Below are 143521 nucleotides of genomic sequence, written 5' to 3'. Positions count from 1 at the left end.
CCAGGCTCCGCTCCGCGCGGAATCTGAGCACAGCAGCAGCAAACCCATCCTGGGTCTGGGCCTTTCTTCTCTCTCTTTTTCCATTTAGTCAAACAACACCTCCCCAAGCCCTGAAAAAATGCCTGCCTGTGAAGCGAGGAGAGGGCGCCGGGTCTATAAATAAGAAGTGAGTACTGGCACAATGGCATGTGTTTCTAGATCGCAGTCTGTCCGAACCCCTCCTGGCCTGACCCCCTTCCCTGAAACCCCTGCCGCACCCTGCAACCCCTGCCGCACCCTCCTGCATCCCGACCCCTGCTGCACTCCACACCCTCCCTGCACCCCAACCCCTGCCCTGACCCCTGCTGCACCCCGACCTCCTGCCACACCCCGCACCCTCCTGGCCCGATCCCCTGCCCCCAAACCCCTGCTGCACCCCGACCCCCTGCCCTGAGACCGGTGCCGCACCCTGCATCCTCTGTCCTGACCCCTTCCCTGAGCCCCTGCTTCACCCTGCACCCCGCATCCTCCTTCACCCCACACCCTGCCCTCAGCCCCTGTCACCCCTCACCCCTCCTGCACCCCCTGGGGACAGGGAGGGGGCAGAGTTGGGGGGGATTTTGGGGAAGGGGTTGGAATGGGGGTGGGGCCGAAGGAGGCATGGGGGGGGTGTGTCAGTAAATGCAGTCCTCAGGACAATGTACTAGTCCTCATGGTCATTTGAGTTTGAGACCCCTGATGCAGAACCGTTACTAGGTATTTTTGAGCCCCAGGCAAGAATATAAAATTGCGCCCTCCCCAGGGCTGGCTCTTCTGCAGCACCGCGGCAGGTCCTCAGTCCTCTCGGAGGGAAGGGCCTGCCGCCGAAGAATGAATGAAGTGGCGGCAGTAAAACCTGTGATTTTGGGGGGGTCAACTCATGATTTTTGACTGCTTGGGCTGGTAATGTTGCTTCCAAGATGGTCTTTGGTTCCAGTCTAGTTCCAATGCAGAGAGGGACTCACAGGTTAAGAGAGGAGGGAGGTGCTGGATATCAGCAGTGGCCACTAGGGATCAGCATGTGTCCTGAGAATGCTGGGAGTTCAGGTTTGCAGCCAGGATCAAGGGTGGCAGGTTTGTAGAAATTTTGGTGGTGCCCAGAACCCGCTCTGCCCAAACTCTGCCCACGGCTCTGGGAGGGAGTTTGGGTGAGGGAGGCGGTCTGGGGTGCAGGCCCTAGGCTGGGGCAGGGGAATGGGGTGCAGGCTCTGGAAGAGAGTTTGGGGGTGGGAGGGGGTACGGAGGGAGGGGGTGCAGGTTCTGGGAGGGAGTTTGGGGATGGAAGGGGTGCAGAGGGACGGGGTGCAGGGGTGAGGACTGTGGCTGAAGGTGAGAGGTTTGGAGTGTGGGAGGGGCTCAGGGTGAGGGCTCCGTCTGGGGCTGGAAATGGGAGGGGCTCAGGGCTGGGGGAGAGGGGCAGCATGCAGGGGGATGAGGGCTCTGGTTGGGACTGGAGATGAAGGGTTTGTGGTGGGGGCAGAGGGTGCAGTGGAGGGTGAAAGCTCTGACGGGGGGTGGGGGCTCGGGGGTGGGGCAGGGCTGGGGCTGAGTTTGGGGTGCAGGCAGGCTGCTCCGGGACAGGGGCCAGAGAGGAGGACTTCCCCCAGCCCTTTCCCTGCTGGCAGCAGCAAGCTCTGGGGGAGGAGCCCCCCTTTCCTGCCCCCCCAGCAGCACATTCACCTCCACCACTGTCACTGCATTGGCTCCTAGGGACCCTCTCAGGTCCAGGAATCTTCCTCACTTCCCTGTGGTGGGTGCCAGGAGGTGCTGCATGCGGCTCTGCCCCTGCTGTTGCCCCTGACTGTAACCTCACTGAGGGCGAGGGATGGGGCTACCTTCTTGCCCAGCATGGGGCAGGAGCAGTGACTGCGGGCGGAGGGAGAGGGGCTCTGTGCTGCTGGAGGGTCTCGTTGGAAAATGAAAAAGTCTGAGGTGGAAGGGCAGGCTCAGGGTCAGGAAATGGGGGGCGCTAGGACCCTGCGGCAGCAATTGCTGCAGGGAGGCAGCATGGAGCTGCTCTGTCCAGAAGGAGGGGGTGGAGGAAGTTGGGGCCGGGGGCACTCATGGGAGGCGTGGGGGGGGCAGCAGGTGGGGCCAGGGAGGGGGATCACCTGGGTTATAAATATCTCCGGGCCAGCGGCTTTTTTTTTCTTTCTCCGCCAGTTTCTGCACCTGAGGCAAGTGCCTCACTCCCCTCGCCCGGGCACTGCCCTGAGGTGAAGTAGGGTGAAGAGCTGGCAGAGCTTTCTGAGCAACTTGTATTGTGGGGATGTTCCCCCCCCCCCCTTGAACTAGGCATTAGAGGAAGGAAAGAAAGGCGTAAGGAAAGGAACAGGCGCAGCTTCTCGCCTGTCTAGCCAAGACCAGCGGGCTTTGTAGGCACCATGCCAGGCAGCTGATCTCTAGGCAAGAGTCCCACTGAGGTAAGTAGGAGCCCAGCTGCAGGGTCAGCCCTGGTGGGGGTGGGGGGGGCAGATGTGCACAGTTAGAACAGACGCACCGCTCACTATCCGGCACCAGAACATTTCCACGCTGCCTTTCCCCCGCCCCACAGAACGCAGCCCTGGCTCGCTGAGCGATCTACCTTCCCATTGGCCACACTGGGTGACGTGTTGCTGCCGAACCTCCCTAATAAACAGCCCATTGGTCCATGGTGGCAGCAGGTTCGTGAGTGGCTGCGCTAATGGCCAATCAGCGCTATCCTGGGGGGGGGGTGTAAAAAACTGACCGTGCGGCGCCGGTTGGTGGAACCTGGGCGCTGGGGAAGGGAGCGGGGACCCGGCAGCCCCGGGCGCTCCGGTGAGTGTGGGGCGGGGCGAGGAGCCGGGCACCGCCTCCTGTCGGGGCGGGGGAGGGGTGAAGGAGCGGGCGCTGGTCCCCGCGCAGGCAGCGGGGCTGGGGGGCGCCTCGGCCCGGCCCTTCTCCTCCTGCCTGGGTCACGCAGTGTGGCTGCGGCCGCTCCCCGTGGGCACCGCCGGGTCTTTGGCCCGCTCGCCCCAGGCGCTCGGAGGTCACTGCCCCCCCCCGGTCTCTGGGCTACGGTTTAGGCTTCGTCCCTGGAAAGGTTTGTGTAAAACCAGCTCCTGCCCGGGGACAAGGGGCGGGGCGGGGCGGTGTTTGCCCAGCACCAGCTGTGTATAAATCAGCCTCCCTGAGCCCCCCCGCTGCAGCCCTGGCTTCAGCTGCGTGTGTGAGCCTGGCCTATAACGGGCCGCCCGTGCTCCCGGGCAGTGGGCGGCGCTGGCCAGTAGGAGCCGATTTGCGGCAGACACTCCACGGCAAGTGCCAGCAGGTCCCTCTTTCTCAGGCCCCCTCGTGTACACCCCTGCTTGAAAAGCTGTTTGTTTGTGTGCAGGTCGCTTTGTTTAGCATCTTCTGACTCCTGTTGCACTGTTTTTCTTGTGACTGCTGCCAACTGTTGTAAGAAAACTTCTTCTTTCTTTGCAGCAAGTGGTGAGCAATTTGGCCTGCTGATAGGATGTTACCTCTTTTTTCCTGCTGCCACCTTGGATGACTTGTCCAGAGTCTTTACAAGTTTGTATGATTAGGGTCAAGGTGCTGTTTATTAAATTGTTGAGGATTTCACTTCAGATCTTCATGGAAAGCCTTCCAGAATGTCTGGATGTTCTGGGATAAGACTCACTGGTAGAGCTGAGGACACAGCTAATCTAGGGCATGTCTTCGCTAGGGTTTTATAACACATGTAACCCCAGCCCTGATGCGTGGCCTAAGACTTCTCCCCTGTTGCTTGCTTCTTGGAGTGGCTTCTCACCTCAAGGGTATGGGGCCTGTGAGCTCATCTGCCAGCCCCATAGGCAGCTTGGCTGTGGCTCCACCCCCAGCCTCTCTCCCCAGACCCTGGACCTGCTTCTGGCGCTAGACCCTGCCCTCCAGCAGCAGCCCTGGCCTTGGCCCCTTACCCTGTATGCGTCACCTCTCCCTGCCACCCCTCCTCAACCAACAGAAAGGGCTACCTTTATATGGTTGTGCAAGCATTGGTGGGTCATCAAAAATGCTTCACCAATGTCAGTGTTGGCTGGTTAGGGAAGATACGTGATGCTTGCATTGTTAAGAACACAAGACTGTTGAAAGTTACAATCAGAGACTTTCTTGACTGGCAGATTACTATTGGCAATGTTGAAATGTGAGTAGCGATACTGGGAGGACCCAACCTACCCCTTGCGCCATTGGCTCATGAAGGCATCCACCTCAACAGCACCCAGGAAAGATTCAGCTACCAGCTCAGCATGTGCAGAATGACAGTTGGGTGCATAGGCGGCAGGTTTGTATAATTTTTGGTGGGGCCCAAAATGGTGGTGCCCCCCCGCTCCCGCCCTGTGTCGATATAAAATGAAGCTACAACGCGTCAGCGCCACAAGATTACAAGGGTCAATTAAAAGTGGAAAGTCAGAAGCAGCACTTGCCTACTTCAATATACAGTATTATATTTTGTTGCACCTGTTGTGATGAAGTGGGAATGTTCTTAATATTTTCTCTGAATACTGTGTGGGTGTCTCAGTTTAAACTGCAAGATGCCAACTGAAGGTGTTGGGGACAAAGAGATCAGGTGGCCTCCTTGTCCGGAAGAGACACAGAGGCCAGAGGAGGGAGTGTCAGTTTGGAGCTGGCTGGGGAAATGGGGAGAGACTCAGAACTTGGTTCTGGGCTCCCCACCCCGCAAGATGGACCTGACAGAGGGGTTCTGTTTTCTGTACCAACAAGCTCTGTTTAAACTGTGTTCCCGTCATCTAATAACCTTCTGTTTTACTGTCTGGCTGAGAGTCACATCTGACTGTGGAATTGGGGTGCAGGGACCTCTGGCTGCCCCAGGACCCCGCCTGGGCGGACTCACTGCGGAAAGTGCATGGTGTGGAAGGGCATGCTGAATGCTCTGAGGTCAGACCCAGGAAGGTGTAAGCTTCTTGCCCTGGAGACAGTCTGCTCAGAGAGGAGGCTCCCCCAGAGTCCTGACTGGCTTTGAAGGAGTGGTTCCAGAGCATCCCAGCATCCCCTTCCACCCCATGCACTTCCCAGAAGTCCGCAAAGGCACTAACACTCCCTCCTCTGGCCTTTGTCAAGAAGGCTAACAGCATTTTGGGCTGTATAAGTAGGGGCATTGCCAGCAGATCGAGGGACATGATCATTCTCCTCTATTCAACATTGTTGAGGCCTCATCTAGAGTACTACGTGCAGTTTTGGGCCCCACATTGCAAGAAGGATGTGGAAAAATTGGAAAATCCAGTGGAGGGCAACACAAATGATTAGGGGGCTGGAGCACATGACTTCTGAGGAGAGGCTGAGGGAACTGGGATGGTTTAGTCTGCAGAAGAGAAGCATGAGGGAGGATTTGATAGCTGCTTTCAACTACCTGATAGGGGTTACAAAGAGGATGGATCTAGACTGTTCTCAGTGGTAGCAGAGGACAGAACAAGGAGTAATGGTCTCAAGTTGCAGTGGGGGAGGTTTAGGTTGGATATTAAGAAAAACTTTTTCACTAGGAGGGTGGTGAAACACTGGAATGGGTTACCTAGGGAGGTGGTGGAATCTCCTTCCTTAGAGGTTTTTAAGGCCCGGCTTGACAAAGCCGTGGCTGGGATGATTTAGTTGGGAATTGGTCCTGCTTTGAGCATGAGGTTGGACTAGATGACCTCCTGAGGCCCCTTCCAACCCTGATATTCTATGATACTCTAAACTGACCACCAAATTTAAGTTGCGTGTTTTTCCCGTCAGGTGAGGACTCTGGGGCAGGGCTGGGGATAAGGAACTTGGGGTGCAGACAGGCTGCCCCAGGGCTAGGGCCAAAGAGGACTCCCCTCCACCCTCCCTGGCAGCAGCAAGCTCCAGGGGAGGGACCCCTCCTCTCCCCCGCAGTTCGCTGCACATGCTCCTAGGTCCCTCTCAGGTCCAGAAAGCCCACTCGCCTCCCCTATGGTGGGTACCGAGGGGGGAGGTTGCCATCACGTGTGGCCTCTCCTGCTGCCACTGGGGATGGGGCTGCCCATGCCCAGCATGGTGCAGGAGTGGGGACTGCAGGGTGGTAGCTGGGGAGGGGCACAGTATCACAAAATTCACCTAAGCCCCAGCTGCACAGGTCTAGGAAGCTCCCCTCCCCATTGGTGTAGCCAGGTTCTAACGTCAGGGGGAGCAAACACGTAAAAAAAGATGCCAGCCAACATATCCAATTACTAATCAGGTAGTTCTATAACAGGCTGCCCTGGACCCCATCACCCCCTGAAGCACAAGGTAGGGGTAGGCACCATCATGTTGTGCAACAAACACTTGACAAAATTACTGGACTTAGTGATGGACAATGCGGGCAGGTGGGTATTATGTCATTCAATCATTCAACCCATAAAATTGCACACATTTTGCCTCAGTGAAATTAAATATCCAGAGAATTACTGGGCCTGTGATGATGACCAGGGCTTGCTCACCTGTGGCTCCCGCTCCCTGTGCTGTGGAGGCACAGCCAGGCAGGTCTGCATCTGTAAGCAGGCACCCTGCCTCAGGTGCAGCTCCCGTGGGCCCTCATAGCCAATAGACTGGGAGCCTCCCGGCCAATGGAATGGGCTGGGCTGGGCTGGGGGGCGGAAGGCAAAGGGGGAGATTGTAGGGAGCTTTGGAGGAGGGGAGGCAGTGGGGGAGGGGAGTGGGCTGGCACAAAGGGGAGGGCTCTCTGGAGAGGAGTGACAGGGGTCATTGGGAGTCTCTCGAGGGGGCAGAGGGTTGTGTGGGTCTCTGTGGGGCAGGGGGCTGTGATGGGCAGAGCCAGCTGCAACCTGGGTCTGCTCTGCGGGGGGTGTTGCTATAGTCCCCTCAGGAAGCTCCCCCCCATCCTGTGTATTTTATACCAGCCCCGGGGTGCCCATTGCTGCTCCTTTCCCCGCCCACGGCTCCATCTGTCTGTCCCCACAACCTCCCAGCTGTGTCCGTCTGTCTGTCCTCACTACCCCCCTGGCTGTGTCCTTGTGTCTGTCTGTCCCACAACCCCCTGGCTGTGTCCTTGTGTCTGTCTGTCCCCACCACCCCCCAGCTGTGTCTGTCTGTCCCCACCACCCCCCAGCTGTGTCCTTGTGTCTGTCTGTCCCCACCACCCCCTGGCTGTGTCTGTCTGTCTGTCTTCCCCCCCCCCCCCAGCTGTGTCTGTCTGTCCCCACCACCCCCTGGCTGTGTCCTTGTGTCTGTCTGTCCCACAACCTCCCGGCTGTGTCTGTCTGGCTGCCCCCACCACCCCCGGCTGTGTGTGTCTGTGCCACAACCCCCCTGGCTGTGTCCTTATGTCTGTCTGTCCCACAACCCCTGGCTGTGTCTGTCTGTCCCCCCCTCCCGCTGTGTCTGTCTGTCCCCACAACCCCCCGGCTGTGTTCTTGTGTCTGTCTGTCCCACAACCCCCTGGCTGTGTCCTTGTGTCTGTCTGTCCCCACCACCCCCGGCTGTGTCTGTCTGTCCCCACCACCCCCGGCTGTGTCTGTTTGTCCCCACCAACGCCCCCCCCCCCGGCTGTGTCTTTGTGTCTGTCTGTCCCCACCACCCCCGGCTGTGTGTGTGTCTGTGCCACAACCCCCTGGCTGTGTCCTTGTGTCTGTCTGTCCCACACACCCCCGGCTGTGTCTAGCTGGCTGTCCCCACCACCCCCGACTGTGTCTGTCTGTCCCCACCAACGCCCCCCCCCAGCTATGTCTTTGTGTCTGTCTGTCCCCACCACCCCCGGCTGTGTCTGTCTGTCCCCACCCCTGCTGTGTCTGTCTGTCCCACAACCCCCTGGCTGTGTCCTTGTGTCTGTCTGTCCCCGCCACCCCCGGCTGTGTCTGTCTGTCCCACAACTCCCTGGCTGTGTCTGTTTGTCCCCACCAATCCCCCCTCCCCGGCTGTGTCTCTGTGTCTGGCTGCCCCCACAGCTCACCGGCTGAGTCTGTCTGATAGGGACAGACGCTGCTGCTGCTCGGCTCAGGGCTCAGACGCTGCCGGTGGCTCGCTCCCCCTCCCTGCTGTGGAGGCGTGGCCAGGCAGCTCCGGCACCGCCCCCGGCAGCTCCCATTGGCTGGGGTTCCCGGCCAATGGGCTGTGAGCCCAGTCGCTGCTGGGGCCTCTGCCGGGAGCTGCTGCTGCAGTGAGAGCGCCTGGCATTGCAACGCAGGGACCCCCCCCAAAGCACAGGGCCTGGGGCCCAAACATTGCTGGAGCTGGGCGCACCTTTAGGATTATTGGTGGGGCCTGGGCTCCACGGGCCCATAGAACTCGCCGCCCATGCCCCCAGAGTCCTGACTGGCTTTGTATGGAGTTGTTCCAAAGCATCCCAGCATCCCCTTCCACACCATGCGCTTCCCGGAAGTCTGCACAGGCACTGACACTCCCTCCTCTGGCCTTTGTCTCTTTTCCAGGCATTAGGAGGCCACCTGATCTCTTTGTTCTCCAACACCTTCAGTTGGCACCTTGCAGGAGAGTGGCCCAGGCCATCAGTTGCCTGGAGGCAGGGTTGCAGCCATTCTCTGTGAAGACGGCATCACACTGGCCCTCTAGGGCTTTACAACAATCACACCCCCTTATCCCACCATCTAGAGCCTTAAGAAATGCATTGGGGAAACTGAGGCACACAGACAGTATTCAGAGAAAACACCTGTATATGACCAGTTACATACTTTGAAGGGTGTAAAATAATCAAATATTGTGCTAAATACAATGATACTCCAAACTGACCACCAAATTTAAGTTGCATGTTTTTACCCTCAGGTGAGGGTTCTGGGGTGGGGCTGGGGATGAGGGGTTCACAGTGCAGGAGCGTGCTCGGTGCTGGGGTGCAGGCTTTGGGGTGAGGCAGGGCTGAGGATGAGGAACTTGGGGTGCAGACAGGCTGCCCCAGGGCTAGGGCCAGAGAGGACTTCCCATCACCACCACTGGCAGCAGCAAGCTCCAGGGGAGGGACCCCTCCTGCCCCCCACGGCACACACACTCTGCACATGCTCCTAGGGCCCCTCTCAGGTCCAGAAAGCTCACTCCCCTCCCCTATGATGGGTACTGGGCGGGGGGGGGGCATAGGTGGCCTTCCATGTTGCTGCCCCTCACCATAACTTCACTGGGGATGGGGCTGCCCCTTGCCCAGCATGGGGCAGAAGTGGGGTAGGCAGGGTGGTGGCTGGCTATGGGACGGGGGAGCAGGGTGTCATAAAATTCACCTAAGCCCTAGCTGCTCAGGTCTAGGAAGCCTCCGTCTCCCATCCCTCCTGTGGCGGGTGGGTTGGTGGGTGCTGGGGGAGGGGGCATTGCCTTCACATGTGGCTTCCTGCCTCCCCTGTGCAGCCTGCTGTGCCTCACTGGGGGTAGGAGTAGGGGCTGGGACTGGGGCTGGGGCAGGGGGGGAATCATAGGGTCAAACACTCACGGAAGCCCCAACAGCTGCTAAGGTGAGTGATGTGTGTCTCCTGGCCCGTTTGTGTCTCCTCCAGGTAGGGGCAGGAGAGGAGAGGGGAGGGGAGGGGAGGGGAGGCCCCCTCACCTCCCCTCCCCCTCCTGAGTGCTTCAGCAGCAGTTAGCATTCCTCTTATGCTAATGCTGCAGCCCTTAGGCTACGGCAGCAGCAGCAAAGGAGAGAGAGACGCGCTGTGCGCTCTCTTTACATTCAGGCAGGGAAGCTACGGGGAGGGGGAAAAAATCTAGCTCCAAATATTGGTGGAGCAGAGCCCCTGATTATGAATATTCCTGGGGCTTTAGCTCCAAGAGCCCATATAAGTTGGCGCCCATGAACACACATACATCCTAACTAATTATGTTCTATAACAAAATATTCAGGTACAATTTTCATTCAAAGTAATTGAAATTCAGTTTTGCCGGCTGGTGAATCGGGGGCTTGAGGGATTTAGTAGTAAGTGCTCAGAGTTGGAAATGCTTACCAGTGTTGGGGACTCTGGTACCCCAAACGGCAAAGTTTGTTGTCTGACCACGAGAGACAGGCAACACCAGCAAAGTTCAAATATAATGCTCTTTATTGAAGAGTGCACACGACAATAGAGAGCGAGCTCATCTCCAAAGAGAACCAGCTAACCTCTTTACAAAATAACCTAGGTTTATATAGACAGTTCCGTCGCATCATCATAATTGCAATTACCTAGTTAAGTAGTCACTCCCCTTCTTTTGAAACTAGAAACTGTTACCATACATTCATTTTTATGTTCTACAAGATTAAATGTTTTACATGATTTATGATACTTTAACAATCACTAATCAATCTAAAATGTAATTGTTAGGAATAGACAGAGAACAGAAACAGGGAGTACTGCACAGGGAGTTTGGAAGTTTGGAAACTTGGCTTCTTATGAGTTCTTTAAACGAATTGTTTCTACCTCAGTACGTTTGGTACCATGCTAGGAATACAGTCCCTTTCTTATCTCATAGTTGCTTAACTTTGTGAGAGACAGACCTGTAACTCCCTGGGACTTTCCACTTATGAATTACCCATAAACCTCTGTTAGGGTGTTAGCCTGACTTTGTTCAGGTTGACACAACTGGCTTTGGGTTACATTTTATTTAGGCCTAATACCAGTGACAAGGTACCATCACACAATTTGCTTGAGTTTAGGGTTGTGAAATTCAGACTCTACAATATAAAACAAAAACACTCAGATTTCATGGACACCAAAAGAAGGTACTGCCAAAAACTTGCATTTGGCTACCTAGCTGGAGTTGGAGATCCCCAGTCCTTGTTCTCATTTGAAAGCTGAGATTTCAGATGCTTTTGGAAGAGGCAAGGCACTCTGGCTATGGTGTTCCTTGAGAAAGTGGCTGCTACAGTTATGTAGGAGTTAAAGTGGAGAGAAGCAAGATGTGACTTTAGGCTGAGATTTTCAAATGTGTGGTGAGTCCCATTAGCAAGAAGTTAGGTGTCCAACTCCCACTGATTTTTCTTTTGAAGCTCCTTTGAACCTTAATGCCTGATTTTTAATTCACGCTACAAATGAATGTTAATGCCAGGGGAGCGACGGGAAAAAATTCTTCATTCAGGAGATATTACAATATACATTTGTACCCCTGGTATTGGTCCCTCAGGGCTTGTCTACACTACAGGACTATTTCGAATCTACTTAAGTCGAATTTGTGTATCCATACTAAATACACAAATTTGAACTTCTGAGTCCACATTCACGGGGCCAGCTTCGACTTTGGAAGCGGTGCACTGTGGGAAGCTATCCCACAGTTCCCGCACTCCCCGCTGCCCATTGGAATTGTGGGATTTCACCCCAATGCATGCTGGGGGGAAAAATGTGTCGTCATTGAACCGTCAATCCCGCCCTCCCTCTCTTCCTTGAAAGCGCCGGCGGGAAATCTGTTCGCGCCCTTCTCTGGTCGGTTACAGCGCGGACGCCACAGCACTGCGAGCATGGAGCCCGCTGCGATCATCGCTGCACTTATGGCCGTTGTCAACTCCTCGCACGTTATCGTCCACCTCTTCCACAGTCAGATGCTGAGAAACCGGGCGAGGAGGCTCCGGCAGCACGGTGAGGAGAGTGGCGCAGACCTCTCACAAAGCAGGGTACGCCGGGCAGTGGAGATCATGGTGGCAATGGGTCAAGTTCATGGTGTGGAACGGCGATTCTGGGCCCGGGAAACAAGCACAGACTGGTGGGACCGCATAGTGCTGCAGGTCTGGGATGACACAGAGTGGCTGCGAAACTTCAGGATGCGTAAGGACACTTTCCTTGAACTGTGTGACTTGCTGTCCCCTGCCCTGAAGCGCCAGGACACAAGGATGCGAGCAGCCCTGACTGTGCAGAAGCGAGTGGCCATAGCCCTCTGGAAACTTGCCACGCCAGACAGCTACCGGTCAGTAGCGAACCACTTTGGCGTGGGCAAATCTACCGTGGGGATTGCTGTCATTCAAGTAGCCCACGCAATCGTTGAGCAACTGCTCTCAAAGGTAGTGACTGTCGGAAATGTCCAGGCCATCATAGATGGCTTCGCCGCGATGGGATTCCCAAACTGCGGTGGGGCTATAGATGGGACTCACATCCCTATCCTGGCACCAGCCCACCAGGCCAGCGAGTACATTAACCGAAAGGGCTACTTTTCAATGGTGCTGCAAGCTGTGGTGGACCATAGGGGACGTTTTACCAACATCAACGTCGGGTGGGCGGGCAAGGTTCATGACGCGCGTGTGTTCAGGAACTCTGGTCTGTTTAGACGCCTCCAGGCAGGCACTTTCTTCCCGGACCACAAAATAACGGTTGGGGATGTGCAGATGCCTACAGTGATCCTCGGTTACCCGCTAATGCCCTGGCTCATGAAGCCCTATACAGGCGCCTTGGACACTGAAAAGGAACTCTTCAACTACCGGCTGAGCAAGTGCAGAATGGTGGTGGAGTGTGCTCGGACGTCTCAAGGGGAGATGGCGGACCTTACTGACTCGCCGACATCAGCGAAAAGAATATCCCGTAGTTATTGCTGCTTGCTGTGTGCTCCACAATCTCTGTGAGAGCAAGGGCGAGACCTTTGGCCGCTTGGGAGGTTGAGGCAAATCGCCTGGCTGCTGTTTACGATCAGCCAGACACCCGTGCTGAGAGAATATCCCAGCGGAAGCGATATGCATCAGGGAGGCTTTGAAAGCGAGTTTCCTCGCAGAGCAGGGTAACCTGTGACTGTCCACTTGATTTTAAGAGAGCCTGATCATAAACCAAGTTTTCCCCACTTCCCAAGGACGTTTTAAAACTAAGGACATGTTTTAGTAATTAATAATAAATCTTTCGTTGACTTTTCATTTCTGTTTATTCGTTGAAACATGGAAGCATTCTGTGCTGGTTAAGGTGTGCACTGATGGGTGGGTTTGCAGGAAGGGCGAGGTGCCGTCCTTGGATAGGGGTTACCATGACGGCTGTGGGTTTGGGCGTTGGAAGGGTGAGGGGTGTGGGAAGGGTGAGTATCTGCCCCTGGATGAGGTCTATTTTTGGGGCTCGGGGCACCGGGGAGGATCGTGACTACGGTCCAAATGCATGTGAAGGGAAGCCTGCCTTTACATTCGGGATGTCAGGCACCAGGACCCTGCACAAGCATACACCTCAAGGAAAGACCCGGGCAGCATACACCACACAGACTGTCCCTGGTGCCTAGTGACTGCAGTCTGTGTGTGCCCTGCAGTTGACCCTGCAGCCAAGTCTGTAGCATGGCACTGTGGGCTATGCAGTGACATTACAATTACCCCCCCCCCCCCACAGAACAACAGAAAGTCTTCTGACACCAGAAACGTGACGGAAACAGTCAGTAACACCAAACCGCTTTTAATAATGTAATACACAGTGGGGGGTTTGAACTTGGAGTTGGGACTGGTTGATGCTGTAAAGAAAGAGCTTGTACAAATTTACAGCGCGACAGTTGTCTCTAACATTATCGTTGTGCTGCGGTGCAGGGACAGTTCTCACGGCCCCTACCGCCTCCGTCTTGTCACTTTGGGTGAGGGGGGGACAGGACTTCTTGGCGTTGGAGGGTGGTTGCAGATGCACTGCAGGGGGGCTCTCTCCTCCTGACTGCGGTCTTGCAGAACATCTACAAGGCGCCGGAGCGTGTCCGTTTGCTCCTCATTAGACCAAGCAGCGTTTGAGTCGCCTGCTGGTCTTCCTGCCGCCACCTATCCTCCCGTTCCAGGTGTGTGCGATGCTGCTGACACAGGCTCTCCTCGACTGTCTCTGCTCTGCCGCCTCCGCTCTGGAGCTGGCCATCAGTTCCTGGAACATGTCGTCCCTTGTCTTTTTCTTTCTGCGCCTAATCTGAGCCAGCCTCTGCGAGGGGGATGGCGGGCAGTCCGGGAAGGAGCCAAGCTGTGTGATGTGAAAAAGTAGGTGATTTCCTTGAACACATACATGTTTGCCAACAGTAAACACAGTCTAGTCAGTTTCAGTGAACAAGACCAAAGAGGGAACCAAGTCTCAGGAGATCTCAGAACTAGTCCGAGATTTCGGAATACGCCTCATTGGCGGCGCCATTGCACTGGAGAGCGCATGCGAGGAGAGACAGCTGCATCCTCTTGCACAAAGTCCTGGTAAGCCTTACAGTACAGAGTGCTTATCAGTTAGTGCTTAGCTGTGCTCTCCTGCTGGAGGCAATGTGCAAAGCAGAAAAGATGAGCGTTATGCGGCATCTCCCGCCAGTGAACGGAAAGACCCTATATGCTTTTCCTCTGAGGCCTGCCACAAGTGGCTGTTAAGCGAGGGTCATTCTTATGCAAAGTAAAACTCTGTTAAGCGAGGGTCATTCTTATGCAAAGTAAAACTCTGTTAAGCGAGGGTCATTCTTATGCAAAGTAAAAGTCTACCATGCACAATAGTAACAGTACACTAATTCCACTAATTAGATGCAGCACTTCCACAACGACATCACCCTGAGGCGTGTCAGGCGCACACAGAGAGAGCGGATGTTAATAGAAGCCCTGCACAGACCAGGACCCTACGCTGCCATGCTCGTAGAGGCGATGGTCCCCTCTACCGTAGGACGGCATGGCGCGGAGAGTGTGCTTCAACGGAGCACCCAATAAAGCACCTCTCCCAAGAAACCTCTTGCTGAGGCTTTTCCAGCTGCTCTCTGAGAGCTTTTTTGAAATATCCCCAGAGGACTATTGCTCCATTGCTGTTTGTGTAGACCTGCTGTTTGTTTAGTTTCATATTTAAAAATGTTTATATAGTATTTCTATTTTTTATATAAATCCCTGTTTCTTAAAAAATAAATGTTTCCCTGTTTGTAGCACTTACCGCCTGATCCTTCCCTGATTCCGAGTCCTGGTTAACGGGCGGGACGGTTGGTAGGGGATCTCTGTGAGGGTGATGAAGAGATCCTGGCTGTCAGGGAAAGCGGGAGTGGGTTCGATGTCGCCTGCGCCGTCCTCTAAAGACCCTTCCTCATCTTCCCCATCGGCGAACAGGGAGGGGGAACTGTCCCGTACACTATTCCGCCCTCGGAGTCCACCGTCACTGGTGGGGCACTGGTGGCAGACCCACCTAGAATGGCATGCAGTGCCTCGTAGAAGCGGCATGTCTGGGGCTGGGCTCCGAGCGTCCGCTTGCCGCTCTGACTTTTGATACCCTTGTCTTAGGTCCTTCACTTTCACGCGCACTGCATCGCATCCCGGCTGTATCCTTTGTCTTTCATGGCTTTAGAGACCTTCTCGAAGGTCTTCGCGTTCCGCTTGTTGGAGCGCAGCCCGAGAGCACAGACTCCTCGCCCACACAGCGATCAGATCCTGGACTTCCCGGTCAGTCCATGCTGGGGACCTCTTTCTAGTCTGGGATTGCCCGGACTCCTCTGCTGGAGAGCTCTGCATCGTTGCAGGTGCTGCGGAGCTCGCCCCGATGTGCAACCAGAACGTCAGATTCAAACCGCCCAGACAGGAAAATGAATTCAAATTTTCGCGGGTCATTTCCTGTGTGGCTGGCCAGAGAATCCAAGCTCGGACTGCTGTCCAGAGCGTCAACAGAGTGGTGCACTGTGGGATAGCTCCCGGAGCTGCTAAGTTCGATTAGCATCCACACCAAGCCTAATTCGAGCCAGCAAGTGCGACTTAGCGTTACTCCACCTGCCGGGGTGGAGTACCAAATTCGAACTAAAGAGCCCTCTAGTTCGAATTAAATGGCTTCCTGGTGTGGACGGTTGAGCGGTTAGTTCGAATTAACGCTGATAAATTCGAATTAAAGTCCTAGTGTAGACCAGGCCTCAGTCTAGTGGTTGCAATTTCATTGTGGCACTGAGTTCCAGATCTCAGTTTTCAGTCTCTGAACGGTTCGGTTTTAGAAGAACTCCCGTTGAGTTGTTGTCTTAATATATCACTAGAGATTAATGAGGGCTGTTGCTTTTATCACCCTTGTCTAATATTAGGCATAAGAAATGGAAAGGGAAAGATTATGTATGAAATGAGGCAGATTATTAGCAAATATTCACTGTCAATTTGTAGGTTTTAAGTTTGAAGAACTCCAAGAACAATACAATAAAGAAGTTGAAGAAAGAAAAAAGCTGAGAAATATCCAGATTAAAGTATGGGGCTAGAGTATCTCAGCATTAGAATCTCATTTAATGTGTGACATGGAGAAAGGTGCAGTTCTTCAAAATTAGCCATATGATTTTTCAGGGAAAGTGGTAACATTAAATGTGCTCATTGTTCATACCATTGAGATTAAAGTGTAGATTTAAGAAGAGTAAGCAGGGGGTATGGTTAATTTCCTGACAGCATTTTTGAAAAGTTAGTACTAATTAGAATACACAAAAAGGACTTTTTAAACATATTGTTTTCATGTAAATAATCACACGACTGAGAATTTCTCAATACTTAGTTATCACGAGGGATAGAATTTATATGGAATGTATATGTTTTTGCATTTAAAATCTGAAAATGATCTCTTATGTTTTCTGTTTTAAAAGCAAAACAAACAAAAAACCTAACCTACTCAACTTGGGCACAGTTGTTTTACCACCTTAAGAATATTTATACTACTTCAACATGCTTACATCCTTTTTTTAGGAAACGTGTACTGAAAACCTACAAACAAAATTAATGAAATACGTGTACAATCACTTTCTAGTAAATTTAGAAGTTGATTTACACGATAAACTCAGTGTAAATATCCAGGAATATTCCCATTACTGTTTTTCAGTAGGTGCTTCCTTTGTAGCACTTTTAAAGACAGATAGCACTCTGTAGCGAGGCGAAGACTCACCGCTGTGGCACCTCCTGCTGTTCATCTCTTTCCAGCCTTTGGAGCGCTCTCTGCCGGCGGATGTCTCGCCAGCCTCAGGCCCCATGTCCCTCCCAGACCCCGGTGCCCTTTTCCTCAGGGTTCTGCCCCAGCAATACCCCCACTCTCTGTGGGTCTCCTCCCAGGAGCTCCCAACCTCTAAAACCACCTTGCCTCAGTGGCTACTGCCAGTCATCCTCTTGCCCCCACTCACTGGGGCAGACCGCGGTCTGTAATGGCCACTCATCATTGGCCAGGGGTTAGGACCAGCTGCCTCTGCCTATTCCTGGGCTGCCCTCTGCAGCACCAGTACCTCCATAGACCTCCATCAAGACCCGCAGCCTGGGGAGTTGCAAGGCTAGAGCTCCCCAGCTCCCTTGCCCTTTCCCCAGCTCTGCTCTGCTTCGGGTACCTTGCTTGCAGACAGCTCACCCCTCTCCCTCCAGGGCTGAAGAGAGAGTCCTTCAGGTGCTGGCTCACAGGCCTCTTATCAGGCCAGCTGGGCCCTGATTGCTGGCCACAGCTGTGGCTGCTTCCTCAATCAGCTTCGCTTGGCTGTTTTGAAGCCCTGCTTTACTGGAGGGGGGAAGCTGCTCCACTACTGATGTCAGGGATTACATTCTTGTGAATTTTGGGGAGCAGTATTGGGGCCCTTAGTGCTTTAGTCAAAACCCCATTCAAATGTTAGACATATTGGAAAACCAAGTTCAGTAAGTACCAATAGCAGCTTTTTTGTATTTTTAGAACAGAATGGTCTGATCCAGTAGGGCCAATGGTCCATCTAGCCCATTATCCTGGCTTCTGGATGGTGGCAGATGCTTCAGAGGGAATGAACAGAACAGGGCAATTTATTGAGTGATCCCTCCCTGTCATCCAGTCCCGGCTTCTGGCAGTCAGAGGTTTAGGGAAAGAAAATATCTGATATTAGAGCCAAAGCATGTTTTTTGAGTCCAGGGATTTTGTAAAAGTAAGTGCAAATAAATGAGTGTCTCTCTCTTGTGTGTGGAATGATTTACATGTAGAATTCTTGCTAATGGGATCACCACACATTTGGAGATGACTAGAGCCCACAGTCTAAAATGTAGCTATATTTGTCCACAGAACACAAATGAGGATCCGTTCTAATGCACAGTAAGTCTAGAACGAAATACAAAATGAATATTATGCCTGTCAACAGCTAGCTTGACAAAACCGATCTGATCGTGAGGAATGTGCAGGGAAGGTACCTCAATGTTAACTGATAGGATGCCTCTCTTAAAAACAAAACAAAAACTTGATATACTAAATATAAGGAACCACAGGTCAAACTTCTTGCCATTGAGATGCTGGCCAGCTTAGATATATCTGAACTGCAGATAGTACTCCCCCAACCCTCTTCAGCTGCCTGTGATGTTAATCAGCAAAGTATTCCAGTCAGTTGACTGCTGGGGGTATAAAAGCAGACTGGTGTAAATCATATAGTACTTTGTGCTGATGGACGATCTGTGTCGTGGACTCTGTTATCCAAAATTGCAACTGACAGCTTGACCAATTGCCCTATCTTATTTCCATCATACAGAAGTGAATTAATTCTCTTATGAATTGTCAGCTATGTAAAGGTAGATATGCTTTCCCCCACTCTTTTAAATAGAAAATAAATCATTCTCATCCTCAAAGTACTAAGAGTCACAGAAAGATTGCTCGGCATCAGGCTTCTTCATCAGTGTTCTCGTGGCAACAAGAAAAGACACACAGCTGTCCTTCATCCAGCAGTCAAGAAACCCTTTAAAGAGAGGTTTTTACTTCATCCCATTTTCCATGGGGATAGGAGGCAATTCCTAGTCACAGTGGCTTAAGATCAAAGAAGACAGATTTCAACAACAAGTTCCCTGAAAATGGTGGTAATTCTTCCGTCATCGAGCAGTTAAAAACACAGAACCAAGGTATCTTGCAAGTGTAGTTATGACTTTAAATCTACTTTGTAAATAAGAACATCTTATTTTTTTTAAAGAGAATTAAAACTCTCTGTGTTTAAGGACTTCATTGAAGACTGTTTTATATATAAAAGGGGAGTAAAATACCTACTCAACGTGTAAGACTTTTGGAGATCTCTGGGTAAAAAACCCTATATACATGTTTATTAATTATTTTCTTGGTTTATAAAGTTTTTCCAGTATGAAAAAATTCTTTGGCAGGTTCTGTAGAGTAATCTGTTCTATCAAGAAGTCATTTTTCAGGGAGATCCTTGCCTGCTTAAACTAGAACCATAGTAGAATGAGCATCTGGAGCTTCTTCAACTGAGAAGTCTTCTGAGCTTAAGCTCTCTAGTGTAGCCACTCTAAGCCGATGGGATAGAGGTCTAGAGGTCTCCTGCTGGCTTAATTCATCCGGCTCGCAAGCGGTGGCAGCTATGTCTCCTGTCGACACAGTGCTGTCCACACCGACGCTTAACTCTGTGTAAGTTATGTCGCTCAGGTGGGTGACTAATTTCACACAACTGAGCAACAAACCTTATGTCGACTTAAGCTGTAGTGTAGCCCTAGTGTCAGTGCAGCTGTGCAGGATACCCACTTGGAAGTCTTTGTAAACATTTAATAAACACTATAGGAAGAACCTTATCTTCAGCAGATAAGGTGACAGGTGACTTAAGGCCATTTCATGTCTTCTGCTCTGCCATTCTGTCTTTGGTCTTCAGATTTTCTGTCAGTAAATTTTGTTACCTTGTTGGAAGTGTTTGGGACAGTGTCTGTATCCTCCATTTTTTTTCAGTGAATGGATGGGTCTCCTTTCTTAGATTTCTGCTTTAATCCAATTAAGCCAAAATCATTGGCAAGTGGTCTTTGAAAAAGATCATTTTTTAAATGGTAATGCTGTTCTGCAGGACAGTTATCTCAATTCAAACACTCACCCTTTGCTTACTGTTAGTTTAAAAGGGAAGAGTTTTCATTCAAGGCTTAGTTTATGTGCACGGTCACATTGTAAAGTTAATTGCAAACCTAAGATGAAGTTTCAGCTTTGGAAGCCTGAAGGGTTGGTTGGTTGGTTTGTTTGTTTGTTTGTTAGTTTGTCTGGGGTTTTTTTGGGGGTGTTGGGGGGGGGGAAGAAGGGGATGGGGCAGGGAGAAGGGTCAGTGACCGAAAAAAGGAAAATTCTCAACTGCCATTGGCTGCCATCTGTTTGTTCGCAGATAGAGTACCAGTGGAATAGGTCCTCATAAAAGAATGATCAGATCATTCATTTCACATGCTAATAATCTGAAATTGATGACTACTGTTCTTCATGTGCAAAATTCCATTGAAGTCTGTGGAAAAGAAACTATAGATTCTGAGCCTCCCCAAACACACACACGTGTATCATGAAAAAAACAGTTTTGATTTTTAGATAAGTGGTTTTAGTGATGTGAAAAAAAAGACCCTATATGATATTTACAAAAGGCCCCTTCCAAAAAGGGAGACATGCATTGAATAAGTTAAATGAACACTATTGGGTTAAATTTGGCCCCAAATATAGGTTTCTAATAGCTTTTCTTCAGAAGCAGCTTTTTCAAAACTTAAGACCAAATAGAAATGTTTTAATAATGTTTTAGAAAATTCCAGTGGAGGTAGTTCTTATAAACAAAGAGCAGTGATTCTCAAGCTTTGGTACTGGTGACCCCTTTCACATAGCAAGTCCCCACCCCATATAAATTAAAAACACTTTAAAATATATTTAACACCATTATAAATGCTGGAGGCAAAGCAGGGTTTATGTGAAGGCTGACAGCTTGAGACTCCCCACATCATAGCCTCACGACTTCTAAGGGGTTGCAACCCCAGTTTGAGAACCCTGACAAAGAACCTCTGCAAAATTTGTGGCCTAAACACTGCAGTGTTGTGCCAATGCATAAGAATCAGAAAATGAAGCTAGTAAAAACAAAGTGAAACTGATCTACAGCCACTATCCAAGTTCAAAAATAAATATAAATTGTGCCAACCAGACTTTTAAAGGCCTTTCAATTTTTCCAATTTGATAATAGATTTTTAAAATGTTTTTATATTGCTACATATTTAACCTGATAAGCAGTTTTTAAATAGTTTTTTTCTAATTTGCATCTTATCAAGTGTCTAATTAGAATGTGTAGGCTGCTTTAAAGTACTAATACTGTAAGTACAGTGAAACCCCGTTATAACGCCGATGTTTGGGGTCCAAAAATTCCATGGCGATAAATGCAGGGTCGCGCTTATAGCGGGTTTCAAGCTGGTCAGTTTAAGTCTGTGGTCCCCAATGCGGTTCATTGATGTGCTCTGCCTAGTGCCTAGTGCCTGAGCAGGGGAGAGAAGCCGCGCCCCAGTGCCTACCGGGACAGAGAGCACCGCGCCCACAGCCCTGGAGTTCTCTATCCCCAGCAGGCGCGGGCCACGGCTTCTGTCCAAACGGACCATGAAATCTGGTCTTTTGTGTACTTTTATCCTATTCTATACAGATTTCATGGGGGAGACCAGTGTTTCTCAAACTGAGGGTCCTTACTTCTGTGCTGCCTTCAGAGCTGGGCTTCCAGCCAGCAGCTGCCACTCTCCGGCCTCCCAGCTTAAAGGCGGCGCCACAACACCAGCAGCACAGTGGTAAGGGTAGCAGCACCACAACCCCACCCTCCACAGTAACTTTGTGACACCCCGCCCACACACACAATACCTTTTGGATCAGGACCCTACAATTACAACACTGTGGCATTTCAGATTTAAATAGCTGAAATCATGACATTTATGGTTTTTAAAAGCCTATGACCGTAAAATTGACTAAAATGGACCGTAGGCCCCTACCAATAATATTCCATAGAGGAAGATTGACACCTGGTGGCCAATTGTGACCTTAAAGGGACATTGTCATATAGTTTAATATTTTCAGCCTAAACTGCCATAAATTCAGGGGAAAGTTACTTGATTCTAAACTATCGCAGGCTCAATACTTGGGTAAACTCGAGTCAAGGATGAGAGTGCCTTACAATAAATTTGTAGTAATTAAAAATAACAAGTATTAAAAATACGGAAATTCAAAGTTAAGTTAAACGTAAATTGCAACCCAACATTTATCAATTTGGAAATGTATAATTCAGGCTCTCAAACAACCTCAACTCTGCCTTTTCAGTGACTCTAGCCTCTAATCTTTCTTCCTGGAAAATGTGCCGTTTTCAAGTCCTTCACATAAGAGTTTGTGAGATAAGATCTCCATACTGAACTGGTGTTTTGATCAAGGGCTTTTAGTACTGGCTCCAGGACAATTTGTAAAAGCCAGTGTATTATTGGTTTAATGAACAGACCACTGTTGTCCCTTTGCAACTTTTTTCCCTTCGAGTGGTTATCCATTTCCACAGTTTGCTGACGGTGTGCAATGCACCCCACTCACCCATGTTCAGAGTCTCATGCACCTTGAGCATCCTCATATCCTGCACCGAGGGCATAAAAGGGTGGAGCAGGCCAGCCACCACTCAGTTCCTCTCATGCCTCCTGGCTTTGAGATGAACATGGGCAGTGAGCAGTGCTAACAAAATACCTGGCTCTTTTTAAATCTGTGCAGCGTGTAGATAGAGATAGCTAGTGGTTGCTCATTGGCATTTTGGTTTTTTAACCAGAATAGCTATTTCTTTCTGGTGTCAGGATGGCTTCTTTTAAGTCCCCTGGATTTACATACTGCCCATCAAACACGGGCACTATAGCCTGTAATGTTTGGCATTTTCCAGGAACATTCCCCCAGACAAAATACATATTTGCAAGTCCTTCACTTGCAGGACCTGCAAATCTAGAGAAGCCCTGCTCCAGATGTACTTAATGGGTAAAGCAATGAGAGTAGCTTCAGGGCCTGGGTCAGATAACCATCCTGTAAATGCCTTCTCTGCTCCTTAGAGTGCTAGTACTGGGTCCCTCGCTTCCTGGGCCTCATCAGCAACATCCTCTTTCAAAATCTGGCATGTCGGACAAGAAGCTTTCTGTGAAAAAGGTACAGGGCACGGAAGAGTCCAGAGATGATTCCAGACTAAGATCTCCTCAAAGAGAAGGATGGAGAACTCCAAGCTTTTTTGCAGACCCAGCTTATGCTTATCTTATGTCCGGACAAAGTGTCTTTTGGACACATGCTGTGTTCCTACTGACAGTTGTCACAGACTTGCATCTGAACCAAGGTCGTTTCTAGCATTTTTGCCGCCCCAAGCAGCAAAAATAATAATAAAAGAAGCCGCATTCGCGATTGGTGGCAGCTCTACCGCCGCTTCTTCTATGGCGGCACCGGCAGCAGGTCCTTCGCCCAAGAGGGAGTGACGGCCCCACTGCCGAATTGCCGCCAACTGCTGCACGTGCCACCCCTCTCTTCATTGGCTGCCCAGGCACCTGCTTGCTACACTGGTGCCTGGAGCCGGCCCTGATCTTGCCTACTTTTCAAACGTTAGGCTGTCTTTTATTTTGATCTTAACTCTGAATTACCTTGGTTTCTAATGCTTCATTTTGTTTGTTTTTCATAACTGCAGCATTACGAATTTTAAAAAAAAACAAACTTACATGTACTGTCAACTTTACTCACAGAGTTTAATGATTTGTTTTGTTTGGTTTCTGCCTGGGGATTTTCTTGATAATTTCTTTAAGACATTTTGAAATCTTTCCCATGCAAAGAAAGAAAGCTGGCAGAGAGCTCCCGGTGTTATGCAGAGAACAATGGGGGAGCTAAGAAACGGGGAACATTGTAGTACTTAGAAGTATGATAGGGGTCCCTCAGGTTCTGTGGTTACCAGGAGAACTGGAGGTTCTGGTGGAGCTACTGAACTTTGCAGGCACTCTGAGTTGAGATTAGTGGAGAAACTCTGAGGGGTGCAGGAATGCCTGAGAACATGGGGAAGTTAGTCCAGCTGAATGTTTTGGCCTCTGCCAATTGCTGCAGCTCCACAGTTTCCGTGTGTATTGGGTAGAACATTATAACTCATGCAAGTCATGGATTCCACGATTCTTCATATTTCTCTTTAGCTTAACTCTTTCCCATCCCCTTTCTGCCCTCCATACACACTTAGATTAAAGAAGTTATGTTGCTGTGGGAAAGGCACCACCACATATGTCTTCTGTAAGTGTGATGGTTGTCACCTACTCTTTGCAGTCAGGGATTTATCTATGCATGCAGATTCTGCTGCCTACTTAAGAATATTAGAAAATGCTGCTGCTTGTTAGAAAATTCTGCTGCTTCCTACATCCTATATACAGGATGCTGAAGATTATACCATCATATTGTTGCCGGCTCAAAGAGCCCGAGGCGGAGCAACAGCAGGTTCATGTCTGCGTGTGCGTAGCACTAATTATCACACCAGGGTGGAGAAGCAAAACCAGGTTTATTTGAGCCCAAATAAGGTGCCAGGGAGAAAACCATTCTCAAATCCTGCACACTCATGCGCAGGCGGGATCCCAGCATTTATACCCCTTGTTTGTGTAAGCCTTTGTCTCGGTTTTTCCCTCACCTCTCCCTTCCCAACAGCAGTTACATTAGGCATTACATTTCAGCGTGTTAGAAAAGTTCTCATCCGCATGTTTATCTCTGGCCTTCACAGCACAAACGCATACAGATTTTTCTCCCCCTCCTCCCCTTCAAACTCCTGCATCTGCAAGCTGAAACAGCTGACAGTTACCCATTTTGCTTGCTGTCTGTTAGCATCTTAGGCTGGTTAAAGTTCACAGCATGGAAGACCTCTGGTTCACTCAGGCCTGTAGTCACAACTTTGGTTTACTTAGGCCTAGTGACACCAACAATATGAATGGGGGTTAAGAATTTGCCTCTGCAGAGGTACGGTAATGGCTGTTCTTTGCTGCCTCTGTAAGGACCCCATTGAGAGAAGGTCTTGGCTGGGAGTAGGTTGAGGCCAGGGACAATGAGTCAATCCAGGGTTATTACCATGTTTGTATACAGATGTTCAAGTAAGTTAACAATGAGAACTTTTGACTCAGAATAGGCCCTCTCCACTTCACTGACTGATAGCAAAGTGCAGAGGAAAGATTGATTGGTTGCTACTTCTGATGTCACAATGATGCTACTTATGAATCACCTGAGTTACTGAGCAAATTGCACAGGAAAGTTTGATTGGTTGGTTCTTCTGATGTCACAATGATGCTACTTGTAAATCACCTGAGTTACTGGTATAGCTCTGTCACCATCACCTCTGTTGAGACTGTTGAGAGCTTTTTAGTAACTAGGGAATACATGAAGAGTTTGGGGTCTTCTGTCATTGAAATAATCAAAGCCAAGAATAAGGTGAGAGAACAAGCAGTGAATTTTATTAATATTGTGATTTTTAAAAAAATGTCTCTGGCAAAGTAAGAAACTATTTTATGCAAAAATTAATGTAATCTAAAGTGTAACTCTGCTGAACTTGGAAAGTAGATTCATTTATTATACTGTGAAACCGGGATTTTTAGTTCCACTTTAAATGCAAACGTCAACCTGTTGGGTGAAAACCAAATCCACTTCAATTTAGGCTTAAACAATTTATTTTAGCCTTTATTATATATGTTTTTAGACAATGCTACTATCACGTATGAATTACATAAACATGCAAAAAGATAAGGCAAGACAAGAAAGTGCTCAAGTTATCTTTCTTGGGGACAGGGTGACTCTTCTCAAATCTCTGCTATGCTTGGCTATTTTTCCTCTGTCTCTTCTCCACTATTATGTCAATCATCTATTTTTTAATCCTCTGTTCTGTAATCTTTGCGCAGACTCAGTAGAGGAAGCTACCTCATCTGTGTCTTTATCCATATATATTCTACTCTAACCCCTAATTAAAAGCAGGGGCGGCTCTAGTAATCCGCCGCCTCAAGCAGGGCGGCATGCCGCAGGGGCGCGCTGCCGGACGCTGGTCCCGCTGCCCGGGACGTGCTCGCGAGGGGTGCGCTGGTCCCGCTGCCCAATGGAGCTTCCGCAGGCATGCCTGCGGAAGTCCACCCGAGCCGCTGACCAGGGAACCGCCCGCAGTCATGCCCGCGGAGGTCTACCCGAGCCTTGGGACCAGCAGACCCTCCGCAGTCATGCCTGCGGAGGTCCACCTGAGCCGCGGACGAGCGCCTCCGCAGTCATGCCTGCGGAGGTCTGCTGGTCTGGCGGCCCGTGGACCTCCCGCAGGCATGACTGCGGAAGGTCCGCCGACCCGCCTGCCGCCTCCTGGGAAAATGCCGACGCGCAGGCGTGGCGTGCTGGGTTTTGAGCCGGCCCTGATTAAAAGATTCGCCTGCATAAATCACAATAACTAACCCAGATTAATACATTTTTTGCTTATCCTGCTAAAACTTACTTATATCTGTGTAGTTCCCATCGCAGCTATTCCTTGCTGTCACACTCCCTGGCTGCATGCAGTTGTACTTATATTACAACTGCAATTTTTATTCTTCGTACTCATCTGTTTCTGTGGCCTTGAGTTTTTACTTGTTAGCTGGTTGAATAGGCAGGTGGGGGATGAGGGATTGTACCTGACTTGTACAATTTTGCTGCTTGTTAGAAAATTCTGCTGCTTTCTACATCCTATATACAGGATGCTGAAGGTTATACCATCATGTGAATGGGGGTTAAGAATTTGCCTCTGCAGAGGTACGGTAATGGCGGTTGTTTGCTACCTCTGTGAGGACCCCATTGAGAAAAGGTCTTGGCTGGGAGTAGGTTGAGGCCAGGGACATTGAGTCAATCCAGGGTTATTACCATGTTTGTATACAAATGTTCAAGTAATTTAACAATGAGAACTTTTGACTCAGAATAGGCCCTCTCCACTTCACTGACTGATAGCAAAGTGCAGAGGAAAGATTGATTGGTTGCCACTTCTGATGTCACAATGATGCTACTTATGAATCACCTGAGTTACTGAGCAAATTGCACAGGAAAGATTGATTGGTTGGTACTTCTGATGTCACAATGATGCTATTTGTAAATCACCTGAGTAACTGGCATAGCTCTGTCACCATAACCTCTAGATGTGACTGTTGAGAGCTTTTTAGTAACTATGGAATATATGAAGAGTTTGGGGTCTTCTGTCATTGAAATAATCAAAGCCAAGAATAAGGTGAGAGAACAAGCAGTGAATTTTATTAATATTGTGATTAAAAAAAAAACTTGTTAGCTGATTGGATGGATGGGTGGGGGGATGAGGGATTGTACCTGACTTACTGAAAGCTAACAGCTCTCTTCTCTACCCTGCTATCTGCTTGGTCAAGAACTTTATAGATGAGACACAAAACCAATTTTCTGATTTACAGACTGTTTCAGCAAAATCTGACAATCTCAAGCAGCAGAACTACATACAAAAAGCAAACATTCCTATTTTCTTCCAGAATTGTATATAATAATTTCTCTAACATTACTTAGTACACATTTCACTAACACAATTCATTACACAGTTCTCCAACAAAGCTTAACTATGTATGTGCTTGCTAATGGTGGCTCCATAATTTACAGTTGAGCTTTAGAGTTACAAACACCAGAGATACAAACTGATCAGTCAACCACACAAATCTCGTTTGGAACCGAAGAACATAATTAGGCAGCAGCAGAGACACATCCCTTCTACCCCACCCCACCCCCGGCTAAACAAGGCAAATACCGCACTGTACTGTGTTAAAGTACTAAAAAATGACGGGAAAGCAGCATTTTTCTTCTGCATAGTTAAGTTGGAAAGCTATGTTAAGACAATGTTCAGTTGTAAACTTTTGAAAGAACAACCATCATGTTTTGTTCAGAGTTACGAACAACGTCCATTCCCGAGTTGGTAACTCTGAGGTTCTACTGTATATTTAAGTCCACCATTTCCTATGCCCTTAAAAGATTTAAATAGCTTTATATGAGCTAAAACATCTCGTACTTTTGCTTATGCAGCACCAGCACAGGCAGAAGTTAATAAAGCCTATTAGTAGAACTGTATTGCAGTCTGTGAGGCTGGTACATAAACAAGAAAAGAGAACAGTGCTGTCCACTTAGAGTCACAGACCTGCATGATCCAGGACAGATTTTTTCTATCCTTTGGACCTCTAAATTCTGGTGGTACCTCTGGATCCCTTCCATGACAGGAAAGAATTCACACACCTTACTGAAGAGTTTTAAAGTGCTCAGAATGCAAGATCTTGGGTCCTTCCAAGACCTCTCTGTTTTGCTGCAGAAGAATCAAGGGGGAAAAGGCCCTCTTGTATTCAGTGCAAGGAAGCCAAGAAATTTCTGTGGCTATAGTTCTGATATAATTGAAACGTTGAAATAATTTGCATTAGTGGAGCAAACGTGTGTTAATCATATAAAATGGATTTTTTTTTTGCTAGCTAAAACAGATGCCAAACAGGTGTACACTGATAAGAGTAAAGAAATAAAGCCAGTCAAACCCAGCCTTTCATTAAGAGGCAAATCCTTATTTGGCCCCATCTTTCCATATCCATGAAGAGGCCTACACTTTGCTATATGGGATAGGGTGGGCAAGATTTCAGCAGCCTGCACAGCACTTCCTTTCTCTGCAGGAGCTTCCTTGCCACTGCATGAAGTGGTTGTTTGGTTTAGTGGGTCAGCCACTGCATTGATATACTGGACAACGTAGCAGGAGAACCATGGAAACTAGTGGATCATCTGCTGCTCTATGACTTTTGGGATTAGTGATTGGTTCCTTTTTCCCCTACCTTTTCATTTTTTTAATTTTTTTAATACCAGTTACGTGGGTGTGTGCTGTGGGAAGATCTGCACCTTGAAAAGTTTTCCTTTATGGATAAATTGCTCTGATAGACTGAACAAATAGCTGGCCAGCTCTCTATTGAGGCAGCCAGCAATGCAGTATTGTTATTTTTGTAGAGTGAATAACGATATCATATATCTAATAAACACAGATATTTTCTATATCCTAAAGACATTTGAAAGTGTCATATAAAGACTTTTTAACAGCACCACTGTCTCCTTCTTTGAAAATCATTGGCTTTTCACCCTATTTAACATGGGGAAGTTAGTCCAGCTGAATGTTTTGGCCTCTGCCAATTGTTGCAGCTCCACAATTTCCGTGTGCATTGGGTAGAACATTGTAGCTCATGCAAGTCATGGATTCCACGATTCTTCATATTTCTCTTTAGCTTAACTCTTTTCCCATCCCCTTTCTGCCCTCCATACACACTTAGATTAAAGAAGTTATGTTGCCGTGGGGAAAGGCACCACCACATATGTCTTCTGTAAGTGTGATGGTTGTCACCTACTCTTTGCTGTCAGGATTTTATCTATGCATGCACATTCTGCTGCCTACTTAAGAATGTTAGAAAATGCTGCTGCTTCCTACATCCTATATAATGGATGCTGAAGATTATACCATCATATGAATGGGGTTAAGAATTTGCCTCTGCAGAGGTACGGTAATGGCTGTTCTTTGCTACCTCTGTGAGGACCCCATTGAGAGAAGGTCTTGGCTGCGAGTAGGTTGAGGCCAGGGACAATGAGTCAATCCAGGGTTATTACCATGTTTGTATACAGATGTTCAAGTAAGTTAACGATGAGAACTTTTGACTCAGTGAATAGGCCCTCTCCACTTCACTGACTGATAGCAAAGTGCAGAGGAAAGATTGATTGGTTGCTGCTTCTGATGTCACAGTGATGCTACTTGTAAATTACCTGAGTTACTGGCATAGCTGTCACCATAACCTCTAGCTGTGACTGTTGAGAGCTTTTCTTATTATAGTCTAGCTTCTTTACATGAGTTTGAAATCCGATTGAATTGCAGATTATATTAGTAAATATGTTCAAAATAGTTCAGTAATTTTTTTCTGATCAATCAATGTGCTGATTCTCTGTAAATTTAAAGTTGCATTGAATTTATCTCCTGTGCCTAAACACTTATTAAAACTTTAGCACACACTTGTCTTCTAGCCAAGTGTAATCTGTTCTCAGTTTGGTATGGGATACCTGTGTGAGTGTTCACTAAGTCATGGAACACTGTAAGGAGTTTTGGGGCAGAGACCATGACTTCCTCGTATGTATGTCGTTTTTTGTTGTTGTTTTTTTTTAAACACTGCCTACTAAAGTGGGATTTCAATCCTGATTACGGGGGCGGGATTGCTATTGTAGTACAAATAATAAATATTACCCTTGCATCACTGTGATTTATGATTAAACTTTGTATAGCGTGAAATGTTGGAGCAAAAAATGGACGACCTACTGAGTCATCAGAGACAATTTGTCGAAAATAATCGTCGGTCCTTAGAACAGAAAATAAAAGAAAAGGAAAAGGTAAGACAAGACCCATTTTTTCACAAGTTTAAAGTTGCCTCCAGACTGCTATTACCAGAGCGAACAAGTTGTTCATTGAGTATTTGTCCATGTAGAAGAAAAAACGCTGACGATTCCATATTTGATGTGTGTGCGCCCACATGCACGCTGTCAGAATTTTTTCCCCGTAATGGTACCCCCAGGGCCAGCTTTGGCAACCTCTGGAGCCCTGTGCTTATGCGCCGGTACATGGGGCCCTGCTGGTCCCACGCCCTCTCAGTTCCTTGAATGGATCTGTATTTGTTAGTGAAACAATTTACTGGCCTACCACGAATTAAGTTGACTAAAGCCATGTTCCCTAGCTGGTGATAATAGTAGTCTGGTGGTTATAACTTGGTAAGAGGAAGTGAAACCGTATTTCTTCAAGGTAGGCTGGGCAGGCAGGCTACCAATGTGTTCACCTCTAATTTATAGTTCGATGACAAAAAATAAAATCAGAAAAAAGTTTGAACATTTTGCTAATAATTTGCTCACTTCTTCCTGAGTTTGACCCTCCCCGCCTGCATTCTTCTGCTCCTGGCAGGCCAAGCCAGGGTAGGAGTGGGCCTTTGGAAAGGGTCTGAGGGCAGAGAGGCTGGGTATAATAAGGGGGTGGGGAGACATAAAGATTTGGGGAAATGGATCACTGGGATCCAAGAGGGTGGGGACTTCATAGGATGGGTCTCTGGCTGGCAATGAGAGTGGGAACAGGCTGTGGGGGAGCTTGAGGACATGGGATGGAGCAGGTGTCTTGCTGGAGGATAGGAGGGTGCTTAGGAGAAAGCTGAGGGGAAGCACTAGCACTTCACTACCTTCTCCAGCTGACAAACCTGCTATGATTTGTTAGAGGGGAGTCCTGCAGCTGCTGCCAAGAGAAGTTTGGCAGAGAGGTTTGTTGCCAGGAGACGCCACTAGTGCTTTCCCTCCCTATCTTCCTCTGCTTTCTGCTCCCCCACTCAGCCCTCTCTTTTCCTTACCAACCCCAACACCCCGACTAAAAGTCCCGTGCCCTCATAGCCCTATTCCTCATATAAATCCTCTCAAATTCATGTAGAGCCCCAACCATAAGGACCGTGGGGCCTGGAAGAAGCCTCAAAAACGAATTATACCCAGATGGATATCTACTTTGCATCTCCTAATAGTTGCAGGAGATGGGCTAGATTCCTAAGGATCTTAGGAGGTGTGCATTAGTGAAGTTCTGCTCCCCCAGACCTGAGGCGGAGGAGTCAATGCCCTCTACCAAACTTCTGTTGCTGCCCAGTCATGTGTTAAGTCAAATTGAAAATAACTAAGGCATTTTCCTCATGAAAAACATTTTGACAGCAATAAGCTAAACATGTAATCATAGCAAAGAAGGGAATTCCCCGCACCCCAAAGGATCATGATTATTGGGGATTAGTCTGGTTGCTTAGTTGTAATGCTCAATGTTGTTATGGAGATCTACTTTGAATCGATATATAAGCTTCATTCCATTATTTGCTAGTATTTTTTGATCCACCTGTCTTGGTGTAGCAGATGAAGTAGGCTACTCTGATTGGCTAAAGTGAGTCATGGCCATTAGTGGCCATAACAGAATTTATGCTTTACTTAAAAATGGGTTTTAAACTCTTTTGCTTCTGTCAGAGAGCGCTTTAGTGTAATTAGTAACTTTTTAAAGAGGCAATTTACAGTCCCTCCCCCACGTTTTCCAGTGTTAATAGTTATAGTAACTTGACAAGAAACATGTAACTAGAGTGTGTTTCTCTCTCCTACCCTCCCCAGTCTTCTACATTTCTAAGAAGTGTTTCATCAGCTACATGACTTACTGACAGGGATCTGCCGTATGACCAGATAAACCAGGACTTGCAGCAAGCCAACGATGCTCTACGAGCAGAACTCAACAAAGTAGGATTTTAATATCTGAACTATTCAAATGGAAGTGGTGATGCTGAGTTTTTATTTTATGTAAAATTTAACTGTCCTCTTTATTGTGCTTGAAGATCTATACATGACTAATATTTAAGTGCAACTAAAAATATCACAGGTCAGAGCAAGCTGCAGTATGTTCCTGTCACAGGGTGAGCTGGTCCATTAAAAGACTGGGGCACAGCTGCACCTTTTGTCAGGTTTAGCCCATCTCCCTGTATGATGGGAATAAATACAAGGGTCATGTGACAGAAGCATGCATCTAAACCGGGCCTGCTGGCAGGTAAAAGGGCAGCCTGTGGTCATTCAAGAGAGAGAGACCTCCCCTGCCCCAAAAGTTCAGAGAGAGACTCTCTCTCGTTAGTGCCCAGGCAGAGGGCCTGTGAAGAGGACAGGTGACAATTTTCCAGAACTCCAAGGCAGAAGCCTTTGGGGAAGAGAATTACAAGGAACTGGAAACTGTGAAGTGATAAGCCTCCATTGATGGACTTGCAGGATGCAGAAGTCCCAGCTAGGAGAGGGGTGGGACTACAAGGATGGGCCTGCTCTGATCAAGACCTGAAAACTTGAGGCATTATATGCGGAAAAGAATAATTGAGGCTGGTTAAGGGTATGTTTGAGTCTTGTGTTATGATAATAAACCAACCTGGAAGAGAGCACTACTGTAAAATCACCACATGTGATATCTGGTTTGATGCAAGATTAAAGGTAAACTGAGGTAGCAGATGGGCCCAAAGGCAATCTGGGGGTAATGCCCTACAACCGCTCCCTTTAGCCTTGTTCTGATATGAGCACTGCTTCTTTTCTATCCACACTCTCTAATAGAAAACTGCTTTTTATTTATGATAGACATGGTCTACACTGACTTCATACAGAGGTTCTAAATTTGTCCACGATAGCTGTCCGGCATAGCTATGTGTCATCCTAGCTGTGTGAGCACATTAATCAAACCTTTTCTACAGAGGTGGTTAGTATTTTCTCTACACATACTCTTCTTTCCAGGTTTACTCTTGAAACACTCGATTCATACTCAAACTTGGACATCTATAGGTTTTTATCCAGAAAAGCCTACTCCTTTTTTAGAATGGAACTAGGTTATTTCATTCTCATTTTTACTTCCTTTTAATTTGGAGTACTATGGAGCTATTATGACTGATATAAAACAGGTTAAAAAGGTTGAAAACCAGTTAGAATTTGGTGGTGGTACAGTTATGATCTTGTTAACTTCCTGGTTTAGATAGCGACATAACAGGGTCGGCAACCTTTCAGAAGTGGTGTGCCGAGTCTTCATTTATTCACTCTAATTTAAGGTTTTATGTGCCAGTAATACAATTTAACGTTTTTAGAAGGTCTCTTTCTATAAGTCTATAATATATAACTAAACTATTGGTGTATGTAAAGTAAAAAAGGTTTTTAAAATGTTTAAGAAGCTTCATTTAAAATTAAATTAAAACGCAGAGGCCTCTGGACCAGTGGCCAGGACCCAGGCAGTGTGAGTGCCACTGAAAATCAGCCCGTGTGCCGTCTGTGGCACGCATGCCATAAGTTGCCTATCCTTGCGATATAAAGTCAGGTGATAAATTTAAGATAGAGGATAGCACGACACTAATTTCCCTTGCCCCTGAAGAATGTGGTTATGGAGACAGAGGTGCAAGCTGAATGTCTTTGTTGGTCCATAAATATGGGGAATTAAGATGTACAAATACTGGTTTTTCACAACATGTAACCTATTCCTTGAGTATATAGTAAGTGGAAAAGGTAGAGTAATTTGTCAATCTCTTGGTATTTGGATTGTACCGAATTGAGTCTAGTTTGGTATTGATCCTTTCTGTTTGTTGGCTGTTCAATGGCATATTTGGTGATAGCTGATCATCAGTCCAACACCTAAATGTTACCTCTCAAATGAGCAGCTGAGGACTGAGTGGGAATGGGGAAGCATCTTCTAAGCCCAATAGGTGCTCGCTTTGACAAAATATGTTATGTTAAAAAAAATGGAGAGCAAGTGTTAAATCTGCTGCCCTTATGATTGAGCTTAAAAGAAAGCACTGGTTAGGATTCCCAATGATTACCAGACTGTACTATGACTATGGCTTAAATTATGAATATATTTATACATTACAACTATATACTTGAAAATGTGCCTGAAAATATTGTTCATAACCTTGCCCAGTCTTGAGTTAAAGATTTGTGTTACCTTAACCTGTACTGTTTTTGGTATGATACAGAATCTAGAACCCAGGACTGACAGTGAAAGGAGGATGGATTTTTCAGATATTTGGGCTTTTTTAATTGCACTTTTTAAAGCCATCATGCTGAGTTTCAAGGTTTAGGCCAAATTCTGCTCTTAGTTATACAACACAGAAGTCAACAGTTACTCCAAACTTCTCTTTCTGTAGGAGGAAGCAGAACGTAGCTTATTCTTTTGGCTTTGTTTTCTAAGGTATCTCTGAGCTCATCATTTAAAGGGACATCAGGAATTTTTAATTTTTAATATAGATTCAATATAACTACAAATAAAATGTGATGTGTTTTCCTCATAGGCAATAGCAGTGAAACACTGTTTGGAAAAGGACTCCAGTGAGCTTAACACAGAAGCTGTGCAGAGCAGAACAGGCTTTACTAGCAAACCAGTCAAAGGAACTGGAATAATTAATAATTTAAACTGGAAATCAGTAAGAACTGGTGCCATTTATGCCTTACCGACTCCCAGGGGAACTCTGCAAGCTCTGTGTTGAGAATAGTGTATTTCCACCAGAAGTTGTGTTTCGATACTGTCTTATTCTGGCTGTCCTTTTTTGGAGCATCTTAAAAGACTGTGACAAAGTTCCTCCTCTGCCTTGGTGGGTCCTGCACTTATTGGCGGATTTGCTCACCTCAGATATTCAGGGCAGCCTCAGTTTGGCCAGTTTTATGGCTCAAACCTGCCATTCACTCAGCTAACCACATCACTTGCCAGCATGGGGAAAAGGAAGGAGAACAATCTCCACAGTCTCTGCTGACCCACCTAGTGGGCCAGGGAGACAGGCCAGGGATCTTCGCCTCTGGTGGGACCCACAGTCCAAGTCAACTCCTCTTATATCCATTAGGAGGGAGGGGAATGAGGGGAACCCAGGCCCTCACTCTACTCTGGGTTTCAGCCCAGGGCCCTGTGGATCGCAGCTGTCTACAGTGTTACGTGTAACACCTGTGTGACAGCTACAACTCCCTGGGCTACTTCCCATAGCCTCCTCCCAACATCTTCTTTATCCTCACTACAGGACCTTCCTCGTGATGCCAGATAGCGCTTTGTACTCCTCAGTTCTCCAGCCGCAGGCCCTCTCACTCTCAGCACTTTGCGCACCCTTCACTGACTGAAGTGAGGTCCTTTTTAAACCAGGTGTCCTAATTAGCCTGCCTGCCTTCATTGGTTCCAGCAAATTCCTGATTTTTCTGGAACTGCCCTGTTATCTTACCCAGGAAAAGGGACCTGCTTAATCGGGGCTAATATATTTGCCTTCTCTCATTCTCCTGTAGCGGCCCCTGCCCCATGGACACAACCTGCTACCGTGCCCCTTCAGCATAAGACATCTGCACGACTTAAAGCAGGTTCATTTACACACAACGCCAAGGAAAAATCTATACGCGCCGTGCTCCACACTCTGCACTTCCTCACCTTTGCGTCCCACCCTGACACAAAGTGGAGGGACCTCCTGCCACCTCTAGAGGGTGAGGAGCCCCGGTGGGCCAGCCTATACTCCACCCTGCTCCCAAGGCCCGCCGGGGATGTCAGTTGGTCGCTTCTTCACAGGGGTCTGAGCACGAGCGTGTAATTGGTGCAGTTCACCCCCATCCTGGACACCTGCCCTTTCTGCTGCGTGAGGGAGACTCTGGTGCACCTTTACCTGGAGTACGCCAAGCTGCAGCCTCTATTCTGTCTCCTCACAGATATCCTGTTGCATTTCTGGCTGCACTTTCCCCCTCATTTCCTTATTTATGCACTGCCTATAGGTGGCCTCACAAAGTCACGGGACCTCCTGGTCAACCTCCTCCTGGCCCTGGCTAAAATGGCCATCTATAAAACCAGGGAGAGGAGGTTGGCCGATGGAGTCTCCTGTAACTGTGGGGCCTCTTTCCGGTCCTCCATCCATTCATGCAACCGGGCAGAAATCCTCTGGGAGGCGTCCACTGACTCCCTTCATGCCTTCGAGGAGCAGTGGGCGCTGTCCGGAGTTCTCTGCTCGGTGTCCCCATCTGGTTCCCTTCTGTTTGAGCCTTTGACAGCATGTCTGTCCCTGTTATTTCATTAGTTGTCCCCTGAAACCACTTGGTTTCCAGGTCTTGTTGATCCCCCCCTTAAGGCTGGGGGGATCTTTTAGCAGTGGGCTCCCCACTTCCTGCATCCCAATAGGATCACTCTCCTGTAGCCCTCTGGCCCGACCCTGTCACAAGACCTATAGCTGTGATACAAGATAAGGCCCCGATCTTGCAGTTTTTGCAATTGATTCCATGTGGACTGACCCAAGGCCAAAAATTGGTTGTATGGTCAGAGTTTAAAAAAATGATTTTGCACCAGCATACTACAGATAGGGTTACAGTTCATATGGAATTATTTGTTTAATCTAATTATGTAGTATGGTTCAAGAGACTCTTTGTTTAGTCCTAAAAAATAGAATATATTAAATATCTGAGTTCATTTGGAACTTCTAGAATCAGTAGCTGCTTCCTAAGTATAAGTGTGTTTTGCCTAATTCTAAGATTTCATGGAGGAGTGGGTACATTTTTGGTCACACAATCAATTTAAAGCAAGAGAAAATCCCCCAAATGATTTATACATTTTAACTTTTCAAGGACTATAGACTAGCATTATCAACAAAATTTAACTATGAAGCCAGATCCTGCTCTGGCATATATCAGCATAGCTCCATTGAAATCAGTAAAGTTATTCCAATTTACACAAAAAGCATCTGGCTGTAACTTTTGATTTTTAAAAAACCTTGATTGTAGATTAAAAGATTTTTCCTTTAATTTGGCATTAGAAGGAAAATGAAAGGGAAGAGAACTCAAAATAGTCGAGAAGCAACATCAGCGACTAGGTTTTTTTAAGTTCTTCTATTGTGCCAATTGCTGTTGTATCTGAATGCTTTCCAGAGTTAAGAATAGTTAAGTGACTAGCATCTGTTATTTGAGGTTTCTATTTCTCCCATATCCCCCAGAGCAGTTTTCAACCTGTGGTGCACAGACCTCTGGGAGTTTGCAGACTGTCTAAGGAGTTCTCAAAGGTTGTCGTTACAACGGAACAGTGGTTTTCAAGCCGTGGCCTGTGGGGGTCCACAGACTATATCTAAGATTTCCAAAGAGGTCTGCACCTCCATTTGAAATTTTCTAGGGTCTGCAAGTGGAAAAGAGGTTGAAAATCACTGTCCCAGAGGGCAAAGTGTGGAGGGCGGGAGCGGGCGCGGGGAGTGTAAATACGAAAAATGGTGATGTTAGTTGTCATTCTAAGTTTTTGCAGGAGTGAATTTCATAGTATTGGGCCAGCTCCTGAAAAAGCCCTGTCTGCTGCATCTGCTAGTTTTACTTCTGATGTGTAGACAGTTGTTCCTGAGGAACACAGCTACTGAAGTCTGAGAGAGTAAATGGTATATTGGGCCCATTTCCTTTACAGCTTTGAAAATAAAGACCGAGATTTGATTCAGTGTTCTGTTGGGGAATGAGCGGAGTGAGTGAAACATAGGACTGATGTACTCAAGTGAACCTGTATTACTGAGGAGGTGTGCTGCTGTGTTCTGTAACTCTTGCAGATTTTGCAGGGCAGAAGCATTCAAGTCTAAATACATTGGATTGCGATGATTCAAGCAAGAGTTAATGATGGCCTATGCGATTGAGGCCAAATTGTAAATACAAATGATGGGATGTAGCCTTACCAGATTAAGGTAGGAGAATGCATTTCTTGTAAATAGTTTTGTGAACGTCCTGCATCAGAGCATGGGATTTTTTTGCAGCTATGTTAGGTTGTTGGTTCCAGCTTTTGTTGAATGCTTCTAATCAGAGCCACTTGTACTGAGTCACAGCAAGAGGGCTGGGCGTTTCAGCCATTTAAACCCCTTTGAATTTTGTTGATATTTTGAACACAGGAAGCTGAGAATTCATACAGCTTTGAAACATTTGTCATACATCAGCATTGTCTGAAAATGTTGTCGCTTGACACCTGTGTCTTTTAGAATGATTGATAGAGTGTGTGTGTGTGTGTGTGTGTGTTTGTTACGGTATAGCAGTTGGACAGTTTGGACTAGAAGGTTGTGAGACAAAAGGAAAATAACTAGAAGCATCAACGGTTTTAGTTATGTTCTTTGGGTGACTTGTTTAAATAGCTGAAAATACAGACTTGCTGTGTCGGCAAGGTTTTAATTTGTTTTCCATCCAGACCCTCCCTTTTCTTGAATTTGGCTTCTGCGCACTGGTGCCCATCTGCTCGTAGTAAGTAGATGAAGAAATGATGGCTTGCTTCCAGTAGAGTCCCACCAGTGCCATGCCATCTGTTACCCAGCAATGCAGGAGTTGGGTGGAAGGAGTTAGTTTCTTAGAAATAACTTTTATTTCAGTTCCCAGGTAGGACATAGTTGTATGGGGTATTTTAACTTTTCTTAAAATATTTGGAAAAAAAGATGCTTAGAAAATGTACTATCCCGAGCCACCAGGTATTACTGACTAATAATACTTTACCTCTCATGCTATCTTGCTCCCAAGAGCAACGTCATATATTTGACTCATCCACACTGAGAGATGGGTGGTCTGAGAACAGGAGCCAGAACTGGAAAGTTCTCCTGTGTTCTGATACTGACTCCTCTGTGGCTTTGGGCAAGTCACTTAACTTCACTGACGCTCAGTTTTTGTGGGCTGAATTCTATCCTGTGTCAAGATCTGCTATAGGCAGGCACCAGAGAACTGGTTGCAGCTCCCTGGTTCCATATCCTGAGCCACCTAAGTACGGCTGTGATCTGTGCCAGCTGGGAGACGTCCCAAAAGGATTGTCTGCCCTCTGAGGACTGCCAAGAGTGCCGTTTGTGTTCCTAACTCATGTATATGTTTCCAGAGTCTTCATGGGACTCAGATGGGTAGTATTCCACATCACACTACTCTCAGTTTATTGACTTAATCAACTGTTTTGTAACTAATGTTTTGTTGTAGGAAATGGAGGAAAAACCTTCTTCGCTGCCAGTCTGATCAAAAATCTCAAGAAATCCATCAGCTGCAAGAAGAACTGAAAACAGCTAAACAGTTTCTGAAGGAGACCCAGAATTATGCGGAAGAGATGAAAAGTGAGATACACATTTCTACCTATTTAAATCCTGTTACAAACTATTACTTCAGTGTGCAGGTTCTTTAAACCTCATTATCAATGGTGATTTGAAGAATACCCAAGAAAAAAAAGTTCCCATTGTGTGATATAGTTAAATTAACTTTCAGTTAATACACGCAATTCTCTTTCCAAACTGAGATGGAACTTCTTTATACAAATATATAGTACTAACTCATAAAATTATATGGTTTTAAAGCAATTTAAAATGAGGAATAAATATGTCCCAAAGAGAACTATATGGTCAGCATATTAAATACTACAATGTGCTCCTGTGTTTTAAAATCCCAAACAAACAAATATACCTCAAACTATTATCCTTTAGCTTGTGTATGGACGCCATCAAGCTTAAACGTGGTGAAATGTTACCTGCCGAGCCCTAATTTGACTTTTCCCTACATTTGTCTATTTGGTTGGGAAAATGCAATTTGCAGATTGAGGTTTAAGAGAACAGGTAATTCTGCTAAATAGCCATTGTAAAGAAGGAGACTGCTCCCACTTATCCCTGTAGAAGTCTAACCTTACTTAATGAGATTTCAAAATTAAATGTATGGACCCAGTCCTGCTCCCATTTTAATCAGTATTTTGCACTCTCCAATCCATGAGGCCATCCAAATAAGTGCTTTGTGTTTTGATCTTATTCTGGGCAAGTGGCAGCACTTTCGGCTAGCTAATAAAATGTAACGCCTTCTAAGTCCATTTTCTTGCTTTCGCTATCTTCTAGCTGTGGTTCTTAAGGTGTCAAATGGTAGCATTATCTCCATTTTCTGGAGGGAATAATTATGAACAAAAAATAAGTCAGAAGATGTTTGTGCTGTAGCTGTGCACTGCAACCAACACTACCTTGGCTTAATTGAAACATAACTGAATGTGGGTGCTCAGAGTCCTAGGCTGTCACCCTTAACCCCCGGACAGTTCTTCCTCTCTAACAAGTCTCTGACTATCCTCTCACCCCTGCAGTGCCTCCTTCTGGTCATCCAGGGACTGAGCTCATTTCTAGCTGGAGCATCCTCTGCTGGTCACTATCCCTCTCCTCACTGGCCCCCATGTCCCTCCCAGACCCCGGTGCCCTCCCCGTCAGGCTCCTGCTCCCAGCAGAAATCCACTATCTGAGTCTCCCACCCCAGGGAATCCCCACCCCTATTCTCCACCTTGTCTCAGTGGCTACTGCCAGTACCATCTAGCCCCTTTCACTGAGGCTGACTGCAGTCTGTAATGGCCACTCATCATTGGCTGGGGATTTGGACCTGCTGCCTTCCCTGCAACTCAGTACCTCTGTGGACTTGGACAAGGCCCTGCGGCCTGGGGAGTTGCCAGTCTGGAGCTCTCCAGGCCTTTCCCTAGCCCTGCTTCACTCTAGTACCCCAGCAGCCAGGTCCCTCTCCCTTCAGAGCGAGAGGGAGACTGACTGAGTGCCTGGCTCACAGCCCTTTTATAAGGGCCAGCTGTGGCCTGATTGGGGACTGGCCCAGCTGTAGCTGCCTCCCAATCAGCCCAGGCTTGCTGCTTTCCCAGCCACAGCCCTCTGCAGGGCTGTTCCAACCCCTTCAGGGCTAGAGCGGCAACCGCCCGCCACACCCTCTTTGAATCACCACCCTAAATAATCCTTCTCCACCCTAGGTGTTGATATATTTCAAATAACTGTTGATTGGTATCATTTCCTTCCTCTGTCTGCTCCTCTTCTCACCAAGTTCTGGGTCTTGGAGACATTGAATTTTCCTTGCCCTGTAGGAAGGGAATGCGTAGTCTTGTTTCATATGGTAAGTTGGTGTTATTCAATAGAATTCTCTTTGCAATACAGGAAATCTCTTGTATTGCCCGTGTCTCTTAATTTTACTCCATACATCAGTTCATCAAACACCTTGAACATTTTTATATATGCTGGAGTTTGAAGAGAGGAAAATGGACAAATAGGGCACCAACATTCTTTATCTAGCCATTGGTACTGTTGCCTGTCAACCATGAGTTTCAGAGTACAAGCCATCGGACCTCAGTGAAGATGGGCTGTAGAAACAGTTACAATTGTGAAGCATAGAGCGATTTGACTAGCAGTATGTTCTTTCTGCAAAACTGAATTCTGGCAATGCTAAAATTGTCTCAGCTATCCAATGTCATGGTTTGGGAATAAAGGCAGTTTTAGAACACATAAGTAATTATATTCTGAAATACTAAGAAAATGTATTGCTAGGTGAAAAATTGAAAATTGGCAATATTGCCATTTTATAGTGTTATCCATAAAAGCTAATATTGCATATTTGACATAGTTTGCTTTCACAAATTAAGCACTTATTTTTTTTTATTACTATAGAGAAGAGTTTGTCTCAGGAAATACAATTAGAAAAGAAAGAAGCTGAGATTTGGGATTTAGAGGGGAAAAATCAAGATTTGACTGAGGAACTTGAGAAAGTGCAGTCAGAGTTGCAACTTAAACAAGCTGAGATCGCCATCTCCAAAATCTATCTGCAGCCGAGTTGGCTTGTTTAAAAAAGGAAATAGTAAACATCAAGGCAGAGCAAAAGAAACTTCAAGAGCAACTTAACAACTCGCTTCAAGAAAATGAGCAACTGAGCAAGGTAATAAAAAGAAAGAATGAATCAGTAGCACGTTACTTAGTTCATGACAGGGAAAATGGAAACTATTTAAAATGATTTGTCCTATATCTTGGTTGAAATGGTACAATACGGAAACTCACAAAGCCATGTTATTTTCAGTCTCTGTTATCAATGCCGGATAAGAGCAATATCAATATCCTTTCCTTACTCCATTGTGAGAAGGCTTGATCAGGAGCATGAGGATTCTCAAGGAGATGAGAACCCGACATAGTCTGCTCAGGAATAATACTTGAAACTCCGTATGCGCTGGGTCCCAAAGGCAAAAGGAATTGTCCCTTTGTAAGGAAGTAATACGCATAAATTAATGAGTAGGTTGTATAAACATCAGTCTTTAAATCTTTTCTCTTGCCTTCCCACCCTTAGGGCTGGTCTACACTGTGGGGGAGAGTGTCGATCTAAGATACGCAACTTCAGCTACGTAAATAGCGTAGCTGAAGTCGAAGTATCTTAGATCTATTTACCTTCTGTCCTCACGGCACGGGATCGATGTCCACGGCTCCCGCCGACTCCGCCATCGCCGCCGCCCGTGGAGTTCTGGAATTGATGGGGAGCTGCTCAGGATCGATATATCGTGGTCTAGGTGAACCGCGATATATCAATCCTCGATAAATCGATCGCTACATCGCCGATAGGGCGGGTAGTCTGGACGCACTTTAGGATGTGTTTGCTGTGGTTTTCTCCTATATACGGGTCTCCTGGAGTGCTCTGTATCAGACTCACTGCCTCCCTTCTCTCCCCCCCGAGTATATCTGGGTGTGCAGAGAGATGTGTTACTTCTGTGAAGCCCATTCTCAGGTGGCAGGGTAATGTAGTTTGTTCATCTCTGTTTTCAGCCTGGGACCCTCTTTCAAGCAGGGAAGGGGACCCAAATTTTAGGTCACAATGGAGTGGGAATTGTCCCTGTCTGTTTATCAGGTCAAGGACTCAGGCTTTACCAAGGAAAGGAGTTTGGAGTCTCCTCTCCCTCTCCATAGGCTTGCTCAGCATTGAAGGATTAAAGAGCACTTTAGCCAGTGTGTGCCCAGAAGAGAGGCACATAAGAATTCCATTCATTTCCGGTTAAATCTAGATGTTAAACTAAAATGTTATATAAAAAGATAAGGAAAATGTGTAAGTTTGGGGAACCTAAGTGCAGCAGTAGTCCTACCTGAGAGAGACATGGCCATGCCTCCAGAAGGGGGTTTCTTCCAAAAGATTCCATTGACCAAAAGAGTGAGGACACTACAGCAAATTTCAAAACTCCAACTGTGGCCATTTCTTAGACTTAGTAAGGAAAATCTAGTTGGTGGCAAGCAAGTGGGCCATCGTCTCTAGGGTATGATCCTCAATTTGAGTGTGAGAGTTCTCTGGGTTACATTCTTGTCAAATCCTTGAGGTGTTGTGTAAGATATTCTTTCATGGCAATTTTTTCTCTATCTTGATGTGATTTGTAGCAAAGCATTCTTACTCTCTGGCTACAAGGAAACTGTTTACACTCATGAACGTGAAAAAAATCATCCATACCCCGTGCATCCACTTTCATAAGTGCAAGGCTATTTGGGGAACCAGTGAAATTAGTAGCTGAGACAACAGAAGCCTGAACCTCCTTGTCAAAGCCGGCATAGTAATCCATTGGTCACTGCCAACACCAAAGGTATTCATGAAGAGAGTGGTTTCAGAGTAGCAGCCGTGTTAGTCTGTATCCGCAAATAGAACAGGAGTACTTGTGTCACCTTAAAGACTAACAAATTTATTTTAGCATGCAGAGGGGAGAGTATGAAGCAGAAGCTCACATAGATGACCTAAATCTTTTCTTCCCAAACAATTAAATCTTCAGCATCACAAAGACAAAATGAGCATTTGTGTGTGAAGAGTTTACAATTCCTATACAAGACTCTTCGTTTTGACCTATCCTCTGTGTTGAGAGGTTTAAATGGCTGGTAGTATCACAGCAAGGCTGAGGTCTCAAGTTACACAACCCTGTCCATTTACAGACAACATCACTGTTTGTGCCCTGACCAGCGAAACAGATCCATTCCCAACTTGCCAGCTGCTAGAAAGGATTCAAACGACCATGGAGTTCAAAATCAGAATATTCTGAATCCAGTGCAGGACATTGTTCAACCAGGTTAAAATAGGCATGGCCTGGACTCTAAATTTACCACTATGGTAAAGATTTACAAAGACCCAAAACTTCATCTCATCAATTGTATCCTGGCAGCAGTCACCCCCGAGCTAGTTTTCCCCCGTGACCAGGTTTGCTGTGCCATGCATTGGTAATGTCCTCTGAGTGGGATTTCTCAATGTGTCTCCAGAAATTCCATTTGTGGACACGCCATTCTCAGATCCTGTCCAAATGTCTCTTTGGGGCAGGTAAGTACAAGGAACATACTTTAAGCCAACCCAGTTTTCACTTTGGCCCTTGTATGATTGCTACAGGAACACACCTCACTTGGTGAAGAGCATACCTGGAAGACAAGATGCCCCCAGGGTTATGGTGGGTCACTCAGAAAAAAGAGCGCCCAGCTTTCTGAACCGCACACCTTGTGCTGTACTGCTTTTTCAATATGTCAGGTACACTTCCTTTTAGTTTACTTTTACAGAATTCAGTAGTGTTGGAACAAAAACATAGGAATGGACAGATGGGTTCAAACTAGTGGTCCATTGAGTCTCCTGTATGTCATCTGACGGTGGCCAGTATCAGTTGCTTCAGAGGAAGCTTCAAGAAACCTGTAGAGGGCAGTTATGGAATAACTAACCCACAAGGGAAATTTCTTCCTATCTCCTGTTAGAGGTTGGCTTGTGCTCTGAAGTATGAATGTTTATATCCCTTTCAACATAAGTGAGTAACCAGAGGTCAGAACTTCTCTCAGAGGCCATGGAAATAATGTCAGATGTCGAGAAGAATCCGCTGCTTTACAAGACAATTCGCATAAAGGGAAGAGGAAAGAGCTGAAATCATCCTTCTAGTTCTTCACTAGCCAGAAGTTCTGGGAATTTTTGGACATGATTGATTGATAGCTAAGGAATCTCCACTATACCAGCAGAAAAACAGCTCTCTTGACGCATGGGCCCCTATTTCATCTGTACCTGAGCTGCCTACAGTTTGACAGCCTGGATATCAAAAGGAAAGTGTAGTTCAGCAGAGATTATCCTTTAGCCCAGTGATTTTCAAACTTTTGTCCTGTTGACCCCTTTCACATAGCAAGCCTCTGAGTGCGCCCCACCTCCTTATAAATTAAAAACACTTTTTAGCCTGACTGATACATTTTGGTATCCAGGCAGAATTCAATCAGGAACTTTCATTCATTGTTCTGGTAAAGTTTCACTTATGGTGCAAAGGAAACAATACCTTACTTGCCAGGGTCTCTACTTCAAAATGAGACCGTGTTTAAACATGTCTTTTCACTCTGCCCCTAAGGTTGACCGTAACTGACTGATGTGATATTAAACATAACAGGGCAGTGTCTACACTGCATGTTGTAACATCGTGTTAATGAACACATTAATTAATATCTTATGAAACTTCCCAGGCAGACATGCCCTGTTATCTTTAAACTGCTTTTACTACCTCATTATGTCACACTCGACTTGGGAGAGCACATCAGTTCTGATGTATGCAGAATTTCCATCTAAATTATTAATGAAGTGATTCTTCTTATGACAGCACTATTCTTGCTAATAATTTAGATAGGCATGTGAACAATTCCATGTGCCACTGCAAAGAGAAATTCTGGTAATGACTATATGAAGTTTTATTTGTAACACGATAGGTTGGGTGTTTACTGCCAAGCAGAAGGGGAAAAGTTTTTAAACCTGTCCATCTAGGTGAATTTTTCTTATCAATTCCTCTGCATTTTCTAGTCTGCAATCTGTTTCTACTTCCATTTATGGTGAATGAGGGACTGTAGTTCTATGCTCTCGCTTCAGAAATAAACACATCAAAAGCACTCATGTAGCACAGTGTGGAGCCGGTATTGTGGCAAGCAGGCATTGAGTTACAGTACTCACCCATGCCCAGCTGATGGAGCACTGTGCTTGATATTTACATTATCCTGAAGTGCGTTTTATAAGGCTGCCAGATATCTACCATCCATTTATTTTGGCACCCCAATGCACATAAGGTGGACAAACATGCCTGGACCACATGCTTTTCGGCCGGGTTCTGTCATTTGGTTATTTTGAATATTATATTTAGATTATGATTTTCTATCAAGGAAATCTACACACACGTAGCTTTCCAATAAACATGACTTTAATGTTTCTCTGTTGGAATTAGAAGCTGCTAGAATTCAATTGTATATTACTAAGTGAACTCTACTGTACAAATTCATATTATAACTTTTGTTTGGATTTTTAGTTGCACTGAACTTTTAATGGCAGGTGAGATGCCATTAGTGAGAGTATAATGCTTAGACAGAAGAATGAATTTTCCTATTAGCAACTAATTTTTTATTTTATAGCTAGACAATCTGAAGGCTTTAGTTCAACTGAAGAAGCAAAATGGATTCGCTGACAGTAAACTGAAGACATGGATGCAATCCTGTAAGCAGCTGGGGAAGGAAAAGAAATGTTGCTGAAACAAATTGTTGACCATAATGCTCTCTTAAAGGAGCACAAGCCAAGTATGGGGTAGTTGAAGAAGGAAATGCTATACTAGAATGATTGTAAGGCTGCAAATCATTCCTGGAAGTCACGGTTTCTGTGACCTCTGTGAATTTTGCAGTGCTGGTGCAGCTGATCCCAGGATCTCAGCAGCTGGGTAAGCACAGGAGCCAGCCGCGCTGGCCGTTGCTCAGTCAGCCCCAGGCACGGTCCCTGGAGCAGCAGTCTGGGACTCGTGGTGGTGGGGCCCTGAGCCACCCCTTCCCCAGCACCAGCATTGCCCTGCTCTCTCTCCACTCCCCAGCAGTCTTCAGGAGCATCCTCTCCCAGGCGGTAAGATTTAGTCCCAGGTATTTTTAGTAAAAGTCATGGAGGGGTCACGGGCCCTGACTTTTGTTTATTGCCCGTGACCTGTCCATGACTTTTACTAAAAATACCCACGACTAAAACATAGCCTTAATCATGATCCTGTTTCTAACCTTAATGCATTTATTTAGAACACATGTTTTCAAAACCTCCATTATTACATTTGATTCAGATGAGGGGCCAGATCCTCATAAATCAGTATAGTTTCTGAAGCTCTGCTATAGTTGACTGTGGTTGCACAAGCACACGTCTTAGGTACTTAATTAACAAATGAATGATTGAGATCATTGCATTCTAAACACATCTTTCCAGAGTCTCCTTAAAGTTATTTGTACAGGTAACGACTCTTTCCCTTGGTCAGGTGCTGATGAGGTTGCCATCTACCTACATTCACTGACCCAGGACAACGAGCCAGAGTATGAGCCAGACGGACTCCCAGAGGTGGTCAGAAAAGGTAATTGTTACTTCTTTAGAGGAGAATGGTCCACATTGTGGGGAGTGTGCACGCACGCTATCTAAATAATCGTGTTGTCATAGGTGTGACTTGGAAGCATTGTAAAACGTGGACATCATTGGCCAAATCCAGCCTCATATAGGTTGCAAGAGAGGGATTCTAGGCCCAGCCATTCCCATTATAAAACACCTTTTTCTTCTGGTTGATAGGAAGGGGGGAAATTTTTGCTTAAACATTTTTAACTAAATGTTTTTTCATTGAAATGTGCTGCATTGTCAAAACCGAAATGTATTACGGAGATGTATTGATTCGGACAAAGTTTTTGCTGAGCAGGGAGGGAGACCCCCAAATTGAAAGCCTGATGTTTTTTGATTCAATTTCATTTTATGAAAGCATTTGAAAGGCTTATGTTTTCATTCCAATCTAGAATAAAAACAAATTCTGAAAGCTCGAAAGGGGTCGCAAAACAAAATTGTCTCCCTCTGGCCGGCTCTATGTAGAACAATAGGAGAGACATCGTTTTCAGATGGAAATGATTTTCCAGTTAATGGTGTCCCTTTAAAGGAAAAAGAGAACATTTGCTTGGGGAAAACTCTTTTTGCCATTTTAGTAGAGTTGCTGTTACACAGATCCACACCCTTGCCTGAGTTCACCTATAAAATGCTAGGAACGCAAGATAGTCCTAATAATTCCCCCATTCTGTTATTCAGTGAGTAAATGCCATTTTACTTTCTTAAATTATTACCCGTTGTCATCTCCATCTTGAATTGAGCAAGATCAGATTGATTGGAACAATAAAGTAATTTAATCAACTGTGGTTAATGGCTGTTGTTTATTTTTCAGGCTTTGCTGATATTCCTACTGGGAAAACTAACCCTGTGTTTTATGCAGAACAGCGCTAAACCTAAAGACCAGTGCCCGCCTTGCTGCTCAAAGCCAAAATTTGTCACCATATGGCCAACGTTTACAAAGGCAGGTCAGCTAATTTTGCCAAGATCTCTAAACCGACAGCTGGTGGCAGCAAATCACCAAAGGTAACTGATCGTCAAAATGTATCTGAATGTGCAGGGCCTGGGAAATCCACATAATGTATTTATCTCTCCAAGTGAGTTTGAAGATATGCCGTGTTATTCATGCCTCCTTTATATCTGCCATGAATATAGTGAAGACAAGGTCATCAATGTAAATAAAATGAATAAAGCTTGGCACATAACAAAGATCTGGGCATAATGGTAAACTTAAAATTGTTGGTATGATCAAATCTGTGATCTCATGCCAAGTGCTCATTAACTTGGTAAATGGGAATGAGGTCAATCTTCCCACTTTAATGCTCATCCCAAATATTTGATTATTTCTTGAAAGGCCTGGATGCCTAGAGCAGGGGTGTGCGTGCATATATGGATTACACGCAAAAGCACTCAAAAATTCGTGATATGGTGGAATTAAGGCTTGTTGGCCCAATCTCCTGCTCAGCCAGCCCCAGTTCTCTTAGACTCATAGACTTTAAGGTCAGAAGGGGCCATTCTGATCATCTAGCCTGACCTCCTGCACAACGCAGGCCACAGAATGTCACCCACCCACTCCTGTAACAAACCCCTAACCTGTGTCTGAGTTACTGAAGTCCTCATATCGTGGTTTAAAGACCTCCAGGTGAGAGAATCCTCCAGCAAGTGACCCATGCCCCATGCTGCAGAGGAAGGTGAAAACCTCCAGGGCCTCTGCCAATCTGCCCTGGAGGAAAAATCCTTCCCGACCCCAAATATGGCAATCAGTTAAACCCTGAGCATGTGGGCCAGACTCACCAGCCAGACACCCAGGAAAGAATTCTCTGTAGTAACTCAGATCCCACCCCATCTAACATCACATCACAGACCACTGGGCATATTTACCTGCTAATAATCAAAGATCAATTGCCAAATTAATTGCCAAAATTAGGCTATCCCATCATACCGCTCCTCCATAAACTTATCAAGCTTAGTCTTGAAGCCAGATATGTCTTTTGCCCCCGCTTACTCCCTTGGAAGGCTGTTCCAGAATTTCACTCCTCTAATGGTTAGAAACCTTCGTCTAATTTCAACTCTAAACGTCCTAGTGTCCAGTTTATATCCATTTGTTCTTGTGTCCACATTGGTACGAAGCTTAAATAATTCCTCTCCCTCCCTGATATTTATCCTTCTGATATATTTATAAAGAGCAATCAGATCTCCCCTCAGCCTTCTTTTGATTAGGCTAAACAAGCCAAGCTCTTTGAGTCTCCTTACATAAGACAGGTTTTCCATTTCTTGGATCATCCTAGTAGCCTTTCTCTGTACCTGTTCTAGTTTGAATTCATCCTTCTTAAACATGGGAGACCAGAACTGCACAAAATATTCCAGATGAGGTCTCACCAGTGCCTTGTATAACGGTACTAACCCTCCTTATCTTTACTGGAAATATCTCACCTGATGCATCCTAAAACCGCATTAGCTTTTTTCATGGCCATATCACATTGGCAGCTCATAGTCATCTTGTGATCAACCAATACTTCAAGGTCCTTCTCCTCCTCTGTTACTTCCAAATGATGCCCCCAATTTATAACCAAAATTCTTGTTCTTAATCCCTAAATGCATGACCTTGCACTTTTCACGGTTAAATTTCATCCTATTTCTATTACTCCAGTTTACAGGGTCATCCAGATCTTCCTGTGTGATATCCAGATCTTCCTGTGTGATATCCTGGTCCTTCTCTGTGTTAGCAATACCTCCCAGCTTTATTAGCACATTCCCACTTTTGTTCCAAAGTCAGTAATAAAAAGATTAAATAAGATTGGTCCCAAAACCGATCCCTGAGGAACTCCACTAGTAACCTCCTTCCAGCCTGACAGTTCACCTTTCAGTATGACCTGTTGTAGTCTCCCCTTTAACCAGTTCCTTATCCACCTTTCAATTTTCATCTTGATCCCCATCTTTTCCAATTTAACGAATAACTTCTCGTGGAACCGTATCAAGTGCCTTACTGAAATCGAGGTAAATTAGATCCACTGCGCTTCCTTTGTCTAAAAATCTGTTACCATCTCAAAGAAGGAGATCAGGTTGGTTCCACTCTGTCCCCACCCCTGAAAATTTCAGCCCAAGCAATTAAAGTTTGTAAAGTTAGAAGCAGCAGAAAACAGGGTCTTCTTGTAATGGGAGGAGTCAGGTACCCTTAATAATAAATGGTCCTATTAGCTTTGCCAGTAATATATGTTGGTAACAATTCTGTTTTTGCTGGCACTAGAAGGATAAGCCCTGATGCTCACCTCTCACACAGGACCCACATCAGTGTAAATGGGATGAGAATTGGGGCCAATTACCTAGACTATCAGAAGCTTTGGCATTCAGGATTTCAATTGTCATGAAGCACACATATATAACTACTGAAGTTTTAGCTAACTGATGCTAAAATCATGTCAGAATTTGGTGGGGAGTGCAGGGAGTGCAGAGACAAGGACGATTGTAATAGCAGTGGGGACTGGAATTTGAGAGAACCCCAAAGGTGTACACATTGTGAAATTTTTCAACAGTTTTACAAAGTTAGTGTTGACCATCACAACAAACATATTGTGAAGGTTATGTTAAATATTTAGAATGACATGACATTCTCCTGAATATTTCATAATACGTCTGACAGGATATCCTCTGCAGGCCAATGTAAATGCTTCAGGACTAAACAACTTTTTCAAGTGCTATCATATTTACAGAATAAACTATAGGACATTTACAAATTCATTATGAAATATCAGTAATTAAACTTAAATTACATATCTCAAAATACAGTTCTGCAGATTAGTGATTGAGCAAGAAGAGACTAGACAAGGAACTCCTGTGTACTACTCCTTAGCTTTGCCTATACCTTGTTAAATTATGTGACTTGTGATTTGTAAAGCATGGATGATAATGCCCATTCTATCTTGAACATGGTGAGGAGTAGGTAGTTGCTGTAAAGCATTCTGCATAGCGCTGTTGTATTTTCAGAGTGATAACTATAAACATTGAAGATTCTTGCTTTTAGCGTGTGTCTGCTAATTCATATTATTCAGTCGCTTGGAATGGGTCTTTCACTTCCTGCTGGTAATTAACAAGGTTCTCCAATACCACTAAAGCATGAGAATTTTTTTCTTTGTGTTGCAGGTAGATGATACTCAGCAGTGCCAAGCAGAAACAGCTATTGAACCCATGGAATCTAGTTCAAGATCTCCTCTTTGCATGAAGAAGCAAAACACACAAGCTGTTGCTGAGAACTTGATGGAGAATCTCAACACACACCAAGGCAGATGTTCCTTGAGCACACAAAAACTACCTGATCAAAATGAACAAGACAAAACTGTATGGTACAGTAAACCTGAGTAGTATAAGTAGTATACCATGAAACAAACCCTAACCGCACTCCCTTGACCCCTTAAACTCTGCCCCTTGAACCAGTGATGAGCTGCCAAATTTTTAACAACGGGTTCCTCCTCCTCCAAAATTTTAACAACGGGTTCCTCCTTCCCCTCCGTGGGGGTCGCCCCATCCAACCCCTCATGTTCCTTAACACACACACTCCAAGACCCCTGACCCATCCCCCCCTTCCCTGTCCCCTGACTGCCCCTTGCCGCCCCACCCAACCCCTCCTCTCATTCTCAATGGCCCCCCCGAACCCCTACCCCATACAACTACCCCTTCTCTCTGTCCCTGAGTGCCCCCACCACCTCATCCAACCCTGCTCTTTCCTGACTGCCCTGACCCCTATCCACCCCCACAACCCACCCCTCCCTGCCCCCTTACCACACTGCCTGGGGACCGGGTCCACTCTGCCAGGACCACGACCGACTTCGGCCGGGCCGGCCGGCCCGACCGGGCCGGCCGGGCCCGACCCGGCCGGGCCGGCCCGACTGGGCCCGCCGCTGCCCGACTTCGGCCGGGCCGCACTGGGCCCGCCGCCGGGCGGCAGCTGCGGGCCCGACTCGGCCGGGCGCTGGGCTGGAGGGAGCCGCGGTCTGGGACCGGAGCTGCTGAGCCAGCCGCACCTCCCTCCTCCGCGCCCCAGCTTACCTGCTGGCTGCCTCCATGCTGTTGTTCAGGCTTCCCGCAAACATCTGATTCAAGGGAAGCAGGGGAGGGGAGGAGAAGGGGCGGAGCAGGAGAGGAGTGGGCGGGAACTTTTGTTAAATTTAGCAGCCCCAACAAGCGGTTCTAAAATGGCTGCTAAAATTTAACAACGGGTTCAGGCGAACCCGCGCGAACCCGCTGCAGCTCACCCCTGCCTTGAACCCCACTCACCTGTCACCAGAAGTCCAGCTCCGGGGTATTAATCCCAGGGTCAAGATGCCACATGACCGGAAGCAAGGTGTGTCACGTGACCATCCTCTACCACTCAGGAAGGGTTTCAGCCGCTGGGGACCACCCCGAGAGGAGATTTGACCAATCAAGGCAAGTTCTGGGGTGGAGTGACCCATCTGGATGTGGGTCATGTGACCTCTAAGAACTCCGACCTGGCCGAGCCGCCGCCCGACTTCGGCCGGGCCGCACTGGGCCCGCCGAGCCGCTGCCCGACTTCGGCCGGCCGGCACCGGGCCCGACTCGCCGAGCCGCCGGTCCGACTTCGGCCGGGCCGGCACCGGGCCTGGCCGCCGCCCGACTTCGGCCGGGCCGGCACCGGGCCCGCCGCCGCCCGACTTCTGGGCCGGCACTGGGCCCGCCGCCGGGCGGCAGCTGCGGGCCCGACCGGCCGGGCGCTGGGCTGGAGGGAGCCGCGGTCTGGGACCGGAGCTGCTGAGCCAGCCGCACCTCCCTCCTCCGCGCCCCAGCTTACCTGCTGGCTGCCTCCATGCTGCTTGTTCAGGCTTCCCGCGAACATCTGATTCAAGGGAAGCAGGGGAGGGGAGGAGAAGGGGCGGAGCAGGAGAGGAGTGGCGGAACTTTTGTTAAATTTAGCAGCCCTTAACAAGCGGTTCTAAAATGGCTGCTGTAATTTAACAACGGGTTCGTGCGAACCCGTGCGAACCCGCTGCAGCTCACCCCTGCCTAGAACCCCACTCACCTTTCACCAGAAGTCCCGCCCGGGGGTATTAATCCCAGGGTCAAGATGCCACATGACCGGAAGCAAGGTGTGTCACGTGACCATCCTCTACCACTCAGGAAGGGTTTCAGCCGCTGGGGACCACCCCGAGAGGAGATTTGACCAATCAAGGCAAGTTCTGGGGTGGAGTGACCCATCTGGATGTGGGTCATGTGACCCCTCTAAGAACTCCTCCTACTTCCTCTACCAATCAGGATGGGGTTCACCCTGATAGGACCTCCTCAGAGGAGATTTGACCAATCAGAGTGAGTTCTGGGGTGGGGTGACCTGTTCGAAGTGGGTCGTGACCCTCTAAGAACTCCTCCCAACGCCTCTGCCAATCAGAGAGCAGCACCATTACCCCATAAGTCCCAGCTCCGGGCAGAGGAGGCCATCTCTGACCAAGGACACGTGTGTTAGAAATTGTGGAAAGGCTACTGAGAGGAAACGTGGACTCCTTTACCACCCCCATGAGAACTTCGACTTTGTTTTAACCCCAAGCACCTTTAGACTTGTGTGGAGATAGCGCTACCTCAATGACAGTTCCAAGGAGGACCCTTTGACTCAACCGTTGGGTTCTTACACTGTTTGTTTTCTGAAAATCTCTCAACAGCTTAACGATGCTGTGACAGTACCTCCTATACGGCTTTTGACAGTACCTCCCATAAGGCTTTATGGAAATAATGCTTAGAATGTGTTTTATGGAACTATGCTTAGAATGTGTTTTATGCTACATATGCCATGTAACACATCTCCGTAAAGGTTATGATCTAATGAATGTATTAATCCTATTCGTATGCATGTATCATTTTTGTATTCAAAGTTATGAATGTTGGCTGTGTACCGCTTGATTTCTAAATAACCTTAGTAGAGCATTTGGTCAGTTCCTGGGGAAAGGAATGTTGAAATTAAGTACCTAATCAAGAAACACTGAAAGGACAATGGATCTTGGAATGCTCCAATCCACATAAGAAGTCTACTTGAGGAAGTTCAAGGTAGCATGTAAACAATGGATGCTCCCTGTAAAAACTGTGAGTCATGCATGGATATGTGGCTTGCCCAAGTGACTCCAAAACTCCATCTTGGAGCTGGACTTGGCACAGGAGTGAGGAGGGGGTCTCCACCCCAAGAGAAAGTCTATTTAAACCCCTAGGAGAGCTCCTCCATTTTGGCTTCAGCTGGCTAAAGAGACAGCCCCATCTCCCTCCTGGGATACTTGAAAGAAATTGGAACAAAAGACAGTGACTGCAGGGGTGTGAGTGATTGCTGGACCCAGGCTAAAAGGAGATTAGTCTGTAAAAGGGAGCATTGTGGAACTGGTGAGGATCTTATCTGTATTCAGTTTGATTAGATATAGATTTGCACATTTTCTTTTATTTTGCTTGGTGACTTACTTTGTTCTGTCTTTTACTACATGCATCCACTTAAATCCTACTTTCTGTCTTTAATAAAATCACTATTTACTTATTAATTAACTCAGAGTATGTATTAATACCTGGGGGAGCAAACAACTGTGCCTATGTCTCTATCAGAGTTATAGAGGGCAAACAATTGATGAGTTTATCCTCGGTAAGCTTTATACAGGGTAAAAGGGATTTATTTGGGTTTAGACCCCATTGGGAGTTGGGCATCTGAGTTTAAAGATAGGAACACTTCTGTTAGCTGCTTTCAGGTAAACCTGCAGCTTTGGGGCAAGTAATTCAGACCCTGGGTCTGTGTTGGAGCAGCCGGGAGTGTCTGGCTCAGCAAGACAGGGAGCTGGCAGGGAAAGCAGGGCTTGAAGTAGTTTGGGAACATCAGGTGGCAGCTCCCAGGAGGTTTCTGTGATCCAGCCTGTCACAGTGGCGTAGTCAGCAGAATCTGTGCACATCTGATTGCTTTGAGGTACTGGTAGTGATTTTAAGTGAGTTTTGAGTGTGGTCGGTGGCTGAAGAACAGACCAAGTGGTTACTGGTTTGTTATTTTCTATTTGCTTATTTTGGGTAAGGGAAGTAGGGACAGAAAAGGAAGCAAAATAAGTAAGAGACAAGATCTGAAGATGCTAAAACTGCACAGGGTGCAAATTGCCCAGAAAGGCTGAACACTGGGCACTGTGAAAGTCTCTGTTAACGAAGAATCCCCTGAGCTGAGTGCATCCCACTTTCAGTGAACTGCAGAGGGATGTGGCCCAGAAGAAAAAAGCAGGAAAATGACTAGCAGTGAAGCAGCTAACAAACTAGAGTTGGCTAGACTGGAAGCAAAAGAGAAAGAAAATGAACATAAAAGACTAATGGAGAGGGAGGAGGCTGCCCACGAGAGAGCTATGGAGGCAGAGACAGCAAGGGTGGAGGCAGAAGCAGCTTCCCACAAGAGAGCTATGGAGGCAGAGACAGCAAGGATGGAGGTAGACAAAGCCAGGGAGGAGGCTGCCCACGAGAGAGCTATGCAGACCCAGAGACCGGCCCAAAAGCATGAACAGGCTGAAACCGAGTCAAAGAGACAAAACCTCCACCTGCTGGCTCCACTTCCCAAAAATTCATAAATGGGAGCAACTGTGTCCACAGTATGAGGAATCCAGCGAGATCGCCGAATATTTCATCACCTTCAAGAGACTGGGCACCCTGCATGCCATCCCTGAAGATCAAAAGATGACCACATTGATAGCAAAATGGACTGGTAGAGCTCTGGACATATTCAGTAAGATGCCTATTGATGATGCTTCAAACTACAGTAAATTTAAGGATCTGGTTTTGAAAGAGTTTCAGATTACACCTGAAACCTACAGGGTGAAATTCAGGAGTCTTAAGAGGGGATCTGGATTGAGTAATGTGGTTTATGCCAATGAAATGAGAGATTTGGTAGACAAGTGGGTGTGGGGGAAGGGCATTACAAGCTTCCAAGGGATGTGTGATCTGGTTACTCAGGAACACTTCCTGAATATGGGCAGGGAAGATGTAAAACAGTATTTGTGGGACAAAAAGGTAAATGCAGTGGGTGAATTAGCTGGGTATGCAGACTCTTATGAGCAAGCACAAGCTGCAATCAAACATAAACCACTGGGAGAGGGGTACAGGGTTGGGGGAAAGCAGAATCACCGTTTTACCCCTGGGAAAAAGGAGGCTGGGGAACCTCCCAATTCCCCTGAACTCGTCCCAAATTTCCTGTGCAAGCAGAGGAGCCCAAGAGGTGCTATGATTGTAAGTCAACTGAGCACCTGAGGACTAAGTGTCCCTTTCTGAGTAGAAACAAGCAACAAGTAACACATGAAGCTGTGGCTTCTCAGAGCCAGGCTGTGGCCTCTTTCCACACAGGATTTGTAAAGCTTGCTTCCACACAACCAAGCAATGAGCATATGCATGCTGTTAAAATGAATGGTGCAGTGCTTCTTGGACTGAGGGACACAGGTGCTGAGATTTCTGTGGTCAGGAGGGACCTTATCCAGAAGAAGGATCTGTTGCCAGGTAAAATGGCAGAATTAGAGCTGTTAGCGGGTTACAAAGTCTTTGCACCTTTAGCTAAAGTACACATGCAAACTAAGGATTTGCAGGCTGAACCGACTGTTGCAACGGTGGCACACAATTTTGCACCGTTTCTATTGGGAAACGATTTCTTTAGTGTGGCAGAATCTGTCCCAGGGCTGGTTAGCAGTCGGGGTCCGTGCGGGGTGAAGTCACATGGACTGCTGGGGGAATAGGAGGGTGTCTCATAGATTCCTCTGCAGCAGTAAAGAATGCAGCTTTGGGGGCAGGGATGGTTGTGGCCAGTTTCTGTAGTCCCGGGGCTCAAGGAAAGTTCCAGAGGGAGGGGCTGGATGAAGGCAGCTCCTGTCCTGTAATCATCTCCCCAGGGGAGGGGGAGGAACCACCTTGTAACGGGGGGCCACCACAGCTGCTGACTGCCAGGAAATTGCAGGTCAGCAGAGGGCAGGGCCTGCCCTGGGGTGCATAGAGACGTGTGTCCCAAAGGTGGAAGTTGGGGTCCTGGTGACCACAGTGGTGGAAACAGACCCCAAGATCACTGTAGCTGGAAGCAAACCCAACCTGAGTGAAAAGGGGGGAATTTTGCTGGCCAGTGAAAAGTCTGCCATAGCTGGTAGCTGTGAGCCCACAGTTGGACCAGGGTCACCTTCCCTTTCAGGGGACACAGGAGTGTCTGACCCAGAGGGGAGCCCAGAGAGGGAAGCCCAGATGGAAGGGGGGGCAGAGAGTCCGCCCACCTTTTGTGGGAAGGGACTTTCCCAGGAGGAGGGTGAAAAGTTTGCATTTAAAATGCCAGCCCCTTCTCCTATGGTTCATGTTGTAAGGGAAACCTGAGGGTCAGATCTCCTGAACGGGGGAGTCCATCCAGCTGGCCTGTTGGGAACAGAAAGTGGGGTGCCCAAGGGGTCCAGAGCCCCCCATTGAAAGGTGGTGTTCTTGCTGCACCTGTAAGAGATAAAACTCTCTCTCCAAGATGGGGGTGGCACTGGTGGGGAATCTCTGCATGGGTGGCACTTCACAAGGGAGTGCGGTCCAGCCCAGAGACATTCCAGAGGGAGGGGCCGAGGGCAGGCATGGTGGCAGTGCACCCTCTCCTTGCCAAATGCTCAACCACATGCCTGAATTAAAAGCCTTCTCCAAAGAGGCAGAGTGCCTACCAGAGGCTACAGAGAGCTGGGAAAATGCAATAGACACTAAAGGAGTCAAACTGAGTGAACGAAGCCTGTCCACCGAAGATTTGCTGTTAACCTTGTGTCTTTTGCTAATTCACCTATGGGATAAAACAAAGGAATGTGTACTAGTGTTAAACCCTTTAAAGATGTGGGACATACCTGCTTTGTGGAAGAAACTGTTGTACATGCTAGGGATGGTGACAGGAGAGCCCCACAAGCAAGTTACTTTTCAGCCTACGCCTGTAAACAGTCTGGAAGCTTGGAACAGCAGCAAAAGCATAACAGCCCCATGCTGCTGTGTAGAAGGGGAAACTGAGGCACACTGCCTCATGGCATTGGTGGCTAATTGCCAAAACGCCTCCGCTGTAACAGATATCGCTGTCTGCGTTCTGTTAACAATACTACACCCCAACCTGTTTTCTGGCATCTGAGGACCAGGACCCCCAAAACTGGCTAGGACCCTTAGGAATGACATCATATGGTTTAAAGGTACTTGAAAGGAGTGTAACCAAAAACAAACAGGGATTTTACATGTACTGCCTCCGCCATGGACAGTGTCCAAGTCTCTGGCAGTAAGCTCAGGGGGAGGGTGTGACGGTACCTCCCATAAGGCTCTATGGAAATATGCTTAGAATGTGTTTTCTGCTACATATGCCATGTAACATATCTCCATAAAGGTTATGATCTACTGAATGTATTAATCCTATTCGTATGCATGTATCATTTTTGTATTCAAAGTTATGAATGTTGGCTGTGTACCGGCTTGATTTCTAAATAACCTTAGTAGAGCATTTGGTCAGTTCCTGGGGAAATTAAGTACCTAATCAAGAAACACTGAAAGGACAATGGATCTTGGAATGCTCCAATCCACATAAGAAGTCTACTTGAGGAAGTTCAAGGTAGCATGTAAACAATGGATGCTCCCTGTAAAAACTGTGAGTCATGCATGGACATGTGACTTGCCCAGGTGACTCCAAATCTCCATCTTGGAGCTGGACTCGGCACAGGAGTGAGGAGTGGATCTCCACCCCCAAGAGAAAGTCTATTTAAACCCCTGGGAGAGCCCTCCATTTTGTCTTCAGCTGGCTAAAGAGAGAGCCTCCACCCCCACCCCAGGATACCCGAAAGAAATGGGAACAAAGGACAGTGACTGCAGGAGGTGTGAGTGATTGCTGGACCCAGGCTAAAAGGAGATTAGTCTGTCAAAGGAGCATTGTGGAACTGGTGGGGATCTTATCTGTATTCAGTTTGATTAGATATAGATTTGCGCATTTTAAGCTGTATACAGGGTAAAATGGATTTATTTGGATTTAGACCCCATTGGGAGCTGGGCATCTGAGTGTTAAAGACAGGAACACTTCTGTTAGCTGCTTTCAGGTAAACCTGCAGCTTGGGGCAAGTAATTCAGACCCTGGGTCTGTGTTGGAGCAGACGGGAGTGTCTGGCTCAGCAAGACAGGGTGCTGGGGTCCTGAGCTGGCAGGGAAAGCAGGGGTAGCAGTAGTCTGGGCACATCAGGTGGCAGCTCCCAGGGGGTTTCTGTGATCCCACCTGTCACAGATGCCTTTCTAGAGGCCTTTGAGAACTTACACGTCGGTAGCCCTGTGGGAGTAAGTCTATCATGCATCAGCTGTTTTTGCTCATGTCTGAGACACAGATCTCAAGAGGGAAATCTGGAAAAGGACAAAATGGACTTCCTTATGGTAGGGGTCACCCCACTAAAGCTCCCAACTTCCGGGGGGGTGTAATATAGTTATTTAACAGAGCTGTCTGTGGAGACATAGAATCATAGAACTTAAGATCAGAAGGGACCATTATGATCATCTAGTCTGACCTCCCGCAAAATGCAGGCCACAAAAGCTGACCCACCCACTCTTGAAATAATTCTCTCCCTTGACTCAGCTGTTGCAGTCCCCAAATCCTGGTTTAAAGACTTCAAGTAGCAGGTAATCCTCCAGCAAGCGACCCCTGCCCCATGCTGCGGAGGAAGGTGAAAAACCTCCAGGGCCACTGCCAATCTACCCTGGAGGAAAATTCCTTCCCGACCCCAAATATGGCGATCAGCTGAACCCCGAGCATGCGGGCAAGACTCTCCAGCCAGACACTCGGGAAAAAGACTTTCAATATCCCAACATTGACCCTCGGTACTAATTACCAGTGGCGGCACGTTATTGACCTATTGACTAAATAGTGTTATCCTATCAAACCATTCCCTCCATAAACTTATCAAGCTTAAACTTAAAGCCAGAGAGGTCCTTCGCCCCCACTGTTTCCCTCGGTAGGCTGTTCCAGAATTTCACTCCCCTGATGGTTAGAAACCTTCGTCTAATTTCAAGCCTAAACTTCCCGACTGCCAATTTATATCCATGTCATGTACCATGTTTTACTCACACAAGTATGGAGCGGGGGACACATTCGTATTGACACATTTAAATAAGTTTTATTAATCGCCTGCTTTAACACAACCTTTTGGCGCCGCCTGTAAAAATGGATGCCATGACCCCTACCATAAGGGAGTCTGAGCTGGTTCCTGTTGTCAGTAGCTACTGGTGTGGTGCTCCCTGCAATGGACACAGCTCAGTCAGTGGTGGGGCTTTCCACTGCACCCTAGGCCGGACAAAGATGTGCTCTCCGGTACGTATTCTTATACACAGGTGCAGAACAGATTACTCATCACTCCTGACGCATTGAGGTGCAGCCCCTTTGCGCATTACTGCCTTTCTCCTGGCACAGGTCGTTTCGAACAAATCTGTCCATCATACAGTCTGTCCATCATATTATCCTTTCCTATTGTCTATTCATCATATTGTGCTTTTATACTGTCATTAGGCTGGGTCTGCCTGTTCCTTGTTATCTGTGTGGGATGTGTTCGTACCCAGCTGTTCTGGTGCTGTTTTGGCATACGTTCCTAAGAACATAAGAACGGCCGTACCGGGTCAGACCAAAGGTCCATCTAGCCCAGTATCTGTCTACCAACAGTGGCCAATGCCAGGTGCCCCAGAGGGAGTGAACCTAACAGGCAATGATCAAGTGATCTCTCTCCTGCCATCCATCTCCATCCTCTGATGAACAGAGGCTAGGGACACCATTCCTTACTCCATCCTGGCTAATAGCCATTACTGGACTTAACCTCCATGAATTCATCCAGTTCTCTTTTAAACGCTGTTATAGTCTTAGCCTTCACAACCTCCCCAAGTAAGGAGTTCCACAAGTTGACTGTGCGCTGCGTGAAGAAGAACTTCCTTTTATTTGTTTTAAACCTGCTGCCTATTAATTTCATTTGGTGACCCCCTAGTTCTTGTATTATGGGACTAAGTAAATAACTTTTCCTTTTCCACTTTCTCAACATCACTCATGATTTTATATACCTCTATCATATCCCACCTTAGTCTCCTCTTTTCCAAGCTGAAGAGTCCTAGCCTCTTTAATCTCTCCTCCTATGGGACCCTCTCCAAACCCCTGATCATTTTAGTTGCCCTTTTCTGAACCTTTTCTAGTGCTAGAATATCTTTTTTGAGGTGAGGAGACCACATCTGTACACAGCAGCTGAAACCCTTCCTCTTCTAGCAGCCCTCTTTTTGCCAATTTCTGTGAGCAGGGCCTGCCTCTGGCTCACAGCCTAAATTTGCTTAGCAACATCTTGACCCTTACTTCAGATCAGGCCTCAGGCCTCATCTCACTACAATTCATTCTTCCATTTTGTCCTTTTCCAGATTTTCCTCTTGAGATCTGTGTCTCAGGCATGAGCAAAAACAGCTGAGGCACGATATATTTTTTCCCACAGGGCTACCGATGTGTAAGTTCTCAGAGGCCTCTAGAAAGGCATCGTCAAGCTGTTGAGAGATTTTCAGTAAAGAAACAGTGTAAGCACCCTACTGCTTGTTGTTAATTTATGCAATCCCTGGTTCTTCTTCGAGTGATTGCTCATATCCATTCCATGTAGGTGTGTGCGCGCCGCGTGCACGTTCGTCAGAAGACTTTTACACTAGCAACTCAGTGGGTTGGCTGGGCGCCCCCTGGAGTGGCGCCACCATGGCGCCGGATATATACACCAGCCGACCCACCCACTCCTCAGTTCCTTCTTACCGCCCGTGTCGGTCGTTGGAACAGTGGAGCGCGGCTTAGCTGACCTCCACTTCCCTAGCTACTCATAGTTTCTCTCGTTAATTATAGTTCAGATTTCTATAGTTGTATAGTTAGAGTATTTAATTCAGAGGGGTTCGGGGATTACCCCTTCCCGACACCCGGTGCCGGGTACGATGCCCAGTCCACAGGGTTTTACAATGCTCGGCCGGCCACAAGCCGATGCCGACAAGAGATCCTCTCCTAAGTACCTTGAGGAATCTCACCTAACAGATAAGTGCCGCTTTTGTAAGGCCTTTAATCCGAGAACAAAAGGGGAGCGGGACTTTCGTCTCAAGCAGCTCCTGAGGGAGGCAGCTCTTGCCCCTCCGCTCTCGGCACCGAGCGCTGGTTAGTCTTCAAGGAGCGCTCCCTCGGCACCGGATCGCCGGTACCGCCAAGGCCTCTCGGCACCGGCCGTCGCTGGCTCCGACATCCACTCGGCATGGATCCCTCTCCTGGAGCATGAAGAGGCACAAGATTCTTGCTGCGTCCGAGCCGCCTGCTCCGCAGCCCGAGTGCTATGCTAAGTCGGATCGCCCGGCACCGATGTCTGCCGCGGCACCGACAATATCCACACCGTTAACTCCGGCCATGCAAGAGCAGTCGAGTCCGGTGCTGGAAAGCTCCCCGGTACGAACCGTGGTCGAGCTCGCTATTAAGCTGCGTCAGAGCCGCCTGCTCCGCAGCACGAGCGCTCTCCTAAGTTGCACTGCCCGGCACCTATACCTGCTGCGGCACCGACGGTATCGGCACCGTTCACTCCGGCCATGCAAGAGCTGTCGAGTCTGGTACCGGAAAGCTCCCCGGTACAAGCCGTGGTTGAGCTTACTCTCCAGCTGCGTCAGAGCCGCCTGCTCCGCAGCCTGAATGCTATACCAACTCGGTCTGCCCAGTTCTGATACCTGCACCAACATTATCGGCACTGTCGACTCCGGCCACGCAAGAGCCGTCGAGTCCAGCACCGCCGGTGCGGGTTATATTGTCGATCGGCAAGCCTGCCTTGCTCAGACCACCCTGCGTCGGCACCTCAGAGCAGCAGCGTTCACGATCGCGGTCCCGCAGATGTTCTCGGTCCCGTCGCCAAGCCAGGTGCCGGCACCGCTCACGGTCCTGGCACCGTTCTCCATTTCAGTACTGGTCGTACTCGTGGCACCGATCAGCGTCCCGTTCGCCGACCTGGCACACTCGGTGCCGATCCAGCTCCTGGCACCGCTCCAGGCTCTGGACTCCCGTAGCCACTCCCGGCATCCAGCCTCGAGATTTCGGTCGACCTCCTGGCACCGCTCCGGTCGCAGGTCCCATTTTCGCTCCCGATACCAGTATGCCTCCCGGTACCGATCCCCGGTACCGCGTTGAGACGACATCAGCTAGAGAGGTAGACTATGCCCAGGGCTTTTAGCTCCTCCATGGCCATCCATTCGGGTGTGCACACCAGAGTCTCCCACGTGCCCCAGGGCCAGGACCCTAACCCCCATCAGTGGCTACCCTGTATGTCTCGGGCGTGCCGTCAGGCCAAGGGCCTACCTGTGATCCGATCTCGCTCTGTTCTGTCAGAGCACTGGGTGCCAGAGGCGACGGTTGGCCGTCCCCCTCCGACTGGTATGGAGGAAGCCCAGTTCAGCCACCGGATTCCCACATCCCACCAGATCAGGAGGTCGTCCAGGAGCGTGAGCCCACACAGGACCCACTTGTCCCTGGCCTTTCTTCTTCCTCATCCCCACATGAGGCGCTGGCAGGAGCGTACTCCTTCGGCCTCCCCCTAATCGGCTTGGGGGCCCATCAGGACCTCCCGAGACGAGTGGCGTTCACTATGAATCTCCAAGTGGTCACTATCCCGCCCGTGGGCTCGGGAGTCGAATGCGTGTGCATGGTATCCTCCAGGGGTGACGGGTACCTATAGGTACGTCTTTCCCCTGCTCCCTTGCCACTTAGTCCATCAATAACATGCAACGCCATGGCCGACAGGTACCAGCCCCTAAATTCAAGGAGGCTAGGCAAATGGACTCCCTGGGCCATAAGATGTACTCGGCAGGCGCCCTACAACTTCGCCTTGCAAACCAGCAAGCCCTGCTCAGCCGTTACTATGGGCGGCGCTGGGAGACTTTACAGAGTCGGTTTCTCTGAACTTCTGTCAGGGGTTTGATGCCCTCCTGGAAAAATGGAACGAAAGTGGTGAGAGCTTCCCTCCAGGCCTTGTTGGATGTAGCTGACTCCGCAGCCATGACTCTGGCCTCGGGTGTGGCCACGAGGCACATTTCATGGCTCCAGTTATCGAGCCTCCCCTCGCAGCTGCTGCACACTATACAGGACTTGTCCTTCAATGACAAAGGCCTGTTCTCACAGCTGACCCTAGGCTGCAAGGCCAAAGGACAGCAAGGTCACTATGCACTCCCTCTCGGCATATGCATACCGATGTCTCACCGCCGACCTTTCCGCCCAGCCTCACTGCCCTTACCCTGCGCCTAGACAAAGACAGGGCTTTGCCAGCAGGCGTCGCTGACGCAATCGTAGACGTTGGTCGGGACCCCAAAGGGGCCAAAATCAGGGTCCTCCTAACCACCAATCGGGCAAAAGCCTATCCCTCCTCATCCATCTTAGGCACTCCTCTCACAAGCAATTCCTTTTGCAAGACGTGCGGACGCTCCTCACCATCGGAGCTATAGAGGAGGTCCTAAGGACGAATGGGGCAAAGGGTTCTAGTCCCTCCGATTCCTGATCCCCAAGGCGAAGGGAGGTCTCAGACCTACCCTAGACCTGCGGGAGCTCACCAAGTTCATGATAGATCTGGAGTTCCGCATGGTGTCCATGGGACCGTCATCTCATCCTTGCATCCCGGAGACGGGTATTCCGCCCTCGATATAACGGGTGCATATTTTCACGTCGCCACTTATCCTCCACACAGAAGGTACCTCCGGTTTGTGGCCAACCGTCATTTCCAGTTTACGGTCCTCCCGGCTGGCCTCTATACAGCCCATGTGTATCCACAGTGTCTGGCTGTAGTCGCCACCTCTCCGCCACCGTCGGATACACGTTCTCTATATCTAGACGATTGGCTCATTCCAGGGACCACCGGGGCCCAAGTTACCACTCATGTGGGCGTCGACAAGGTCCTATTCCTGCGTTCAGGCCTGATGATCCATAAAGAGGAATCCACCTGATTCCCACACAGGGAATAGACTTAACTGGGGGCCACCCTGGACTCCAGTATCGCACAGCCTGCTTACCTACGCCTTGGTTTCACGCGATGGTAACCATTGTACAAGGTCTATGGACCTTCCTGACAACTGTGGCTTGAACTTGCCTAGGTTTCCTGGGTCACATGGCTGCCTGCACGTTCGTAACCAAACATGCCAGGCTGCGCCTCCGTACACTTTAATCGTGACTCACCTCAGTGTACCACCCGGCCAAAGGTGACATGGTCATGGTCGCCTCGATCCCCCCGAGCGTCCTAGGCTCCCTCGACTGGGGGTCGACGCCCTCCCTGATGTGTGCAGGGATGCTGTTCCATCCACCTCACCCCTCGGTGTCCCTCATGATGGACGCCCCATCTCTCGGCTGGGGTGCTTACTTGGGTCAGTTTCACACTTAAGGCCTTCGATTGGCTCACCAGCTGGCCTTGCACATCAATGTCCGGGAGTTGAGAGCAGTCTGCCTTGTGTAACAGACGCTTCAGCAGCACCTGCAAGGCTGTTGTGTCTCGGTGTTCACAAACAACACAACGGACACGCGTTGCATAAACAAGCACGGAGGAGCACGGTCCTCCCCTCTTTGCAGGGAGCTATCCAGCTCCGGGACTCCTGCACAGCCCAATTGATGGACCTGGTACCGTCCTTTCTCCCAGTGGTCCGGAGCACTCTGGCTGATCGCCTCAGCAGATCCTTCCTGTCTCTCAAGTGGTTGATTCCTCCGGATCTTATCCATTCCGTTTCCGGAAGTGGGGTTTTCCCCGCATAGTCCTCTTCGCTCTTGCGAGAACGGAACAAGAGGGAAGTTCTGCTCATTCCAAGGCCTCTCCCCGGGCTCGATCTTGGCTGCTTTTCTGATGCCGTGGGCGAGCCCTCTGCTGTACGCTTTCCCACCATGCCCGCTGGTTCACAGGGTCCTGCTAAAACTCTGCAGGGACAGAGCGCACCCTATCGTGATCGCTCCGGCGTGGCCTAGGCAGCACTGGTACACCATGTTACTAGACTTGTCGATAGCCAACCCTATTCCCCTGCCTCTTTGCCCAGACCTCATAACGCAGGATCACGGCAAACTTCACCACCCAGACTAGCAATCCCTGAATATCACAGCATGACTGCTGCAGGTCTAAACCGATCGGAGTCACATTGCTCTGCCTCGGTTCTACAGGATTCTCCTGGGTGGTAGGAAGCCTTCCACTTGGTTAACGTATCTGGCCAACTGGAAGTGTTTCTCTTGCTGCTCTGAAACACAATGTTTCTCCCACCGAGGTTCGATACATTTCATCTTGGATTACCTCTGATCTTTCAAACATCAGCGCCTGGCGCGATTCATCATTAAGGGCCTCAAGGGCTTGGGGCATTTATACCCCAGTTTTGCCGCCCGCCAAACCTGGGTCTTCAACCTGGTTATAAGCAGTCTTATGCCTGCCCCATTCGAGCCACTGACAACATGCTCGCTGAGATACCTGTCCTGACAGAGAGTTTTTTCCTTGTAGCCTTTGCATCGGCCAGACAAGTCTCCAAGCTTCAGGCTCTCACAGTGGACCCACGGTGCACTATGTTTCGCAAGGACAAGGTGCGGTTGTGACCACGTCCGGCCTTCCTCCCTAAGGTGCTGTTGACCTTTCCTATCATCCAGGATATCTTCCTTCCGGTCTTCTTTCGAAGCCACATTCATCGCGAAGGAGCACATTTGCCCTCTCTAGACGCCGTGGGCGCCGCTTTATGTCAAGCGGACAAGCCCTTTTACGCCCCAACTCTTCGTTGTCTTGGCAGACCGGATGAAGGGCCTACCTGTCTCCTCCCAGAGGTTTTCATCTTGGATGACGTCATGCATTTGCACCTCCTGTGACTTGGCCCATGTTCCATCGAGCCACCTTACTGCTCGTTTGGAAAGGGCTCAGGCTTCTTCTGCTGCCTTCCTGACTCACATACCCTTCCAGGGGCTATGTTGTGCTACTACCTGGTCCTCGAACCGGACCTTTGCCTCTTTGGTCTAACTGTCCAGAGATCATGCAGCCTTTGGCTCAGCAGTTTGCATTCTGCAACATCTCACTCCGACCCCACCGCCTACGTAAGGCTTGGGAATCACCTACATGGAATGGATATGAGCAATCACTCAAAGAAGAAAAGACGGTTACTCACCGTTGTAACTGTTGTTCTTCGAGATGTGTTGCTCATATCCATTCCACACCCACCCTCCTTCCCCACTGTTGGAGTGGCGGCAAGAAGGAACTGAGGAGTGGGTGGGTCGGCTGGTGTATATCCGGCGCCATGGTGGCGCCACTCCAGGCGCCCAGCCGACCCACTGAGTTGCTAGGGTAAAAGTCTTCCGACGAACATGCACGCGGCACGCACACACCTACATGGAATGGATATGAGCAACACATCTCGAAGAACAACAGTTACAATGGTGAGTAACCGTCTTTTCCTAGCCCCATTACAGCCCATCCTCGACCGTCGCTTCTTAATCATTCATTTAACGGCGACGTCTTTTCCATTCACCTTGTCTGCGGTGACTCCCAAGCCATGATCGCCTTCCACCTCGAGGGGGGTGGACAATGAGAGGCCTTCACACTAATTGGGATGCCTAACAAAGTTTTCGGGGTCAGATTCCAACGTATCCATCAACGTTGAGTCAAAGGGTCCTCCTTGGAACTGTCACCGAGGTAGCGCTTTCTCCACACAATTCCAAAGGTGCTCGGAGCTAAAACAAAGTCCAAAGTTCTCAAAGGGATGGTAAAGGAGTCCATGTTTCCTCTCAGCAGCCTTTCCACAACTTCTAAAACACGTGTCCTTGGTCAGAGATGGCCTCCTCTGCCCAAAGCTGGGACTTATGGGGCAATGATGCTGCTCTCTGATTGGCAGAGGGCGTTGGGAGGAGTTCTTAGAGGGTCACACAACCCACTTCGAACAGGTCACCCCGCCCCAGCACTCACTCTGATTGGTCAAATCTCCTCTCAGGGTGGTCCTATCGGGGCGAACCCCATCCTGATTGGTAGAGGGAAGTAGGTGGAGTTCTTAGAGGGGTCACACAACCCACTTCCAGATGGCTCACTCCACCCCAGAACTTGCCTTGATTGGTCTAATCTCCTCTTGGGGTGGTCCCCAGCAGCTGAAACCCTTCCTGATTGGTAGAGGATGGTGGGAGAAGTTCTTAAGGGGTCACACGACCCACTTACGGACGGCTCACCCCACCCCACAACTCACCCTGATTGGTCAAATCTCCTCTCAGGGCACTGCTAATGGGACAAAACCCATCTTGATGGGTAGAGGGCAGTGGAAGGAATTCTTAGAGGGGTATGAAAACTATATGCTCACTATTTTTTGTCAAAATAATTTGTATAATACTTTCAACACAAAATCATTTTTACACATCTTGTTGTTAAACATTTACTGATAACTATGTCAGTAAAGCTGTGTTGAATGAATGGACAGATCCATTTTTATTTCTCAACATGTTGTTAATATAGGTGATTGTTGTACAATGTTCTGTAAATAATTGTGTAGAAACTTGTTTGAAATAACTGAATTTCTATTAAATTTTAAGTACCAAACCACACATTACATTAGCAGTATTCCTTCTGTATATCAATGTTTCATTAAATTTCCAAAACACATTTTTGAGACTATTTATTACTAGAAATTCACCTTGATCGATCAGTCCTTCAGCCGTCGTCTCATTTGTGCCGATCACAACACGTCTTCCATTCTTATCGTATCATGGCCTTCCTTCCCCATGTGCGGCCATGTCTTTTCATGATAACATCTTCCCATCTCTTTGGAGTTTGGCCGAGTGCAGCTGCAGTCCATCGATTGTCAGTGAGCCTCACTATATGCCAGGCCTATCGCATTCTACTATGCATGCTCTCAACAACAATGCCCAGCACTCCACTCTGCTGTCTGATCTCTTCATTGGGGACTTTGTTGTGGATTGAAATTCCCAGAATTCTTCTTTCCATCACCCTCTCCAGACAGTTCCTGCTCCTCTGTCAGCACCCATGTTTCGCTACCGTGCAACATTGCAGTACAGTAATTCCTCGCTTAACATTGTAGTTACATTCCTGAAAAATATGACTTGAAGTGAAACGTTGTTAAGCAAATCCAATTTCCCCAGAAGAATTAATATAAATGGGTGGGGTTAGGTTCCAGGGAATTTTTTTTCACCAGACAAGAAACTAGATAGATAGATAGATAGATACACACACACATACACACACCCAAATCCTCATCCCCAGCCAGAGCCCTCAGCCCCCCACTACCTAATTCTCATCCCCAGCCAGAACCCTCATCCCCCCGCACCCTAATCCTCAGCCCCAGCCCTCATCCCCCCGCACCCTAATCCTCAGCCCCAGCCCTGAGCCCCCTCCTGCATCATGAATCCTCATCCTCAGCCCCACAGCCCTCACCCCTGCACTCCCTCCTATCCCCAAACTCCCTCCCAGAGGGTGCACCCCCTCCCCCTTCCCACACACCTCTTCCCACCCCCACACTCCCTCCCAGAGCCTGCATCCCTCACCCCTTCCTACGCCCCCACCCCCAGCCTGCACCCAAACTGCATCCCAAAGCCTGCACCTCTCACCCCCTCCTGCACACCCACTCCCTGCCCCAGCCCAGAGCCTGCACCCAGCACCCAAACTCCATCCCAAAGCCTGCACCCTGCACCCCTTCTGTACCCTAATCCCCAGCCCTGGATCTGCACCCCACACTTCCCCCCAAACCTCCTCCCAAAGCCTTAGGCAGGTGGGAGGCAGAGTTTGGGGGAGCAGAGTTGGGCGGCGGGTTCTGGGCACCACCAAAATTTCTAGAAAATTGCCACCCATGCTCTCAGCTTATGCTGATGGAGGATATGTCTGTTGTCTCAGAAGTTGTTCTGGATTCAGCTGAAACCCAGAAAGATGCTCAGGAAGATGTTTCTCTAGAGCAACCCCTAGCTGAAAAGGGAAAGGACAACATTTCTGGGGGAAATGAATTGTTGCCTAAAATTGCTCCTGAAGGACTAAAACCTCATGTAGCTTTTGCAAGCAGTTTGCTGCAACTGAAGGGTGTGGAAGTGAGTTGACTGAGTTAGCTCAGAATGAATCATTGCCTGTAGCAAGCAAGAGTGTAGGTGCTGAGAAATTTGGTTCAGTTTCTAGCCACGGCCACCCAGAGTGGGGGCAAGTGGGGCAATTTGCCCCAGGCCCCAGGCCCTGCAGGGCCCCGCGATCTGCTCTGGGTTTTTGGCAGTGGGCCCTTTACTCGCTCCGGGTCTTCGGCAGCGGGTCCTTCAGTGACGCGGGAGACTCGGAGCAAGTGAAGAACCTGCTGCTGAAGTGCTGCCAAAGCCTCGGAGCGCCAGCCGGTGAGTACGAGCGCCACAAGCGGCGGGGGCCAAAAAAAAAAAGAAAAAGAAAAAAGCCGCGATCGGCTGTACTTAGGCTGCTCTACTGCCACCACTTCATTCTTCGTCTGCATTTGGCGACAGGTCCTTCCCTCCGAGAGAGACCCGCTGCTGAATTGCCGCCGAAGACCCGGCCCTGCCCCAGGCTCCCTGAATCCTCTGGGCGGCCCTGTTTCTAGCTGTCACAGTTCCTCAACTGTGTATAAATCCACTGACTTTGTTTGAGAAAGATCCAGGGTGGAAGCCATCCCTATTAAAACCCACACCGCCTCTGTCACTGCTAAGCAGTTCTTTACATGCACCTGGGATGGCCGCTGCTCTTTGGTGAATCGGGCCAGCCCCAGTGTGTGTCAGGTAGAAATCCTGAATGAAAAAAATGGGAAACCCTGGCGAAAATGGTTTCATTCTTCACAGCTCAAAGTATGGAAGGATAAACCACCTGACCCTGTCTTCTTCTTCGAGTGATTGCTCCTATCCATTCCATGTAGGTGTGCGCGCCGCGCGTGCACGGCTCTTCAGAACATTTTTAGCCTAGCAACTCCGGCGGGCCGGCTGGCGCCCCCTGGAGTGGCGCCGCCATGGCGGCGTATATATACCCCAGCCGGCCCGTCCGCTCCTCAGTTCCTTCTTTCCGCCCGTGACGGCTAGTAGGAACAGTGGAGTGCTCTCCTGTCCTCCACAGCTTAGCATTCTCCCTTAGTTACTGTATATAGTTATCATAGTTGTTAAAGCTTCTTAATAGTTCTATAGTTAGTGGTATATTTCTTTAGGGAGTTAGAGGGGTTAGCCCTCTTCTTCCGCCCCGGTGCGGGCTTATGCCCGGACCGGCGGGTTTCAAGCCCTGCGCGGCTTGCCAGCGGTCTATGCCGGTCAGTGACCCGCACGACGCCTGCCTCCGCTGTCTCGGAGAGGCTCACCGGTCGGACAAGTGCCCCATTTGCGTCGCTTTTAAGCCTCGCACGAGGAAGGAGCGGGACTCGCGATTGAAGCAACTCCTCATGGAGTCGGCCCTCCAACCTCCGGCACCAGCACCGGCGGCGCCAAAGACTGCCTTGACTAGCGGCGCGCCGACCGCCCCCAGCCGCCCCGGTGCCGAGGAGGCAGCTCGGCACCCGGCACCGAAGACCCGGCACCGCTCCGTCTCCCCGGGAAAGAAGCGCAAAGTGCCGAAGACGGTCTCGGACAAGCAAAAGAGACCGTTAGCCCAGCCGCCTCCGACCGTAACGGTGCAGGCTGAGGCTGTGCACAAAACGTGCACCGTGTCGTCGACTCCGGCGCCGCAAGGCCCGTCGAGTCCGACACCGCCCAGCTCCCCGGTGCCCACCGACGAGGAGCTGAGGCTGCCGTCCACGCCCGAAGCATTCGCGACGGCAAGACATTTAATCGAACTTACCGCTGATGCAAGCGCTCAGCGGCCGGTGCTACCGGTGCGGACTCTCAAGTCCATTGGGAAGCCACTTCCAATGCGACCCCCGTCCCCGGGCGCCCGAGCCGATCGCAGCACCGCCGCCAGGTCGCGGTCCCGTTCTCGCTCACGGCACCGCTCCCCACAGCACCGGGCACGACGATCCACGTCACGACGTTCCCCGTCTCCTCGCCGGTCGCAGTCCCGGTACCGCTCCCAGTCGCGGTACCGGTCGCACTCCCGGCGACGTTCCAAGTCCCGATCGCCGAGTCGTCGGCACCGTAACAGGTCCGGCTCCAGGCACCATGACAGGCGTCGAGACTCGCGTAGTCGCTCCAGGCGCCGCCACACGCGGTCCAGATCTGCATCCCGGCACCGTCGGTCGAGCTCCCGGCACCGTCGTTCACGATCCCGACGCCGCCGGTCGAGCTCCCGGGGCCGCCGGTCGAGCTCCCGGGGCCGCCGGTCGAGCTCCCGGCACCGCGACGACCGGCACCGTCCGCCGGCACCGCGGGGGCCCTTTACTCCGGCACCGGATGCCCGCCCGGCCACCACTTCGGCTCCTCCCTGGCCATCAAGAGAGCCCTCCGTCGCCTCCCCTGGGGGCAGCGCAGTTGACTTCCGGGCGGGGTCCCTCCCGCCAGAACATGGACCACAGCAATGGGGATTCTGGGTCCCTTGGGCCGAACATGAACAGGGGCCCCCCCTCCCGCCGCGTCAACCAGGCTCGGTGCGGTCGGTACCGGTAGCCACTGTAAGCAGGCCACCTCCGTCCCCCACTCCTCAGCCCGCCGATCACGGCACGCACTTGGGGCATGACGCGGTTCCCGCAGACACGGTGCCGGCACCGGAGGAGGTGCTACCGGGTCCGTCCTCATCCTCCTCCCCCGATGAGGCGGTGGCAGGGGCGGCACCGTCGGAGCCCCCGCCGATCGACCTCAAGACTCACCAGGACCTTCTTAGAAGGGTAGCTAAGGCCATCAACTTACCCGTGGAAGAAGTCCAGGAGGTCGAGGACCCCATCACGGACGTGGTGGGGGAGGACGCACCCGTCAGGGTAGCGCTCCCCTTCATCCGAACAATACAGAAAAACAATGCCGCTATCTGGCAGTCCCCCTCCTCCGTCCCGCCTACAGCGCGCGGAGTCGAGAGAAAGTACTCGGTCCCCCCGAGGGGCTACGAATACCTGTATGTTCACCCGGCTCCGGACTCTCTAGTTGTCCAATCTGTCAATGACCGGGAGCGACACGGCCAGCCCGCTGCAGCGCCAAAAGCGAAGGAGTCCAAGCGCATGGACCTGTTAGGCCGCAAAATTTACTCAGCGGGCGGCCTCCAACTTCGTATCGCCAACCAAATGGCTTTGCTCTCCAGATATACATTCAACATCTTGGGCTGCCTAGCCAAATTCGCAGAGCTTACCCCGCAGGATTCCCGCCGGGAGTTCTCGGCACTGCTGGAGGAAGGAAAGCTGGCTTCCCGTACCTTAATTAAGGCAGCGGTAGACGCAGCGGACTCGGGGGCCAGGACCATAGCGTCAGGGGTAACCATGAGACGCATTGCATGGCTCCAGTCCTCTACTCTGCCGCCGGAGGTCCAGTACACGCTCCAGGACCTTCCCTTTGAAACACAGGGTCTATTTTCAGAAAAGACTGATACCCGCATTCAAACCCTGAAAGACGGCAGAGTGGCGATCCGCACATTAGGGATGCATACGCCGGCCACCCAAAGGCGTCCTTTCCGACAGCAACCTTATCGCCCCTTCCAATACAACAGGCCTCGCCCGCCTAACAATCGGCGCTCGGCCCCCTTCCGCCGCAGACCATCGGGCGGACGGCGGAACCAAAGCCAGGGATCGTCCAAGGCCCCTCAGGGCCCAAAGTCGGCCTTTTGACGGGACGCCCGAGGGCCGCTCACCTCTCTCCGATCAGGATCCACCCCTTCTGTTTTCCGATCGCCTTTCCCGCTTCCTTCCGGCGTGGTCATCTGTAACTTCAGACAGCTGGGTCCTCAGCACGGTCCAGTACGGCTACCGCCTACAGTTCATTTCGCCCCCTCCCTCCCACCCACCCTCCCTGTCCCTCCTCAGGGACCCCTCTCACGAGCAAGTCCTCTTGCAGGAGGTCCAGTCTCTGTTGAGCGTGGGTGCCATCGAGGAGGTGCCTCCCAGCAGACGAGGCAGGGATTCTATTCCAGATACTTCCTCATCCCCAAGGCGAAAGGAGGCCTTCGTCCCATCTTAGACCTCCATGAGCTCAACAGATACCTGTGCAAGCTCAAGTTTCGGATGGTGACCTTGGGGTCCATTATCCCTTCCCTGGATCCTGGAGACTGGTTTGCTGCCCTCGACATGAGGGATGCCTACTTTCATGTGGCAATCTACCCCCCCCACAGACGCTTCCTGCGCTTCCTGGTCAACGGAGCTCATTACCAGTTCGCACTGCTCCTTCGGCCTCTCCACCGCGCCGAGGGTATTCACCAAGTGCATGGCGGTCGTCGCGCAGCCCTCCGCCGTCGCCGCATCCACGTCTACCCATATCTCGACGACTGGCTGATTCGGGGCCGCTCCCAAGCACTGGTGGCGAATCAAGTAACCGAGATTCTACATCTGTTCCGGTCTCTCGGCCTCCTTGTCAACACCGAGAAGTCCCTCCTAGTTCCAGCACAAAGAGTGGAGTTCATAGGAGCGGTCCTAGACTCCAATCTGGCCAGAGCGTGCCTACCTCGCACTCGGCACGAGACGTTGGCCTCCCTCATTCGGGCACTGCAGGCTTTTCCGACAACAACGGTGCGATCCTGCCTCCGCCTCCTCGGTCACATGGCAGCGTCCACATTCGTGACTGCGCACGCCAGACTCCGACTTCGCCCGTTCCAAATGTGGCTGGCGTCGGTGTACCGCCCTCATCGCGATCCCCTAGACATGGTAGTGACGGTGGCAGAGCCCGCTCTCCAGAGTCTCACCTGGTGGCTGGACTCAGAAACGGTCTGCGAGGGAGTTCCGTTCCGCCCGCCTCGCCCATCAATCACCCTGACGACGGACGCCTCGGCGCTCGGCTGGGGGGCTCACGTAGGAGACCAACACACCCAGGGTCTCTGGTCACCCCAGGAGCTCTCCCTCCATATCAACGTCCGAGAGCTGAGAGCAATCCGCTTAGCTTGTCTCGCCTTTCGGGCTCACCTGCAGAACCGCTGTGTAGCGGTCTACACGGACAACACCACAGCCATGTTTTATGTCAACAGGCAGGGCGGAGCGCGGTCCTCTCCTCTTTGCAACGAGGCGTTGCTCCTCTGGGATTTCTGTGTAGCCCATTCGATTCGCCTCGAAGCGTTTTTTCTGCCGGGAGCGCAGAACACGTTGGCCGACCGCCTCAGCAGGTCCTTCGCCTCTCACGAGTGGTCCCTTCGCCCAGATGTGGCTTATTCCATCTTCCAGAGGTGGGGCTTTCCCCAGATAGACCTCTTTGCTTCCCGGACCAACCGCAAATGCCACAGGTTCTGCTCCTTCCAAGGCCAAGCTCCAGGATCCCTCTCAGATGCGTTTCTCCGGTCATGGACGGAGCCTCTTCTCTACGCGTTTCCTCCGTTTCCGCTCGTCCACCGAGTGTTGCTCAAGATCCGGAGAGACAGAGCCCGCATCATACTCGTCGCTCCGGCCTGGCCGAGACAGCATTGGTATACCCTGCTGCTCGAGTTGTCGGCTCGGGAACCCATTCCCCTCCCGCTGTGGCCGGACCTCATAACCCAGGACCTCGGCAGGCTTCGTCACCCGAACCTGCAATCGCTGCATCTCACAGCTTGGTTCCTGAGTGGTTGACCGACGCAGAGAGACATTGCTCCGCAGCGGTGCAGCAAGTGCTGCTCGAAAGCAGAAAACCTTCAACGCGAACTACTTACCTCGCCAAGTGGAAGCGCTTTGCTCTCTGGTGCGACCAGAGAGATATCAACCCTTTCTCGGCCCCCATTCAGACTGTCCTCGATTACCTTTGGTACCTCAAAGGTCAAGGTCTTGCCATCTCGTCCCTCAGAGTGCACCTCGCAGCGCTGTCAGCATTTCGACCAGCTATAGGAGGTCGCTCGATCTTCTCCAACCCGATGGTGTCACGATTCCTTAAGGGGTTAGACCGTCTATACCCGCAGGTGCGGCCTCCTGCTCCGACATGGGATCTTAACCTGGTCCTCGCCCAGCTCATGGGCCCACCCTTCGAGCCCCTTGCTACTTGCTCTCTCCTCCATCTTACCTGTAAGACGGCCTTCCTCGTGGCGATCACGTCCGCCAGACGGGTCTCAGAGCTCCGCGCCCTGACGGCGGGCCCCCCATATACCGTTTTTCACAGGGACAAGGTGCAGCTTCGCCCACACCCGGCCTTCCTCCCCAAGGTGGTTTCGCCCTTCCATCTCAACCAGGAGATCTTCCTCCCGGTCTTCTTCCCAAAGCCGCATGCCTCACCTCGGGAACAGCAGCTACATACCCTCGACGTCCGCGGCGCTCGCGTTTACATCGACCGCCGCGAAGCCCTTTCGGCGTTCGTCCCAGCTCTTTGTGGCGATAGCTGACCGCATGAAAGGAGAGCCAGTCTCCTCACAGCGGATTTCCTCCTGGGTGACGTCCTGCATCAGAACGTGTTACGAGCTTGCTCGCGTTCCCCCGTGCCGACTCACTGCCCACTCCACGAGGGCACATGCCTCATCGGCCGCTTTCTGGCTCATGTCCCCATCCAGGACATCTGTAGAGCGGCCACCTGGTCTTCAGTCCATACCTTCGCTTCCCACTACGCGTTGGTGCAGCAGTCTAGAGACGACGCAGCCATCGGCTCTGCGGTATTACACTCCGCCACGTCTCATTCCGACCCCACCGCCTAGGTAAGGCTTGGGAATCACCTACATGGAATGGATAGGAGCAATCACTCGAAGAAGAAAAGAGGGTTACTCACCTGTAGTAACTGGTGTTCTTCGAGATGTGTTGCTCCTATACATTCCAAACCCGCCCTCCATCCCCACTGTCGGAATAGCCGGCAAGAAGGAACTGAGGAGCGGACGGGCCGGCTGGGGTATATATACGCCGCCATGGCGGCGCCACTCCAGGGGGCGCCAGCCGGCCCGCCGGAGTTGCTAGGCTAAAAATGTTCCGAAGAGCCGTGCACGCGCGGCGCGCACACCTACATGGAATGGATAGGAGCAACACATCTCGAAGAACACCAGTTACTACAGGTGAGTAACCGTCTTTTCTCCATCCTGTTGGCCACCCATCTTGGCCAGCAAGAAGGAACGGCTTTGGGCCATTGGAAAATAAGCATCAAGTGGGCTGGTCAGTGCCTACCCTGATGTTAAGACAGGAAAAGGCCAGAAAAATCCTTGACTTATTATGCCCACCCTCACGTAGGTCACCGCTTCATGATCACTCTGTAATATTGATCCCAGATTCTCCCAATATATACGGGGGGAGTGTGGGAAGTTTTTCTCTCTTCTCTGCCCCCTCACAGGGCCCGTCCATGAGCCATGACATCCCACTGGTGTGCCAGCACCCTGCTGTTCATAAGTGTCTGGAGTCTGATGCTGTCCAGGCTCTATGCTGTACCTGTGACCCCTCTGAGCCTCTGGAGGTGCTTGCCAGCTGGAGCCCAGGAAGCTAAATTGCTGTGCCACATGCATGGATTCTGTGGGAATGGGAGCAACCCCCTGGCCCTGCAGCGTCACTATCAGTTCGAAGGAGACAAACACACTCAGTGACAGCCTCCTGGGTGGTGAAAGGTGCAGGGTAGCCCTGGTTTCCTCTGCTGTTTGGGGAACAACCATGCCCCTACGTGTCATCATTGCCATTGGAACTCAGACACCTCCGTTACCTGGAGAGGAACTGCAGCTGTCTCTGATCACACCAGCAGGCAAGAATATCACATGGTTCCTCGTAAACTGCTGAACTGGACTTTAGCTGCACATGACTTGATTCAGCAAGGTCCCCCAGACTGGACAGTTCCATTAAAGGACACACATTGTGACAAGCTCATGCCAGCAATTTGGTGTAAATTCTATAGGCACATTGCCATTTCAGAGAGATTTCATGAGCCCGGTTTGTACAGAGTGGATTTGGGCCAACAACAAAAAACAGCTTTAAATTCCAACCCTCTGATCACAAACTGTGCGTCCTTCTGACATTTAAGAGCCCCAGTTTCAGGACCCCAGGTGTTAAAATTGGATCAACAAGAACATTTGGTTCTTCCACCTCAGACTTCTCTGAAGGAGGGTCAAATCCACTTAAAGGGCATGAATAGCTCTCACATTGCACCTGCATGTGCTCTCCTGATTGAAACTAGCCATAAGGATTGGGATGAATGGGTAACCTGGGAATATTCTCACTCTTCCTTCAATGTTATCCACGCAGAAGGGTCTGTTATTGTCTATGTTGGCAAAGCAGGTATGTGTGTAAGGACATGATGTAATATTGTGTTGATTAATGGGCACTGGGTCCAACCCATGGGGCCTTATGCTAATCGCTGTTTCTATAATATAACCATCATTGTTGGTTGTGATAGTACATTTACTGTGCCTATATGGACTGTACAACAGTTAAATGCCTATCCTGAGATCTACAAGGAGGTTTCTCCCATTTCACTGGGAATGGGTCTCATTGCCATTAAGGTAAAAACACAGGCCATCACTCTTGGTGGGAGACTTTGCTTGGGTGGAGCCCCAGTGCAACAGGTCTTTTAAATCTCATGCTTCACCCCATTTGGTGATCACTGGTTTCCAAATTATACTAGCAATTGGTCTGATTCTGCTGGTTTGTTGGATACAACGACTGATGCAGCGGCTGCAATGGATGGAAGATCAGACCCGGTACCACGGCGTTAAGGATGCGATGGGGATACTCACTCAGTGCAAGTACCCCATCAACGGGGGGACTTGATACCAGCCAGCTCTGTGTTTTGGGGAACCAGGGCACAGTATCTAGCCTGTCTGACTCATGAAAGACACCCCCCTCCAGTCTCTGTTTGAGCCAAAACCAATCAGAGAAAAGGCTTGCAAAGAACAATGAAGGGCATTGGGAGACACACCTAGACCCCTCCTAACAAGGGTGACAAGATTAAGACATCTCTATTCGCATACAGAATGAAGAACAGAGACAACTCCTCTAGCCTCATCTGCATGAAAGATGGGACAGGGATTAGCATAATGAATGAGGAACAGAGAACCTCACTAAACTTTGAGACCAGAAAAACAGGGACACAGTGCATCATGGGAATCCCTGCTCCAGGTGCTAATGAACCTACGCCTGCACACACTCAGCTTAGCAATTATCAGACCAATTCTAGTAATAAATCTTCAATTGATATCCCAAAATACTGAAGGAGCCTAGTTGCATTGTGAGCTCCCTGGAAGAAAACACTACCCATAGCCAAGAGTGATCAGTTCCTATTGTCTAGCTAAAAAAAAACCCCTCGAGTCATCAGTTTACCCACAAAGAAATCTAGTGTTCTCCTTGAACTACTGTATTTTCTCTACAAAAACCCCTACCTGTGCCCAAGTCAGTGTTCTGATGTATAGACTCAAACTCTGCATCAGTTCCACTTGGACACCATCTCCTGACTGATCATGTTGAGGGCTCTGCCAGTCTCCAGCACTCAGGACCCAGAGCTACCACCATCACGTGGGAACCCCGACCAGTTCAAGCCTCATGGAGTGGGTGAGATTTCTCTCTCTCTCTGTTTTCTTTTCTACCACAGGTATTAACCTTTAAAATGTAACTGTTATATTTATTTAGCCCTCCTTGTGCAGTTATCACTATTATTCAATAAATTACTTTTATGGTTCAGCTGGTTGCTTCTCTCTCTCTCTGAATTTTACTCTTTTGTGTTTTCAGCTTCCCCCATTAATTCTGCAGCAACACTTCCTTTACCTAAGCTAAAGATCCCTGTAGCGCCCAAAAATACTGTGGGCTTTGCTCATTAAGTGGGTTACTACCAGTACTATTGTAACGTGAAAGTGGGATAGGGACGTGTTAAACTTGGGGCACATAAGGGGAGGGCAGCTGAAAGTGCTGCTCAACCCAGCCCATTGAGTACAGAGACACATGAGGGGATCAGCTGGAGGTGCTGATTGACCCGGTCCACTCAGACTTAGGGGGTGGGGAGTGTGTGTGTGTGTGTTCATCTAATTCTAGGGCTGGAGGAACCCAGCCCTGGGGAACCTAGGTCCTGCAGGGTAGCTCCATTGGGAGGGGCCTTGCAGAAGGGAAAAGTAGAGCTCCATATGAACACACAAATGACATAAGCAGCATATTAACAGATTTACAGCACCCTCCTTCCCCACCCAGAAGAGTGACCCTAATAAATGGGCATAGCCCAAAGTAACGGGCACATCTGGTAACATGACCATCTTGGATAATAGCCATTGATGGACCCATCCTGCATGACCTTATCTCATTCTTTTTTGAACGCCTTTTATAGTTTTGGACTTCAACACCCCTTGCCAATGAGTTCCATAAAGTGACTGTTCAACACCCCTTGCCAATGAGTTCCATAAAGTGACAGTCCATAAAGTGACTGTGTGAAGAAGCATTTCCTTACATTTGTTTTAAACCAGCTGCCTATTAATTTCATTATGTGACCCTGGTTCTTGTGTTACATGAAGGAAGCAATAACTCTTCCTTATTCACTTTCTCCACTTATCATGATTTCTCAACATTTGCCATGACAACTACAGCCCACCTAGTAACTTAGTTCATTCATGCCCAACAGTACACATATCTAGCTCTCAAATGAATTAAATGCATTTACCAAACCTCATCCTATGCTGCGTTTTGAAGCGCCACTATTCAAAGGGAACACTGGGCTGCCCTGTTGTGTACACCACTGCAGCAGTTAATGCTAACTATACATCGCACTGTTCACAAGAATTTACTAGTCCTGTAAGGATTTTTCTTGAGAAGCGAAGAAATGCTTTAACGCCGTCCATCTTGCTGATTTTTCTGCTTCGCTCTATTGTCTGCTGCTGATATTGATTGCACGCACCTGTGTCACATGTACATTGGAATATAATTCCACATAGTCCTACAATCCTTAGAAGACGATCTGAGAGGAAGTAGAACATGTACTAAACTGGATTTTCTTTGCCTTAGGAATTACAAATGTGCTCATTTTACAAATGAAAACTTGTCAGAACAAGGTAAATGTGCCCTGTCCTGAAGAAAAACTTCTTATTGCCTCTCGGTGTAGATTACAGCCCTTCTTGGCACCAGCTCTATAGATTTGCCTCTGTGACTGGTTTTGCCTGCCTGCTTCGTGTTCCCGTTCATTAGGACTTAGGCCAACTTGACCCTTGTAATGGCTTTAATTCCCTTCACTACTATGAAGGAAAACATGGCCTACCTAGCAACAGCCTTATTAAGCAAGATCTGCTGAGGCTTTCAATCCTCTGTGGAGAGTTCAGTTGTTCAAAACAAGTTTTTAAATTTTCTGGTGATGCTGATGAGTATTTGGTTGTCTTCTATAAAATGTGGATTATATTATAATCTCAACCATGATAGTACTGAAATTGATTTTATAAACCCTAGGTAAATTCCTGGATTTGCAGCATAATGGAACTGGTAAGACTGCGGTTCCAAAGATGGTACAGTTCTATATAAAACTTTTCAATGTATAATGTGCTCAGAAACTGAACAGCATTTTGAAAAGCTAGCGTGGTAACTTTAAAACAATTCAGTGTCCTCAAATGTGTTTGCATTGTTTTGTCTTCTTTGCATGCCTGACAAGCTGTCAGATCTTTATGCGAATGCTTCTGAGATTGATCTGTGCACTGCAAAGCCCACAGCCCTCAGTGTTCTGGGCCCACCCCACTCACTGGATCCTTTGAGTCTGCAGCTTCAGCTCTGAAGGGTTAAAATCCACGTGCTGTTTGCATAACAACTTGGTACACCTCTACCCCGATATAACACGACCCGATATAACACGAATTCGGTTAGAACGTGGTGAAGCAGCGCTCTGGGGGGGGCGGGGCTGCGCGCTCCGGCGGATCAAAGCAAGTTCGATAGAACGCGGTTTCACCTCTAACGCGGTGAGATTTTTTGACTCCCGAGGACAGCATTATATCGGGGTAGAGGTGTATATGGATTGCGTCCGCTTTTAGAGGCCCAAAGTCCAGAGTCTGGTCAAGAGGCCAGAGGCCTAGCAAATAGTGATCAGCTACGAGAAAGCAGAATAAACAAAAGAGAACCTTGGCCCTAGGTCATTAATTTGTTATTAATGCAGATTTCCATGGAAGGATATGACTAATACTTTAATGGCAGAATATGGCCCCAACATTCTCATTAGCCATCCTTAGACCTGACAGGTACGTCTTAATGTCTCCAAAGAAACTTAGAGACAGACTATTTTAAAAAAAGACCTGCTGAATGAATAAAATGAGGTTTAAAATTAACTTTGTAAACCAAATACAGTAGAACTTGCTTATATTGAACTCAGCTGTAATGAAACTTCATGTAAGTTTTGCCATTGACGTCAAAAGGATCTAGGGTCTGACCTTTTTCCAAAGTCTCAAATTGCCTCTATGCATTTCAGTGAATTTGCACTCCTGCTACACAGAAGCTACTCTATGTTTATAGGGCCAGATGGCATACCCCCCAACACACAGCCTGAATCCTATACCATAACGCATTTAAGCATATGTGGAGCTCTAAGTGTGTGAATAGTCCCATCAAAGTCAAGGAATTTGTAAGGAAAAACATGGCACTTCAAGTGCAAATCCTCTTCAAGTTGCAAAAACCCACTTCACAACCACTACTTCAGTACCAGAGCTGCACTCCTGTTCACTGGCAGGAAGATGGTGCATAGATATGACTGCAGGTAGGAAAAGATGCCCAGCTTCTTGTCCTGCCTTGCTCTGCCAAGCATCCCGCCTCTCCTGTGTGGTTAGGTCTGGGATGCTGTGTTTCTGACAGCAAACTGTCTTGCACGGGGAGGGCAGTAGAATTTTCCCCCATAGTGAAATCCCACTGTGGTAATCCTTTGGGAACAGAAATTATCACCAAATGACCAAATAAGTATTAAAACTGCACTGCAAGCCTGTTATCAGGCTGAGCAGAGACAGAAAGGGAGGAGAAGTTGCCACAAGTGAGCCATGAGAGGACTAAGGGGGAGTCACTAACTCCAGACTTCATGCAACTGCTTTTCATTAAGGGTGAAGGACTAGCCTTTCAGACAGGAAGTGCCCCTGCACTTGAAGGGGAATAAAGGAAGTGCCCCCCCAAGAGATGGGGCTATTTTGGCAGTCAGGCCTTTTCCTGTTACACTGAAACAACTCTGTCGATGGTGATGTATTTTTGTGAAACAACCAAATTTCCCCACAGGTATGTTCTTGTCATATCTATATTTAGATTGGCTAAAGCTCTTTGTAGTAGGAATATGTTGTTTGTTTATCATGTAACTTTGACTCCTTCACCTGCACTCTTCCCAACCATCCATCTCTGCTGAACCTACTTTTAGCATATCCCACCTTTTGAGCAGCTTTCAGCAGACACTGTATATGATTGATTTTGCCATTCTGCCAGTAATATGTCCCCTCACTCTCTCTGTAATTAACATGTAATAGACAAGTTTTGACAACACTTTCCTGTACTGTTTTACTTCCCTGTGTTGCACACTTTAGAACTTCTGAGTTTGTGCAGATTCTCCTTTTAGATTCTCCTGTTGTAACCCCTCCTATTATTTAATCCTGTCCATGCTGGGTGGTGGTATGTTTTGTCAGAAGTGAGCTGCATTCGAGTGTGTTTGTTCAGTAAAGTTCAGAACTGCTACAATCCTGACACTTCAAACTGTTCAAATGTCAGCTTCAATTCTGAGGGAAAAATGATCACACACAATATTCAAACAGTGTGCGGTGCAGGTTACAACAAATGCATAGGAGGTCATGACTCTACAGAATAGATGCAGGAGCTCTAGAAGGCCTCAAGAAAAGGAGTTCCTCTACACAACAATTTTTGTTGTACCCCACCAACGGAAACGTTGTTCTTTCTGGATTTTAAATGTAAGCAGAGTCAGGATGAGATCTACCCTGACATCTGGTGGTACATTATGAGGAGTGGGCAAAGGAATTTTAGGAATGTGCATTTGCATTGGTAAACCCACTCCACTTAGCATAACACACAGCAGCATGGGATAGTTATTTTCACACTGTGGAATCCCCAATTTCTTTGTTATTGGGGCAGGAAGGAAAAAAAAGGGCTGTTACCTTAATTATGTGAATGAGGAACTATGAGACTGCTTTATGACAGAAATGACTCAACCTACATTAAATAGTACTTGCTAGACAAGGGACATGGGTTCCAAAACCCAGTGAAGGAAGAGAGGCTGGGGACTGGTGTGTGTACCTGATGGTATGGGCCCCTTTTGAGGGCCTGGAACACCAATTGCACATCCTCCTCTCTCCACTGTTAAAGAGCAGAGCTAATTTTGAATCCTTTAGGAGTCCATCTGGAGGCTGCTGACCTGAATTCATGTTGGCCCAAGGTGGCACTGGGGCTCCTCTACTACAAGCTGAAATCACTAGAAGAGCTAAGCTTACTGAGCTGAGATCACTGAGTGGGGGAGCCTGAAGATTGAGATCGCTAAGCAGCTGGCAGAGCGGAGCAGTCTGCAGCACGTTGGTGCAGCCCATGGAACAGTGAGCAGTGTGGAGCGGTTTGCGTGGATGGCTGATGCGGTTCACGGGTTGGCTGGAGGAGCGGCTGGGAGTGGAGCCAGTCGTGGTGCAGGCTGCAGCAGAACTCCACGGAGAAGTGGGGCAGTCGGCCCTGGCCCATGTAAGGTGTCCCTTAACACCCTGTGTGTGCCCCCCCCATTTCCACCCAGGCTGGGGGGGGGTAAAACTCTGCAGATAAACTTTTGAACTCTGGGGTGGCACTGACCAGAGACAGAGACTCTTGGATTGTTGGACTTTGAGGTGATTGGACTTAAGACCCTAAGGGGGAGAGGACAGTGCCAAATGTACTTGGAGGTGGGGTTTTTTTTGCTTATGGTTTGTGTATAGTCCTGTTTGTGGTGTCTCTCCAACGTGATGCCGCATTGTTTCCCTCCTTTATTAAAAGGATTTTGCTACACTCAGACTCTGTGCTTGCGAGTGGGGAAGTATTGCCTCCTAGAGGCGCCCGGGGGGGTGGTAGGTAATTGTCCCAGGTCACTGGGTGGGGGCTCGAGCCGGTTTTGCATTGTGTTATTGAAACGGAACCCCTGGATACTGAACCCGGCCCTTGTTGCTGCCAACTCAGAGGGGCAGAAGGGTTACATAAAAAGCCTCTCATAAAAATGCCACATCTGGTAGCATTAGCGCTGAGTGCAGAGAAAGTGGGTGCCACGGCACAGCTAGACTCCTTTCTAAGAAAGCAATAGACGTCAATCAAGAATGTTACCAGCGATTGCCTCAGGTGGAAAGTGATAGCTAAAAAGTGTATGCAGTTGACAGATTGATATTAATTTCCTAGAGACTGCTTCTCAGGTATCAGATTTGTGGGTACAATACAGTCATTCCTGGAGTGGAGTTTCTTGGGTAATCAAAATAGGTTCTACCTGTTTCACAAAACGTATTGATTTAGGGCCTGATCCAAACCCACTGAAGTCGTTGGAAGGCTCCCACCGATTTAAAATTATGGGCAGTGGATCTGGCCCCATTTGAGCACTTTGTAAGGACTCAGGAAAAAGAATCCCATTCAAAATAGTTAGATAACTAAAGAAAGGCATGTGGTACTATTTTCCATATTATTCCTTACTGTCTCAGCACTGTGTGGAAGAAAGTGTTCATGCTCTTTATCCCACAGGGATTGGAAGGAATCCTATGAAATGATTATTTGCCACATGAGAAGAACAGAAAGCATTTGTACAGGCTTAGGGGAGTGGGGAAAGATGGTGCTGTTTTATGTATGAAATGTTCCACGCGCTAAAGGAAGAGAGCTGGGTCATGTAAATAAGCAGTGACCCCCCAGGCTCTCTGGATTCTCTACTAAAAGGGGACCTGACCCTGCAAACCCTTGCTTTCCTCAGTAGTATTAGAGCCCAATCCTGCAATTGTTTAAGCTAATGAGTCAGTTTACGCAGGTGACAAGTCTGAGTAAAATACTTGCATGAATGAAGTTACTTCCATGTTTTGTATTGTTTCAGGATTGGGCTCTTAAGGCAAGGAAACGGTACTGTGTGATTTAAGCACAACTTGCAACTGGATTTTTAGGATTTGGCCCAATGTCTCTTATTACTCAACAACTGTTTTGCTAGGCCACAGTGGTGGCCAGTGAGCTGCAAAGCTCAGACTGAAACAGCAGATGAGATTTACAGTTATACACTGAGTCTTGTAGAGACACAAATGCCCTAGAGAAGACTGGCATGATGGATACTGCTGCAATCAGAGTTCTGGGGAACTCAGCAATGTATCCAGTTGTCCAATTGTATGATGTCACTTTAATAGGGAGAGGCTTTAAAATAAGTCAGTTCAGGGACAGTGTTTCTGATTCAAGGAGGATTATGGCCTATGAACTATGGGAGGAATGCCGTACTTCTGCAGTTTTAAGGAGACAGTCTTTGGCTTCAAATGTTTGTGACCCAAACCAATTTATTATTCCTGCTTCTTGAATATTTGTATTTGTTCTTTTTTTTGTTTTTTTTGGCCAGGGGAGGAAGGGTCGCAGATGGATGGTACTGTAGCCAGACATTTTACCCTGCAGGGGCATCCACCAATTAACCACTTGTGAAAGGGACCCAAGGGTAATGTCACAGGTGACAGATAACCAGGAGACCTCAGATCAGTCTGTGACAAACATAACAATAATCTCGTGCGTCTCAAGGGCTAAAAGCTCAGTGGAAGCGGAGTCTCTCCTTTATAGTGCCGATTTAAAGGGGAAGCAAGCTGAAGCTTGTTCATGGTATGGGAGAGGTACCAAGCGGTGACTCTCTGATCCCAGGTGATAAACTCCTCCCAGCAAAGTACCGACTCGGAGACTACAACGCAGAGCTGCGGAGGAGGAAGAAATAGACGGGGTCCCCGGGATGTGGGAGCTCACTACACTCAAACTTTCCCAAGCCTGGCCTGAGGGCTCTCTGCTCGCTACAGTGATATTTCGTCCCCTTCAAAAGTTCCCTTGGGGAAGCTGTGGGAGGAAGATCCCCTAGGGGCCGTGGCGAAGACCAGGAGCAGGTCTTGTGTCTCGGTGGTGGGGGTGGCTGTTGGCTTTTCCTCCACCCCATTGCGCTCCCCCGGGGGCTCCCAAGTCAGCGCCCACCAGTTTGGGATTTATCTTTCCTAGGCGGACCTCTTCCCTTAACCTCCTTCTCCCCGCTTCATCCCTGCAGCATCTGCCTCAGCCTGGTCCTTGCACGGCTGAGCGAAGGGGCCGGGTAGAAATGCCGAGCAGCTCACCGAGATGAGGGTGCAGCTGCCCCTGGCGCTGGAGCAGGATGGAGGGAGGGGGAGACGCGCCCAGCGGCTGGGGTACACCGGGAGAAAGAGAATGAGGAGAGGAGCGGGTGCCCACACACACAGAGAGAGGCGGAGAGCAAGGACACACACACACACAGTTGCACCCAGAGTCAGGCACCCCATGCCCAGTGCCTGAGACAAAGTGACAGAGCAGGGGGCACAGACACCGTGTGAGAAGCAGGCACCGGGGCTGAGATGCACATGAGAGAAAGACAGAGGGGCCGAGAGAAGACCGGCCCCCGCCCACGCTGACCGAGAGCGGGACGCAGATACACACACACACACACACACACACACACACACACACACACACTGATCTCACACAGATAGGGTGATCTTACACACGCAGCCAAGGTCATGATCACACACAAGAGACAGGCTGATCGCACACACGGCAATCACACACACACAGCGATCACACACACACAGAGCGATCTCTCTCTTACAGGGTGATCACACACACACACGATCATACACACCTCTCCAGGGACAGGGAGAACGCCAGGCTCCGCTCCGCGCGGAATCTGAGCACAGCAGCAGCAAACCCATCCTGGGTCTGGGCCTTTCTTCTCTCTCTTTTTCCATTTAGTCAAACAACACCTCCCCAAGCCCTGAAAAAATGCCTGCCTGTGAAGCGAGGAGAGGGCGCCGGGTCTATAAATAAGAAGTGAGTACTGGCACAATGGCATGTGTTTCTAGATCGCAGTCTGTCCGAACCCCTCCTGGCCTGACCCCCTTCCCTGAAACCCCTGCCGCACCCTGCAACCCCCTGCCGCACCCCTCCTGCATCCCGACCCCCTGCCGCACCCCACACCCTTCCTGGCCCGACCCCCTGCTGCACTCCACACCCCTCCTGCACCCCAACCCCCTGCCCTGACCCCCCTGCTGCACCCCGACCTCCTGCCACACCCCGCACCCCTCCTGGCCCGATCCCCTGCCCTGAAACCCCTGCTGCACCCCGACCCCCTGCCCTGAGACCCGTGCCGCACCCTGCATCCTCTGTCCTGACCCCCTTCCCTGAGCCCCCTGCTTCACCCTGCACCCCGCATCCCTCCTTCACCCCACACCCTGCCCTCAGCCCCTGTCACACCCTCACCCTCCTGCACCCCTGGGGACAGGAGGGGCAGAGTTGGGGGATTTTGGGGAAGGGGTTGGAATGGGGTGGGGCCGAAGGAGGCATGGGGTGTGTGTCAGTAAATGCAGTCCTCAGGACAATGTACTAGTCCTCATGGTCATTTGAGTTTGAGACCCTGATTCAGAACCGTTACTAGGTATTTTTGAGCCCCAGGCAAGAATATAAAATTGCGCCATCCCCCAGGGCTGGCTCTTCTGCAGCAATTCGGCGGCAGGTCCCTCAGTCCCTCTCGGAGGGAAGGGCCTGCCGCCGAAGAATGAATGAAGTGGCGGCAGTAAAACCTGTGATTTTGGGGGGGTCAACTCATGATTTTTGACTGCTTGGGCTGGTAATGTTGCTTCCAAGATGGTCTTTGGTTCCAGTCTAGTTCCAATGCAGAGAGGGACTCACAGGTTAAGAGAGGAGGGAGGTGCTGGATATCAGCAGTGGCCACTAGGGATCAGCATGTGTCCTGAGAATGCTGGGAGTTCAGGTTTGCAGCCAGGATCAAGGGTGGCAGGTTTGTAGAAATTTTGGTGGTGCCCAGAACCCGCTCTGCCCAAACTCTGCCCACGGCTCTGGGAGGGAGTTTGGGTGAGGGAGGCGGTCTGGGGTGCAGGCCCTAGGCTGGGGCCGGGAAGGGGGTGGAGGCTCTGGAAGAGAGTTTGGGGGTGGGAGGGGGTACGGAGGGAGGGGGTGCAGGTTCTGGGAGGGAGTTTGGGGATGGAAGGGGTGCAGAGGGACGGGGTGCAGGGGTGAGGACTGTGGCTGAAGGTGAGAGGTTTGGAGTGTGGGAGGGGCTCAGGGTGAGGGCTCTGTCTGGGGCTGGAAATGGGAGGGGCTCAGGGCTGGGGGAGAGGGGCAGCATGCAGGGGGATGAGGGCTCTGGTTGGGACTGGAGATGAAGGGTTTGTGGTGGGGGCAGAGGGTGCAGTGGAGGGTGAAAGCTCTGACTGGGGGTGTGGGCTGGGGGGGGGGGCCGGGCTGGGGCTGAGTTTGGGGTGCAGGCAGGCTGCTCCGGGACAGGGGCCAGAGAGGAGGACTTCCCCCAGCCCTTTCCCTGCTGGCAGCAGCAAGCTCTGGGGGAGGAGCCCCCCTTTCCTGCCCCCCCAGCAGCACATTCACCTCCACCACTGTCACTGCATTGGCTCCTAGGGACCCTCTCAGGTCCAGGAATCTCCCTCACTTCCCTGTGGTGGGTGCCAGGAGGTGCTGCATGCGGCTCTGCCCCTGCTGTTGCCCCTGACTGTAACCTCACTGAGGGCGAGGGATGGGGCTACCTTCTTGCCCAGCATGGGGCAGGAGCAGTGACTGCGGGCGGAGGGAGAGGGGCTCTGTGCTGCTGGAGGGTCTCGTTGGAAAATGAAAAAGTCTGAGGTGGAAGGGCAGGCTCAGGGTCAGGAAATGGGGGGCGCTAGGACCCTGCGGCAGCAATTGCTGCAGGGAGGCAGCATGGAGCTGCTCTGTCCAGAAGGAGGGGGGTGGGAGGAAGTTGGGGCCGGGGGGCACTCATGGGAGGCGTGGGGGGGCAGCAGGTGGGGCCAGGGAGGGGGATCACCTGGGTTATAAATATCTCCGGGCCAGCGGCTTTTTTTTTTCTTTCTCCGCCAGTTTCTGCACCTGAGGCAAGTGCCTCACTCCCCTCGCCCGGGCACTGCCCTGAGGTGAAGTAGGGTGAAGAGCTGGCAGAGCTTTCTGAGCAACTTGTATTGTGGGGATGTTCCCCCCCCCCCTTGAACTAGGCATTAGAGGAAGGAAAGAAAGGCGTAAGGAAAGGAACAGGCGCAGCTTCTCGCCTGTCTAGCCAAGACCAGCGGGCTTTGTAGGCACCATGCCAGGCAGCTGATCTCTAGGCAAGAGTCCCACTGAGGTAAGTAGGAGCCCAGCTGCAGGGTCAGCCCTGGTGGGGGTGGGGGGGGCAGATGTGCACAGTTAGAACAGACGCGCCGCTCACTATCCGGCACCAGAACATTTCCACGCTGCCTTTCCCCCGCCCCACAGAACGCAGCCCTGGCTCGCTGAGCGATCTACCTTCCCATTGGCCACACTGGGTGACGTGTTGCTGCCGAACCTCCCTAATAAACAGCTCATTGGGCCATGGTGGCTGCTGGTTCGTGAGTGGCTGCGCTAATGGCCAATCAGCGCTATCCTGGGGTGGGGGTGTGGGTGTAAAAAACTGACCGTGCGGCGCCGGTTGGTGGAACCTGGGCGCTGGGGAAGGGAGCGGGGACCCGGCAGCCCCGGGCGCTCCGGTGAGTGTGGGGCGGGGCGAGGAGCCGGGCACCGCCTCCTGTCGGGGCGGGGGAGGGGTGAAGGAGCGGGCGCTGGTCCCCGCGCAGGCAGCGGGGCTGGGGGGCGCCTCGGCCCGGCCCTTCTCCTCCTGCCTGGGTCACGCAGTGTGGCTGCGGCCGCTCCCCGTGGGCACCGCCGGGTCTTTGGCCCGCTCTCCCCAGGCGCTCGGAGGTCACTGCCCCCCCCCCCGGTCTCTGGGCTACGGTTTAGGCTTCGTCCCTGGAAAGGTTTGTGTAAAACCAGCTCCTGCCCGGGGACAAGGGGCGGGGCGGTGTTTGCCCAGCACCAGCTGTGTATAAATCAGCCTCCCTGAGCCCCCCCGCTGCAGCCCTGGCTTCAGCTGCGTGTGTGAGCCTGGCCTATAACGGGCCGCCCGTGCTCCCGGGCAGTGGGCGGCGCTGGCCAGTAGGAGCCGATTTGCGGCAGACACTCCACGGCAAGTGCCAGCAGGTCCCTCTTTCTCAGGCCCCCTCGTGTACACCCCTGCTTGAAAAGCTGTTTGTTTGTGTGCAGGTCGCTTTGTTTAGCATCTTCTGACTCCTGTTGCACTGTTTTTCTTGTGACTGCTGCCAACTGTTGTAAGAAAACTTCTTCTTTCTTTGCAGCAAGTGGTGAGCAATTTGGCCTGCTGATAGGATGTTACCTCTTTTTTCCTGCTGCCACCTTGGATGACTTGTCCAGAGTCTTTACAAGTTTGTATGATTAGGGTCAAGGTGCTGTTTATTAAATTGTTGAGGATTTCACTTCAGATCTTCATGGAAAGCCTTCCAGAATGTCTGGATGTTCTGGGATAAGACTCACTGGTAGAGCTGAGGACACAGCTAATCTAGGGCATGTCTTCGCTAGGGTTTTATAACACATGTAACCCCAGCCCTGATGCGTGGCCTAAGACTTCTCCCTGTTGCTTGCTTCTTGGAGTGGCTTCTCACCTCAAGGGTATGGGGCCTGTGAGCTCATCTGCCAGCCCCATAGGCAGCTTGGCTGTGGCTCCACCCCCAGCCTCTCTCCCCAGACCCTGGACCTGCTTCTGGCGCTAGACCCTGCCCTCCAGCAGCAGCCCTGGCCTTGGCCCCCTTACCCTGTATGCGTCACCTCTCCTGCCACCCCTCCTCAACCAACAGAAAGGGCTACCTTTATATGGTTGTGCAAGCATTGGTGGGTCATCAAAAATGCTTCACCAATGTCAGTGTTGGCTGGTTAGGGAAGATACGTGATGCTTGCATTGTTAAGAACACAAGACTGTTGAAAGTTACAATCAGAGACTTTCTTGACTGGCAGATTACTATTGGCAATGTTGAAATGTGAGTAGCGATACTGGGAGGACCCAACCTACCCCTTGCGCCATTGGCTCATGAAGGCATCCACCTCAACAGCACCCAGGAAAGATTCAGCTACCAGCTCAGCATGTGCAGAATGACAGTTGGGTGCATAGGCAGCAGGTTTGTATAATTTTTGGTGGGGCCCAAAATGGTGGTGCCCCCCCGCTCCCGCCCTGTAAGCCGATATAAAATGAAGCTACAACGCGTCAGCGCCACAAGATTACAAGGGTCAATTAAAAGTGGAAAGTCAGAAGCAGCACTTGCCTACTTCAATATACAGTATTATATTTTGTTGCACCTGTTGTGATGAAGTGGGAATGTTCTTAATATTTTCTCTGAATACTGTGTGGGTGTCTCAGTTTCCCTGCAAGATGCCAACTGAAGGTGTTGGGGACAAAGAGATCAGGTGGCCTCCTTGTCCGGAAGAGACACAGAGGCCAGAGGAGGGAGTGTCAGTTTGGAGCTGGCTGGGGAAATGGGGAGAGACTCAGAACTTGGTTCTGGGCTCCCCACCCCGCAAGATGGACCTGACAGAGGGGTTCTGTTTTCTGTACCAACAAGCTCTGTTTAAACTGTGTTCCCGTCATCTAATAACCTTCTGTTTTACTGTCTGGCTGAGAGTCACATCTGACTGTGGAATTGGGGTGCAGGGACCTCTGGCTGCCCCAGGACCCCGCCTGGGCGGACTCACTGCGGAAAGTGCATGGTGTGGAAGGGCATGCTGAATGCTCTGAGGTCAGACCCAGGAAGGTGTAAGCTTCTTGCCCTGGAGACAGTCTGCTCAGAGAGGAGGCTCCCCCAGAGTCCTGACTGGCTTTGAAGGAGTGGTTCCAGAGCATCCCAGCATCCCCTTCCACCCCATGCACTTCCCAGAAGTCCGCAAAGGCACTAACACTCCCTCCTCTGGCCTTTGTCAAGAAGGCTAACAGCATTTTGGGCTGTATAAGTAGGGGCATTGCCAGCAGATCGAGGGACATGATCATTCTCCTCTATTCAACATTGTTGAGGCCTCATCTAGAGTACTACGTGCAGTTTTGGGCCCCACATTGCAAGAAGGATGTGGAAAATTGGAAAATCCAGTGGAGGGCAACAAAAATGATTAGGGGGCTGGAGCACATGACTTCTGAGGAGAGGCTGAGGGAACTGGGATGGTTTAGTCTGCAGAAGAGAAGCATGAGGGAGGATTTGATAGCTGCTTTCAACTACCTGATAGGGGGTTACAAAGAGGATGGATCTAGACTGTTCTCAGTGGTAGCAGAGGACAGAACAAGGAGTAATGGTCTCAAGTTGCAGTGGGGGAGGTTTAGGTTGGATATTAAGAAAAACTTTTTCACTAGGAGGGTGGTGAAACACTGGAATGGGTTACCTAGGGAGGTGGTGGAATCTCCTTCCTTAGAGGTTTTTAAGGCCCGGCTTGACAAAGCCGTGGCTGGGATGATTTAGTTGGGAATTGGTCCTGCTTTGAGCATGAGGTTGGACTAGATGACCTCCTGAGGCCCCTTCCAACCCTGATATTCTATGATACTCTAAACTGACCACCAAATTTAAGTTGCGTGTTTTTCCCGTCAGGTGAGGACTCTGGGGCAGGGCTGGGGATAAGGAACTTGGGGTGCAGACAGGCTGCCCCAGGGCTAGGGCCAAAGAGGACTCCCCTCCACCCTCCCTGGCAGCAGCAAGCTCCAGGGGAGGGACCCCTCCTCTCCCCCGCAGTTCGCTGCACATGCTCCTAGGTCCCTCTCAGGTCCAGAAAGCCCACTCGCCTCCCCTATGGTGGGTACCGAGGGGGGAGGTTGCCATCACGTGTGGCCTCTCCTGCTGCCACTGGGGATGGGGCTGCCCCTTGCCCAGCATGGTGCAGGAGTGGGGACTGCAGGGTGGTAGCTGGGGAGGGGCACAGTATCACAAAATTCACCTAAGCCCCAGCTGCACAGGTCTAGGAAGCTCCCCTCCCCATTGGTGTAGCCAGGTTCTAACGTCAGGGGGAGCAAACACGTAAAAAAAGATGCCAGCCAACATATCCAATTACTAATCAGGTAGTTCTATAACAGGCTGCCCTGGACCCCATCACCCCCTGAAGCACAAGGTAGGGGTAGGCACCATCATGTTGTGCAACAAACACTTGACAAAATTACTGGACTTAGTGATGGACAATGCGGGCAGGTGGGTATTATGTCATTCAATCATTCAACCCATAAAATTGCACACATTTTGCCTCAGTGAAATTAAATATCCAGAGAATTACTGGGCCTGTGATGATGACCAGGGCTTGCTCACCTGTGGCTCCCGCTCCCTGTGCTGTGGAGGCACAGCCAGGCAGGTCTGCATCTGTAAGCAGGCACCCTGCCTCAGGTGCAGCTCCCGTGGGCCCTGATAGCCAATAGACTGGGAGCCTCCCGGCCAATGGAATGGGCTGGGCTGGGCTGGGGGGTGGAAGGCAAAGGGGGAGATTGTAGGGAGCTTTGGAGGAGGGGAGGCAGTGGGGGAGGGGAGTGGGCTGGCACAAAGGGGAGGGCTCTCTGGAGAGGAGTGACAGGGGTCATTGGGAGTCTCTCGAGGGGGCAGAGGGTTGTGTGGGTATCTGTGGGGCAGGGGGCTGTGATGGGCAGAGCCAGCTGCAACCTGGGTCTGCTCTGCGGGGGGTGTTGCTGTCCCAGGAAGCTCCCCATCCTGTGTATGTCTGTACCAGCCCCAGCTGTGTGTGTCTGTCCCACAACCCCCTGGCTGTGTCCTTGTGTCTGTCTGTCCCACCACCCCCCAGCTGTGTCTGGCTGTCTGTCCCCACCACCCCCCGCTGTGTGTGTCTGTCCCCCAACCCACGGCGGTGTCCTTGTGTCTGTGTGTCCCACAACCCCTGGCTGTGTCTCTGTCTGTCCCCACCACCCCGGCTGTGTCTGTCTGTCCCCACAACCCCTGGCTGTGTCTGTGTCTGTCTGTCCCTGTCTGTCCCCACCACCCCGGCTGTGTCTGTCTGTCCCACAACCCCCCAGCTGTGTACGTGTGTCTGGCTGCCCCCACCACCCCCGGCTGTGTCTGTCTGTCCCCCCCTGTGTGTGTCTGTCCCACAACCCCCTGGCTGTGTCCTTGTGTCTGTCTGTCCCACAACCCCCTGGCTGTGTCTGGCTGGCTGTCCCCGCCACCCACGGCTGTGTGTGTCTGTGCCACAACTCCCTGGCTGTGTCTGTTTGTCCCCACCAACCCCCCCTCCCCGGCTGTGTCTCTGTGTCTGGCTGCCCCCACAGCTCACCGGCTGAGTCTGTCTGATAGGGACAGACGCTGCTGCTGCTCGGCTCAGGGCTCAGACGCTGCCGGTGGCTCGCTCCCCCTCCCTGCTGTGGAGGCGTGGCCAGGCAGCTCCGGCACCGCCCCCGGCAGCTCCCATTGGCTGGGGTTCCCGGCCAATGGGCTGTGAGCCCAGTCGCTGCTGGGGCCTCTGCCGGGAGCTGCTGCTGCAGTGAGAGCGCCTGGCATTGCAACGCAGGGACCCCCCCCAAAGCACAGGGCCTGGGGCCCAAACATTGCTGGAGCTGGGCGCACCTTTAGGATTATTGGTGGGGCCTGGGCTCCACGGGCCCATAGAACTCGCCGCCCATGCCCCCAGAGTCCTGACTGGCTTTGTATGGAGTTGTTCCAAAGCATCCCAGCATCCCCTTCCACACCATGCGCTTCCCGGAAGTCTGCACAGGCACTGACACTCCCTCCTCTGGCCTTTGTCTCTTTTCCAGGCATTAGGAGGCCACCTGATCTCTTTGTTCTCCAACACCTTCAGTTGGCACCTTGCAGGAGAGTGGCCCAGGCCATCAGTTGCCTGGAGGCAGGGTTGCAGCCATTCTCTGTGAAGACGGCATCACACTGGCCCTCTAGGGCTTTACAACAATCACACCCCCTTATCCCACCATCTAGAGCCTTAAGAAATGCATTGGGGAAACTGAGGCACACAGACAGTATTCAGAGAAAACACCTGTATATGACCAGTTACATACTTTGAAGGGTGTAAAATAATCAAATATTGTGCTAAATACAATGATACTCCAAACTGACCACCAAATTTAAGTTGCATGTTTTTCCCCTCAGGTGAGGGTTCTGGGGTGGGGCTGGGGATGAGGGGTTCACAGTGCAGGAGCGTGCTCGGTGCTGGGGGTGCAGGCTTTGGGGTGAGGCAGGGCTGAGGATGAGGAACTTGGGGTGCAGACAGGCTGCCCCAGGGCTAGGGCCAGAGAGGACTCCCCATCACCACCACTGGCAGCAGCAAGCTCCAGGGGAGGGACCCTCCTGCCCCCCACGGCACACACACTCTGCACATGCTCCTAGGGCCCCTCTCAGGTCCAGAAAGCTCACTCCTCCCCTATGATGGGTACTGGGCGGGGGGGGCATAGGTGGCCTTCCATGTTGCTGCCCCTCACCATAACTTCACTGTGGATGGGGCTGCCCCTTGCCCAGCATGGGGCAGAAGTGGGGTAGGCAGGGTGGTGGCTGGCTATGGGACGGGGGAGCAAGGTGTCATAAAATTCACCTAAGCCCTAGCTGCTCAGGTCTAGGAAGCCTCCGTCTCCCATCCCTCCTGTGGCGGGTGGGTTGGTGGGTGCTGGGGGAGGGGGCATTGCCTTCACATGTGGCTTCCTGCCTCCCCTGTGCAGCCTGCTGTGCCTCACTGGGGGTAGGAGTAGGGGCTGGGACTGGGGCTGGGGCAGGGGGGGAATCATAGGGTCAAACACTCAAACATAATAAAAAATCATAGGGTCAAACACTCACGGAAGCCCCAACAGCTGCTAAGGTGAGTGATGTGTGTCTCCTGGCCCGTTTGTGTCTCCTCCAGGTAGGGGCAGGAGAGGAGAGGAGAGGGGAGGGGAGGGGAGGCCCCCTCACCTCCCCTCCCCCTCCTGAGTGCTTCAGCAGCAGTTAGCATTCCTCTTATGCTAATGCTGCAGCCCTTAGGCTACGGCAGCAGCAGCAAAGGAGAGAGAGACGCGCTGTGCGCTCTCTTTACATTCAGGCAGGGAAGCTACGGGGAGGGGGGGAAAATCTAGCTCCAAATATTGGTGGAGCAGAGCCCCTGATTATGAATATTCCTGGGGCTTTAGCTCCAAGAGCCCATATAAGTTGGCGCCCATGAACACACATACATCCTAACTAATTATGTTCTATAACAAAATATTCAGGTAAAATTTTCATTCAAAATAATTGAAATTCAGTTTTGCCGGCTGGTGAATCGGGGGCTTGAGGGATTTAGTAGTAAGTGCTCAGAGTTGGAAATGCTTACCAGTGTTGGGGACTCTGGTACCCCAAACGGCAAAGTTCGTTGTCTGACCGCGAGAGACAGGCAACACCAGCAAAGTTCAAATATAATGCTCTTTATTGAAGAGTGCACACGACAATAGAGAGCGAGCTCATCTCCAAAGAGAACCAGCTAACCTCTTTACAAAATAACCTAGGTTTATATAGACAGTTCCGTCGCATCATCATAATTGCAATTACCTAGTTAAGTAGTCACTCCCCTTCTTTTGAAACTAGAAACTGTTACCATACATTCATTTTTATGTTCTACAAGATTAAATGTTTTACATGATTTATGATACTTTAACAATCACTAATCAATCTAAAATGTAATTGTTAGGAATAGACATAGAACAGAAACAGGGAGTACTGCACAGGGAGTTTGGAAGTTTGGAAACTTGGCTTCTTATGAGTTCTTTAAACGAATTGTTTCTACCTCAGTACGTTTGGTACCATGCTAGGAATACAGTCCCTTTCTTATCTCATGGTTGCTTAACTTTGTGAGAGACAGACCTGTAACTCCCTGGGACTTTCCACTTATGAATTACCCATAAACCTCTGTTAGGGTGTTAGCCTGACTTTGTTCAGGTTGACACAACTGGCTTTGGGTTACATTTTATTTAGGCCTAATACCAGTGACAAGGTACCATCACACAATTTGCTTGAGTTTAGGGTTGTGAAATTCAGACTCTACAATATAAAACAAAAACACTCAGATTTCATGGACACCAAAAGAAGGTACTGCCAAAACTTGCATTTGGCTACCTAGCTGGAGTTGGAGATCCCCAGTCCTTGTTCTCATTTGAAAGCTGAGATTTCAGATGCTTTTGGAAGAGGCAAAGCACTCTGGCTATGGTGTTCCTTGAGAAAGTGGCTGCTACAGTTATGTAGGAGTTAAAGTGGAGAGAAGCAAGATGTGACTTTAGGCTGAGATTTTCAAATGTGTGGTGAGTCCCATTAGCAAGAAGTTAGGTGTCCAACTCCCACTGATTTTTCTTTTGAAGCTCCTTTGAACCTTAATGCCTGATTTTTAATTCACGCTACAAATGAATGTTAATGCCAGGGGAGCGACGGGAAAAAATTCTTCATTCAGGAGATATTACAATATACATTTGTACCCCTGGTATTGGTCCCTCAGTCTAGTGGTTGCAATTTCATTGTGGCACTGAGTTCCAGATCTCAGTTTTCAGTCTCTGAACGGTTCGGTTTTAGAAGAACTCCCGTTGAGTTGTTGTCTTAATATATCACTAGAGATTAATGAGGGCTGTTGCTTTTATCACCCTTGTCTAATATTAGGCATAAGAAATGGAAAGGGAAAGATTATGTATGAAATGAGGCAGATTATTAGCAAATATTCACTGTCAATTTGTAGGTTTTAAGTTTGAAGAACTCCAAGAACAATACAATAAAGAAGTTGAAGAAAGAAAAAAGCTGAGAAATATCCAGATTAAAGTATGGGGCTAGAGTATCTCAGCATTAGAATCTCATTTAATGTGTGACATGGAGAAAGGTGCAGTTCTTCAAAATTAGCCATATGATTTTTCAGGGAAAGTGGTAACATTAAATGTGCTCATTGTTCATACCATTGAGATTAAAGTGTAGATTTAAGAAGAGTAAGCAGGGGGTATGGTTAATTTCCTGACAGCATTTTTGAAAAGTTAGTACTAATTAGAATACACAAAAAGGACTTTTAAACATATTGTTTTCATGTAAATAATCACACGACTGAGAATTTCTCAATACTTAGTTATCACGAGGGATAGAATTTATATGGAATGTATATGTTTTTGCATTTAAAATCTGAAAATGATCTCTTATGTTTTCTGTTTTAAAAGCAAAACAAACAAAAAACCTAACCTACTCAACTTGGGCACAGTTGTTTTACCACCTTAAGAATATTTATACTGCTTCAACATGCTTACATCCTTTTGTTAGGAAACGTGTACTGAAAACCTACAAACAAAATTAATGAAATACGTGTACAATCACTTTCTAGTAAATTTAGAAGTTGATTTACACGATAAACTCAGTGTAAATATCCAGGAATATTCCCATTACTGTTTTTCAGTAGGTGCTTCCTTTGTAGCACTTTTAAAGACTGATAGCGCTCTGTAGCGAGGCGAAGACTCACCGCTGTGGCACCTCCTGCTGTTCGTCTCTTTCCAGCCTTTGAGCGCTCTCTGCCGGCGGATGTCTCGCCAGCCTCAGGCCCCATGTCCCTCCCAGACCCCGGTGCCCTTTTCCTCAGGGTTCTGCCCCAGCAATACCCCACTCTCTCTGGGTCTCCCCTCCCAGGGGAGCTCCCAACCCTCTAAAACCACCTTGCCTCAGTGGCTACTGCCAGTCATCCTCTTGCCCCCACTCACTGGGGCAGACCGCGGTCTGTAATGGCCACTCATCATTGGCCAGGGGTTAGGACCAGCTGCCTCTGCCTATTCCTGGGCTGCCCTCTGCAGCACCAGTACCTCCATAGACCTCCATCAAGACCCGCAGCCTGGGAGTTGCAAGGCTAGAGCTCCCCAGCTCCCTTGCCCTTTCCCCAGCTCTGCTCTGCTTCGGGTACCTTGCTTGCAGACAGCTCACCCCTCTCCTCCAGGGCTGAAGAGAGAGTCCTTCAGGTGCTGGCTCACAGGCCTCTTATCAGGCCAGCTGGGCCCTGATTGGGTTGGCCACAGCTGTGGCTGCTTCCTCAATCAGCTTCGCTTGGCTGTTTTGAAGCCCTGCTTTACTGGAGGGGGGAAGCTGCTCCACTACTGATGTCAGGGATTACATTCTTGTGAATTTTGGGGAGCAGTATTGGGGCCCTTAGTGCTTTAGTCAAAAACCCCATTCAAATGTTAGACATATTGGAAAACCAAGTTCAGTAAGTACCAATAGCAGCTTTTTTGTATTTTTAGAACAGAATGGTCTGATCCAGTAGGGCCAATGGTCCATCTAGCCCATTATCCTGGCTTCTGGATGGTGGCAGATGCTTCAGAGGGAATGAACAGAACAGGGCAATTTATTGAGTGATCCCTCCCCTGTCATCCAGTCCCGGCTTCTGGCAGTCAGAGGTTTAGGGAAAGAAAAATATCTGATATTAGAGCCAAAGCATGTTTTTTGAGTCCAGGGATTTTGTAAAAGTAAGTGCAAATAAATGAGTGTCTCTCTCTTGTGTGTGGAATGATTTACATGTAGAATTCTTGCTAATGGGATCACCACACATTTGGAGATGACTAGAGCCCACAGTCTAAAATGTAGCTATATTTGTCCACAGAACACAAATGAGGATCCGTTCTAATGCACAGTAAGTCTAGAACGAAATACAAAAATGAATATTATGCCTGTCAACAGCTAGCTTGACAAAACCGATCTGATCGTGAGGAATGTGCAGGGAAGGTACCTCAATGTTAACTGATAGGATGCCTCTCTTAAAAAACAAAACAAAAAACTTGATATACTAAATATAAGGAACCACAGGTCAAACTTCTTGCCATTGAGATGCTGGCCAGCTTAGATATATCTGAACTGCAGATAGTACTCCCCCAACCCTCTTCAGCTGCCTGTGATGTTAATCAGCAAAGTATTCCAGTCAGTTGACTGCTGGGGGTATAAAAGCAGACTGGTGTAAATCATATAGTACTTTGTGCTGATGGACGATCTGTGTCGTGGACTCTGTTATCCAAAATTGCAACTGACAGCTTGACCAATTGCCCTATCTTATTTCCATCATACAGAAGTGAATTAATTCTCTTATGAATTGTCAGCTATGTAAAGGTAGATATGCTTTCCCCCACTCTTTTTAAATAGAAAATAAATCATTCTCATCCTCAAAGTACTAAGAGTCACAGAAAGATTGCTCGGCATCAGGCTTCTTCATCAGTGTTCTCGTGGCAACAAGAAAAGACACACAGCTGTCCTTCATCCAGCAGTCAAGAAACCCTTTAAAGAGAGGTTTTTACTTCATCCCATTTTCCATGGGGATAGGAGGCAATTCCTAGTCACAGTGGCTTAAGATCAAAGAAGACAGATTTCAACAACAAGTTCCCTGAAAATGGTGGTAATTCTTCCGTCATCGAGCAGTTAAAAACACAGAACCAAGGTATCTTGCAAGTGTAGTTATGACTTTAAATCTACTTTGTAAATAAGAACATCTTATTTTTTTTAAAGAGAATTAAAACCCTCTGTGTTTAAGGACTTCATTGAAGACTGTTTTATATATAAAAGGGGAGTAAAATACCTACTCAACGTGTAAGACTTTTGGAGATCTCTGGGTAAAAAACCCTATATACATGTTTATTAATTATTTTCTTGGTTTATAAAGTTTTTCCAGTATGAAAAAATTCTTTGGCAGGTTCTGTAGAGTAATCTGTTCTATCAAGAAGTCATTTTTCAGGGAGATCCTTGCCTGCTTAAACTAGAACCATAGTAGAATGAGCATCTGGAGCTTCTTCAACTGAGAAGTCTTCTGAGCTTAAGCTCTCTAGTGTAGCCACTCTAAGCCGATGGGATAGAGGTCTAGAGGTCTCCCGTTGGCTTAATTCATCCGGGCCCCGCAAGCGGTGGCAGCTATGTCTCCTGTCGACACAGTGCTGTCCACACCGACGCTTAACTCTGTGTAAGTTATGTCGCTCAGGTGGGTGACTAATTTCACACAACTGAGCAACAAACCTTATGTCGACTTAAGCTGTAGTGTAGCCCTAGTGTCAGTGCAGCTGTGCAGGATACCCACTTGGAAGTCTTTGTAAACATTTAATAAACACTATAGGAAGAACCTTATCTTCAGCAGATAAGGTGACAGGTGACTTAAGGCCATTTCATGTCTTCTGCTCTGCCATTCTGTCTTTGGTCTTCAGATTTTCTGTCAGTAAATTTTGTTACCTTGTTGGAAGTGTTTGGGACAGTGTCTGTATCCTCCATTTTTTTTTCAGTGAATGGATGGGTCTCCTTTCTTAGATTTCTGCTTTAATCCAATTAAGCCAAAATCATTGGCAAGTGGTCTTTGAAAAAGATCATTTTTTAAATGGTAATGCTGTTCTGCAGGACAGTTATCTCAATTCAAACACTCACCCTTTGCTTACTGTTAGTTTAAAAGGGAAGAGTTTTCATTCAAGGCTTAGTTTATGTGCACGGTCACATTGTAAAGTTAATTGCAAACCTAAGATGAAGTTTCAGCTTTGGAAGCCTGAAGGGTTGGTTGGTTGGTTGGTTTGTTTGTTTGTTAGTTTGTCTGGGGTTTTTTGGGGGGTGTTGGGGGAAGAAGGGATGGGGCACGGAGAAGGGTCAGTGACCGAAAAAAGGAAAATTCTCAACTGCCATTGGCTGCCATCTGTTTGTTCGCAGATAGAGTACCAGTGGAATAGGTCCTCATAAAAGAATGATCAGATCATTCATTTCACATGCTAATAATCTGAAATTGATGACTACTGTTCTTCATGTGCAAAATTCCATTGAAGTCTGTGGAAAAGAAACTATAGATTCTGATCCAAAACAAACACACACACGTGTATCATGAAAAAAACAGTTTTGATTTTTAGATAAGTGGTTTTAGTGATGTGAAAAAAAAGACCCTATATGATATTTACAAAAGGCCCCTTCCAAAAAGGGAGACATGCATTGAATAAGTTAAATGAACACTATTGGGTTAAATTTGGCCCCAAATATAGGTTTCTAATAGCTTTTCTTCAGAAGCAGCTTTTTCAAAACTTAAGACCAAATAGAAATGTTTTAATAATGTTTTAGAAAATTCCAGTGGAGGTAGTTCTTATAAACAAAGAGCAGTGATTCTCAAGCTTTGGTACTGGTGACCCCTTTCACATAGCAAGTCCCCCACCCCCATATAAATTAAAAACACTTTAAAATATATTTAACACCATTATAAATGCTGGAGGCAAAGCAGGGTTTATGTGAAGGCTGACAGCTTGAGACTCCCCACATCATAGCCTCACGACCCCTAAGAGGTTGCAGCCCCCAGTTTGAGAACCCCTGACAAAGAACCTCTGCAAAATTTGTGGCCTAAACACTGCAGTGTTGTGCCAATGCATAAGAATCAGAAAATGAAGCTAGTAAAAAACAAAGTGAAACTGATCTACAGCCACTATCCAAGTTCAAAAAATAAATATAAATTGTGCCAACCAGACTTTTAAAGGCCTTTCAATTTTTCCAATTTGATAATAGATTTTTAAAATGTTTTTATATTGCTACATATTTAACCTGATAAGCAGTTTTTAAATAGTTTTTTTCTAATTTGCATCTTATCAAGTGTCTAATTAGAATGTGTAGGCTGCTTTAAAGTACTAATACTGTAAGTACAGTGAAACCCCGTTATAACGCGATGTTTGGGGTCCAAAAAATTCCATGGCGATAAATGCAGGGTCGCGCTATAGCGGGGTTTCAAGCTGGTCAGTTTAAGTCTGTGGTCCCCAATGCGGTTCATTGATGTGCTCTGCCTAGTGCCTAGTGCCTGAGCAGGGGAGAGAAGCCGCGGCCCCGTGCCTACCGGGGACAGAGAGCACCGGCGCCCACAGCCCTGGAGTTCTCTATCCCCAGCAGGCGCGGGGCCACGGCTTCTGTCCAAACGGACCATGAAATCTGGTCTTTTGTGTACTTTTATCCTATTCTATACAGATTTCATGGGGGAGACCAGTGTTTCTCAAATTGAGGGTCCTTACTTCTGTGCTGCCTTCAGAGCTGGGCTTCCAGCTAGCAGCTGCCACTCTCCGGCCTCCCAGCTTAAAGGCGGCGCCGTCAACACCAGCAGCACAGTGGTAAGGGTAGCAGCACCACAACCCCCCACCCCTCCACAGTAACTTTGTGACACCCCCCCGCCCACACACACAATACCTTTTTGGATCAGGACCCCTACAATTACAACACTGTGGCATTTCAGATTTAAATAGCTGAAATCATGACATTTATGGTTTTTAAAAGCCTATGACCGTAAAATTGACCAAAATGGACCGTAGGCCCCTACCAATAATATTCCATAGAGGAAGATTGACACCTGGTGGCCAATTGTGACCTTAAAGGGACACTGTCATATAGTTTAATATTTTCAGCCTAAACTGCCATAAATTCAGGGGAAAGTTACTTGGATTCTAAACTATCGCAGGCTCAATACTTGGGTAAACTCGAGTCAAGGATGAGAGTGCCTTACAATAAATTTGTAGTAATTAAAAATAACAAGTATTAAAAATACGGGAAATTCAAAGTTAAGTTAAACGTAAATTGCAACCCAACATTTATCAATTTGGAAATGTATAATTCAGGCTCTCAAACAACCTCAACTCTGCCTTTTCAGTGACTCTAGCCTCTAATCTTTCTTCCTGGAAAATGTGCCGTTTTCAAGTCCTTCACATAAGAGTTTGCGAGATAAGATCTCCATACTGAACTGGTGTTTTGATCAAGGGCTTTTAGTACTGGCTCCAGGACAATTTGTAAAAGCCAGTGTATTATTGGTTTAATGAACAGACCACTGTTGTCCCTTTGCAACTTTTTTCCCTTCGAGTGGTTATCCATTTCCACAGTTTGCTGACGGTGTGCAATGCACCCCACTCACCCATGTTCAGAGTCTCATGCACCTTGAGCATCCTCATATCCTGCACCGAGGGCATAAAAGGGTGGAGCAGGCCAGCCACCACTCAGTTCCTCTCATGCCTCCTGGCTTTGAGATGAACATGGGCAGTGAGCAGTGCTAACAAAATACCTGGCTCTTTTTAAATCTGTGCAGCGTGTAGATAGAGATAGCTAGTGGTTGCTCATTGGCATTTTGGTTTTTTAACCAGAATAGCTATTTCTTTCTGGTGTCAGGATGGCTTCTTTTAAGTCCCCTGGATTTACATACTGCCCATCAAACACGGGCACTATAGCCTGTAATGTTTGGCATTTTCCAGGAACATTCCCCCAGACAAAATACATATTTGCAAGTCCTTCACTTGCAGGACCTGCAAATCTAGAGAAGCCCTGCTCCAGATGTACTTAATGGGTAAAGCAATGAGAGTAGCTTCAGGGCCTGGGTCAGATAACCATCCTGTAAATGCCTTCTCTGCTCCTTAGAGTGCTAGTACTGGGTCCCTCGCTTCCTGGGCCTCATCAGCAACATCCTCTTTCAAAATCTGGCATGTCGGACAAGAAGCTTTCTGTGAAAAAGGTACAGGGCACGGAAGAGTCCAGAGATGATTCCAGACTAAGATCTCCTCAAAGAGAAGGATGGAGAACTCCAAGCTTTTTTGCAGACCCAGCTTATGCTTATCTTATGTCCGGACAAAGTGTCTTTTGGACACATGCTGTGTTCCTACTGACAGTTGTCACAGACTTGCATCTGAACCAAGGCCGGCTCTAGCATTTTTGCCGCCCCAAGCAGCAAAAAATAATAATAAAAAGAAGCCGCATTCGCGATTGGTGGCAGCTCTACCGCCGCTTCTTCTATGGCGGCAATTCGGCAGCAGGTCCTTCGCTCCAAGAGGGAGTGACGGCCCCACTGCCGAATTGCCGCCGAACTGCTGCACGTGCCACCCCTCTCTTCATTGGCTGCCCAGGCACCTGCTTGCTACACTGGTGCCTGGAGCCGGCCCTGATCTTGCCTACTTTTCAAACGTTAGGCTGTCTTTTATTTTGATCTTAACTCTGAATTACCTTGGTTTCTAATGCTTCATTTTGTTTGTTTTTCATAACTGCAGCATTACGAATTTTTAAAAAAAACAAACTTACATGTACTGTCAACTTTACTCACAGAGTTTAATGATTTGTTTTGTTTGGTTTCTGCCTGGGGATTTTCTTGATAATTTCTTTAAGACATTTTGAAATCTTTCCCATGCAAAGAAAGAAAGCTGGCAGAGAGCTCCCGGTGTTATGCAGAGAACAATGGGGGAGCTAAGAAACGGGGAACATTGTAGTACTTAGAAGTATGATAGGGGTCCCTCAGGTTCTGTGGTTACCAGGAGAACTGGAGGTTCTGGTGGAGCTACTGAACTTTGCAGGCACTCTGAGTTGAGATTAGTGGAGAAACTCTGAGGGGTGCAGGAATGCCTGAGAACATGGGGAAGTTAGTCCAGCTGAATGTTTTGGCCTCTGCCAATTGCTGCAGCTCCACAGTTTCCGTGTGTATTGGGTAGAACATTATAACTCATGCAAGTCATGGATTCCACGATTCTTCATATTTCTCTTTAGCTTAACTCTTTTCCCATCCCCTTTCTGCCCCTCCATACACACTTAGATTAAAGAAGTTATGTTGCTGTGGGAAAGGCACCACCACATATGTCTTCTGTAAGTGTGATGGTTGTCACCTACTCTTTGCAGTCAGGGATTTTATCTATGCATGCAGATTCTGCTGCCTACTTAAGAATATTAGAAAATGCTGCTGCTTGTTAGAAAATTCTGCTGCTTCCTACATCCTATATACAGGATGCTGAAGATTATACCATCATATTGTTGCCGGCTCAAAGAGCCCGCGGAGCAACAGCAGGTTGCCGGTGTGCGTAGCACTAATTATCAACCAGGGTGGAGAAGCAAAACCAGGTTTATTTGAGCCCAAATAAGGTGCCAGGGAGAAAAACCATTCTCAAATCCTGCACACCCGCGTGCAGGCGGTATCCGAGCATTTTTAGCCCCATTGTTTGTTTAAGACTTTTGTTGGGTTTTTCACCTCAACCCTCCCTTCCCAACATCAGTTACATTATGCATTACATTTCAGCGTGTTAGAAAAGTTCTCATCCGCATGTTTATCTCTGGCCTTCACAGCACAAACGCATACAGATTTTTCTCCCCCAGCTCCCCCACCTCCCCTTCAAACTCCTGCATCTGCAAGCTGAAACAGCTGACAGTTACCCATTTTGCTTGCTGTCTGTTAGCATCTTAGGCTGGTTAAAGTTCACAGCATGGAAGACCTCTGGTTCACTCAGGCCTGTAGTCACAACTTTGGTTTACTTAGGCCTAGTGACACCAACAATATGAATGGGGGTTAAGAATTTGCCTCTGCAGAGGTACGGTAATGGCTGTTCTTTGCTGCCTCTGTAAGGACCCCATTGAGAGAAGGTCTTGGCTGGGAGTAGGTTGAGGCCAGGGACAATGAGTCAATCCAGGGTTATTACCATGTTTGTATACAGATGTTCAAGTAAGTTAACAATGAGAACTTTTGACCTGTGAATAGGCCCTCTCCACTTCACTGACTGATAGCAAAGTGCAGAGGAAAGATTGATTGGTTGCTACTTCTGATGTCACAATGATGCTACTTATGAATCACCTGAGTTACTGAGCAAATTGCACAGGAAAGTTTGATTGGTTGGTTCTTCTGATGTCACAATGATGCTACTTGTAAATCACCTGAGTTACTGGTATAGCTCTGTCACCATCACCTCTGTTGAGACTGTTGAGAGCTTTTTAGTAACTAGGGAATACATGAAGAGTTTGGGGTCTTCTGTCATTGAAATAATCAAAGCCAAGAATAAGGTGAGAGAACAAGCAGTGAATTTTATTAATATTGTGATTTTTAAAAAAAAAATGTCTCTGGCAAAGTAAGAAACTATTTTATGCAAAAAATTTAATGTAATCTAAAGTGTAACTCTGCTGAACTTGGAAAGTAGATTCATTTATTATACTGTGAAACCGGGATTTTTAGTTCCACTTTAAATGCAAACGTCAACCTGTTGGGTGAAAACCAAATCCACTTCAATTTAGGCTTAAACAATTTATTTTAGCCTTTATTATATATGTTTTTAGACAATGCTACTATCACGTATGAATTACATAAACATGCAAAAAAAGATAAGGCAAGACAAGAAAGTGCTCAAGTTATCTTTCTTGGGGACAGGGTGACTCTTCTCAAATCTCTGCTATGCTTGGCTATTTTTCCTCTGTCTCTTCTCCACTATTATGTCAATCATCTATTTTTTAATCCTCTGTTCTGTAACTTTGCGCAGACTCAGTAGAGGAAGCTACCTCATCTGTGTCTTTATCCATATATATTCTACTCTAACCCCCTAATTAAAAGCAGGGGCGGCTCTAGTAATCCGGCCGCCCCAAGCAGGGCGGCATGCCGCAGGGGGCGCTGCCGGACGCTGGTCCCGCGGCTCCGGGGGACGTGCCTGCGGAGGGTGCGCTGGTCCCGCGGCTCCAATGGAGCTTCCGCAGGCATGCCTGCGGGAAGTCCACCCGAGCCGCGGGACCAGGGAACCGTCCGCAGTCATGCCTGCGGGAGGTCTACCCGAGCCTTGGGACCAGCAGACCCTCCGCAGTCATGCCTGCGGGAGGTCCACCTGAGCCGCGGGACGAGCGCCCCCTCCGCAGTCATGCCTGCGGGAGGTCTGCTGGTCTGGCGGCTCCGGTGGACCTCCCGCAGGCATGACTGCGGAAGGTCCGCCGGACCCGCCTGCCGCCCTCCTGGGAAAATGCCGCCCGACGCGCGTGCGTGGCGTGCTGGGGTTTTGAGCCGGCCCTGATTAAAAGATTCGCCTGCATAAATCACAATAACTAACCCAGATTAATACATTTTTTGCTTATCCTGCTAAAACTTACTTATATCTGTGTAGTTCCCATCGCAGCTATTCCTTGCTGTCACACTCCCTGGCTGCATGCAGTTGTACTTATATTACAACTGCAATTTTTATTCTTCGTACTCATCTGTTTCTGTGGCCTTGAGTTTTTACTTGTTAGCTGGTTGAATAGGCAGGTGGGGGATGAGGGATTGTACCTGACTTGTACAATTTTGCTGCTTGTTAGAAAATTCTGCTGCTTTCTACATCCTATATACAGGATGCTGAAGGTTATACCATCATGTGAATGGGGGTTAAGAATTTGCCTCTGCAGAGGTACGGTAATGGCGGTTGTTTGCTACCTCTGTGAGGACCCCATTGAGAAAAGGTCTTGGCTGGGAGTAGGTTGAGGCCAGGGACATTGAGTCAATCCAGGGTTATTACCATGTTTGTATACAAATGTTCAAGTAATTTAACAATGAGAACTTTTGACCTGTGAATAGGCCCTCTCCACTTCACTGACTGATAGCAAAGTGCAGAGGAAAGATTGATTGGTTGCCACTTCTGATGTCACAATGATGCTACTTATGAATCACCTGAGTTACTGAGCAAATTGCACAGGAAAGATTGATTGGTTGGTACTTCTGATGTCACAATGATGCTATTTGTAAATCACCTGAGTAACTGGCATAGCTCTGTCACCATAACCTCTAGATGTGACTGTTGAGAGCTTTTTAGTAACTATGGAATATATGAAGAGTTTGGGGTCTTCTGTCATTGAAATAATCAAAGCCAAGAATAAGGTGAGAGAACAAGCAGTGAATTTTATTAATATTGTGATTATAAAAACTTGTTAGCTGATTGGATGGATGGGTGGGGGGATGAGGGATTGTACCTGACTTACTGAAAGCTAACAGCTCTCTTCTCTACCCTGCTATCTGCTTGGTCAAGAACTTTATAGATGAGACACAAAAACCAATTTTCTGATTTACAGACTGTTTCAGCAAAATCTGACAATCTCAAGCAGCAGAACTACATACAAAAAGCAAACATTCCTATTTTCTTCCAGAATTGTATATAATAATTTCTCTAACATTACTTAGTACACATTTCACTAACACAATTCATTACACAGTTCTCCAACAAAGCTTAACTATGTATGTGCTTGCTAATGGTGGCTCCATAATTTACAGTTGAGCTTTAGAGTTACAAACACCAGAGATACAAACTGATCAGTCAACCACACAAATCTCGTTTGGAACCGGAAGAACATAATTAGGCAGCAGCAGAGACACATCCCTTCTACCCCACCCCACCCCCGGCTAAAAAAGGCAAATACAGCACTGTACTGTGTTAAATTACTAAAAAATGAAGGGAAAGCAGCATTTTTTCTTCTGCATAGTTAAGTTGGAAAGCTATGTTAAGACAATGTTCAGTTGTAAACTTTTGAAAGAACAACCATCATGTTTTGTTCAGAGTTACGAACAACGTCCATTCCCGAGTTGGTAACTCTGAGGTTCTACTGTATATTTAAGTCCACCATTTCCCTATGCCCTTAAAAGATTTAAATAGCTTTATATGAGCTAAAACATCTCGTACTTTTGCTTATGCAGCACCAGCACAGGCAGAAGTTAATAAAGCCTATTAGTAGAACTGTATTGCAGTCTGTGAGGCTGGTACATAAACAAGAAAAGAGAACAGTGCTGTCCACTTAGAGTCACAGACCTGCATGATCCAGGACAGATATTTTCTCTATCCTTTGGACCCTCTAAATTCTGGTGGTACCTCTGGATCCCTTCCATGACAGGAAAGAATTCACACACCTTACTGAAGAGTTTTAAAGTGCTCAGAATGCAAGATCTTGGGTCCTTCCAAGACCTCTCTGTTTTGCTGCAGAAGAATCAAGGGGGAAAAGGCCCTCTTGTATTCAGTGCAAGGAAGCCAAGAAATTTCTGTGGCTATAGTTCTGATATAATTGAAACGTTGAAATAATTTGCATTAGTGGAGCAAACGTGTGTTAATCATATAAAATGGATTTTTTTTTTGCTAGCTAAAACAGATGCCAAACAGGTGTACACTGATAAGAGTAAAGAAATAAAGCCAGTCAAACCCAGCCTTTCATTAAGAGGCAAATCCTTATTTGGCCCCATCTTTCCATATCCATGAAGAGGCCTACACTTTGCTATATGGGATAGGGTGGGCAAGATTTCAGCAGCCTGCACAGCACTTCCTTTCTCTGCAGGAGCTTCCTTGCCACTGCATGAAGTGGTTGTTTGGTTTAGTGGGTCAGCCACTGCATTGATATACTGGACAACGTAGCAGGAGAACCATGGAAACTAGTGGATCATCTGCTGCTCTATGACTTTTGGGATTAGTGATTGGTTCCTTTTTTCCCCTACCTTTTCATTTTTTTAAAATTTTTTTTTAATACCAGTTACGTGGGTGTGTGCTGTGGGGAAGATCTGCACCTTGAAAAGTTTTCCTTTATGGATAAGTTGCTCTGATAGACTGAACAAATAGCAGGCCAGCTCTCTAATGAGGCAGCCAGCAATGCAGTATTGTTATTGCGGTAGAGTGAATAACGATAACAAATATCTAAGAAACACAGATATTTTATATATCCTAAAGCCATTTGAAAGTGTCATAAAAAGACGTTTTAACAGCACCACTGTCTCCTTCTTTGAAAATCATTGGCTTTTCACCCTATTTAACATGGGGAAGTTAGTCCAGCTGAATGTTTTGGCCTCTGCCAATTGTTGCAGCTCCACAATTTCCGTGTGCATTGGGTAGAACATTGTAGCTCATGCAAGTCATGGATTCCACGATTCTTCATATTTCTCTTTAGCTTAACTCTTTTCCCATCCCCTTTCTGCCCCTCCATACACACTTAGATTAAAGAAGTTATGTTGCCGTGGGGAAAGGCACCACCACATATGTCTTCTGTAAGTGTGATGGTTGTCACCTACTCTTTGCTGTCAGGGATTTTATCTATGCATGCACATTCTGCTGCCTACTTAAGAATGTTAGAAAATGCTGCTGCTTCCTACATCCTATATACGGGATGCTGAAGATTATACCATCATATGAATGGGGGTTAAGAATTTGCCTCTGCAGAGGTACGGTAATGGCTGTTCTTTGCTACCTCTGTGAGGACCCCATTGAGAGAAGGTCTTGGCTGCGAGTAGGTTGAGGCCAGGGACAATGAGTCAATCCAGGGTTATTACCATGTTTGTATACAGATGTTCAAGTAAGTTAACGATGAGAACTTTTGACCTGTGAATAGGCCCTCTCCACTTCACTGACTGATAGCAAAGTGCAGAGGAAAGATTGATTGGTTGCTGCTTCTGATGTCACAGTGATGCTACTTGTAAATTACCTGAGTTACTGGCATAGCTGTCACCATAACCTCTAGCTGTGACTGTTGAGAGCTTTTCTTATTATAGTCTAGCTTCTTTACATGAGTTTGAAATCCGATTGAATTGCAGATTATATTAGTAAATATGTTCAAAATAGTTCAGTAATTTTTTTCTGATCAATCAATGTGCTGATTCTCTGTAAATTTAAAGTTGCATTGAATTTATCTCCTGTGCCTAAACACTTATTAAAACTTTAGCACACACTTGTCTTCTAGCCAAGTGTAATCTGTTCTCAGTTTGGTATGGGATACCTGTGTGAGTGTTCACTAAGTCATGGAACACTGTAAGGAGTTTTGGGGCAGAGACCATGACTTCCTCGTATGTATGTCGTTTTTTGTTGTTGTTTTTTTTTAAACACTGCCTACTAAAGTGGGATTTCAATCCTGATTGCGGGGGCGGGATTGCTATTGTAGTACAAATAATAAATATTACCCTTGCATCACTGTGATTTATGATTAAACTTTGTATAGCGTGAAATGTTGGAGCAAAAAATGGACGACCTACTGAGTCATCAGAGACAATTTGTCGAAAATAATCGTCGGTCCTTAGAACAGAAAATAAAAGAAAAGGAAAAGGTAAGACAAGACCCATTTTTTCACAAGTTTAAAGTTGCCTCCAGACTGCTATTACCAGAGCGAACAAGTTGTTCATTGAGTATTTGTCCATGTAGAAGAAAAAACGCTGACGATTCCATATTTGATGTGTGTGCGCCCACATGCACGCTGTCAGAATTTTTTCCCCGTAATGGTACCCCCAGGGCCAGCTTTGGCAACCTCTGGAGCCCTGTGCTTATGCGCCGGTACATGGGGCCCTGCTGGTCCCACGCCCTCTCAGTTCCTTGAATGGATCTGTATTTGTTAGTGAAACAATTTACTGGCCTACCACGAATTAAGTTGACTAAAGCCATGTTCCCTAGCTGGTGATAATAGTAGTCTGGTGGTTATAACTTGGTAAGAGGAAGTGAATCCGTATTTCTTCAAGGTAGGCTGGGCAGGCAGGCTACCAATGTGTTCACCTCTAATTTATAGTTCGATGACAAAAAATAAAATCAGAAAAAAGTTTGAACATTTTGCTAATAATTTGCTCACTTCTTCCTGAGTTTGACCCTCCCCGCCTGCATTCTTCTGCTCCTGGCAGGCCAAGCCAGGGTAGGAGTGGGCCTTTGGAAAGGGTCTGAGGGCAGAGAGGCTGGGTATAATAAGGGGTGGGAGACATAAAGATTTGGGGAAATGGATCACTGGGATCCAAGAGGGTGGGGACTTCATAGGATGGGTCTCTGGCTGGCAATGAGAGTGGGAACAGGCTGTGGGGGAGCTTGAGGACATGGGATGGAGCAGGTGTCTTGCTGGAGGATAGGAGGGTGCTTAGGAGAAAGCTGAGGGGAAGCACTAGCACTTCACTACCTTCTCCAGCTGACAAACCTGCTATGATTTGTTAGAGGGGAGTCCTGCAGCTGCTGCCAAGAGAAGTTTGGCAGAGAGGTTTGTTGCCAGGAGACGCCACTAGTGCTTTCCCTCCCTATCTTCCTCTGCTTTCTGCTCCCCCACTCAGCCCTCTCTTTTCCTTACCAACCCCAACACCCCCGACTAAAAGTCCCGTGCCCCTCATAGCCCTATTCCCTCATATAAATCCCCTCTCAAATTCATGTAGAGCCCCAACCATAAGGACCGTGGGGCCTGGAAGAAGCCTCAAAAACGAATTATACCCAGATGGATATCTACTTTGCATCTCCTAATAGTTGCAGGAGATGGGCTAGATTCCTAAGGATCTTAGGAGGTGTGCATTAGTGAAGTTCTGCTCCCCCAGACCTGAGGCGGGAGGAGTCAATGCCCCTCTACCAAACTTCTGTTGCTGCCCAGTCATGTGTTAAGTCAAATTGAAAATAACTAAGGCATTTTCCTCATGAAAAACATTTTGACAGCAATAAGCTAAACATGTAATCATAGCAAAGAAGGAATTCCCCGCACCCCAAAGGATCATGATTATTGGGGATTAGTCTGGTTGCTTAGTTGTAATGCTCAATGTTGTTATGGAGATCTACTTTTGAATCGATATATAAGCTTCATTCCATTATTTGCTAGTATTTTTTTGATCCACCTGTCTTGGTGTAGCAGATGAAGTAGGCTACTCTGATTGGCCAAAGTGAGTCATGGCCATTAGTGGCCATAACAGAATTTATGCTTTACTTAAAAATGGGTTTTAAACTCTTTTTGCTTCTGTCAGAGAGCGCTTTAGTGTAATTAGTAACTTTTTAAAGAGGCAATTTACAGTCCCTCCCCCACGTTTTCCAGTGTTAATAGTTATAGTAACTTGACAAGAAACATGTAACTAGAGTGTGTTTCTCTCTCCTACCCCTCCCCCCCCAGTCTTCTACATTTCTAAGAAGTGTTTCATCAGCTACATGACTTACTGACAGGGGATCTGCCGTGCGACCAGATAAACCAGGACTTGCAGCAAGCCAACGATGCTCTACGAGCAGAACTCAACAAAGTAGGATTTTTAATATCTGAACTATTCAAATGGAAGTGGTGATGCTGAGTTTTTATTTTATGTAAAATTTAACTGTCCTCTTTATTGTGCTTGAAGATCTATACATGACTAATATTTAAGTGCAACTAAAAATATCACAGGTCAGAGCAAGCTGCAGTATGTTCCTGTCACAGGGTGAGCTGGTCCATTAAAAGACTGGGGCACAGCTGCACCTTTTGTCAGGTTTAGCCCATCTCCCTGTATGATGGGAATAAATACAAGGGTCATGTGACAGAAGCATGCATCTAAACCGGGCCTGCTGGCAGGTAAAAGGGCAGCCTGTGGTCATTCAAGAGAGAGAGACCCCTCCCCCCTGCCCCAAAAGTTCAGAGAGAGACTCTCTCTCGTTAGTGCCCAGGCAGAGGGCCTGTGAAGAGGACAGGTGACAATTTTCCAGAACTCCAAGGCAGAAGCCTTTTGGGGGAAGAGAATTACAAGGAACTGGAAACTGTGCAGGGATAAGCCTCCATTGATGGACTTGCAGGATGCAGAAGTCCCAGCTAGGAGAGGGGTGGGACTACAAGGATGGGCCTGCTCTGATCAAGACCTGGAAAAACTTGAGGCATTATATGCGGAAAAGAATAATTGAGGCTGGTTAAGGGTATGTTTGAGTCTTGTGTTATGATAATAAACCAACCTGGAAGAGAGCACTACTGTAAAATCACCACATGTGATATCTGGTTTGATGCAAGATTAAAGGTAAACTGAGGTAGCAGATGGGCCCAAAGGCAATCTGGGGGTAATGCCCTACAACCGTTCCCTTTAGCCTTGTTCTGATATGAGCACTGCTTCTTTTCTATCCACACTCTCTAATAGAAAACTGCTTTTTTATTTATGATAGACATGGTCTACACTGACTTCATACAGAGGTTCTAAATTTGTCCACGATAGCTGTCCGGCATAGCTATGTGTCATCCTAGCTGTGTGAGCACATTAATCAAACCTTTTCTACAGAGGTGGTTAGTATTTTCTCTACACATACTCTTCTTTCCAGGTTTACTCTTGAAACACTCGATTCATACTCAAACTTGGACATCTATAGGTTTTTATCCAGAAAAGCCTACTCCTTTTTTAGAATGGAACTAGGTTATTTCATTCTCATTTTTTACTTCCTTTTTAATTTGGAGTACTATGGAGCTATTATGACTGATATAAAACAGGTTAAAAAGGTTGAAAACCAGTTAGAATTTGGTGGTGGTACAGTTATGATCTTGTTAACTTCCTGGTTTAGATAGCGACATAACGGGTCGGCAACCTTTCAGAAGTGGTGTGCCGAGTCTTCATTTATTCACTCTAATTTAAGGTTTTGCGTGCCAGTAATACAATTTAACGTTTTTAGAAGGTCTCTTTCTATAAGTCTATAATATATAACTAAACTATTGGTGTATGTAAAGTAAAAATGTTTTTTAAAATGTTTAAGAAGCTTCATTTAAAATTAAATTAAAACGCAGAGGCCTCTGGACCAGTGGCCAGGACCCAGGCAGTGTGAGTGCCACTGAAAATCAGCTCGTGTGCCGTCTGTGGCACGCATGCCATAAGTTGCCTATCCTTGCGATATAAAGTCAGGTGATAAATTTAAGATAGAGGATAGCACGACACTAATTTCCCTTGCCCCTGAAGAATGTGGTTATGGAGACAGAGGTGCAAGCTGAATGTCTTTGTTGGTCCATAAATATGGGGAATTAAGATGTACAAATACTGGTTTTTCACAACATGTAACCTATTCCTTGAGTATATAGTAAGTGGAAAAGGTAGAGTAATTTGTCAATCTCTTGGTATTTGGATTGTACCGAATTGAGTCTAGTTTGGTATTGATCCTTTCTGTTTGTTGGCTGTTCAATGGCATATTTGGTGATAGCTGATCATCAGTCCAACACCTAAATGTTACCTCTCAAATGAGCAGCTGAGGACTGAGTGGGAATGGGGAAGCATCTTCTAAGCCCAATAGGTGCTCGCTTTGACAAAATATGTTATGTTAAAAAAAATGGAGAGCAAGTGTTAAATCTGCTGCCCTTATGATTGAGCTTAAAAGAAAGCACTGGTTAGGATTCCCAATGATTACCAGACTGTACTATGACTATGGCTTAAATTATGAATATATTTATACATTACAACTATATACTTGAAAATGTGCCTGAAAATATTGTTCATAACCTTGCCCAGTCTTGAGTTAAAGATTTGTGTTACCTTAACCTGTACTGTTTTTGGTATGATACAGAATCTAGAACCCAGGACTGGACAGTGAAAGGAGGATGGATTTTTCAGATATTTGGGCTTTTTTTAATTGCACTTTTTTAAAGCCATCATGCTGAGTTTCAAGGTTTAGGGCCAAATTCTGCTCTTAGTTATACAACACAGAAGTCAACAGTTACTCCAAACTTCTCTTTCTGTAGGAGGAAGCAGAACGTAGCTTATTCTTTTGGCTTTGTTTTCTAAGGTATCTCTGGAGCTCATCATTTAAAGGGACATCAGGAATTTTTAATTTTTTAAAATAGATTCAATATAACTACAAATAAAATGTGATGTGTTTTCCTCATAGGCAATAGCAGTGAAACACTGTTTGGAAAAGGACTCCAGTGAGCTTAACACAGAAGCTGTGCAGAGCAGAACAGGCTTTACTAGCAAACCAGTCAAAGGAACTGGAATAATTAATAATTTAAACTGGAAATCAGTAAGAACTGGTGCCATTTATGCCTTACCGACTCCCAGGGGAACTCTGCAAGCTCTGTGTTGGAGAATAGTGTATTTCCACCAGAAGTTGTGTTTCGATACTGTCTTATTCTGGCTGTCCTTTTTTGGAGCATCTTAAAAGACTGTGACAAAGTTCCTCCTCTGCCTTGGTGGGTCCTGCACTTATTGGCGGATTTGCTCACCTCAGATATTCAGGGCAGCCCTCAGTTTGGCCAGTTTTATGGCTCAAACCTGCCATTCACTCAGCTAACCACATCACTTGCCAGCATGGGGAACAGGAAGGAGAACAATCTCCACAGTCTCTGCTGACCCACCTAGTGGGCCAGGGAGACAGGCCAGGGATCTTCGCCTCTGGTGGGACCCACAGTCCAAGTCAACTCCTCTTATATCCATTAGGAGGGAGGGGAATGAGGGGAACCCAGGCCCTCCCTCTACTCTGGGTTTCAGCCCAGGGCCCTGTGGATCGCAGCTGTCTACAGTGTTACGTGTAACACCTGTGTGACAGCTACAACTCCCTGGGCTACTTCCCCATAGCCTCCTCCCAACATCTTCTTTATCCTCACTACAGGACCTTCCTCGTGATGCCAGATAGCGTTTGTACTCCTCAGTTCTCCAGCCGCAGGCCCTCTCACTCTCAGCACTTTGCGCACCCTTCACTGACTGAAGTGAGGTCCTTTTTAAACCAGGTGTCCTAATTAGCCTGCCTGCCTTCATTGGTTCCAGCAAATTCCTGATTTTTCTGGAACTGCCCCTGTTATCTTACCCAGGGAAAAGGGACCTGCTTAATCGGGGGCTAATATATTTGCCTTCTCTCATTCTCCTGTAGCGGGCCCCTGCCCCATGGACCCAACCGGCTTCCGTGCCCCTTCAGCATAAGCCATCTGCACGACTTAAAGCCGGTTCATTTCCAGACCACGCCAAGGAAACATCTATACGCTCGTGCTCCACACTCTGCACTTCCTCACCTTTGCGTCCCACCCTGACACAAAGTGGAGGGACCTCCTGCCACCTCTAGAGGGTGAGGAGCCCCGGTGGGCCAGCCTATACTCCACCCTGCTCCCAAGGCCCGCCGGGGATGTCAGTTGGTCGCTTCTTCACAGGGGTCTGAGCACGAGCGTGTAATTGGTGCAGTTCACCCCCATCCTGGACACCTGCCCTTTCTGCTGCGTGAGGAGACTCTGGTGCACGTTTACCTGGAGTACGCCAAGCTGCAGCCTCTATTCTGTCTCCTCACAGATATCCTGTTGCATTTCTGGCTGCACTTTCCCCCTCATTTCCTTATTTATGCACTGCCTATAGGTGGCCTCACAAAGTCACGGGACCTCCTGGTCAACCTCCTCCTGGCCCTGGCTAAAATGGCCATCTATAAAACCAGGGAGAGGAGGTTGGCCGATGGAGTCTCCTGTAACTGTGGGGCCTCTTTCCGGTCCTCCATCCATTCATGCAACCGGGCAGAAATCCTCTGGGAGGCGTCCACTGACTCCCTTCATGCCTTCGAGGAGCAGTGGGCGCTGTCCGGAGTTCTCTGCTCGGTGTCCCCATCTGGTTCCCTTCGTTTGAGCCTTTGACAGCATGTCTGTCCCTGTTATTTCATTAGTTGTCCCCTGAAACCACTTGGTTTCCAGGTCTTGTTGATCCCCCCTTTAAGGCTGGGGGGATCTTTTAGCAGTGGGCTCCCCACTTCCTGCATCCCAATAGGATCACTCTCCTGTAGCCCTCTGGCCCGACCCTGTCACAAGACCTATAGCTGTGATACAAGATAAGGCCCCGATCTTGCAGTTTTTGCAATTGATTCCATGTGGACTGACCCAAGGCCAAAAATTGGTTGTATGGTCAGAGTTTAAAAAAATGATTTTGCACCAGCATACTACAGATAGGGTTACAGTTCATATGGAATTATTTGTTTAATCTAATTATGTAGTATGGTTCAAGAGACTCTTTGTTTAGTCCTAAAAAATAGAATATATTAAATATCTGAGTTCATTTGGAACTTCTAGAATCAGTAGCTGCTTCCTAAGTATAAGTGTGTTTTGCCTAATTCTAAGATTTCATGGAGGAGTGGGTACATTTTTGGTCACACAATCAATTTAAAGCAAGAAAATCCCCCAAATGATTTATACATTTTAACTTTTTCAAGGACTATAGACTAGCATTATCAACAAAATTCTAACTATGAAGCCAGATCCTGCTCTGGCATATATCAGCATAGCTCCATTGAAATCAGTAAAGTTATTCCAATTTACACAAAAAGCATCTGGCTGTAACTTTTGATTTTTAAAAAACCTTGATTGTAGATTAAAAGATTTTTCCTTTAATTTGGCATTAGAAGGAAAATGAAAGGGAAGAGAACTCAAAATAGTCGTAGAAGCAACATCAGCGACTAGGTTTTTTTAAGTTCTTCTATTGTGCCAATTGCTGTTGTATCTGAATGCTTTCCAGAGTTAAGAATAGTTAAGTGACTAGCATCTGTTATTTGAGGTTTCTATTTCTCCCATATCCCCCAGAGCAGTTTTCAACCTGTGGTGCACAGACCTCTGGGAGTTTGCAGACTGTCTAAGGAGTTCTCGAAAGGTTGTCGTTACAACGGAACAGTGGTTTTCAAGCCGTGGCCTGTGGGGGTCCACAGACTATATCTAAGATTTCCAAAGAGGTCTGCACCTCCATTTGAAATTTTCTAGGGTCTGCAAGTGGAAAAGAGGTTGAAAATCACTGTCCCAGAGGGCAAAGTGTGGAGGGCGGGAGCGGGCGAAAAATGGTGATGTTAGTTGTCATTCTAAGTTTTTGCAGGAGTGAATTTCATAGTATTGGGCCAGCTCCTGAAAAAGCCCTGTCTGCTGCATCTGCTAGTTTTACTTCTGATGTGTAGACAGTTGTTCCTGAGGAACACAGCTACTGAAGTCTGAGAGAGTAAAATGGTATATTGGGCCCATTTCCTTTACAGCTTTGAAAATAAAGACCGAGATTTGATTCAGTGTTCTGTTGGGGAATGAGCGGAGTGAGTGAAACATAGGACTGATGTACTCAAGTGAACCTGTATTACTGAGGAGGTGTGCTGCTGTGTTCTGTAACTCTTGCAGATTTTGCAGGGCAGAAGCATTCAAGTCTAAATACATTGGATTGCGATGATTCAAGCAAGAGTTAATGATGGCCTATGCGATTGAGGCCAAATTGTAAATACAAATGATGGGATGTAGCCTTACCAGATTAAGGTAGGAGAATGCATTTCTTGTAAATAGTTTTGTGAACGTCCTGCATCAGAGCATGGGATTTTTTTTTGCAGCTATGTTAGGTTGTTGGTTCCAGCTTTTTGTTGAATGCTTCTTAATCAGAGCCACTTGTACTGAGTCACAGCAAGAGGGCTGGGCGTTTCAGCCATTTAAACCCCTTGAATTTTGTTGATATTTTGAACACAGGAAGCTGAGAATTCATACAGCTTTGAAACATTTGTCATACATCAGCATTGTCTGAAAATGTTGTCGCTTGACACCTGTGTCTTTTAGAATGATTGATAGAGTGTGTGTGTGTGTGTGTGTGTGTGTGTACGGTATAGCAGTTGGACAGTTTGGACTAGAAGGTTGTGAGACAAAAGGAAAATAACTAGAAGCATCAACGGTTTTAGTTATGTTCTTTGGGTGACTTGTTTAAATAGCTGAAAATACAGACTTGCTGTGTCGGCAAGGTTTTAATTTGTTTTCCATCCAGACCCTCCCTTTTCTTGAATTTGGCTTCTGCGCACTGGTGCCCATCTGCTCGTAGTAAGTAGATGAAGAAATGATGGCTTGCTTCCAGTAGAGTCCCACCAGTGCCATGCCATCTGTTACCCAGCAATGCAGGAGTTGGGTGGAAGGAGTTAGTTTCTTAGAAATAACTTTTATTTCAGTTCCCAGGTAGGACATAGTTGTATGGGGTATTTTAACTTTTCTTAAAATATTTGGAAAAAAAGATGCTTAGAAAATGTACTATCCCGAGCCCCAGGTATTACTGACTAATAATACTTTACATCTAATGCTATCTTGCTCCCAAGAGCAACTTCATATATTTGACTCATCCACACTGAGAGATGGGTGGTCTGAGAACAGGAGCTAGAACTGGAAAGTTCTCCTGTGTTCTGATACTGACTCCCCTCTGTGGCTTTGGGCAAGTCACTTAACTTCACTGACGCTCAGTTTTTGTGGGCTGAATTCTATCCTGTGTCAAGATCTGCTATAGGCAGGCACCAGAGAACTGGTTGCAGCTCCTGGTTCCATATCCTGAGCCACCTAAGTACGGCTGTGATCTGTGCCAGCTGGGAGACGTCCCAAAAGGATTGTCTGCCCTCTGAGGACTGCCAAGAGTGCCGTTTGTGTTCCTAACTCATGTATATGTTTCCAGAGTCTTCATGGGACTCAGATGGGTAGTATTCCACATCACACTACTCTCAGTTTATTGACTTAATCAACTGTTTTGTAACTAATGTTTTGTTGTAGGAAATGGAGGAAAAAAACCTTCTTCGCTGCCAGTCTGATCAAAAATCTCAAGAAATCCATCAGCTGCAAGAAGAACTGAAAACAGCTAAACAGTTTCTGAAGGAGACCCAGAATTATGCGGAAGAGATGAAAAGTGAGATACACATTTCTACCTATTTAAATCCTGTTACAAACTATTACTTCAGTGTGCAGGTTCTTTAAACCTCATTATCAATGGTGATTTGAAGAATACCCAAGAAACAAAAGTTCCCATTGTGTGATATAGTTAAATTAACTTTCAGTTAATACACGCAATTCTCTTTCCAAACTGAGATGGAACTTCTTTATACAAATATATAGTACTAACTCATAAAATTATATGGTTTTAAAGCAATTTAAAATGAGGAATAAATATGTCCCAAAGAGAACTATATGGTCAGCATATTAAATACTACAATGTGCTCCTGTGTTTTAAAATCCCAAACAAACAAATATACCTCAAACTATTATCCTTTTAGCTTGTGTATGGACGCCATCAAGCTTAAACGTGGTGAAATGTTACCTGCCGAGCCCTAATTTGACTTTTCCCTACATTTGTCTATTTGGTTGGGAAAATGCAATTTGCAGATTGAGGTTTAAGAGAACAGGTAATTCTGCTAAATAGCCATTGTAAAGAAGGAGACTGCTCCCACTTATCCCTGTAGAAGTCTAACCTTACTTAATGAGATTTCAAAATTAAATGTATGGACCCAGTCCTGCTCCCATTTTAATCAGTATTTTGCACTCTCCAATCCATGAGGCCATCCAAATAAGTGCTTTGTGTTTTGATCTTATTCTTGGCAAGTGGCAGCACTTTCGGCTAGCTAATAAAATGTAACGCCTTCTAAGTCCATTTTCTTGCTTTCGCTATCTTCTAGCTGTGGTTCTTAAGGTGTCAAATGGTAGCATTATCTCCATTTTCTGGAGGGAATAATTATGAACAAAAAATAAGTCAGAAGATGTTTGTGCTGTAGCTGTGCACTGCAACCAACAATACCTCGTCTTAATTGAAACATAACTGAATGTGGGTGCTCAGAGTCCTAGGCTGTCACCCTTAACCCCCGGACAGTTCTTCCTCTCTAACAAGTCTCTGACTATCCTCTCACCCCTGCAGTGCCTCCTTCTGGTCATCCAGGGACTGAGCTCATTTCTAGCTGGAGCATCCTCTGCTGGTCACTATCCCTCTCCTCACTGGCCCCCATGTCCCTCCCAGACCCCGGTGCCCTCCCCGTCAGGCTCCTGCTCCCAGCAGAAATCCACTATCTGGGTCTCCCCACCCCAGGGAATCCCCACCCCCTATTCTCCACCTTGTCTCAGTGGCTACTGCCAGTACCATCTAGCCCCCTTTCACTGAGGCTGACTGCAGTCTGTAATGGCCACTCATCATTGGCTGGGGGATTTGGACCTGCTGCCTTTCCCTGCAACTCAGTACCTCTGTGGGACTTGGACAAGGCCCTGCGGCCTGGGGAGTTGCCAGTCTGGAGCTCTCCAGGCCTTTCCCTAGCCCTGCTTCACTCTAGTACCCCAGCAGCCAGGTCCCTCTCCCTTCAGAGCGAGAGGGAGACTGACTGAGTGCCTGGCTCACAGCCCTTTTATAAGGGCCAGCTGTGGCCTGATTGGGGACTGGCCCAGCTGTAGCTGCCTCCCCAATCAGCCCAGGCTTGCTGCTTTCCCCAGCCACAGCCCTCTGCAGGGCTGTTCCAACCCCTTCAGGGCTAGAGCGGGCAACCGGCCCGCCACACCCCTCTTTGAATCACCACCCTAAATAATCCTTCTCCACCCTAGGTGTTGATATATTTCAAATAACTGTTGATTGGTATCATTTCCCTTCCCCTCTGTCTGCTCCTCTTTCTCACCAAGTTCTGGGTCTTGGAGACATTGAATTTTCCTTGCCCTGTAGGAAGGGAATGCGTAGTCTTGTTTCATATGGTAAGTTGGTGTTATTCAATAGAATTCTCTTTGCAATACAGGAAATCTCTTGTATTGCCCGTGTCTCTTAATTTTACTCCATACATCAGTTCATCAAACACCTTGAACATTTTTATATATGCTGGAGTTTGAAGAGAGGAAAATGGACAAATAGGGCACCAACATTCTTTATCTAGCCATTGGTACTGTTGCCTGTCAACCATGAGTTTCAGAGTACAAGCCATCGGACCTCAGTGAAGATGGGCTGTAGAAACAGTTACAATTGTGAAGCATAGAGCGATTTGACTAGCAGTATGTTCTTTCTGCAAAACTGAATTCTGGCAATGCTAAAATTGTCTCAGCTATCCAATGTCATGGTTTGGGAATAAAGGCAGTTTTAGAACACATAAGTAATTATATTCTGAAATACTAAGAAAATGTATTGCTAGGTGAAAAATTGAAAATTGGCAATATTGCCATTTTATAGTGTTATCCATAAAAGCTAATATTGCATATTTGACATAGTTTGCTTTCACAAATTAAGCACTTATTTTTTTTTTATTACTATAGAGAAGAGTTTGTCTCAGGAAATACAATTAGAAAAGAAAGAAGCTGAGATTTGGGATTTAGAGGGGAAAAATCAAGATTTGACTGAGGAACTTGAGAAAGTGCAGTCAGAGTTGCAACTTAAACAAGCTGAGATCGCTCATCTCCAAAATCTATCTGCAGCCGAGTTGGCTTGTTTAAAAAAGGAAATAGTAAACATCAAGGCAGAGCAAAAGAAACTTCAAGAGCAACTTAACAACTCGCTTCAAGAAAATGAGCAACTGAGCAAGGTAATAAAAAGAAAGAATGAATCAGTAGCACGTTACTTAGTTCATGACAGGGAAAATGGAAACTATTTAAAATGATTTGTCCTATATCTTGGTTGAAATGGTACAATACGGAAACTCACAAAGCCATGTTATTTTCAGTCTCTGTTATCAATGCCGGATAAGAGCAATATCAATATCCTTTCCTTACTCCATTGTGAGAAGGCTTGATCAGGAGCATGAGGATTCTCAAGGAGATGAGAACCCAAATAAATTAATGAGGTTGTATAAACTTCAGTCTTTAAATCTATTCTCTACCTTCTAATATAACATTTACTATAACTTCTCCATTAGTAGCATGGAAATGTTATTAAATCTGTTATCTTATCAACTTCTGGCTATCAAAGATACAGGAGGTCTTTAGCGGGACACCTGAAAACATGATAAAATGTGCACGTTTTGTCTGTTCTGTGGCCCAGGTTTTCTCCTCATTGGTATCAAAGAGGTGATTCCTCTCCCCGAGTATATCTGGGTGTGCAGAGAGTGTTGTTGCTGAAGGCCCATTCTCAGGTGGCAGGGTAATGCTTGTTCACCCTTCACCTCAGGCCACCATGGAGGAATTGTCCTGTCCACCAGGTCAGAACAAGTTAAGGAGGTTCAGTTTCTCCCAACAACTTTGTTTTCTAGCATTAAGGATTAAAGAGCACTTTAGCCAGTGTGTGCCCAGAAGAGAGGCACATAAGAATTCCATTCATTTCGGTTAAATCTAGATGTTAAACTAAAATGTTATATAAAAAATAAGGATAGGAAAATGTGTAAGTTTGGGGAACCTAAGTGCAGCAGTAGTCCTACCTGAGAGAGACATGGCCATGCCTCCAGAAGGGGTTTCTTCCAAAAGATTCCATTGACCAAAAGAGTGAGGACACTACAGCAAATTTCAAAACTCCAACTGTGGCCATTTCTTAGACTTAGTAAGGAAAATCTAGTTGGTGGCAAGCAAGTGGGCCATCGTCTCTAGGGTATGATCCTCAATTTGAGTGTGAGAGTTCTCTGGGTTACATTCTTGTCAAATCCTTGAGGTGTTGTGTAAGATATTCTTTCATGGCAATTTTTCTCTATCTTGATGTGATTTGTAGCAAAGCATTCTTACTCTCTGGCTACAAGGAAACTGTTTACACTCATGAACGTGAAAAAAATCATCCATACCCCGTGCATCCACTTTCATAAGTGCAAGGCTATTTGGGGAACCAGTGAAATTAGTAGCTGAGACAACAGAAGCCTGAACCCTCCTTGTCAAAGCCGGCATAGTAATCCATTGGTCACTGCCAACACCAAAGGTATTCATGAAGAGAGTGGTTTCAGAGTAGCAGCCGTGTTAGTCTGTATCCGCAAATAGAACAGGAGTACTTGTGTCACCTTAAAGACTAACAAATTTATTTTAGCATGCAGAGGGGAGAGTATGAAGCAGAAGCTCACATAGATGACCTAAATCTTATACTTCCCAAACAATTAAATCTTCAGCATCACAAAGACAAAATGAGCATTTGTGTGTGAAGAGTTTACAATTCCTATACAAGACTCTTCGTTTTGACCTATCCTCTGTGTTGAGAGGTTTAAATGGCTGGTAGTATCACAGCAAGGCTGAGGTCTCAAGTTACACAACCCTGTCCATTTACAGACAACATCACTGTTTGTGCCCTGACCAGCGAAACAGATCCATTCCCAACTTGCCAGCTGCTAGAAAGGATACCAACCCCCCTGGAGTTCAAAATCAGAATATTCTGAATCCAGTGCAGGACATTGTTCAACCAGGTTAAAATAGGCATGGCCTGGACTCTAAATTTACCACTATGGTAAAGATTTACAAAGACCCAAAACTTCATCTCATCAATTGTATCCTGGCAGCAGTCACCCCCGAGCTAGTTTTCCCCAGTGACCAGGTTTGCTGATGCCATGCATTGGTAATGTCCTCTGAGTGGGATTTCTCAATGTGTCTCCAGAAATTCCATTTGTGGACACGTCATTCTCAGATCCTGTCCAAATGTCTCTTTTGGGGCAGGTAAGTACAAGGAACATACTTTAAGCCAACCCAGTTTTCACTTTGGCCCTTGTATGATTGCTACAGGAACACACCTCACTTGGTGAAGAGCATACCTGGAAGACAAGATGCCCCCAGGGTTATGGTGGGTCACTCAGAAAAAAGAGCGTCCAGCTTTCTGAACCGCACACCTTGTGCTGTACTGTTTTTCAATATGTCAGGGTACACTTCCTTTTAGTTTACTTTTACAGAATTCAGTAGTGTTGGAACAAAAACATAGGAATGGACAGATGGGTTCAAACTAGTGGTCCATTGAGTCTCCTGTATGTCATCTGACGGTGGCCAGTATCAGTTGCTTCAGAGGAAGCTTCAAGAAACCTGTAGAGGGCAGTTATGGAATAACTAACCCACAAGGAAATTTCTTCCTATCTCCTGTTAGAGGTTGGCTTGTGCTCTGAAGTATGAATGTTTATATCCCTTTCAACATAAGTGAGTAACCAGAGGTCAGAACTTCTCTCAGAGGCCATGGAAATAATGTCAGATGTCGAGAAGAATCCGCTGCTTTACAAGACAATTCGCATAAAGGGAAGAGGAAAGAGCTGAAATCATCCTTCTAGTTCTTCACTAGCCAGAAGTTCTGGGAATTTTTGGACATGATTGATTGATAGCTAAGGAATCTCCACTATACCAGCAGAAAAAACAGCTCTCTTGACGCATGGGCCCCTATTTCATCTGTACCTGAGCTGCCTACAGTTTGACAGCCTGGATATCAAAAGGAAAGTGTAGTTCAGCAGAGATTATCCTTTAGCCCAGTGATTTTCAAACTTTTGTCCTGTTGACCCCTTTCACATAGCAAGCCTCTGAGTGCGCCCCCCACCTCCTTATAAATTAAAAACACTTTTTTAGCCTGACTGATACATTTTGGTATCCAGGCAGAATTCAATCAGGAACTTTCATTCATTGTTCTGGTAAAGTTTCACTTATGGTGCAAAGGAAACAATACCTTACTTGCCAGGGTCTCTACTTCAAAATGAGACCGTGTTTAAACATGTCTTTTCACTCTGCCCCTAAGGTTGACCGTAACTGACTGATGTGATATTAAACATAACAGGGCAGTGTCTACACTGCATGTTGTAACATCGTGTTAATGAACACATTAATTAATATCTTATGAAACTTCCCAGGGCAGACATGCCCTGTTATCTTTAAACTGCTTTTACTACCTCATTATGTCACACTCGACTTGGGAGAGCACATCAGTTCTGATGTATGCAGAATTTCCATCTAAATTATTAATGAAGTGATTCTTCTTATGACAGCACTATTCTTGCTAATAATTTAGATAGGCATGTGAACAATTCCATGTGCCACTGCAAAGAGAAATTCTGGTAATGACTATATGAAGTTTTATTTGTAACACGCATAGGTTGGGTGTTTACTGCCAAGCAGAAGGGAAAAGTTTTTAAACCTGTCCATCTAGGTGAATTTTTCTTATCAATTCCCTCTGCATTTTCTAGTCTGCAATCTGTTTCTACTTCCATTTATGGTGAATGAGGACTGTAGTTCTATGCTCTCGCTTCAGAAATAAACACATCAAAAGCACTCATGTAGCACAGTGTGGAGCCGGTATTGTGGCAAGCAGGCATTGAGTTACAGTACTCACTCCATGCCCAGCTGATGGAGCACTGTGCTTGATATTTACATTATCCTGAAGTGCGTTTTATAAGGCTGCCAGATATCTACCATCCATTTATTTTGGCACCCCAATGCACATAAGGTGGACAAACATGCCTGGACCACATGCTTTTCGGCCGGGTTCTGTCATTTGGTTATTTTGAATATTATATTTAGATTATGATTTCTCTATCAAGGAAATCTACACACACGTAGCTTTCCAATAAACATGACTTTAATGTTTCTCTGTTGGAATTAGAAGCTGCTAGAATTCAATTGTATATTACTAAGTGAACTCTACTGTACAAATTCATATTATAACTTTTGTTTGGATTTTTAGTTGCACTGAACTTTTAATGGCAGGTGAGATGCCATTAGTGAGAGTATAATGCTTAGACAGAAGAATGAATTTTCCTATTAGCAACTAAATTTTTTTTTTATTTTATAGCTAGACAATCTGAAGGCTTTAGTTCAACTGAAGAAGCAAAATGGATTCGCTGACAGTAAACTGAAGACATGGATGCAATCCTGTAAGCAGCTGGGGAAGGAAAAAGAAATGTTGCCGAAACAAATTGCTGACCATAATGCTCTCTTAAAGGAGCACAAGCCAAGTATGGGGTAGTTGAAGAAGGAAATGCTATACTAGAATGATTGTAAGGCTGCAAATCATTCCTGGAAGTCACGGTTTCTGTGACCTCTGTGAATTTTGCAGTGCTGGTGCAGCTGATCCCAGGATCTCAGCAGCTGGGGAAGCCCAGGAGCCAGCCGCGCTGGCCGTTGCTCAGTCAGCCCCAGGCACGGTCCCTGGAGCAGCAGTCTGGGACTCGTGGTGGTGGGGCCCTGAGCCACCCCTTCCCCAGCACCAGCATTGCCCTGCTCTCTCTCCACTCCCCAGCAGTCTTCAGGAGCATCCTCTCCCAGGCGGTAAGATTTAGTCCCAGGTATTTTTAGTAAAAGTCATGGAGGGTCACGGGCCCTGACTTTTGTTTATTGCCCGTGACCTGTCCATGACTTTTACTAAAAATACCCATCACTAAAACATAGCCTTAATCATGATCCTGTTTCTAACCTTAATGCATTTATTTAGAACACATGTTTTCAAAACCTCCATTATTACATTTGATTCAGATGAGGGGCCAGATCCTCATAAATCAGTATAGTTTCTGAAGCTCTGCTATAGTTGACTGTGGTTGCACAAGCACACGTCTTATGTACTTAATTAACAAATGAATGATTGAGATCATTGCATTCTAAACACATCTTTCCAGAGTCTCCTTAAAGTTATTTGTACAGGTAACGACTCTTTCCCTTGGTCAGGTGCTGATGAGGTTGCCATCTACCTACATTCACTGACCCAGGACAACGAGCCAGAGTATGAGCCAGACGGACTCCCAGAGGTGGTCAGAAAAGGTAATTGTTACTTCTTTAGAGGAGAATGGTCCACATTGTGGGAGTGTGTGCCGCACGCTTATCTAAATAATCGTGTTGTCATAGGTGTGACTTGGAAGAATTGTATAAACGTGGACATCATTGGCCAAATCCAGCCCTCATATAGGTTGCAAGAGAGGATTCTAGGCCCAGCCATTCCCATTATAAAACACCTTTTTCTTCTGGTTGATAGGAAGGGGGGAAATTTTTGCTTAAACATTTTTAACTAAATGTTTTTTCATTGAAATGTGCTGCATTGTCAAAACCGAAATGTATTACGGAGATGTATTGATTCGGACAAAGTTTTTGCTGAGCAGGAGGAGACCCCAAATTGAAAGCCTGATGTTTTTGATTCAATTTCATTTTATGAAAGCATTTGAAAGGCTTATGTTTTCATTCCAATCTAGAATAAAAACAAATTCTGAAAGCTCGAAAGTGGTCGCAAAACAAAATTGTCTCCCTCTGGCCGGCTCTATGTAGAACAATAGGAGAGACATCGTTTTCAGATGGAAATGATTTTCCAGTTAATGGTGTCCCTTTAAAGGAAAAAGAGAACATTTGCTTGGGGAAAACTCTTTTTGCCATTTTAGTAGAGTTGCTGTTACACAGATCCACACCCTTGCCTGAGTTCACCTATAAAATGCTAGGAACGCAAGATAGTCCTAATAATTCCCCCATTCTGTTATTCAGTGAGTAAATGCCATTTTACTTTCTTAAATTATTACCCGTTGTCATCTCCATCTTGAATTGAGCAAGATCAGATTGATTGGAACAATAAAGTAATTTAATCAACTGTGGTTAATGGCTGTTGTTTATTTTTCAGGCTTTGCTGATATTCCTACTGGGAAAACCAACCCCTGTGTTTTGCGCAGAACAGCGCTAAACCTAAAGACCAGTGCCCGTCTTGCTGCTCAAAGCCAAAATTTGTCACCATATGGCCAACGTTTACAAAAAGGCAGGTCAGCTAATTTTGCCAAGATCTCTAAACCGACAGCTGGTGGCAGCAAATCACCAAAGGTAACTGATCGTCAAAATGTATCTGAATGTGCAGGGCCTGGGAAATCCACATAATGTATTTATCTCTCCAAGTGAGTTTGAAGATATGCCGTGTTATTCATGCCTCCTTTATATCTGCCATGAATATAGTGAAGACAAGGTCATCAATGTAAATAAAATGAATAAAGCTTGGCACATAACAAAGATCTGGGCATAATGGTAAACTTAAAATTGTTGGTATGATCAAATCTGTGATCTCATGCCAAGTGCTCATTAACTTGGTAAATGGGAATGAGGTCAATCTTCCCACTTTAATGCTCATCCCAAATATTTGATTATTTCTTGAAAGGCCTGGATGCCTAGAGCAGGGGGGGTGTGCGCGTGCATATATGGATTACACGCAAAAGCACTCAAAAATTCGTATATGGTGGAATTAAGGCTTGTTGGCCCAATCTCCCTGCTCAGCCAGCCCCAGTTCTCTTAGACTCATAGACTTTAAGGTCAGAAGGGGCCATTCTGATCATCTAGCCTGACCTCCTGCACAACGCAGGCCACAGAATGTCACCCACCCACTCCTGTAACAAACCCCTAACCTGTGTCTGAGTTACTGAAGTCCTCATATCGTGGTTTAAAGACCTCCAGGTGAGAGAATCCTCCAGCAAGTGACCCATGCCCCATGCTGCAGAGGAAGGTGAAAAACCTCCAGGGCCTCTGCCAATCTGCCCTGGAGGAAAAATCCTTCCCGACCCCAAATATGGCAATCAGTTAAACCCTGAGCATGTGGGCCAGACTCACCAGCCAGACACCCAGGAAAGAATTCTCTGTAGTAACTCAGATCCCACCCCATCTAACATCACATCACAGACCACTGGGCATATTTACCTGCTAATAATCAAAGATCAATTGCCAAATTAATTGCCAAAATTAGGCTATCCCATCATACCGTTCCCTCCATAAACTTATCAAGCTTAGTCTTGAAGCCAGATATGTCTTTTGCCCCCGCTACTCCCCTTGGAAGGCTGTTCCAGAATTTCACTCCTCTAATGGTTAGAAACCTTCGTCTAATTTCAACTCTAAACGTCCTAGTGTCCAGTTTATATCCATTTGTTCTTGTGTCCACATTGGTACGAAGCTTAAATAATTCCTCTCCCTCCCTGATATTTATCCTTCTGATATATTTATAAAGAGCAATCAGATCTCCCCTCAGCCTTCTTTTGATTAGGCTAAACAAGCCAAGCTCTTTGAGTCTCCTTACATAAGACAGGTTTTCCATTTCTTGGATCATCCTAGTAGCCTTTCTCTGTACCTGTTCTAGTTTGAATTCATCCTTCTTAAACATGGGAGACCAGAACTGCACAAAATATTCCAGATGAGGTCTCACCAGTGCCTTGTATAACGGTACTAACCCTCCTTATCTTTACTGGAAATATCTCACCTGATGCATCCTAAAACCGCATTAGCTTTTTTCATGGCCATATCACATTGGCAGCTCATAGTCATCTTGTGATCAACCAATACTTCAAGGTCCTTCTCCTCCTCTGTTACTTCCAAATGATGCGTCCCCAATTTATAACCAAAATTCTTGTTCTTAATCCCTAAATGCATGACCTTGCACTTTTCACGGTTAAATTTCATCCTATTTCTATTACTCCAGTTTACAGGGTCATCCAGATCTTCCTGTGTGATATCCAGATCTTCCTGTGTGATATCCTGGTCCTTCTCTGTGTTAGCAATACCTCCCAGCTTTATTAGCACATTCCCACTTTTTGTTCCAAAGTCAGTAATAAAAGATTAAATAAGATTGGTCCCAAAACCGATCCCTGAGGAACTCCACTAGTAACCTCCTTCCAGCCTTACATTTCACCTTTCATTATGACCTGTTGTATTCTACACTTTAACCATTTCATTTTCAACCTTTCAATTTTCATCTTGATCCCTATCTTTTCCAATTTAACGAATAACTTCCCCGGTGGAAGGGTATCAAGTGCCTTACTGAAATCGAGGTAAATTAGATCCACTGCGTTTCCTTTGTCTAAAAATCTGTTACCATCTCAAAGAAGGAGATCAGGTTGGTTTTGGCGATCTACCTTTTGTAAAACCATGTTGTATTTTGTCCCAATTGCACCACTGACCTCCAATGCTCTTAACTACCTTCTCCTTCAAAATTTTTCCAAAACCTTGCATACTACGGATGCTCAAACTAACAGGCCTATAGTTACTTGGATCATTTTTTCCTTTTCTTAAAAATAGGAACTATCATTGTAATTCTCCAGTTGTCCAGTAGAACCGAGTTTTATTGATTCATTAATAATTTCTTGCTAATGGGCTTTGTTTCATCATGATAGTTCCTTTAAATATTCTTGAGTAAGAAGATTATCTGGGCCCTCAATTTAATACCCATGGGTGTGTTTGAGTTTGGCTTCTACCTCGGATGTATTATGTATCTACCTCCATATCCTCATTCCCATTTGTCATCCTACCATTATCCCTAAGCTCCTCATTAAAGACTGAGAGCCAAAGTATTTGTTTAAGAATATTAGGCCATGCCTAGATTATCCCTTAACCTCCACTCCATCCTCAGTGTTTAGCGGTCCACTTCTTCTGTCTTTGTTTTCTTCTTATTTATACGGCTATTGAACCTTTTACTATTGGTTTTAATTCCCTTTGCAAGGCCAACTCTACATGGCTTTTGGCCTTTTGCCTTTCTAACGTTCATTCCTGCATGTTTCTGACCTCAATACTAGGTAGCTTTCCTTGCTGATCCACTTTCCCGTCTTCCACTCCTTAGGCTTTCTGCTTTTTCTTAATCATCTCTCTGAGGATGCTTGCTCATCAAGCTTGAGTCATCAACTCCTGCCTATGAATTTTTCCTTTCTTGGAATGCAGGCTTTACTGATAGTTTACTGCTGGCTTTGACTTGAAGTAATTCCAGGCCTCCTCACCTTACAGATCCACAAGTTCTTCCAGTCAATCCACTTCCTAACGAATTTCCTTCATGGCTTTAAAAGTTAGCCCCTTTTAGAAATCAAAAACCCTAGCGTCCCAGATCTATTTTTGTTTATCCTTCCATCTGAAAGCAGACTGGGTTGCTCATGAGTCACTCAGAACCAAGGTTTGAGGTCCCTACAACCATTTTCTTCTATGAGGTTCTCTACTCTGCCCAAACCAAATCTAAAATGGCATCTTGTTGATTTCTTCAACTACTTAGTGAAAAGGAATCCATCAGCTATCCACATCAGAAAAATCTGACCCTATAATTATTACATAGCACTTGTCCTCCAGTCTATATCTACAGGAAATTAAGGTTCTCCCATAATCACACAATTCCCATTAATGTTTACTTCATTAAAAACATGAGAGGTCTCTATCCATATCCAAATCAGATCCTGGTGGTCTCTGGCAGACCCCAAGCGCACCTCAGGAGGAGTTCTAGTAGCTTTCTTTCCCATTGTGATTTTTGCCCATAGACTCTCTGTCACTTATCCATTCCATGACTTCTTATTTCTTTACAGATTAACCTCATTGTTGATATACAATGTTACTCCACCACCTTTGCCTTAATTTCTGTCTTTCCTAAAGCAGCACATAGCCTTAATACCTGTACTCCAGTCATGACTACTATTCCACCATGTTTCTGTTGTCCTATAATATCAGTTTCACTTCCTGCACCAGAAGCTCTACTTCCTCCATTTTGTTTACCTAGGCTCCTCGCATTAGTGTACAAACATCTTAATTTTGCCATTTGGCTTCACTGAGCATTCTTTGCAGTTGAGGCACAGACATTTCTACCCCCAAGTATCATTCATTAGACTAGGTATCTACATGCCCTTCCTCCTTATTTCCATTCTCACGACCCACCCAGCTGTATCCTTTCTTACTTTGTTTCTTCCCTCTCAATGCTAAGAAGAGATTACCCCGCTTAATAGGAATTTTGGGAGATTACCTGGACATCTCCCAACCATCTTCCCCAAATTCCCTAGTTTAAAGCTCTCTTCCAATCAGTTGTACCAGGCCTCCATCCCTAGAAGTCTATTTCCCTCCTTACTCCAGGTGAAGTCCATCCCAGAGAGAACAGTCCTCTGTCATAGATGCTTCTCCAGTGGCCATACACATCCCAAAGCCCTCCTTATAGCTTTGCACTGCCTGAGCCATCTGTTGATCGCCATAATCTTTTCACACCTTTGTTGCCCTTCTCTGGGAATAGGCTGAAGTCCCACTGAAGATCACCTGAGCCTCAATTTCATTAAAGCGTCTTCTTCATTTCCTAACTCAACAGACCTGGTCCTTAGCTCTATTTCTCCTTCACACTGGCCCGTCTTTTTCTCTGCCTGGTTCTCTTAGTCACATTAAGCTACCGTCCACTTTCCTCACCCAGCAGTCTCCTCAGAATTCTTTGGTCCTGCTTCCATCTGCAAGACTGAAGCTTTTCCCTTCAGCCTCCTCATTGTCTTTTTGCTCCATCATCACGCTAAACAGATCCCCTTCCCTAAACTTCGTCGACAGAGTTTCCACCTGCACATCTCTCTCAGTCCTCGGATCTTTTCTTCCATCAGCTCTATCAGGCCGCACGTCAGGCCAGGCCAGGAAACTCTTTTCAGGTACCCCCTCCAGGGATCATGTACATGCAGCAGCTTCCATATCAGTCAGCCTCATTCTGTCTTTCACTGCTGCCTCTGTATCGGTCATGGCCTTCCACCTAAAACCTGTAAGTCCAGGAAACACAAACGAAGCAAACCACCACCACCTACAGCGAAACAACCCCCAACAGGCACCAGAACACTGGCAGAACACACCACACTCCCATTCACTAGCCTGTCAGTTTCCTCTCCTTAAGTCTATCTTAGTCTCCCCTGCCAAATTCCCCCTACAAACTCCCTTCTCCCTCCTCCTCCTCCTCTTAGCTCTGTGTCTTCTCTCAGTGTCTCACTCTGCATTCACTTTCCCCCTTCCCGGCCTTCTCTCATGATCTTCAGTCCTAGCATTGCCCTACCAGCTCCCTGTCCTTGGCCCCCTCCCGCACTCCCATTCCAGTCCCAATCTTGGCATACTCCTTGTCCCAGTCTGCCCCTCCGCCCTGCTCCTCCATTTGTCTTTTGTCCCCTCTGCATTTGGGTCAGTATCTTCCTCCATCAGCATGCTTGTGCAGGCAGCTTGGAGAAGTCATTAGGGTTTATTGAGAGAAAAGTTCCTGCTCTCAGTTCTGGTGCCTGGACCAAGCAGCTGGGAAGAAGGGCTGTTGCAGAAACTCTGGCTTTGATCATAGAGGCCTGGGCTGGAGCATATCAATTGCTCTGCGAGGGTGGCACAGTGTGCCGTGTTTTCACATCCAGGAGCTGTGTGGAAATGGCGCATGTGCAGTCAGTCTGTGGGAATAGCTCATGCACATATTTGGTTAGCACTAAGAGCTGTGCGATTCAAATATACTCAAGCGAGGACCCAGGAAATCTTCAGAGATTTTAGCTGCTACAAGTCTAAGAATTCTCTCTGAGTATCTGTGAACTGTGATTTTTCAAAGGCATAATTTGGCCCAAATGTGGGCAGGTTTTCATGGGGATGGCAAAAGCACATTCTCTGCTACAAGGCCACCCCTGCCAAATTACAAGTCCTGCTCCAACACATGGAGTTTTTTCAAAGAAAAGTTGCCAGAATATTTTAATATGAGGAAAATGTAGATTTCCTAGCCTTGGTCTTGGAATGGCTTAACCATTTGGCTGAAATTCTGCCTCTGTCCCCCACCCCTGAAAATTTCAGCCCAAGCAATTAAAGTTTGTAAAGTTAGAAGCAGCAGAAAACAGGGTCTTCTTGTAATGGGAGGAGTCAGAGTACCCATAATAATAAATGGTCCTATTATGGCTTTGCCAGTAATATATGTTAGTAACAATTCTGTTTTTGCTGGCACTAGAAGGATAAGCCCTGATGCTCACCTCTCTGGGACCCACATCAGTGTAAATGGGATAAGAATTGGGGCCAATTACCTAGACTATCAGAGCTTTGGCATTCAGGATTTCAATGGTCTGAAGCACACTATATAACTACTGGGATTTTAGCCTAACTGATGTTAAAATCATGTCAGAATTTGGTGGGAGTGCAGGAGTGCAGTTCAAGGGCGATTGCTAATAGCAGTGGGGATTTGATTGAGAAGGAACCCCAGAGTGTACACATTTATGAGAATTTCAACAGTTTTACAAACTAGTGTTGACAACCATCACAACAAACATATTGTAAAGTTATGTTAAATATTTAGAATGACACCTTGACATTCTCACAGATATTTCATAATACGTCTGGACAGGATATCCTCTGCAGGACCAATGTAAATGCTTCAGGACTACAACAACTTTTTCAAGTGCTATCATATATTTACAGAATAAACTATAGGACATTTACCAATTCATTGCTGAAATATCAGTAATTAAACTTAGATTACATATCTCAAAAATACAGTTCTGCAGATTAGTGATTGAGCAAGGAAAGAGAGACCCAGCTAGACAAGGAACTCCTGTGTACTACTCCATAGCTTTGCCTATACCTTGTTAAATTATGTGACTTGCTTGATTTGTAAAGCACATGGATGATAATGCATTCTATCTTGAACATGGTGAGGTAGGTAGTTGCTGTAAACATTCTGCATAAGCGCTGTTGTATTTTCAGGTAATTACTTCTAAACATTGAAGATTCTGCTTTTTTAGCGTATTCTGCTAATTCATATTATTCAATTAAGCTTGGAATGGGTCTCACTTCTGCCAGTATTGTAAGGTTCTCCAATACCACGCATCAGCATGAATTTTCTTTGTATTTGCAGGTAGATGATACTCATCAGTGTAAGCAGAAACAGCTAATGAACCCATGGAATCTAGTTCAAGATCTCCACTCTTTGCATGGAAGAAGCAAAACACACAGGCTGTTGCTGAGAACTTGATGGAGAATCTCAACACACACCAAGGCAGATGTCTTGAGCAATACAAAACTACCTGGATCAAATGAACAAGACAAAACTGTATGGTACAGTAAACCTGAGTAGTATAAGAAAAAGTACCACAGAAACAAACCCCAACCCACTTCTGACCCCTTAACCTACACCCTTTGAACCAGCATGAGCTGCCAAATTTTTAACAACGGGTTCCTTCCTCCTCCAAAATTTTAACAACGTCTCCTTCCCCTCCGTGGTCAGCCCCATCCAACCCTCATGTTCCCAGCGCACCTGAGACCCTGACCCATCCCCCCTTCCTGTCCCCTGACTGCCCCTTGCCGCCCACCAACCCCCTCTCTCCTCCTCTCATTCCTCAATGGCTCCCCCTGAACCCCTACCCCATACAACTACTCCCTTCTCTCTGTCCCCTGAGTGCCCTACCCACCTCATCCAACCCTGCTCTTTCCTGACTGCTCCCCGGGACCCTTGCCCACATTCAATCCCCCTGTTCGCTGCCCTCTGACTTCTGTCTTCTGACCCCTATCCACCCCCTAACCTAACACCTCTCCTTTGCCCTTACCACACTGCCTGGGATCGGGTCCACTCTGCCAGGACCCCTCGACTCACAGCCGACTCACCCCTGACCGCGAACCCGACTTCGCTAGCGCTCGAGCCCGACTCCCGGGCAGGGCCGGCACGACCCTCAACTTCGCCGGGCCGCTCGTGACCACGGCTCCTCACCCTGCACTCCTGGCCTATCGGCCCGACTCCTCGGCCCGTCTTCCCACTGACTTCGCCCAACCCAAACTCATCCCAAAGACTGCACCCTTCACCCCCTCCTGCACACCTCGGCCCAGCTCCCAAAGCTGCACGAGGCTTTTTCCGGCTTCCTGCACCCTAATCCCAGCTCGCAGGATCTGCCCCAGACCACCCAGCGAGCCCCTCCCAGGCTGCTGGAGGGCCAGCCGTGGGGACGGTGGCTGCTGGATGAGGCGCAGTCCTCCCCTCGCGCCCCAGCTTACCACCACTGGCTGCCTCCATGCTGCTTGTTCCAGGCTTCCGCAAACATCTGATTCGCGGGAAGCAGGGAAGATGAGAAGCGGGTAGCGAAAGGAGTGAAGAATTGGTAGCAGTAAAGCCTTTAGCAGCCTGATAAGTAGTCGGTTGCGCCTAAAATGGCTGCTAAAAATTTAACAGCAGGTTAAATCTTGAACCCTTGCGAAACCCGCTGCAGCTCACCCCTGACCCCTTAGACCCCACTCACCTGTCACAGAAGTCCAGCTCCGAGAGGTATTAATCCCAGGGTCAAGATGCCACATGACCGGAAGCAAGGTGTGTCACGTGACCATCCTCTACCACTCAGAAGAGGTTTCGGCCGCTGGGGACCACCCGAGAGGAGATTTGACCAATCAAGGCAAGTTCTGGGGTGGGTGACCCATCTGGATGTGGGTCATGTGACCCCTCTAAGAACTCCTCCTACTAGGCCCGGCCGCTCGGCCCGACTCCCAGGCCGGGCGGCATCGAGGCCTGACTAGCCGACGGCTCAGCCCAATCAGAGAGATTTCGGCACCGACTCGAAGTGAGTTCTGGTGGCACCCGAGGCCTGACCTATTCGCGAGCCGCTCAGCCCGACTCCCGGGCCGGGCCGGCGCACCGGGACTCCGACTGGCCCGAGCCGCTCGGCCCGACTCCCCGGGCGGGCACGGCACGAGGCCCGACTGCTGCCGAGCCGCTCGGCCCGACTCCCCGGGCAGGGCTGGCATCTCGAGGCCCGAGCGCCCAAGAGCACGCTCGGTCCGACTACCGGGCGGGCTGCTGCCACGAGGCCCGGCCGGCTCGGCCCGACTCCCGGGCGGCACGAGAACTTCAGACTTTGTTTTAACCGGCACGGCGGCAGCTGCAGGACCCGACTCCCGCGCTACCTGGGCCTGGAGGAGCCGCGGTCTGGGACCGGAGCTGCTGAGCCAGCCGTTGGGTTCTTACCTGTCCTCCTCCGCGCCCCAGCTTACCTGCTGGCTGCCTCCATGCTGCTTGTTCAGGCTTCCACTTCTCATAACATCTGATTCGCGGGGAAATAAGCAGGGGAAGGTGTTTAGGAAACTATGCTTAGAGCGGTGGGAGAAGAGTGGCGGGAACTTTTTATCTCGTAAAGAATTTATGACCCTTAATGTATTAAAGCGGTTTCGTAAACATGGCTGCTGGAAATTTAACAGCAGTATTCAAAGTCTTGAACCACGTGCAGAACCATGCAGCTCACCCTGCCTTGAACCCCACTCACTACTCACCAGAAGTCCAGCTCCAGAGTGTAGAGAATCCCAGAGGTCAGATGCCACATGACCGGAATGCAGGTGTGTCACGTGACCATCTAAGTACCACTCAGGAAGGGTTTCAGCAGCTGAGGACCACCCGGAGGAAATTTGACCAATCAAGGCAAGTTCTGCCAGGTGGAGTGGCCCATCTGGTGTGGGTCATGTGACCCCTCTGATGGACTCCTCTACTTCCCTCTACCTGTCGGGGATGTGGAGTTCACCCTGATAGGACATGGCTTGCCTCAGAGGAGATTAGGACTCAATCAAAGTGAGTTCTGGGGTGGGGTGACCTGCTTTTCGGAAGTGGGTCGTGTCTGACCCCCTCTAGAAAGCTCCTCCCAACGCCCTCTGCCAGTAAGAGAGCAGCACCATTACCCCATAAGTCCCAGCTCCGGGCTAAAGAGACAGTGCCCCATCTCCCCCCTGACCTGGGACACGTGTGTTAGAAAGGGTGGAACAAAGGCTGCTGAGTGAAGGCATTGGACTCCTTTACCACCCCCATGAGAACTTCGGACTTTGTTTTAACCCCAAGGGGGCATTTGTGGAACTGGTGTGAGATGGCGCTACCTCAATGACAGTTCAAGGAGGACCGCTTTGACTCAACCGTTGGGTTCTTACACTGTTTGTTTTCTGAAAATATCTCAACAGCTTAACGATGCTGTGACAGTACCTCCTATACTGCCTTTTGACAGTACATGCATCCATAGGCTTTATGGAAATAATGCTCCCTAGAATGTGTTTTAATGGAACTATGCTTAGAATGTGTTTTATGCTGCTACATATGCCATATAACACATCTCATTAAGAGTTATGATCTAATGAATGTAATAATCCTATTCGTATGCATGTATGTTTTGTATTCAGATCTATGAATGTTGGCTATTATGCGGCTTGATTTCTAAATAACCTTAGTAGAGCATTTGGTCAGTTCCTGGGAAAGGAATGTTGAAATTAAGTACCTAATCAAGAAACACTACAGAAAGGACAATGGATCTTGGTGTCAATCCACATAGAAGTCTACTTGGGGAAGTTAAGGTAGCATGTAAGCAATGGATGCCTCCCTGTAAAAACCTGTGGGAGTCATGCATGGATATGTGAGCTGCCCAAGTGACTCCAAAACTCCATCTTGGAGCTGGACTTGGCACTTTGGGCAAGTAGGAGGGAGGTCTCAGACCCCCCAAGAGAAAGTCTGTATTTAAGCCTAGGAGCAACCCTCCATTTTGGCTTCAGCTGGCTAAAGCAAGTATTATCTCCCCTCCTAGGATGTTGAAGAAATTGGAACAAAGAGCAGTGACTGCAGGGGTGTGAGTGATTGCTGGACCCAGGCTAAAGGAGGTCCAGTCTGTAAAGGGAGCATTAATGGAACTGGTGAGGATCTTATCTGTATTCAGTTTGATTAGTCAGCAGAATTTGCACATTTTCTTTTATTTTGCTTGGTAGCTTACTTTGTGAGTCTGTCTTTTACTACATGCATCCACTTAAATCCACAAGTGGTTACTGGTCTTTAATAAATCACTATTTACTGATTAATTAACTCCAGAGTATGTATTATTATACAGGGACCAAACAACTGTGCCTATGTCTCTATCAGAGTTATAGAGGGCCAAACAATTGATGAGTTTATCCTGTGCGGCTAAAACTGCTTTATACAGGGGTGCAATTTATTTGAGTTTAGATCCCCATTGGCTGAAGTTGGGCATCTGAGTTTAAAGATAGGAACACTTCTGTTAAGCACTTTCCAGGTAAAGTCCCTGCGGCTTTGGGGCAAATAATTCAGACCCTGGGTCTGTGTGAGAGCAGCCAGAGATGTCTGGCTCAGCAAGACAGGAGCTGGCAGGAAAAGCAGGGCTTAGAAGTAGTTTGAGAGACAGCTTCAATTGGCAGCTCTGGAGTTTCCTGTGATCCCAGCCTGTCACAGTGGCAGTGGCAGTCAGAAAGAAAATGAACATAAACTGGTGCTTTGAGGTACTGGTAGTGATTCAGGTGCCCACGTTTTGAGAGGTGTGGCTATGGGGTGGCAGAAGAACAGACCAAGTGGCTGGAGGCAGTTTGTTATTTTCTAACCCAGAGCTATTTTGGAGTAAGGGAAGTAGGGACAGAAAAGGAAGCCAAAATAAGTAAAGAGACAAGATCTGCCCACGAAGATGCTATGCAGGCTGCACCAGGTGCAAATTACCCAGAAAGGCTGAACTTTCACTGGGCACTGTGCAGTCTCTGTTAACGAAGACAAAACCCTCCACCTAGGCTGAGTGCATCCACTTCCCCAAAGATTCATAAATGGGAACTGCAGAGGGGATGTGGCCCAGAAGAAAAAGCCTTGGGAAAATGACTAGCAGTGAAATTTCATCTAACAAACTAGAGTTGGCTAGACTGAAGCAAAAGAAAATGAACATTGAAAAAGGCCAAGTAATGGACTGGGAGGAGGCTGCCCACGAGAGGCTATGGAGACTGAGACAGCAAAGAGGTGGAGGCAGAAAGCGGCTTCCCACAAAGAAGAAGGCTATGGAGGCAGAGACAGCAAGGATGGTTTTGCAGAAAAAGCCAGATTACCTGGGCTGCCCTACGAGAGAGGCTATGCAGACCCAGAGAAAGGCCCAGAAGCATGAACTGGCTGTAACTTGAGTCAAAAGAGACAAAACCCTCCCACCTGCTGGCTCCACTTCCCCAAAAGAATGACCAAATGGTAGACAACTGTGTCCACAGTATGAAGAATCCAGCGAGATCGCCGAATATTTCATCACCTTCAAAGAGACCGGGCACACCTGCATGCCATCCTGAAGTTACTCGAAGATGACCACATTGATAGCAAAATGGACTGAAGTAGAGCTCTGGACATATTCGATAAAACATGCCTATTTGATGATGCTTCAAACTACAGTGGTAAATTAAGGATCTGGTTTTGAAAGAGTTTCAGATTACACAAAGCCTACAGGGTGCAATTCAAAGTCTTAAGAGGGATCTGGATTGAGTAATATGGTTTTATGCCAATGAGGAAATGAGAGATTTGGTAGACCAAAGTGGGTGTGGGGAAGGGCATTTACAAACTTCCAGGGATGTGGATCTGGTTACTCAGGAACCTTCCCTGAATATGGGCAGGAGAAGATGTAAAACAGTATTTGTGGGACAAAAGGTAAATGCAGTGGAGTGAATTAGCTGGAGTATGCAGACTAACATGAGCAAGAAGCACAAGCTGCAATCAAAGACATAAACCACTGGGAGTAGGGAGCAGGGTTGGGGAAAGAAAGTAACACAGAATCACCCGTTTTAGCCTGGGAAAAGGAGGCTGGGAACCTCTTTCCAATTCCCCTGGAACTCGTCCCAAAGCTTGCTTCCTGTATTAAGCAGAGGAGCCCCAAGCAATGAGTGCTATGATTGGCAAATCCAACTGAGCACCTGAGGACTAAAGTGTCCCTTTCTGACTAGAAACAAGCAACAAGTAACACATGAATTTCTGTG

At 47.7% G+C, this 143521-nt stretch overlaps 1 protein-coding gene and 2 long non-coding RNA genes across 25 annotated transcripts; all 3 read left to right on the top strand.

The window, feature by feature from the left end:
- Positions 1-2710: 2710 nt before the first annotated feature.
- LOC120394292 lies at positions 2711-31758 on the top strand. 4 transcript variants are annotated; one of them, XR_005592248.1, is made up of 6 exons: positions 2711-2817; positions 3466-3552; positions 4140-4300; positions 18375-18640; positions 29820-29924; positions 31704-31758. It is a non-coding gene; the product is annotated as an uncharacterized LOC120394292 (long non-coding RNA). The 4 variants fall into 4 exon arrangements; XR_005592246.1 differs by having other exon boundaries at positions 18349-18640; XR_005592247.1 differs by lacking the exon at positions 18375-18640.
- Positions 31759-37518: 5760 nt separating this feature from the next.
- LOC120394289 lies at positions 37519-41627 on the top strand. Its single transcript, XR_005592240.1, has 3 exons — positions 37519-37759; positions 39015-39145; positions 41492-41627. It is a non-coding gene; the product is annotated as an uncharacterized LOC120394289 (long non-coding RNA).
- A 48509-nt stretch (positions 41628-90136) lies between these two features.
- On the top strand, positions 90137-130934 carry LOC120394287 (centromere protein F-like). Of its 20 annotated transcripts, none has more exons than XM_039518536.1 (10): positions 90137-90411; positions 91439-91525; positions 92112-92272; positions 112757-112861; positions 114653-114776; positions 121973-122105; positions 124469-124734; positions 128871-129033; positions 129740-129832; positions 130674-130934. In XM_039518536.1, exons 6-10 carry the CDS (start codon positions 121976-121978, stop codon positions 130919-130921), a joined length of 900 nt encoding a protein of 299 aa, XP_039374470.1. In that variant the 5' UTR covers positions 90137-90411; positions 91439-91525; positions 92112-92272; positions 112757-112861; positions 114653-114776; positions 121973-121975; the 3' UTR covers positions 130922-130934. The 20 variants fall into 20 exon arrangements, 14 of the variants coding, with proteins under 14 accessions (XP_039374470.1, XP_039374477.1, XP_039374466.1 ...); XM_039518532.1 differs by lacking the exon at positions 90137-90411 and adding an exon at positions 90704-90793; XM_039518539.1 differs by lacking the exon at positions 90137-90411 and adding an exon at positions 90712-90793 and having other exon boundaries at positions 91439-91444.
- Positions 130935-143521: the final 12587 nt, after the last annotated feature.

Source organism: Mauremys reevesii, unplaced genomic scaffold (genome assembly GCF_016161935.1).
Source record: "Mauremys reevesii isolate NIE-2019 unplaced genomic scaffold, ASM1616193v1 Contig48, whole genome shotgun sequence".
Classification (NCBI taxonomy): Eukaryota; Metazoa; Chordata; order Testudines; family Geoemydidae; genus Mauremys; species Mauremys reevesii.
The sequence above is the reverse complement of the archived record's forward strand: the minus strand, read 5'-3'. Positions and strand labels throughout refer to the sequence as shown.

What these genes read in the sequence shown, in the direction of transcription:
- LOC120394287 (XM_039518543.1), top strand. Translation starts at nt 121,976, where the DNA reads ATGGAGGAAAAAAACCTTCTTCGCTGCCAGTCTGATCAAAAATCTCAA. An exon ending in TTATGCGGAAGAGATGAAAA is followed by an intron (nt 122,106 to 124,468) that starts GTGAGATACACA and finishes TTATTACTATAG; the next exon opens with AGAAGAGTTTGTCTCAGGAA. An exon ending in CCCAGAGGTGGTCAGAAAAG is followed by an intron (nt 129,833 to 130,673) that starts GTAATTGTTACT and finishes TTTATTTTTCAG; the next exon opens with GCTTTGCTGATATTCCTACT.